The sequence below is a fragment of the Dendrobates tinctorius genome, unplaced genomic scaffold (assembly GCF_039654945.1).
Source record: "Dendrobates tinctorius isolate UK_male_01 unplaced genomic scaffold, ASM3965494v1 ptg000117l, whole genome shotgun sequence".
Classification (NCBI taxonomy): Eukaryota; Metazoa; Chordata; class Amphibia; order Anura; family Dendrobatidae; genus Dendrobates; species Dendrobates tinctorius.
This window is the reverse complement of record NW_027361785.1, coordinates 12,068,406-12,190,301: the sequence shown is the minus strand read 5'-3', so window position 1 is coordinate 12,190,301 and position 121,896 is coordinate 12,068,406. Positions and strand designations below refer to the sequence as shown.

Genomic DNA, 121,896 nt, shown 5'->3' with positions numbered 1-121,896 from the left:
GCCTTCAACTGCAGACCCTCTGCGCAAACGCGTGCCAGTTACATTCCAGCCATATCATGCTGCATCTGTGAGCGAGGATGGCCCCACCCGGCCCCTGCCTCACGCAGTCATTATCAGCCGAGGGGGGAGTCAATCTGTCACGGCTCTCATCGTCCCTCTGGGACTCAGGCCCACCATGCCAAGCCCCCGGCTGCTGGCCTTCTGCGCCTCTCATATGCGCCAGGATGGCCTCTCCCTATCTACGCTGTTGGACCAGAGCCAGTTCCACTCCAGCCATATGCTGCATCACCATGCCAAGCCCCCGGCTGCTGGCCTTCTGTGCTGTGTTGCGCCTCTCATACGCGCCAGGTCGGCCTCTCCCGGTCTACGCTGTCGGACCAGAGCCAGTTCCACTCCAGCCATATGCTGCATCAACCATGACAAGCCCCCGACTGCTGGCCTTCTGCGCCGTGCTGCGCCTCTCATACGCGCCAGGTCGGCCTCTCCCGGTCGGAACGGACAATACCACTGACCATGCGCCAGGAGTCAGTTATGGAATCAGCGTTCAGCATCTCACCGCATCCTTTGCGTGCTCGGTACTCCATTCCCGGTCTCGCATCATACCTGGGGGTGCCGGTAGCCTTGATGCCGAGTCACGCTCTCACCCTGAGTCAGGACGCTCTGGTCCGTAATGCGTTCTCCAAGGGGAGTCTCCATAGGTGCCGGCTCCTGCCGCTATATGCATCGTACGTGAGCCAGGCACACCGATACCAGGCCTCACGCTGCATTACCAGCTGAGGGGGGAATTGAATATCAGATTTCCCCTGACGCTGCTTCCAGCTCTGGGGCCCCTGCAGCTCATATGGATGCTGTACAGGCAGCAACCAGGCCAGGTATCCTCTTCTCTCTATGGGTTCCTTCCAGGAACAGGAAACCAACTGAGGGAGCGAGGGGGACCGCCCCTTTTATCTCTCTGTATGTTTCCTGTTCCTAGGGACGGATCCCCTCTCTCAGTGGGTGCTGTCGTGGTGAAGAGAAAAAAAGGAAGAAATACTACAGTGACACGCCGCACCCATACCCAACTGGTCCCTGTACATACTAGAAAGGGCCTTTCCGCACAATTCAAAAATACCACCTTGGACCTGGTTCCCTATAAGGCCATCGAGGGGTTTTCTTGTACCTCCTGATGAACCTGAGGGGAGGCCGCAACACACTTCCAACAAGAGAGGAAAAATGTGCAGGAACATGAAAAGCCTCACCGTGCCTTGTCGCTGCCTCAGTAGTATGTACCTCTATCCATGCTGCCGACCAGCAGTATGGAATGAGCAAAAAGAGGAAAATGATTGGTACTTGAATAAAACTTCCATTTATGTCATCCATTCAAAACAGGGATATCCATGATTAAAAAAAATAGAATCACTCTGTATTTTTTTAATGAGATATTCCTATTTTTAACTATGGATGAAATAAATGGAAGTTTAATTCAAGTACTGATACTTTTTCCTGCTTTTGCTCAAGAGGAAAGGAAAGTGTGTAGAAAGATATGAAAACCCAGGGTGAGATAATTAAAACACGTTCATATAGGGTAGAGCAGGAAAGGTAAGAGGGCCAAAAGTAAACGGTAAAAGTTAATCTCCCAGAACCATAAAAAAATGAAAGGAAGAGGAACTGGCAAGGAAAACAAACAGACTCACTGCAGGAATTCAACTAATGTTTAGCAAGCAAGGTAAACCCTTTAGCTGAAGGACTGAATCTCATAAACCCAAGTCCACCTAGTGATATAGCCAGCAAGGAAGTGCAATGAAGGGTGAACATATAAAACCCAACCCAGATGGTGATAGGGTATACCAAAACGCGAAAATGGAATACATCTGGATAGGAGCAAACCAAGAAAGGGGAACAAAGACAACAGAAACCATCAGCATTTGGACAGGGAAGAAAAGGCAATGGCTCAGTAGACAGTAGGCGTGGACGAGCTGCTGCTTCTCCATGCCCTGGCACTTTACAAACACACAATGTCTCAGTCCATAAGTGTTGTGTGATGTACATTGCAGTGCACTTACTTGCAGGCCGGAGGCCTTCACTCTCTCTCTATCCTCAGGTCCACGGGACACCCGATTCATTTTAACAAGTTCAACTTTACTAGACAGTTCAAGTACATCTGTCTTTAACACCCAGTATTGGGCACAGCACCCTCAGGTTCCAGTTTTATTAACACAATATATATCAAGCATCCGCTTATGTTCAGCTCAGACTTTCTCTATTTTAACAGCTCCAGTTTGGCCTAGGGACTCTCCATCCGGCACCACAGCATTCCCGAGATCCGCTACGTTTCCCTCATGTAGTTCTCCATCCGTTCTCCTTCCTTTCTCCTCCATTCTCCTTCCTCTGTATGGAAGGGATTAAGGCACACTCCTCAGTGCCTAGTTTGGGCCATAAGCCCCGGACATTGCAGGAGAAGGTCTGCAGGAAATTTGGTACGATATGTACTACATATCACTGCTCTGACCCTAGATCCTAATCTATATCTAAAGTCACTAAACTATGTCCTATGTTTTCCCTACCCCTAAGCTGAGTGTACCAGGCTACCTTAGGCATTACCTTACAGTACCCACACAGCAGCATCAGTACTTATCATTAGTGATGAGCGAGTATACTCGTTGCTCGGGTTTTCCTGAGCATGCTCGGGTGCTCTCCGAGTATTTTGGCGTGCTTAGAGAATTAGTTTATGTCGATGCAGCTGCATGATTTATGGCTGCTGTACAGGCTGAATACATGTGAGAAATTCCTGTTTGTTAGGGAATTCCCACATGTATGTCTAGCAGCCGTAACTCATGCAGCTGCGTTGTCGACACAAACTAAATCTCCGAGCACGCCAAAATACTTGGAGGACACGCGAGCATTCTCCGGAAAACCCAAGCAAAGAGTATACTCCCTCATCACTGCTTATCATACTTTGCATTAGTTACGACACACTATATACACTTTACATGTCAACATAAAACGCAATAAAACCGCATGTCAATATTCACACTACACAAGTTGTTGTCTTCAGTGGCAGGTACACAACTGTTTCTGTTACACCCTTACCACCGAGCAACAGGTCAGCGGATCGAATCCCCAAACCGAGCCATGACATTATGCTGGTGGTGTCTTCTTATGTGACAGAGGAGCCTTTTAGCCCTCTCAGGTCCAGATGCAACTTCTAATTCTGTACCCGTATAACTATACCCTCAAACTTTAAGTGCACATTTTAAGACAAGATAGGTCACAACTTTATACCTCATCTTTTACATGGATTTTTCTCTTGTGTTATAGTCTTTTATACACTGCAATTCCTAAAAAGCCAAGGCTAAAAAATCTGATTTACTTTTATATAACATCTGGCCCTGTTTCAGAAAAGTCTTGTCTCCTGGCGCAGTTTGTTTTTTGAAAAACTTTATTCACCCTCCACCGGTCCAGTGCTATGTCTCCGACGCTGCTTCTGATTTCTGTTGTCTGCAGTGCTGATGTTAAGTTGACAGTACTGTTGCCAATAAGTAAGCTCAGTGGATCTGCCCTTGTAAACGGCACGGGCAACTCAGAGCCACAAAGCTCATTGATTGGCTGCAGTGCTATCTACCTGAAGTCAGCATTGCAGCCATTATTAAATATGGGAGCAGCGGTGGAGACTCAACACTGGACACAGGGAGGATGAGAAACGCAGACTGTTTTTTTTTTTATAAACAAACTTTAACCATAGGGTTTCTGAAGCCGGAAAACCCCTACAAGCAGAGATGTTGAATACATCCATACCACATACACCACAATACGAAATATATTTTATTGAATAAAAAAATCAGTATAAAAAAAATCTTTAAACAATTAATAAAAATTGAAGTTGCCATCAAAATTGTTGTACATGGCTACATAAAAAGAAATCCAATCTAATCAGCCTCTGAATAAATAAAATTATTTCTTACTCTGTTTTACAAAATAAACAAACTTCATTAATTACTTAAATGCATATCAAATATACAAATCACACAAAAATCTAAATGTATTGTTAAAAAAAAAAGAAAAACAGCAACTCCAAAAACCGATTAAAATTATGCAAACCTTTGATATTACAATGCAAGTAGAACAGTTTTGTGTAGAAAAATTGAGTATTTAATATATATAGCTGATCTTATTTTTTCAGCACTATTATTGTGCCCCCAGTCTGATTGGTGCCCACGCTGTAAATTTATTAAAAACTTTATTATGTTACTGTCTTTATCTATGAAAAAAATGTTGATATAGTTGTGAACCACTATGCAGGATATGTTTGTAGGTATGAGAACTGCCCTACCTAGCAGTTTCTCTGAGAATCAACCGGCAGATTGAAGCCTGCTGTGTATGACAGCCAGTATGCTTAGGGTATGTGCACACAACATGTTTAGACCTCGTTGTACCAGCATGGTTGTTGTCTTTTTTTTCCCTTCATTTTTGTGGCACCTTTATTTAATTCTCTATATATAAAATAGTGCCTGCTTCCAACCAGAATGGTCAGGTCACATCTTTTAGCCTCTTCACTGCTTTCGAAGCCTGAAGCTGTTAAAAGTAGTAAAAAAAAAAGGAACATATGCACAGCAAGTTGTTCCTAGATTGCCGTGCTAATGTTCATTATGTCTAACCTTTAGTGAGGTGGAATCCGGACTTAAAAAGACGGCGTGCGCACATACCCTTTCACGGGTTCCTTGAATACTGTAAATTTGTATTTCACAAATCTGTAATATATTTCATAAAGTGCCTCTGAAAAATAGGCATGAATTAATAGGGCACTGACGGTTATTGTAAAACTATAAGGACAGTGAGATTACCTGGAACCTTGGGAGATAACAATGACGCTTTCATGGAAGCATTTAACATATGGTTACTTATTATATGATTAAGAAGAAAATGTTTTGTAGATGATCCCATGTATTCTACATAACATCCAAAACCATTGAGCAATGACTGCTTATTCATTATGTAACAGTTCTGTCATGGTTAAAAGAGAAAGGCACGGGCACAAAATGAGATGCCAGTATAAGGTTACACATATTTAATGATGATATGCAGTAAGACACTGCACAAAGAAGATGGATAATGACTTTGAGATGACACTGAAGATGGATCTTGAAAGATCTTACATTTTGAATCCATGGTTTAGTAGTCTCTAAATAGATGACTCCTGCAAAATAAATCATGACATAATGGTCAGAAATGTAATACAATTATTCATAGCCATAGATTATATAGTGAGAGGAGACATAATGGTCAGAAATGTAACACAATTATTCATAGCCATAGATTATATAGTGAGGACAGACATAATGGTCAGAAAATGTAATACAATTATGCGTAGCATAATAAATTAATAATATATTTGGGTTTGTGCTTAGTTTTTTACGAATTCTACTTCTTCTTGCACAATACACATGCAATATATTACAAATAGGGATGAGTGGACGCATGGAAGTTCAAGTTCTACCGAACTTTAGTCCAAAGTTCGGTCCGGGCACCAGAACTGTTCCTGAACTTCAACCTAAACCCGAAGCCCATATAAATCAATGAGGACACAAACTTTGGAGCTCTCTCTCTCCTCCCTGAACTGTAAAACAGACTTCAAGGAGGGGTCTGTGTTTGGAGTTCAGCACCGTACACCAGGCGTCCGATACCAATCCCCAAGTTTGCAGTTCAGGTTCGCTCGTCGCTAATTACAAAGTGTGAAAACTACAAGTGTCCACATCATTTAAACTGAACATGCATGTCATTTCTACGGTTGAATCAATGGTATCTATCCAGAAGAGATCTCTAGTGCCACACAGCTAGGATATGGGTTGAAATTCTACCTGTCTGACTATTTTCTTCTCAATGGCAGATGTATAGGGATGTGGCTTTGTCATCATAAACTGGAAACTATCTGGGACGTTTGCAAAAGTGCCAAGAATAGCTACAGCTATAGTCAACATAAAAGTTGGGTCAGGTTCTGTTCATAGCTTTTTTAGAAACTGGTTTTGGAGACTTCTATGCAAATTCTGTTGTTTTTAAATAGGAAAAAACCGAAAAAGCTCACATGTGTATTGTCGGGATATATCAGGATGAAACAACAAAATCTAGGACTACAGACCAGGTAAGCTGAACTTATTAACTGGCAGCGGAAGTCAAACATTCAGGGTTTTAAGCAGCAGACAGCCACACCCAGGTCTTTCTGGCACCAAAAGACCCAGGAATAAAACAGGACTGTCACACATCGCCTGCAACAAAGACGCAGCCATGGGGCTAAGTGGAGACAGAGGGGTCTGGAACATGTTACATGCATTTATTCTGTTCTGTTAGTATGCTACAAGATAATCATCTTCAAGACTCTACAGCTTTCATAGGCTCACAGCTAGCATATATTATTTCAGGTCATGCTCAGTTCACTATAGCTCTCTCGATACTGGATCCAATTGCTGGGACATGGACTTAGATTATGGGATTGCAATTAGCCTGTCATCACAGCACAATGCATAATAACAAATAGTGACGACAGAGTCAGACAAATGTTAGAATGTGCAGAGGCAGCTTGTAACATTTAACTCTATAGGACGACTCTACAGGAAACAGTAACAGGACAATTGTCTCTTATTCTATTCACAGCTGAAGTCCCTAACAAAGAGTAGAGCTCAAGTGATGCTCCATCAGCACAGTGCTGTGAAACGCATTAGCCTGGGCTGATATCATAATACACCCAAACTTCCACAGCTCATAGATCAACCATGGTCCATTAAAAAAACACAGAATATTAATGAAAAAGTAACATATGTATAATGGACTTTTCCAGATATGAGGGCGGTTTTAAAACCAGCATTGGTTACGAACATTAGTGAATATCAGTGGGCACTTGTGATACTGAGATAGTGACAGTACAATTTATCATGTGTCTATAACTCAACTTCAAGATTAAAATGTAGCTCAATATTTGTATTTTCATATTTCGGAAAACTTAATGATGATGCTGCATTGTGTTCTGCTTTAGCTATTTTTATGCTACTTTGGTTATAGTGATCTGTCATTTTTCGCTCTTTAGGACACTTCAGCTTTTGCTGTAGTATTAAATGATTGTCTCCTGCAACCACAAGGGGCATCTGTCAATTAATGGGACTTTGACCGACACTGTTCCGTATAACAGTAGTCCACATAAGTTCAGTATTTACAATTAGGAATAAAAAAATATGGTGTAGAAGCAATGTATTAGTATACAAAGGAAATAAAAAAACTCATTCTGCAATCAAAAATTTGTTTGTTTTAAATGTTCTTTTATATTCATGAATCAATTATGTTTGTATGTATGTTTGCCATATTTAGACACATGTAAGAGATCCATGTGAGGACTTTATTGGTTTGTCAAAACAGGATTGGGTTTTTTTAAGAGGAAATTCAATTGTTTTGGAGAAGAAATTGTCCTGACACAGACAAGTGAATTCAGAGTAACACCTACAGTTCAGAGTCAGAAATAAAAGCAGATCTATTTGTATCTCTGAAGAAACCCAATGACTAACCCAGGAAGTCTTCAAGTGTCACACATTATGTTGCAGGACAAGTCCTTTAGTATCACCTGAATTCTCAACCAAAACAATAAAAAGGTTTCCTCTACAAAACCATTGTTCTAAGTGTCATGAGTTGATCCCCAAAGCACCATTTCCTTTCTTTAGCAAGACCGATGCTTGATAACTTTGGGAAAGTTAGCTTTTTTTTTTTTAACTAAACAAAAGTATAAATCAGAATATAACAACAAAAATATCATCTGAAATAGCACTATGACTTTACATTTTGTAAGTAGCATTTTATTTTAAGTAGAATTTTTTTCGTCATTTTCCTCTAACGAATAGAAAGGGCCAAATGACTAAGTCATTCCTACAGAAAACAGAAAAGAAAAGATTCCAAAAATATGGTAATTTCAACCTTTACATTTGCAGAAAAAAAATTATAGGGCATCTTTTTACTAAAGTGTAACTATTATTTTTTTTTTAAGTATATATTACAGGAGCTACAGAATGTTGCTAATAGCTGAAGCTTTTGGTCCTGAGATCCCCACTGATTGGTCAAAACACTGTTCTGAGCAGTGCACAGGCTCAATAATAAGTCTATGGGTCTGCATACCACCACTTTAGAGCAATGTTTCAAGAGATCAGTAAGGGGTCTCAGGACACTATGCAGCGCCTATAATATATAAAAACTTTTACAAAATGATAGTTGCACGTCACGATTATGCATCTGATAGCAAGTCTAAGAAGTTTTTTTTTCTTTTGCATATCTCGCGTGTAAGCAGTTTCCTTATTAGTAGAGTTGAGCGAATATCTTCGGTTCCCCGCTTATTTGGCAAGCTATAGCACTTACCGTATAAGCTACAGTGGGAACCCGGCTTCCTGGATTACGCCAGCTGAACAGCTGATCGCCGCCGCAGCTGCATGTGTCACGGCTGTGTCACTATCACAACACACAGGCTCTCCATGCATGTGCTGTCCCTGTTACACAGCCGCGACACATGCAGCTGCGGCGCCGATTAGCTGTTCAGCCGGCGCGATCCACGTATCTGGGTTCCCGCTGTAGCTTATTTGGCAAGTACTATAGCTTGCTGAATAAGCGGGGAACCGAAGATATTCGCTCAACTCTACATGTTGCCATTTTTAAAATATAATTTCACAGTGTAAAATCTACATAAAATGTTGAAAATGTCTCTGCACAGTGATGACAATGAAATTACTAATATTGATGAGCTGTCATTACTATATACAGTGATTGCTGGGCTCAACTTCAAGGAATATTCACAAGTTATAAGGTGATGGTATATTGCACTTCAGAAAGGCCAACAAAAGGGATGATGGATTTCCAAGAAAAGACGATTTTACTTGTACTTTCTAGTCTGTATGCTGGCAAACATCTTTTTTTGTAGATCTTGCCTGATATGGATATCTTGGCACAATGGTTATTTTTTCTGGCACTGTCTAAAGCCAGTTACTTAATATTTTCTTCATATTTATGCTGTGATACATGGTAATGGGTACAACACGTACTTCACTCTCCATCTTTGTCATCATTTTTACAATATATGTCTCTCACCTCTCTGTCGACTTTTCTGGAGATCTGGAATGGCGCTCAGGAGAACGGAAGAAACGCTCCGGTGAGAGTCTGGATGGACTTGGAGTTCTTCTATAGGTCGAGGTTGGCTGAAAATTCTGGCGTCTGAGCTCTTTGACAGCAAACTCTCTACAGATGAGTAAGAACAGTTAATAAGAGCCATTAATAGAAGACATAACAACTTAGAATTTTGCTATTGAATCCGAAAAGTATATATTTTATACATGCTGTGAGTTGCTATGTAGTACCAGCAGATTTAATTTTTAAAACAACAGGAAGAGAGGAGTCATAGGATGAATGGAAGATCACCCCGTTATATATTAAAAACTGGGAAAATAGGTATGACTTATTGGGTGAATGGCTGTACTAGGCTAAACTGAAGACAAGATTACTTCTTTGGACTGGATCTTTGTGGTTAGGTAAGATTTGAAGGTGCTGCCCAGGATTAGAAAAACAAGGCTGCTTTATTCAAAAAACAGTGCAACAGCTGTCTACATGATAATACATGATGTGTGTGGTATTGCAGGTTAGTTCCGTTCACTTCCCTTTAATGCCATAGAATACCATTCAGTCAGGAAAATAAGTATTTGATACACTACTGATTTTGCAAGTTTCCCTACCCACAAAGAATGGAGGGTTCTGTAATTTTTATCGTAGGTACACAACAACTGTGAAAGACAGAAACCAAAAAATTTCATTGTATGATTTTTAAATAATTAAATTGCATTTTATTGTATTAAATAAGTATTTGATCACCTACCAGACAGCAAGAATTCTGGCGCTCACAAACATGTTAGTTTTTCTATAAGAAGTTCTTCTACTCTGAAACTCATTACTTGTATTAATTGCACCTGATTGAACTTGTTACCTGTATAAAAGACACCTGTCCACACACTCAATCACTCCAACCCCTCCAACATGGCCAAGACCAAAGAGCCGACTAAGGACTCCAGGGACAAAATTCAAGACCTGCACAAGGCTGAGATGGACTACAGGACAAAAGGCAAGCAACTTGGTGATAAGGCAACAACTGTTGGCACAATTATTAGAAAATGGAAGAAACACAAGATGATTGTCAGTCTTCCTCGGTCTGGGGCTCCATACAAGATCTTACCCCGTGTTGTAAGGATGATTCTGAAAAAGGTCAGGAATCAGCCCAGAAATACACGGTAGGACCTGGTCAATGACCTGAAGAGAGCTGGTACCACAACCTCAAACATTACCGCTAGTAAAACACAACGTGGATTAAAATCATGCAGGGCACACTAGGTCCCCTTGCTCACACCAGCACATGTCCAGGCTCGTTTGAAGTTCACCATTGACCATCTGGATTATCCAAATGAGGCATGGGAGAAGGTCATGTGGTGAGATGAGACTAAAATTTAACTTTTTTGTATCAACTGCACTCGACATGTTTGGATGAAGAAGAAGGAAAAGAACAACCCCAAGAACTCTGACCCAACCATGTAACATCATACTTTGGAGGTGCTTTTGTGCAAAGGGGACAGGACAACTGCACCGTACTGAAAGTAGGATGGATGGGGTCATGTGTCACGAGATTTTGGCCAACAGCCTACTTCCCTCAGTAAGAGAAATGAAGATGGGTTGTGGCTGGGTCTTCCAGCATGACAATGACCCAAAACACAACTAAGGAGTGGCTCCATAAGAAGCATTTCAAGGTACTGGAGAGGCCTCGCCATTCTCCAAAACTGAACCCAATAGAAAATCTGTGGAGAGAGGTGAAACTCAATAATGCCCAGCAACAGCCCCAAAACCTGAAAGATCTGGAGAAGATCTGTATGGAGGATTGGGCCAAAATCTCTGCTGCAGTGTGTGCAAATTTGGTCAAGAACTACAGAAAATGTCTCACCTCTGTAATTACAAACAAAGGTTTCTGTAACAAATATTAAGTTCTGTTTTTCTATTGTATCAAATACTTATTTCATGCAATAAAATGAAAATTAATTATGGAAAAATCATACAATGTGACTTTCTGGATTTTTTTTTTAAGATTCTGCCTCTCACAGTTGAAGTGTACCTACCATAAAAATAACAGACCCCTCCATTCTTTGTAGGTGGGAAAACTTGCAAGATCGGCAGTGTATCAAATACTAATTTTACTCACTGTATATAACCAGTAAACAGGTGTAGTGATTGACACTTTTCCCTATACACAGTATACAAACTTGTACAAGGAAATGCTCCTACAAAAAAGGCTGGCAATCAGTTTGGGGTAGAACGTGTAAGCCAGACTCATATGCTCGTTCTGTAAGTCTGTCCAAGATTTAAAGAACCTTTTATTCTGAGGGTATGTGTACACAACATCTTGAACGAAAAAGCCTTGAGTTGTTGAGGCAGATTTTTATTATTTAGCTAAAACCAGGGAGAAGTTGCCTAGCAGAAGATGCCTGAAGAATTAACCCCTTTCTGCCATCTGACATACTATCCCGTCCATGTGCCTTGGGCCTGTCTGACCATGGATGGGATAGTACGCCATGGTGATCGGCCGCGCGCACGGGGGGAATGCGGCCGATCGTGGTCGGGTGTCAGCTGATTCTCACAGCTGACACCTGGGCACTACCCAGAACACTGCGATCAAACAAGATCTTTGCATTCCAGAGCCAGCACAGGGGCTGACAGCCCCTCTGCCTTTGGATCGGAGACCCCGCGGTGTAACATGGGGTCCCTATCACTGCTATGGTAACCCGATGTCATCATGACAACATCCTGGTTACCAGAGCTGAGAAAATTCCCGGTCATGCACAGTGATGACCACAAAATCTCTCAGGTCAGTGTACAGAAACTGCAGCGCTGACAGCTTATATGGCATGCAGATGCTTCATCTGCATGCTATAGAAGCGATCAGCCTGCACAAAATGATTGTCCCATAGTGGGACAAAGTGTAAAAGTAAGAATAAAGTAAAACATTTTTTTAAAGAGGTTAACATTCTACTTTTTTTTAACCGCTTCAAGGTTTCTGAACCCTGAAGTGGTTAAAAGACATAACAAAAAGAGTGAACATGTACACAGCAAAGTAGTTTTTACACTAATTTGGATTATGCCCTTTTTGCGCTGCACTTTTACAGGACGATTCCAGTCCAGACCATTGTGAACACACCTTGAAGCAGCGCACCAAATAATGTACAACTGTATACCATTGAGTGCAGCAGCCACTTCTATACTATGAAATAAAGCAAAGATGATACAATGGGTCACTGATAAGGAAGATTGCTACATGTGGCACAATATACAGTATGGAAAATAAGTATTTTCACTAAAACTTCCCCTGGAAGTGTATTTTTTATTTTACTTTTTTTAATAAGGAGGAGATTTGAGAACCATGTCTTCTGTTTTTTTCAGTCAAGATGGGGTGCAGAGTGTACATTAATGAGAAAAAAATGAACTTTTTTGAATTTACCAAATGCTTGCAATGAAACAAAGAGTGAAAAATTTAAAGGCGTCTGAATACTTTCCGTACCCACTGTAGTCTCTGCATGTGCATATATACTTGCCTTTCAAATCGTTCTGTTGATAGTTGTCGTCTTGTCATTTCAAGCTCGGCCTCTTGTTGTGCGATCTTGTTTTTCATTTGTCCTGCTTCTCTGTTCTGAGTGCCACTGTATAATGGAAATAACATTTTATAAGGAGAATGATAAGGTGGCATTAAAAGTTTATTAACTACTAGCTGAAGAGCCCGGCGCTGCCCGGGCATAGTAATTAGCTAGTTACCGTAGTTATAACAAATTATAATGATTATATCTATATATATATATATATATATAAAGCTGAGTGTAGAGCCCCGCCTGCTCCGCATAGCCACATTCACTATAATATCCCACATCGTCCCGTCAGCCAGAGCCACCGGACAACTACCACTAATATCCCACATCATCCCGTCACAGCCGCCGGACTACTACCCCTAATATCCCACATCATCCCGTCAGCCAGAGCCACCGGACAACTACCTCTAATATCCCACATCATCCCGTCACAGCCACCGGACTACTACCCCTAATATTCCACATCATCCTGTCAGCCAGAGCCACCGGACTATTACCCCTAATATCCCACATCATCCCGTCAGCCAGAGCCACTGGACAATTACCACTAATATCCCACACCATCCCGTCACAGCCGCCGGACTACTACCCCTAATATTCCACATCATCCCATCAGCCAGAGCCACCGGACAACTACCACTAATATCCCACATCATCCTGTCAGCCAGAGCCACCGGACTACTACCCCTAATATCCCACATCATCCTGTCAGCCAGAGCCACCGGACTACTACCCCTAATATCCCACATCATCCCATCAGAGCCACTGGACTACTACCCCTAATATCCCACATCATCAACATCATCGTCAGCCAAGGCCTAATATCCTAATATCCCACATCATCCCACTACTACCCCAATATCCCACATCATCCCCTCAGAGCCACTGGACTACTACCCCTAATATTCCACATCATTCCATAAGCCAAAGCCACCGGACTACTACCCCTAATATACCACATCATCCTGTAAGCCAGGGCCATCGGACAACTACCACTAGATGAACTAGATGGACTTAAAGTCTTCCTTCAACCTTAATAACTATGTTACTATGTTACTATCCCACATCATCCCATCACAGCAGCCGGACTACTACCCCTAATATCCCACATCATCCCGTCATAGCCACCGGACTACTACCCCTAATATCCCACATCATCCCATCAGAGCCACTGGACTACTACCCCTAATATCCCACATCATCAACATCATCGTCAGCCAAGGCCTAATATCCTAATATCCCACATCATCCCACTACTACCCCTAATATCCCACATCATCCCCTCAGAGCCACTGGACTACTACCCCTAATATTCCACATCATTCCATCAGCCAAAGCCACCGGACTACTACCCCTAATATACCACATCATCCCGTAAGCCAGGGCCACCGGACAACTACCACTAGATGAACTAGATGGACTTAAAGTCTTCCTTCAACCTTAATAACTATGTTACTATGTTACTAATATCCCACATCATCCCATCACAGCAGCCGGACTACTACCCCTAATATCCCACATCATCCCGTCATAGCCACCGGACTACTACCCCTAATATCCCACATCAACCCCTCAGAGCCACCGGACTACTAGCCCTAATATTCCACATTGTCCCGTCAACCAAAGCCATCGGACTACTACCCCTAATATCCCACATCATCCCGTCAGCCATAGCCACCAGACTACCACCCCTAATATCCCACATTATCCCATTAGCCAGAGCCACCGGAATACTACCCCTAATATCCCACATCATCCCCTCAGCCAGAGCCACCGTACTACTACCACTAATATCCCACATCATCCCGTCAGAGCCACTGGACTACTACCCCTAATATCCCACATCATCCCGTCAGCCAGAGCCATCAGACTACTACCCCTTATATCCCATATCATTCCGTCAGAGCCACCGGACTACTACCCCCACATTATTCTGTCAGAGCCACCGGACTACTACCCCTAATAACCACATCATCCCGTCAGCCAGAGCCATCGGACTACTACCCCTAATATCCCACATCCTAACTTCCATACCGGGGATCCCTTTAAGAGAGGCCTGGGGTAAAAACCAAAGCGCTGGATGGATTTGCCCTGACTTCCATACCAATGATCCCTTTAAGAGGGAAGATGTGCCTATGGCATGGAGGATGTGTGATGGGTATATCGGCGGGGGGGAATTAATTTCTGTCATGTACTCTGATCCTTTCTGGGGGGCAGACAATGGCTGGGAGCTTATGTTCCCGGGGATGCTAGATTTCTCCCACCAGGTCAGTGTCTGCTGAGGTGTTGTCGTGGAGTGAGAAAACTATTGCTCATAGCAACCAATCACAGCTCAGCTTCTTTGCTTAGTGATTGGTTGCAAGAAAAACTGTTGCTCATAGCAACCAATCACAGTTCAGCTTCTTTTAAACAGCTCTGGTGAAATGAAAGATGCTTTGTGATTGGTGGTTGATACACACACACACACACACACACACATACATTTTCTTTTATATATATATAGATTATTCTTTGTAAAAATGATTCATATTATAAGCAAGAATGTATTCAACATATATCTAAACTGTGATTTTAAACATAACGTTTAAAAATGAGAAGTTTTAGGCCCCCATCACACGTCCGTGTTTATGGTATGTGTGTCGTTATCACAAGTACCAGAGACACAAACACACTGCTGCGCAAATGTCCGTGTGACCCAGAAATGGACATATCCATTTCTGGCAACACGAATGACAAGTACCGCATACCTATGACATAAGTGTGACATCCATGTCCTGTCCTTGTGACACGTAGCAGAATAGAATGTAGAATATAAATGAAATATTTTTATGTGTTAAAGATGTGCAAAGATAGAAATGGATAGTTAGATATGAGGTAAATAGATGATAGATAGATAGATATGGGAGGGATAGATATCCATGAGATACATAATTAGTGCCTTACTTGTGTAGTTTACTCTACATGTTCTAACCTAATAAATAAATAAATGAATGCACACGCCCCCTGAGGAAGCAGGGTGAAACACGCGTCGGGGCTTTGGACAGCACCAGGCTAGCACCATCCACTGTTGTAGTATCATGTAGTTTCAGAAGTTTTTGATTACTTGTTGGGTATACTCAGTTTTTGGTGCTACTTTAATTTCCCTTCTCCTTTGGTGGTGATACCATGCAATGTTTCACTGGGACATTGGTTTGTACATTAAAGAATGTTATCTGCTTTATGGACTGGCTGTCTCCACGTATAGATATATATTACCACCTTTATTAATACTTGTTTCAGCATATATAGGGCTATTATGTCATTGTTTGTAATTCTAGAATACACCTTCAGAGAATATACTCTATGCACTTTGATTTACTTCCATGATAATCTATGTAAAGCGCTGCTGAATATGATATAAGCAAATAATAAATAAACATAAATAAACATATAATTAGACCATAATATTAACAGCATCTGCCATATTGTTTGGTAGAATTGTTTATTGCTCATATTATCTCATGATATTTGGATTTCATTATTTCTCTATCAATAGACCTTTTTCCTAGTGTAGTCCCTGAGGTAATCTTGCTTATTATTATCATTGCGTATGTTCTTTTTGTTTTTAATAAATGTTAAATAAAAAATGCTTTCACAAATAGTGGCATAGTATTTGCATCAGTCAAATCCATATGACCACAGTCTGTGGGATTTCTGTGATTGTATCTGAGAGGGTGCATCCCATATTATTGATATACCATATATACTAAAGTATAAGCCAAGCACATTTTTTGTACTGAAAAAGCCACCCATGGTTTATACCCGAGTTTGGGTCCCAGAAGACAGAGGGGGAGCGGCAGCGACGGAGCAGAGGGCAACAGGAGGTAGGAGCCGGCTGCTGCGGCTAAAGCCTGCGCCTTCTGCTTAAAAAAATGAATATTCACTGTTTCCTGCAGCGGCTGGGCGATCATGTGTGCCCGCTACTTAAGGGAATGAATATGCACTGCCCTCCACGCCCACTGGCAGGGAGTGCAGTGAACATTAATTTCCTTTAGTCAAGACGATCCGAGCGAGCGCAGGGACCATTAGTAGGATTTTTTGTTTATGTTTTTCTGCTGGGGGCCATACATACTAGGATAGGGATGAGGAGCCATGCATACAAGGATAGGGATGAGAAGCCATGCAGACCAGTATAGGAATGAAGAGCCATGCATACAAGGATAAGGATGAGGAGCCATACATTACAGTATAGGGATGAGGAGCCATGCATACTAGGAAAGGGATGAGGAGCCATGCATACTAGGATAGGGGATGAGGAGCCATGCATACTAGGATAGGGGATGAGGAGCCATGCAGACCAGGCTTATACTCGAGTCAATAAGTTTTCCCAGTTTTTTGTGGTAAAATTAGGTGCCTCGGCTTATTCTCGGGTCAGCTTATACTCGAGTATATACAGTAGGTTGATTTAAGGAGGGTTGGTAGCATTTTTCTATAAAACCTCCTAATTTCAGGGGCTCAAAAGTAACTGGACAAATTAACTTTACCATAAATAAAATGTTCATTTGTAATATTTTATAGGGAATCCTTTGCAGACTATGACTGCTTCAAGTCTGAAAGCCATGGATGTCACCAAATGCTGTTTTTTTTTTCTTTTGTGATGCTTTGCCAGGCCTTTACTGCAGCTGAGTTCAGTTGTTGCTTATTTGTGGATCTTTCTGCCTTAAGTTTTAGGCTGTGTGCCCACGTTGCATTTTTTAAGCGTTTTTGCCGCTTTTTTTTCCACAGCAGAAACGCTTAAAAAACACAAATAAAACGCATTCCCAATCCTTTGGGACTCTGCAGTTGCTGTGCCCATGCTGCGGATTTTACTGCTGCGGAATCGCACAGCAGTAAAATCTGCAGCATGTTCATTAATTTTGCGGAATCACTGCAATTCCGCAGCTATAGGATTGCACTGAAACGTTCACTTTATGCATGTGGCTATGCCCACCATGCGTCAAGTGAGCGCTTCATGTGTGGATGGTACCCAGGGTCTGGAGGAGAGGAGACTCTCCTCCATGGACTGGGTAACATAATCCTGTAAAAAATAGAATTAAAATAAAAAATTGGGATATACTCACCCTTCCAGCGGCCCCCGGAATCCTTCCCGCCTCTCAGCTACACAGCCAGCATCTTCCGGTCCCAGGGATGCATTGCGCGAATCACCTGAGATGATGTCGCGGTCTTGCGAGCATGACGTCACAAAGGTCCTTTGCGCAAAGCATCCCTGGGAACAGAACGTACCGGGAGCGCCGTTGAGGAGATCGGGGGCCATCAGAAGGTGAGAATATCCATATTTTTTATTTTTTTAAAATTTTTAACATCCTATCTTTTACTACTGATCCTGCATAGGCAGCATCAATAGTAAAAAGTTGGTCACACTTGTCAAGCACTATGCTTGACAAGTATGACCAACTTGTCAATCACTTTTCAAAGCGATGCTTCAAATCGATTGGAAAGCTCAAGCATTCTGCAAGCTAAAAAACGCTTGTGTTTTGCAGGAAAAACACTTGTATTTTGCAGGAAAAATGCATGCGAATTCCGCATGCATTTTACCTGCGGCAGGGACTTGCAAAATGCTGTGGACATTTCCGCAGCATTTCTGCATCGTGGGCACTTAGCCTAATAATAATAATAATTTTATTTCTATAGAGCCAGCATATTCCGAAGGACTTTACATTTTAGAGCAGACTTGCACAGACAATAAAAGATATTACAGCATAACAATAATCACATAAATCAACAGTTACCAAGAGGAATGAGGGCCCTGCTCGGATGCTTACAATCTATGAGCTTACAATCTATCCAGAAAAGGTGGATGGTAACAATTGCTTGTATTGTACGGACCAGCCATGATGTAAAAAATCAGGTGATCATGTACTGCTGAATGAACCGGTTATCAGACAGAATATATAAAAGTACAGACACAGAGGGCTATTAAATGCATAAAGTGTATGAGAACATGATACGAGGAACCTGGTTATTATTAAAAATTTTGAATGGGCAACACAGGGATAGTTAAAAATATGTGTTGAGGTGGTAGGCTAGTCTGAAGAAATGCGTTTTTAGGGCATGCTTAAAACTGTAGGTATTGGAGATTAATCAGTTTATCCTGGGTGGTGCATTCTAAAGAATTGGCGCAGCATGTGAGAAGTCTTGGAGACGGGAGTTCTGATTATTGAGGATGTTAATCTCAGGTCGGCTTAAGCATGTGAAATGCATGCTCAATGGGGTCGCAATCTGGTGATTCTTTCGGCCATTGCAGAATATTTTGCTTCTTTGCCTTAAAAAACTCCTGGATTGCTTTCGAAGTATGCTTTGGGTCATTGTCTGTCTGTACTGTGACGTGCCGTTCAATCAACCTTGCTGCATTTGGTTGCATCTATTTGTGGTCCGTGCCTGAACAGTAGGTGTTCGGGACAAACCCAAACTTTACTGTTTACTTAGGTTAGGCTGTGTGCGCACGTAGCGTTTTTTAAGCATTTCTGCAGCGCTTTTAGACAAGCGATTCTGCTGCAGAAACGCTTAAGAAAAGCATCCAATTGATTTTTAATGAAAAACGCACATGTTGTGCCAATGGTGCGTTTTTAACCACTGCGGAAATGCTTAGCGATTAAAAGCGCAGCATGTTCATTAATTTTGCGGAATCGCACGCGATTCCGCATACCATCAATTATATGGGCAAAAATGCTTAGGAAAACGCATGCAAAAACGCTTGACAAACACTTACAAAAGCGCGTCAAAAAACGCATGCGGTTTCCCGGTAGCAGGGTGTGAGATTCTGCTCAGGTTTATTCTGCTTCAGAATCGCTACGTGGGCACATCGACCTGTCTAAACAGACCAGCATTCACCCGACGAATGAGTGCCTCTCATTCATCAGGTGAAATGATTTGTAATTAAGCGTAAAAAACATCGTTCTCGGCAGCACACTATCTAGTGTAGACAAGTGATTTGCTGGCGACAATATAATGTTCTAAGCTTCTATGGGCACACAGAACCATCATATTAATAATTGTTGTTTTTGCCTAGCAGGGCAGTCAAGCTGCCTAAATGGGTTATGAAACAATTGCTGATCAGCTTGCATATAGTCGATCAAAGGTTGTTTAAAGCCAGCGGTCGTCACATGTAAATGTGGCCTAGTTGAGATTTTGTTATCTTTATTGTAGGCTTTTGCATGTATATCTGTTTAGCAAATCCTTTCCATATGCAAATGTCTGTATATTATTGGCAATATGTGTTTATAAGAATGGCTAAAGTGATACTATGTAATATTAGCTAGACACTAGACTGCACATTTATCAGATGCAAATAGCATTTACTTACAGTTTGGTCTCTGCCAACATCAGCCGGTCTCCCAGCAGCAGAAGTTCTGAGTCCAGCTCCTGGACCCGCACTTGGGACTGGAATTCTTTGTCTTGGTTTGATACTAAGAGGGCTTCCAGGTTCTTCACAGCGATCCTCTCACTGGCCAGCTGCTTCCTCAAGAGTTCTACCTCTGAATGACAGGATTCCAGTTCTTGCTGCAGCTGAACAAGCAGAAAAAAAGCGATGTCTCACTTTACAGAACATTCATGTTTTAGTTTGACTTCTTCACCATTTGCGATAGTCATTATCATTAAGCCGCTTTTCCAGTTTTAGAAAACATTTCTTATAATGTGAAATTACAAAATCAAATAGTACTCACCCGACCTGGGTCCAGCACCGGCGTTTTACTGCTGCTCCAGCGTCAGTATTTTGGTTGCCGCAGTGATGTCACGTCAACAGCTCATATCACCGCTGCAGCCAATCAGTGAGTTCAGCATCTCTGCTGATCTGGATGGCAGAAGCTGCTGCTTGGTGATTGGTTTGCTGTGGTGAGGAGTCCGAAGCAGTGGTGGACAGCTGCCGCATAGCGGATAAGAACTCTATATTTTGTTATTTTCTTTATTACCGGAAACCATCAGGGTCCAGTTTTGTAAAGGAGGAAAACCCCTTTAATAAGAATAATAATATTTAGAGCTTTTTAATTTAAACTTTGAGGTTTGTATATAAAAACTGATGCAGATACATTTTTTTTACAAGAGATATAGAGCTGAAATGGAAAAAAAACATTACATGAATGAGGTACCAACTATAACAATTGCCACGTGGCAGCATACACTGCTCGTGTTATTTCCATTCTTGCTAACATTTGGAAAGCCCACACTAACTTGGAACAGTCCCTTCTCTCTATAGGCTCCGTATCAGCTTCTATGGAATGTACATTACTGACACGCATCATATACTGTATATATAACAGGTCACAATAATCCAGGTTAGCCGAAAAAATAATTCTGAAGTGCCAAAGTTGTGCCTTACTGACATACAATTGTCAACATTACGTCACTAAAACATGTGCCCCAACCTGTTAGTCTCTAGCTATGCAGGAAACACATGTATTATATGTAGGAAAACCTAATCTAAACCATATAATGCAACACTTTAGGTGGCACAAGCTTTTTTAATGTTGGCCATACATGGAAATTTGATGTAAGAGTCTATGAGCATGTGAATATAATAACTTTAGCCACAGGTACTGTGCGACATTAGTGCCTACAGCTAAACAATAAGGCTGTATGCACACTGCCAAGCCAATTGCAATGAGAGTCCCTATGGATGTGTATCTCTGACTAGCTGGGACTTTGTGTACTGTTTTATCATGATTTGATGGACTGACTCCATATTGAAGAGGTTGCCCGGTTTGAAACTGCAAGTCTGCAGTCACACTATGTATGTGACAATGCTCACATTGCGCATGCTGCACGCTGTGAGGATTCTCCGGTGTCAGCACTGGGAATGTCGGTTATGTAACCACAAGTTTTCAATATGCATACTCCGATTAGGCTGTTTCCAGCCTCGCTCAATACACATCCATTGAGAGACGCTGCACCCATGTAGTTGGATTGTGGCCGGGAGTACGCATATCATATACAGTGGGGAAATAAGTATTTGATACACTGCCTATTTTGCAAGTTTTCCCACCTACAAAGAATGGAGAGGTCTAATTTTTATCGTAGGTACACTTCAACTGTGAGAGGCAGAATCTTAAAAAAAAAATAAAGAAAATCACATTGTATGATTTCTAAATACTTAAATTGCATTTTATTGCATGAAATAAGTATTTGATCACCTACCAACCAGCAACAATTCTGGCTCTCACAGACCTGTTGGTTTTTCTTAAAGAAAAACTCCTACTCTGCACTCATTACCTGCATTAATTGCACCTGTTTGCACCTGTTTCTACTTGTTACCTGTATAAAAGATACCTGTCCACACAATCAATCACACTCCAACCTCTCCACCATGGCAAAAACAAGCACTATTACAATTTACTGAGAATACTTTTTTCCTTTTGTAGACAGCTTGTTGCCTAGGTGACAGACCAACACTGTTGATTAGCAGTGGTGGCAGAACATGAACAGTGCTTGCAAGCTCTTTTTTTTTTGAGCATGTAATAATTGCCTTGAATCTGGCTAGGATCACTGGGGCACACGGTTATCCGCTAATCTCAGCAAGCTTCAGTGCAGCGTTTACAAGCTAAACAGCAGTGGTGGTCGGTCTCCTATGCAACAGGCTGTAAAGAAAATAAAAAATTTTTCTAGCTCAAGAGCGGCTAAAAATTTTAACAAGTAGTGAATTTAGAAAGTGCTTGTTTTTACAATCACTATCCAACAACACTCATCTATGAAGGTGGGAATTACTCTTTAGTGGGAACGTGTAATTCAGAAAATGACCTATTGTTTAAATCATGTTTTTTGTTATGACTAAAGGCCAGTTTTGCCCGAAATGCGTAAGCTAAATCTATATCCCCTGTTTGTGGAGCCATTTAATATTTTTATTTAAACTGAAATAATGAACTGAAGATTATATTGTGGACACTGGCTTATCTCCTTTCCTCAAGTTTTTATACTAAATATATATTTTTACAAATTGGCAATGTGTTTTTTTTCCATATCTCTATTTGTATTAAAAACAAAAATCATACATATCAGCTGTGCATAGAGGTGTTATCTGTCATTGTAATCCTATCTCTGATGATGAGTCTGCTCTTCCTGAAAAAATAGCAGTATGAGTCTAAAATAGCCCACGTGGCCAGTATGAAAACTGCAATGTCAGAGAAAAATTAAAATCCTCCAGGCAACTCCAGAGAAGGGGACATATCACTCTAACATTGACCATATGGGATTAATTATAGCTAGGGAAGAGAGAAATTAATTATAACCTGAGAAGTGAGAGAGCTGACACTGCAACCTCCATTGAAGTAGGGTCCTCCTGTAGTGAACAGGTAATTACCTCAGGAGATTTGTTTTGGGAAAAAGACACCAAGGTTGGCATTCATTTATACAGAGGTGGAGAAGTACAGGAGTAGGTAATATATTTCCTATAACATACCATGTCTGCATCTTGGGCATTGGCACAGAGTTGGCGGTTTAACATTTCTTTACCAGAATCCAGTTTAACGCAAAGTTCCCTTGTAGATGCCAGGTCACTGAGGGCCGATGACTTCTCTGCTCTAACCTGTTGCAGCTCTTCTTCCATCCTTGTAACTGATTTGGTCAAAGAACTTATCTGAGATTTGTAAGACTGCTCAGATGTAATATGCTGAAATCCAACAGGAAAAGTACAGATGCATTAGAAGTGAGTCTGCAATGGCAAACAAAGCTGTAAGCAGAGCATGAGGCTACATTACCACGGTGAGTATTAGGGGAGTATTTTACGCTGTGTATTACTGAAAAAATGAAAGTAACCTATTTTTCTTCATGGGTGCAGAAAATCTGCAACATCAAAAGCTCATCATGGGAACAAAGCCTTACTAGTTGAAGATTTATTAAGTAATTTATGGCTTGATTATATGACCACATAACCTCGCACTTTCATAAATTTTACGCAAAATTTAAAACGCCATTTATTTTTGCCCTTAACCTGTTTTACAACTATGTAGCGCAAAAAGTCACAAATTCTTCTAAAATTACAGAACATTTGCTCCAAAACAAAAAAACCCATACTTTTTACCCTCCCAGTAACATAATACCCATCTTTATACGATATCTTACTTGCTCAGACTCTAATTGTAAGGCATCAGCTCTTTCTTTAAGTCTTCGGCGTTCTGACTCTGCACCAATAAGGTCTAACTTTATAGAGTTGAATTCCTTCTCCAGTTGGTGAAATTTATCTTCCCAAATATCCGCCATAGATGAGGATTTGTGATAATTTTCAAGGAGGTCTCGATTTTCTTTTTCCTGTCAATGGAGAAATCATTTTCCATATAACTATGAGTAGGCCACAAAACTAAATTTGGTGTAGTTGTCAATGACAATTATAAATCCTACAAGAAACAGCCACATTCACTGCCATAATACTTAAAAATCAATTAATAAATACAATTAAGAAAGTGGAAAAAGATCACTAAAACAAAGAACATCATAGAGAGGATGTACAATTTGATATAACATTTCACACAATAAAAATAGTCTCACAGGTTCATTAATTCAGTTAAATCCCATTACAATTAGGTGTAAAGTGAAAGGTAAATGAATAATATTTATTTGATTCCCAAAGCACTTTTAGCCTAATGGTTCTTTATACAGTAATGGCTGAAAGTGTTGGCACCCTTGAAATTGTTCCAGAGAATTAAGTATTTCTCCAAGAAAATTATTGCAATTATAAATGTTTGGTTTCCGACATGTTTATTTCATTTGCATGTATTGGAACAACACAAAAAAACCTAAGAAAAAAAAGGCAAATTGGACATAATTTCACAAAAAAACACCAAAAATGTCCCGGACAAAATTGTTGGAACCTTACCAAAATTGTGGGTAAAGAACTTTGTTTCAAGCATGTAATGCTAGTTCAAACTCACTTGTGGCAAGTAACAGGTGTGAGCAATATAAAAATCACACCTGAATCCAGATAAAAATGGGAGAAATTGACTCAATCTTTGTGAGACACACTAAGCATGGAGAACAGAAAGAGAAGAGAACTGTCTGAGGACTTGAGAACCCAAATTTTTGAAAAATATCAACAATCTCAAGGTTACAACTCCAGAGACCTTCATCTTCCTTTGTCCATGGTGCACAACATAATCAAGAAGTTTACAACTCATGGAACTTTAGCTAATCTCCTTGGACATGGACAGGCCAAGTGAAAATGATGAAAGCTTGCAATACAGGATAGTCCAGATAATGGATAAGCAGCCCAATAAAATTCCAAAGAAATTCAAGCTGTGTTGAAGGCTCAGGGTGCTTCAGTGTCAGGATGAACCATGCATTCACATTTTGATTAAATAAAATGCTATGGTAGGAGATCCCAGAGGACCCCTCTGCTGACACAGAGACATAAAAAAACAAGATTGCAGTTTGACAAAATGTATGTAAGCCAAAATCCTTCTCGGAAAGCGTCTTGCAGACTGATGAGACCAAGATAGAGCTTTTTGTAAAGCACATCATTCTACTGTTTACCGAAAACGGAATGAGGCCTACAAAGAAAAGGACACAGTACCTAGTGTCAAATATGGTGGAGGTTTAAAGATGTTTTGGGGCTGCCTCGCTTGCCTCTGGCACTGGGTGTCTTGACTATGTGCAAGCCATTATGAAATCAGAAAATTACCAAAGGATTTTGGGTCGCAATGAAAAGTAGTGCCCAGTGTCAAAAAGCTGGGTTTGCGTCATGTGTCTTCCAGCAGGACAATGACCACAAACATACTTTAAGAAACACCAAGAAATGGATGGAAACAAAGCGCATGGAGAGTTCTGATTTGGCCAGCAATGGGTCCGGAACTAAATCCCATTGAACACCTGTGAAGAGATTTTAAAACTGCTGTTGGGAGAAGGCACCCTTCAAATGTAAGAGACCTGGAGCAGTTTGCAAGAGAAGAGTGGTCCAAAATTCCAGTTGAGGGGTGTAAGAAGCTTGTTGATGGTTATAGGAAGCGATTGATTACAGTTATTTAAAGAGTTGAGGGTGTGCAACCAAATATTAGGTTGAAGTTGCCAACAATTTTGTCTGGCCCATTTTTGGGGTTTTGTGTGAAATTATGTCCAATTTTTTCTCATTTTTTTGAGTTTTTCCAATACACACAAAGGAGTGAAATGTGGATATAACAAAACGTGCAATTGCAATCATTTTGTGGGACAATTTCAAGGATGCCAGCACTTTTGACCATGGCAGTGTGTATAAAATTAGGGATACGTTATACTTTATGAATGCGTTGGCTACTTCATTATAAATTTCATATTTTTTAATTATTCATTTACCTTGCGATATGCACCTTATTTTGTGTGAAATTTTATATGAAATTGTACATACGGACCACTTGCCCTCTTATGATGATCTTGATTTTAGTGATCTTTTTCCACTTTTTTAATAGTTATAAATGTGCATAATAAAATGTATTTTGAACTATGATGGTAGTAGGTGTGGCAGTTTCATGTTGGATTTATAATATGAAACTGTTAGATCACAAATTAAGTGGTTAAAGGGAACCTGTCACCTGATTCATGCTTTCCCAGCCAACATTGTTGCCAAGCACCTTTGTATCTGAATGCTCCAGCGTTTCAGTGAAAATATACTTTACAGATCCGGATTCTCCCAGCACAGCTAACAGTGATTGATAGGTACATGGCTGTGTGTGTTTTTAATTATGATTCAACTAGCTTGGCCCGTGCAAAATTTTCGCACATTGGTCATCAGGGGCGCAGGCAATTTCAGAAAAAGCAAGCTGGTCAAATGTAAATGTATTTCATGAGCTGATGAACACAGACAGGTATTTATATATTGTATATTGGTAATACAATAAATTGGTTTGACAAGTAGAGGCCAAAAAATGTTTTCCAGTTGAGGTGCCACCTGCAGGTCATTGTGTCTTTCTACAGATTTATAAAAAATGAATGTTTAAACTGTATTTAGTTATAAAATCATGAATGTGTGGTTTGTTTGGCTGTTTTCTTGCTGAAGGGAGCAAGTTTACCTTTCAAATGGTGTATCGTGTGTGGGAGCAAAGTAATCAGCGAAAAAGCAGTGCATGTTTACAAATGTGTTGGTAGTGTGCTTTGGGGTACTGTGGTGCCACTTGTAGGTCATTTTTCCTTACTGCAGGTTTCTGAAAATTAATGTTTAAACTGAATTTTGCGATCAAATTGTGGATGTGTGGTTTGTTTTGCTATTTTCTTGCTGAAGGGGGCAAGTTTACCTTTCAAATGGTGTATCATTTGTGTGTGTGGGTGCAGTATTACCGTATTTTTCGGATGCACCCGAAATTTTGAGGAGAAAAATAGGAAAAAAAATTTTTGTTAATAAAATGGTGGTGCTTCTTATAATCCATGTTTCTTATTGCTTACCAGGGGTGGTGGCTGCAGTGAAGCGGGGTCCCAGGGTCACTACTGGAGGAGCCAGGAGTGGGGCTATGCTGCAGGCTGGGATGAGGGGGTGTCCTGATGTGCGGTGCGCCGCTGCGGGTGCCCGGCGGTGCTACAGGGGTGTCCGGCACTGCAGGGGTGTCCGGCGGTGCTACCTGGTGCTGCTGCGGATGTCTCTGGTGCTGCAGAGGCTCTGCCAACATTTTGTGAAAGGCCAGAGCCCACCGCAGTTCCATGGATTCCTCCTGCGCAGTGGACTCCGGGAAAATGGCCGCCGGGGGCAGTGCATACGCAGGTGGGGATCTCGGCACCAAGATTTTGGGAGATGAGATCTCGGCGTCGAGGAAACCATGGAACTGTTGGGGCTCTAGCGTTTCTGGCCTTTCACAAAATGTCTGCATAGTCCCCGCAGCAGCACCTCCAGACACCCTCGCAGCGCCAGACACCCCCGCAGCACCGCCGGACACCACATCATCCCAGCCTGCAGCAATGGTACCGGTAAGGTATATCCGCATTAAAAGACGCACCCCCATTTTCCCAAATTTGTGGGAGAAAAAGTGACGAAAAATAAGGTACATTTTTACACCAGGTGCTAGAATTTTATCAAGTTTTGGATCCATTACTGCTACTCTTTGGCCCAGGAGTTTCCGTACACCTGATACTGGGGCTATTACTCCAGACCCTCCAATAAGTAGGCTACTACAATGGTGACCTGTACCCCCCATTTTTCTTCTGTTTCATCTAACAATATATACCATTATGATACAGCCTTAGGGCTCATGCACATAACCGTATTTCTGCCCCGAGTGCAATCAGACAAAAAATCGGATCGCATTTGGACCAATGTTATTCTATGGGGCCAGGCACATGCGAGGGGAAAAAAAAAAGTCAATGAGTTCTTGGGAAAAATATTACTGTGCTCGGATATCATCTGAGTGCAGTCAGATTTTCACGGACTGACTATGGAGAAAATTGGATCACACTATGATCATACTCTCATCAAATTGTGATCAGAGTGATTAGCATAATCGGACAGATTTTCTGAGACGAAAGAACATACACTCGTGTGCCCCTACCCTTATACACATACAGACATACACATGCAACCTAAAGTTCCAGAAATAATATATAAAATCCTTAACGGGAACCTGTCAGTCGATTCATGCTGCATAAACCAGGGGCTTCATGAATCAAAGTCTGAATTGCCAGATTTCAAAACTTTTACATTTTCAGAGAAAAACATATCTGGCTGTAATTGTGCTGCCAGGTTCTGATTCATGCTGCCCGTAGTATGGAAGGCATGAATCAGCCGAAAGGTTCTCTTTAAATGTATTATATGCAGCTATTGAGATTGCCTCTGTTATGTACCCTATATATAGCACTTACTTTGGAAGCCACTGAATTTTCAAGTCGTGTGACATCTGTTTTACAACCTTGAAGTTTTAGCTTCAGATCCTGCAGTTCATTGTGGGAGTCTTTGAGCTTATGGGTTAATGTCTAAATACAAAATCAAACAATACATTAAAGGAATTTGTGTCCTTGTTCACTCCTTTATTTATGACACAAAAAAAGAAGTTGTTGAGTTCACGTTCAAGTTATTAACGCTTTCATAGCTGGGCCAATATTGGCTTTTGCATTTTCCCTTTGTCCTTTTTTTCTTGTGTCAACGTTGCTGTAGGACTTTTCTTTGTGGACAGAGTTGGAGGTTTCAATGATACCATTCACTTCATAATACCGTACAATATACTGAAAAACGGGGGAAAAATGCAAGTGGGGTGAAATGGTGAAAAAAAAAGAAGAAATTACACCATTGTTTTTGGGGTCTTCAAGGTAACAAGTTTCTCCAAGTCAGTCCAATTATGTCGATACTAACCTTAGACAGTTTTTAAAATATTTTACTAGTTTGAAAAATTAGTTGGGGTACATTTAACATTTTGCTAATTTTTTATTGTATTTTTTGAGGAGGTGCAGTGATTGAAAAATTCAAATATTAGCATTTTGTTTATCTTTGTTGTTTTGCTGAGTTTACCATATGGGTAAATTATGTTTTTAAAATGTTTTTTATTATATTTTGATAAATCAGACTTTTATGGATGCAGCAGTATTAATGTACCTATTTATCTATTTTTTATTTCTGTATTTTGAGATTGAGAAAAGGAGATATTTTATATCTTCACAACAGTTCACATGGACAACCAATTCTCTGCTACAGAAGGCAGAACAGACACACTTTCTGGATCAATGGGCATCCCATCAGTCAGCCCCACATACCTATAGAATATCAAACTGATACAGTGGGGCAAAAAAGTATTTAGTCACTCAGCAATAGTGCAAGTTCCACCACTTAAAAAGATGAGAGGCGTCTGTAATTTACATCATAGGTAGACCTCAACTATGGGAGACAAACTGAGAAAAAAAAATCCAGAAAATCACATTGTCTGTTTTTTTTTCATTTTATTTGCATATTATGGTGGAAAATAAGTATTTGGTCAGAAACAAAATTTCAACTCAATACTTTGTGATATATCCTTTGTTGGCAATGACAGAGGTCAAACGTTTTCTGTAAGTCTTCACAAGGTTGCCACACACTGTTGTTGGTATGTTGGCCCATTCCTCCATGCAGATCTCCTCTAGAGCAGTGATGTTTTTGGCTTTTCGCTTGGCAACACAGACTTTCAACTTCCTCCAAAGGTTTTCTATAGGGTTGAGATCTGGAGACTGGCTAGGCCACTCCAGGACCTTGAAATGCTTCTTACGAAGCCACTCCTTCGTTGCCCTGGCGGTGTGCTTTGGATCATTGTCATGTTGAAAGACCCAGCCACGTTTCATCATCAATGCCCTTGCTGATGGAAGGAGGTTTGCACTCAAAATCTCACGATACATGGCCCCATTCATTCTTTCATGTACCCGGATCAGTCGTCCTGGCCCCTTTGCAGAGAAACAGCCCCAAAGCATGATGTTTCCACCACCATGCTTTACAGTAGGTATGGTGTTTGATGGATGCAACTCAGTATTCTTTTTCCTCCAAACACGACAAGTTGTGTTTCTACCAAACAGTTCCAGTTTGGTTTCATCAGACCATAGGACATTCTCCCAAAACTCCTCTGGATCATCCAAATGCTCTCTAGCAAACTTCAGACGGGCCCGGACATGTACAGGCTTAAGCAGTGGGACACGTCTGGCACTGCAGGATCTGAGTCCATGGTGGCGTAGTGTGTTACTTATGGTAGGCCTTGTTACATTGGTCCCAGCTCTCTGCAGTTCATTCACTAGGTCCCCCCGCGTGGTTCTAGGATTTTTGCTCACCGTTCTTGTGATCATTCTGACCCCACGGGGTGGGATTTTGCGTGGAGCACCAGATTGAGGGAGATTATCAGTGGTCTTGTATGTCTTCCATTTTCTAATTATTGCTCCCACAGTTGATTTCTTCACTCCAAGCTGGTTGGCTATTGCAGATTCAGTCTTCCCAGCCTGGTGCAGGGCTACAATTTTGTTTCTGGTGTCCTTTGACAGCTCTTTGGTCTTCACCATAGTGGAGTTTGGAGTCAGACTGTTTGAGGGTGTGCACAGGTGTCTTTGTATACTGATAACAAGTTTAAACAGGTGCCATTACTACAGGTAATGAGTGGAGGAAAGAGGAGACTCTTAAAGAAGAAGTTACAGGTCTGTGAGAGCCAGAAATCTTGATTGCTTGTTTCTGACCAAATACTTATTTTCCACCATAATATGCAAATAAAATGAAAAAAAAAACAGACAATGTGATTTTCTGGATTTTTTTTTCTCAGTTTGTCTCCCATAGTTGAGGTCTACCTATGATGTAAATTACAGACGCCTCTCATCTTTTTAAGTGGTGGAACTTGCACTATTGCTGACTGACTAAATACTTTTTTGCCCCACTGTATGTCATAATGTTGACATGATCAAATTAAATATTAAAGAAAACTAAGGCATGGCTTTATTAAGATTCAAAGGAAGAAATGGTCCGGCTTAACAGGTGCATGCAAAATATCTTCAATGTTTTATTCAAAAATATTTAAAAGACTATAGCAAATTCATAGAAAAATATGTTGTACGCATTTGCTATACTCTTTCCATTTTTTTTTTTTTAAATAAAATAGTGAAGATTTATTTTTTTACAACACACCTGTTAAACCGAACCATTTCTTCCTTTGGATCTTCAGAAGTTGTCCCAAGCCTGGTGTATACAATTTATTTATGGTGAGCTTGTTATCTCTACCTTAACGATTCAGTAAAATTGGCTATGCACATGCCACTATTAATGAATTCGCTAGAGTACAATATGGCAAATTTATTTAGTGGCATACAAATCTTTGCTAAGTGCTACTTGACAGAAATACTACTACAGTCAACGACTGAAGTAGCATTTCTGGCGTAAAAGACGCCAACACTTTTTGCTAAATTTGACAGGTGGACGTAGTCACATCCCGTACCATTACAGCTCCTCCCCAATATTGTGCCCAATATTTTGTTGTAAAAGCTTTGATGAATTGTGTTTTTTATTCAGTTTAGGGTTTTTATTTCAGTTTAGAAACAAAAATCTTGGCTTGCAGATAATTAACAAACACATTACCTGTATCTCAACCTTGCTCTTGGATAAATCATCATGAAGAGCAAAGTTTTCCTGAACTACGGTCTCCTTTTCCCTTCCTGTTTGAGACAATTCTTCATTGATCTCATCCATTTGTCGACATAGCCGACTGACTTCCTGCTCATGACTGCTGATAGTCTTAGAAGATTGCCTAATAAACAAAAAGAAACACAAAACTGTCAATGATCTCTATTTGATACAAATAATACGCTATTATTAAAGGGGGTGGCCAATACTTTACAAGTCCTGTTCACATGAGTGAACTGCCATTGATAAGCACTTTACTAAATAGAGGAAAAGGAAAAGAACGTTCAGCCCCATGATGGTGCAAAATGGTTTATTTAGTGGAAGAGTACAAAAAAATAGCCATGTACAAGGCACAATTAAGATTTGCAAGGAAAAAAAAGAAAATTAAAACATTGTATCAACACTTTTCTGGTGCAATGGCGCCTTCAATCATGATTAAGGGTGCCATTCCACCAGAAACGGGATTTAGTAAGAAGGGAGCAGAGGATTCTGAAGAGGAAAAGATCTGTGACAACAAGTTTATAATATTTCATCTTTGGCCGGCATGTTAAACAGTTCAAGACATGACAATTTTCTCCCATTACTAACTATGCAGAGTTTTTTTTATACATGCAGTTTTAAGAGCTTTAAAATTGTTGTATCATTTTTCGTGACACTTGGAGTCTAATTTTTATGTTATTTTCATATTGTTTTTTTGGCAATATAAGGCGATATCAAATAAAAAAAATAAATAAAAAATCGCCCTGTTTTTTTTAAAAAATAACCATAAAGAACCGCTGTATACATTTTCGGTTTTGCTGCCCTTTCCATAACAATTAGTTTTATATATCAAATATAGTTATTTCTTTAGATGGGATGTGGGTCTAGTAATATTCAGACTAACAGCAGCTTTTTTAAATTATTTTGTTTTTCCCTGCGTATTTATTCATACAGTATTTACCTTTTTTTCCGCACATTGTGCCCCCAAAGGTAATAAAAAAAACCTTTGAGGGGTATTTCAACATTTCATACATTTAAATACATTTTTTTTATTTCTGATCTCCCCCAGTTAGGGTATGTGCACACGTTGCAGATTCTGCTGCGGATCCGCAGCGGTTTTAGCCCTGCGGATCCGCAGAAGTTTCTGCTGCATTGTACAGTACCATTAAAATTAATGAAAAACAAAAAACGCTGTGCACATGCTGCGGATTTTTCCGTGTGGATTTGCTGCAGTTTTAAATCTGCAGCATGTCAATTCTTTGTGCGGAATCCGCAGCGGTTTGGCACCTGCTCCATGATCTGGTGTCAAAACGCAGGGGAAAACCGCAGGCTAATCCGCAGGTAAAACGCAAGTCTTTTGACTTAGCCACATCCGCGCGGAAAAATCCGCAGCAGAATCTGCAACGTGTGCACTCACCCTTAGAGGGTTAGTTCCGCTTCATGCCTCCACTCCAAAGCTCCATTGGTTCTATTAGGATCCAGTAGCTTCTGCTCCCTCTTGTCACCCTACAATCACATTATCTTTGGGTCTGGAGGAAGAAGCACTGTTAACATCTCCTATATTTTAGACACCATGCTTGCTCATTTTTATGTATGCAGAGATCTGGAAAGCAGAGATGGTAATAAACCATCTCTACCTTCTCTATTTGGAGTCCGACTATTTCTGAGAACTGGTTACCTGCTCCTACAGCTGCTGCTGTACAGTCTCTTTTTAGAACATCACTGCAAAGTAATATGTGGACCTCTCAGACTGTTTACCATAAGCATGTAGGTGGTCCAGAAATAAAGTACTCTATTTAGGTTTTATGCACACTGTACAGGCGCATAAGGATTCTCCTTGTGGTTCTAAGAAATGTATTAAGTCCCAGTTCTTTCAAATACAAGTCCACCAATTCTTTTACATGGTCAGTCTGTTCCTCTATTACTGCAACATCAGTGTTTGAATTGATATAAAAATAAGGTTGTAGATCTGAAGCCTTTGTCACTCCAGCTCTATTGTCCACCCAGTGCTGCCTCCTTCTTCTTGACTGACAGCTCCTTTGCCTAAGTCACTCATCATAAAGGCTGTCAGACAAGCAGGAGAAATCGGCACTGCGTGGGGAATAGAGCTGTTGTAACAGAGGCTTCAGATCTACAGCCTCATTAGCATACAAATGGATATGCTCATTTTTCTGTGACAGAGGAATGGACTGGCCATGTAAAGGTATGGCTGGACTTGTCTTTGAAATAGCTACATGTCCATCTAAATAGTATGGGGTTGAAATCCTGCTGACAAATTCCCTTACAATAAAGCTGTGAGCTGTGCTTCTTAGGCAATCAGAGGCTAAATATGTGAGTAGTGTCCAGTGTTGGAATTTTCGATCAGTGTCCTGTGACAATGTACAGTGCATGCCCTATGGGATGGGGCAATCATCACTGCATTACAGCAATGGCATTTGGTGCACCAATATTTTGTTTTCTTTCTGAAAGTTACCTATTACAAACATGGCTATGTAAAATGATTTCAGGCTAACACTACACGTTTATTTGTACATAATGTGACTATGAATTGTGAGGGCCTAAGGCACAATGTGTCTTGTGATTTGTGGCTGATGAGAAGCGAATCTGGCACCGACATTGTATGTAACGTGTAATTAAAAATATAAGATTACCGCGCTGATTCCTCCATCTCCCGAAGCATACGTTGTATCGAATTTTCCTGAAGAGGAAACATAATGAAATATTTAGTAAACTTGCCTTTACATGTGCACATATGTAGTACTCAAGGATTTTCTATTGTAGTCTTAGATGCCATGTATGACACCTGTGGTCTAAAAACTTAATTTCACATGCGTGTTCCTCCATGCAACCAACAAGCAGCCATTTATAATGGTATGATTTAAAGGGATTATCCATCCTTTTAAAATTAATGGCTTATGATTTGGAAAAGACATTAACATTAGATCTCTGGAGGTCTGTGACGCTTCTGGGGTTTTGGCAGCGTCCGAGAGTGGACCCTCTGGGTCGCGGAACTGAGGCCTCCGGGGCGAGCGCACCAGGTGGAACCGACCCCTATACAGGGACCGTTAGGGGTAGGCCCGCGGGGGATCAGACACCGCGACTGCTGGAACCAAGAGGGACGGCTTGAAGGACTGGAGAGACCACAAACAGGAGAGAAGACTGCACTGGAACTAAAGTACAGAGCTCCCTGTGGAGCGGCTGAGGAGAGATGCAGAGCAGTGGAGCCTGAAGCAACGAGGAAGACAGACGGACAGCAGGCAAAAGGACAGGACTGGGAGAAGGCCAGAGACTAGGGAGTGGGACAGAAGCGAAGGCTAAGGAACACGGACCAGGCAGGACGGAGGGCAGACAAGGAGACAAACAGAGGCAGAGACAGCAAGACAGAGACTAGGGAAAGCACTAAACAGAGGGGAAACCTATAGGGAACCTATAGGTGGCCAAATAGTGTAAAGGATTTCACACAAGAACCAGGCGTCTTCCCCTTATGGAAGACGCCTGATAAATCCCCTGCCGGCAGGCGATTGGCTGACCGCTAATCGACCGCCACCCACCGCAGGGTTAAACATCATGACGGGCACGCGCCCGCGCCCTAGTGCGCATGTGCGGTCGGGGAGCTGCAGGAGGAGAGGGAGCGCGTGAGCCGGAGGAAGGAGGGAGCGCGCGAGGCACCGGGTGAGTGACTGCCGCAGGGGAACCCGATGCCCGTGGGACGGCGGCGGCCACGGCTGCAGCGGTTACAAGGTCTGACTTTCAGCATCCCCTCCAGTCAGCTGTATGTGGAGGCTGCAGACTGGATCTCACTGTGCTGTGTTTTTTACTTTGGCTGTAATTTTACTGGCTGTTCCAAATATTGTAATGCTATTCCATTCACTTCAATAGAACAGCGCTGCAAAACCCTGACACTAAGCTGCTATAAACATTGAACAGGCCAAAGCACTTACATGAACACCACAGCCTCTTACAAAAGCTGATTGGAAGAGCGATCCCTACTGACATAATATTGATGGCTTATCCTCAAGATAAACAATCGGTTTTCAAAGGTTGTATAACCCTTTAATGTCACTAAGGCCTCATTCAGATTTCAGTGATTTCTCTTGTACAAAAAAATTGCTTTGCGTTTCATCAGTGATTTTGATCAGCGTTTCATCAGTTTGGTCAGTGCCAGATTTTACCATCAGACTTTGGTCAGAGATTTATCAGTTTTCCTTGGATGGGGAAAAATAGATGCCTCTCCTATCAACCAGTCTGTGCAAAGCCTACAGCACACGGACGGCATCCAAGTGCTGTCCGATTTTCTTCACAGATCCACAGTTTTGCATTGGTGAGTTTCATCCGACACTTGGAACAATATGGAACAAGTCCCCGCATTTTTGGAAGTAGCATTAAGACCAAGGAAAAAAAGAATTGTGAACTACCCCATAGACTATGTGAACATGAATAGCACTAGTTCAAGAAAAAAGGTCATATGTCTGAGCCCTCACATATACAACTTTTGGATGATTCAGAGATATTTAACGTATTACTAAAAACTATTTGGTGGAAAAGAGCCGAGTTGAAAGCTGTAGTGCCTCAGTTATTAGCTACGAGAATGGATATTCTATGCAATAATTTAATAATTATTTGTAGCAGTGACTTCTTACCTGGATCGTTTTTTCTTTATCCTGCATTACTACTAGAGGAATTATAGAAAAAAGGACAGCAATACGACAGATTCTGCCATCCTGTCACTGGAAGATACCCAAGCTTAGCAATAATTTGCTGAACACAGTTGTACAGGATTCGAGATGAAGAGGATGCCAATACTATGCACTGAGCAGCAGCTTCATTTCGTGGTCATACGGATATAGCTTTTTATAGAAACCAGTCCTGCCCGCCTAGATGTGTTCTTAGCGGCAAACTTTCAGTGTGAGCATTACAGCATTAAAAAGCACATAGTAATTAGCTACCTGTCACTGTATCAGTAATCGTAACTATGGATAAAGAGTTAAAAATGTAAAGGGGTCTGAATACTTTCCGTGCCCACTATACATAAGGTCTTGCAATGCCTGCACATGATCAAAGAGACATAGCGAATCAGAAAAACTATACTACATTTCTAATTGGGAGGTATATGCTAATATTATTATCATCATCACAACTACTACATAATTAGGATAGGATCTTGGAGATGGGAATACACCATTAATGATTTTTTTTTAACCTTAGGACAGGTCAGCAATATTGGAGTAGTGGAGCGTCGTCTCCCAGCAGACCCACAAAGCAGCTTAGGACACCTATCCTCAATATTTACCTGGCAATGTACACTTTGGTGCACACCGGCAGAGCCGCTCCCTTCCAGAGAACAGAGCTGAGTTGCACCATAAGGCATCGCCACTAATGGGTATGGTACAGTACTGTGGCTGATAAATATAGAAGGGAGCACAATACTAGATGGCGTGCTGTGGCTTTATCAAATCAGCTGGGAGTGGGACACCAATGATCACATATTGATTTGCTATTCCAAAGATAGGACATCAATATAAAAATCTCCCCCCCCAAAAAAAATAAATAAATAAAAATTAAATATGATACATGAAATAAGGAATGCGCTCATATTAGTGATGAGCGAGTACACTTGTTGCTCGGGTTTTTCTGAGCATGCTCGGGTGGTCTGAGAGTATTTTGGCGTGCTCAGAGATCTAGATTTCATCATCTCAGCTGCATGATTTGTGACTGCTAGACAGCTTGAATACATTTGTGCAATGCCTGTTTGTTAGGGAATTCCAACATGTATTCAGCCTGTCTACAAGTCGGAAATCATGCAGCTGAGACAACGAAATCTAAATCTCCGAGCACGCCAAAATACTCGGAGACCACCCGAGCATGCTCAGGAAAACCCGAGCAACGAGTATACTCGCTCATCACTAGTTCATATACAAAGGAGTACAACAATAATTAACGGGATTGTCCCAGGAAAACATGTTTTTAAATAGGAAATGTTTTTCCTTAGGGTGTTTTTTCATTGCGTTGAGTTACACATTCGTTGGTCCCGTCGGGGCTTAGGTGTGAACGCCCCACAAAATGGGATTCAGGCGTATGTGCCAATGGGGCCATAGCTTATAATGGTGTTGACAGAGCAAATCTGCGCTCTGACGTGCATGATTTTTGGGCGTATAGGCCTATTGCAGGAGGACACTCAGACGCGGTAGACTGATCATGGGACAACCCCTTTAAAATAATGATTACTGTAGGTCAACATGATCTTGTTGATCCAGACTTGTGCATATTCGTAGCAATTAAAATGGTAGAACAAATTAAAATTACTTTAAGAGCAAGGCTGTCCTCAAGAGAGGAAATCTTCTCGCTTTTCTGATCCATACTGTATAATAAATTATCCTTTTCTTTGTCCATCTCTGCAATGGTTTTCTGCAGAATTGTAATTTCTTCCTTCTTTAAAAGGCTTTGGTTTGACTGTTCATCTTAAAATGGGAAATGCAGTAATGAATTAGACATATTGGCACATTAAAACAGCAGCCGTACATATGACCAGAGCATATTCACCCAGGTTAGGTTAGCCAACCAATCTGAACAAACCATTCTTTGTAATAACTGAATGTATGAGGAAACTGAGACAAGTGCCAGCCAAAATAACATTCTGCCAGAATTTTAGTTTGATGCCTCTGTTTCGTACAGACCCATTAATGGGCACCATCAGAGGTGCACGGGGTTCTATGGTAACTGTAAAAATCCCCCAAAACCCTATAAGGCGCCATATGAATGAAATGATATGTAAGCAGAAGTACAGTAAGGCTTTGTGAATTCTATTGGGGCAATAATATGTACAAAACTGAGCCTCAAAGGGGTATTCTCAAGTTTGATAGTTATTGGGAAAGGGTATAACTTTCCAATCACTGAAGTTCCAGCTGCTAGGACCCCCATCAATCCCGAGAACCGGGGTTCAATGGGAGTGAGGCGATGGTCGATCATGCGCACTGACACTCCATTCATTCTTAGTAAATAAAACCGCAGAAGATAGGTGAGCACTGATCTTTGGCACTCTGATAACAATGAATGGAGCCGCAGTGTGCCTGATTGACCTTCGCTCCGTTCAGGATTATGGTTCTCAGGATAGGAGGAGTCACCAAATTCAGACCAAGAGTGAACAGGAAGTTATCCCCAATTCCACGGATAGAGGATAACTTTCAAACTTGAGAATAACTCTTTGATTTGGATGGCCATTACCAAAAGGCATTTGTATCAGATTTCTTAGAAGGAGCTTGGGAATTCTATAAGAAACCTTGCTATTACTCATAGAAAATATTTCTTATTACTGATAATAGAAAATATTGAAGTTAGTGTCGGAAACACGAGAAATGAATTACTGTATAGCCTACCTATCTTATTTTCCAGCCTAACAAATTTCTCTTGTGCCAACTGTAGTTCATTGAGCTTCAGTGAAAGTCGTCGCTGAGCCTCATCTAATGAGTGTTCAGTTTTATTATTCAGCAATCTGAAATGTGAATGATCCATAAATGTAAACAGACTGATACCATCAATCACATAGCAAAGAAAATTTCCACACTTATGTTTAAGACCCCCATGCACATTAGATTACAGTCGGCATAACTTGCTGATAAATCGCTGCCACAGGAGTCTGACGCGGCTCTCTAATAGAACATACAGGAGTACATGGCCGAGCCTATTGTACCATGGGAGAGCTAGCTGTCAGCCAAATGATCTAATGTACATGGGGCCCTATACATACTGAGGAAACAATTGGCAGTAGAACACAATGTGTGGATCTCACAAACAAATACAATGTCTTAAAAAAGTATTCCTAGCCATGAACTTTTCTACATTGTATTCACGTCACACCCACAAACTTAAATATATTTTATTGGGATTTTATGTGATATACTAAACACAAAGTAGCTGTCATGGTCACGTGTGACTGGACACACCGCCTCCAGCAGGGCGAATTTATATGACATGCGTAACCCTGGATACACCGCCTCCAGCAGGGAGAATTTAAATAATAGAACGTGCAGCCGGATACATCGCCTCCAGCAGGTGAATTTCAGTAGTACACGTATGTCTGGATACACCGCCTTCAGCAGGGCAAATTTCAGAATAAAGGGGAAAACCAGGAAAACAATTACAATGGTGGCCCTGCGATAGGGAACGGGGACGTGGAGACCTCCTGCACTCCCCTGAGTCAGTGTCTCTACACTCCTAACGATCCCTAGGCCGGTTCTGCACCGGGCGCCGATCAGGATACCTGAAATCCCTAGCTCGCCCTGAATCAATCCCTTACTAGTGAAGTGGACGGTGCAGAAACTAATCCCACCACTGCACTAAAACACACATTGAGGAAAGTGACAAACAGGGAAACACCACTTAGCTTTGCTCTGTTGCTAATGCTCCAAGCAACAGAGTCCGACACCTGAGTGCATCTTTTCCTCCAACCGGATCCAACAACTGAGTGCAGCTTTCCAGCAACAGAGTCCCACATCTGAGTGCAGCTTTACAGCAACAGAGTCCAGCATCCGAGTGCAGCTTTCCAGCAACAGAGTCCAGCATCTGAGTGCAGCTCTCTTCCAGCAACAGAGTCCAGCATCTGAGTGCAGCTTTCACCATAGCTGCCACTCTACCAAGCTTTGCAAGAACTCCTCGCTGCCACCATAGCTGCCACTCCATCATGCTTTACAAGAACTCCTCGCTGACACCATAGCTGCCACTCCTCCAAGCTTTGCCAGAACTCCTCGCTGACACATAGCTGCCACTCCAGGATTCTGACTGAGCTGCCAGGAACTCTCTCTAGCTCCTTCCTTCACCAAGGATGGTTCTAAAACACCAATATCACCAACAGTGAGGGAGAACACCTGATACACCTTTACAGTTAGGAGTCAGAGTCTCACACCTGTTAGAGATTCCCGTGCAATAACGCTCACCACAACCAGGGGGCAAACTAGAACAAAAGACACCACTGTGCAATAACCCCAATTACCACCGGGGGCAAAACCAACTCCAAGCAACCAGTTCAAAGGAAAAAAAAGGTTACTTATTCAAAACCTGTCATATCCAACCTGGATCATGACAGTACTCTCCCTCAATGAGGGGCCTCTGGACCCTCAAAACCGCTCCTCATCATAGAACCACCCACAGAGGGGATGCCCAGATCCAGAGTTCACCTCTGCAACTACCTGTACTTTAGGTTAAAGACAAATGGACACCGCTGGTATTGACAATGCATGTTCTGGCGGCGTTGCCCATCCCCAGAGCACCGTCCTGGGGAGCGAGTTGTGTATGAGCATGTTTGGAGGTAAAACAAGCAGACAAGACTCCGCACACACTTCCACTGGATGTTATTTGGTGGACACCCATACACGCTCGTTCACACACTGGTCCGGACCAGAACGTTTATTGCCACTCATTACTTTGTCAAATACTGTGAACTTTTACTGGAACTGACAACAGAGGTGTCCCCCTGTGTCACCACACTCACACCCCCGCTATTCACCAAGGGAAACACCACCCTCCAACCGCTCCTACTACGAGGCCTGTGCCTCTCTGGGTTGGCTAATGGCGACGGTTGAGACTTTCCCCTACTCCCTGGCAGCACCCCTGCAGCCACAACTGGAGAAGGGGACGAGGATATGGAGGAAATATACACTCCCTGGTCGCCTTCCTCCACACGACCAGGAGGGAGCGGTTTCTTCGGTGGTATGGAAGGTTTGGCGTGAGCCCTGCGGACTATAACACAAATCCGTCCACCACAGGAACGTACCCCTTCACCTCGGGGCATACCAGGCAGCATCATGGGGACACCCACTCCTCCCACCTGCCTGGGTGTGTCCGCGTGTATGAGCAAGTCCCGCTCACCAGCAGGGACTCTGGGGGCTTCTTTGCCAGAGCCGCAGTTTGATTTTCTGGTTGAGCCAGAGGGAAGGCCCCAGACCCTGATAACTGCTGCTGGAACTGCTTCAACACACCATGCAGCTCCTCACTCACCACAGTGAGGCCCAGCAGCAATTACTCACCAGCCTGAACTTAGCCTAAGGCCTACCAGAAAAAAAAAAGTAAGGTTGGTGATAATGTCATGGTCACGTGTGACTGGACACATCGCCTCCAGCAGGGCGAATTTATATGACACGCGTGACCCTGGATACACCGCCTCCAGCAGGGCAAATTTAAATAATAGAACGTGCAGCCGGATACACCGCCTCCAGCAAGCGAATTTCAGTATTACACGTATGTCTGGATACACCGCCTCCAGCAGGGCAAATTTCAGAATAAAGGGGAAAACCAGGAAAACAATTACAATGGTGGCCCTGCGATAGGGAACGGGGACGTGGAGACCTCCTGCACTCCCCTGAGTCAGTGTCTCTACACTCCAAACGATCCCTAGGCCGGTTCCGCACCGGGCGCCGATCAGGATACCTGAAATCCCTAGCTCGCCCTGAATCAATCCCTTACTAGTGAAGTGGACGGTGCAGAAACTAATCCCACCACTGCACTAAAACACACATTGAGGAAAGTGACAAACAGGGAAACACCAGTTAGCTTTGCTCTGCTGCTAATGCTCCAAGCAACAGAGTCCGACACCTGAGTGCATCTTTTCCTCCAACCGGATCCAACACCTGAGTGCAGCTTTACAGCAACAGAGTCCAGCCTCTGAGTGCAGCTCTCTTCCAGCAACAGAGTCCAGCATCTGAGTGCAGCTTTCACCATAGCTGCCACTCCACCAAGCTTTGCAAGAACTCCTTGCTGACACCATAGCTGCCACTCCACCAAGCTTTGCAAGAACTCCTCGCTGACACCATAGCTGCCACTCCACCATGCTTTACAAGAACTCCTCGCTGACACCATAGCTGCCACTCCACCATGCTTTACAAGAACTCCTCGCTGACACCATAGCTGCCACTCCTCCAAGGTTTGCCAGAACTCCTCGCTGACACCATAGCTGCCACTCCAGGATTCTGACTGAGCTGCCAGGAACTCTCTCTAGCTCCTTCCTTCACCAAGGATGTTTGGAAAACACCAATATCAACAACAGTGAATGAGAACACCTGACACACCTTTATAGTTAGGAGCCAGAGTCTCACACCTGTTAGAGATTCCCGTGCAATAACGCTCACCACCACCGGGGGCAAACTAGAACAAAAGACACCATTGTGCAATAGCCCCAATGACTACCGGGGGCAAAACCAACTCCAAGCAACCAGCTCAAAGGAAAAAAAAGGTTACTTATTCAAAACCTGTAATATCCAACCTGGATCATGACAGTAGCAAGTATTTACGAAGTGTAAAGGAAATGATACGTTTTTTTAATTAATTCAAAAATATAAATCTAAAAATTGTGTTATGTATTTGTACTCAGCCCCGAGTCAATACTTTGTAGGACCACCTTTCGCTGCAATTACTGTTGCAAACCGTTTGGGGTATGTCTCTACCAGCTTTGCACATCTAGAGGCTGACATTTTTGCCCATTCTTCTTTGCAAACTAGCTCTAGATCAGTGGATTGGTTTCTCAATGAGATTTAGGTCTGGAATGTGACTTCGCCATTCACACACATGAATATGCTTTCATCTAAGCCATTCCATTGTAGCTCTGACAGTATGTTTGGGGTTGTTGTCCTGCTGGAAGGTGAACCTATGCTCCAGTCTCAAGTCTTTTCCAGCCTCTATCAAGTTTTACCCCAGGATTACCCTGTATTTAGCTCCATCCCTCTTCCCATCAACTCTGGCCAGCTTTCTTGTCCCTGCTGAAGAAAAGCATCCACACAGCACGTTGCTGCCAACATGTTTGACAGTGGGGATGATGTTTTCAGGGTTATGTGCAGTGTTGGCTTTCAACCACACATAGCCTTTTGTATTTAGCGTAAAAAGTTCAACTCTGATCTCGTCTGACCAGAGCACCTTCTTTCACATGCTAGCTGTATCCCCTACATGGCTTTTTGCAAACTGCAAACAGGACTTCTTATTGCTTGCCTTAAAAATGGCCTTCTTTCCACTCTATGTCTTGGTAGGTTTGCAGTTGTGCCATATTATTTCCATTTTTGGATGGTGGATTGAACAAAGTTCTATGAGATGTTGAGAGTTTGGGCTATTTTTTATAACCTAACCATGCATTACTCTACTCCGCAACTTTATCCCTGACCTGTTTGGTGTGTTCCTTAGATTTCATGATGCTGTTTGATCCTTAATGTTCTCAAACAAACTTCAGTTGCCTTCACAGAACAGCTGTGGATATATTGAGAATACATTTCACAAAAGTGAACTCAATTTATTAATCATGTGACTTCTGGAGGCAATTGGTGTCTCAGGATTTTATTTAGGGATATTAAACTACAGGGAATACAAATGAACGTTACAACTTTCTGACTTATATTTTTAAAATAATTAGAAAACCATTGATCATTTCCTTTACACTTAAAAAAATACTTGCTATTTTGTGTTGGTATATCACATAAAATACTGGTAAGTTTGTGGGTGTAACATGAAAAAATATAGAAAAGTTTGTGGGGTATACTGTAAAAACTTTTTAAAGTCACTGTTTGCATATGCTGATTTGCATGCAGCTTCTTTGATTGCATGTAATGGGATTCAAAAAATCCTCTAAAACTGAAACAGATTTATGATCGACAACTAAAATCTTCAGTCTTTTCACAACATTAGCCCCCTACTTTTTATAGGGCTCTCCTCCCATGTAGAATGCATGTAAAGACTGAATGGAAAATTTCATTTATAAGCTGTAGAAATAATTCACACTGCTTTGCTATGAGCAATATTCTATTTGAAGAGTATATATCAGCTTTCACATATTTGCATGGTGCTTTATTAATTATTCTAAATAGTAATTTCCTTATTCAAATATACCTCAGAGAGTCACATTCAGATTTCTGCTGTCTCAACTCATTTTCCGCCTCAGCTGCTCTTCTGCTATATATTTTTAATTCATTTTCCATTGTTGATACTGAGTCTTTCATTAAAGACAGCTCAGACTTCTGGTCCATACGTTCAATTTCTATCTGTATAAGACATTAAAAATATCCGGCAGATTAATGAAAAATAGGAGTGATTGTGAATAGGGAGGCATGCCATTTGGTTACACAGTTTTTGCTATGTATACATCTTTATGTAGAAAAAAATCTACAAATGAGGTGTTAAAGAGACCAAGGTAAAAGTTTCTATGCAACTATGTAAAAGCTGTAAAGGTTATACAAGTGATCCCGAAATTTTTATTCGATATGTTGGCCTTACTATTTGCATTGATGACTGTAAATCCTCAATTTTCTGTTCCAGATGAGCTCTATCACCTATGGCGGTTTCTTGCGAAATCTGCATTGACAAAGATTTATTAAAACAAGATTTGGGAAGCTAAATATAGCAGAAATCTGGGGTAATTTGTGCAAAAAAGCGTGTCAAATATTTCATGTTTTGCGGCGTGTACAATGAAAGGGCGTAGTTTCACTGAAAAGGTGGGTAGCTTCATGGAAAGGGGTAAGATCTAGTGTGCATCAAAGTGAGCCAAAATTCTGGCACAAAGTAAGCCAACTGATAGGTGATGTGAACATAGACTAGAAAGTCATAAAGTTAGACAGATTTATCAAGCAACATGTACCACGTTGATAAATCTTGCACATTGTAAGACAGTCTTCTCTAAGTTTGCACGGTTAAACTGTATAGATAAGTATGTCCCAATGTGTCTCCAACCTTTTTACATACAAGTACGGTATATGAAAACCTACTCAACAAATGAATAAACCAAATTAAATTAAAGTCCAGATTGTGAAGACTTAAAAAATATTTTATTAATTACACAATAAAAGCAAAACCAGACAAAAAAGACATAATGCAATACCATAAAATGTCGTAATGTATGAAGGTAGTTACATAGTAAACACATAAGCCATAAGTAAATATAGTGATCATAAAAATTCCATCCGCAACAAAGTGCATATAATGAGCAGGTAAAGAGTATAAAAACTCAAATAAAGTGCATAGGAAATGTAATAAGATCATAGATACCCGTCATCAATGGCTACATGTGTCTCCAGCTCCCTCCAACGTACGTTTCGCCTACCGTGGCTTTCTCAAGGAGACTTTAATTTAATTTGGTTTATTCATTTGTTGACTAGGTTTTCATTGTCCTTCATGAATATCCGTATATGCTATATAGGTTGTTGGCTTATACAAGTACGGTATGTTAAATTGATTTAATATAATAAAAACTCCTTATTGGAGGTAGCTAAAGTGTTGAAATGCCACCTATCCCAAAGAAAACAGTGTTCTCGTTCCCACCTTAACAGAAGAAGGACATTGTCACAAGCATACCATGCAAACAAAAAACAGGACTGGATAACTCAGCTCTCGGGATTTTGGGTTATTTATAACAATTCAATGTGAAATAAGTGGCGAAATCCTGTTGATAATTGGGGAACCAAGCATGTGACAGGATCTGTCCATACATTTTGTTACTATGTTGACCTGATTAAGTAAATCATATAATGCGGGAAGGTTTGCTCTTCTGTTAGACTAAATAGTACAAACAAAAATATGCTGTTTGGCTAATAAGGGTATGTGCACACGCTGCGGTTTTGCTGCGGTTTTGGCCCTGCAGAACTGCAGCATTTCCGCAGACATGGTACTTTACCATGTTAACCTATGGGTTTTAAAAACCGCAGTGCTCACGCTGCGGTTTTTTACCTGCGGAAAAGCTGCGTTTTTTTTTCCGCAGCATGTCAATTGTTTCTGCGGATTCTGCTGCGGTTTGCCACTTATTCCATTGTCCAGGTGTCAAACCGCAGGGCAAAACCGCAGGCCAAACCGGAGCAAAACCGCAGGTCACTTTACCTGCGGTTTTACCTGCGGTTCCGCAGGAAAAAACCCGCAGGTAAATCTGCAGTGTGTGCACATACCCTAAGAGTTATGAAATAATACAATGGACTGATACTTATTAGTCTATTCGAGGGGTAGTTCTACCAGTATCTCTGGCCAGTGTGTATTGGATCGTGTGTGCCAATATAAAATGTAAGACATATGATTAGAAAAAGTTTTTTTTATACCTTTAGCCGTTCTCTCAAGCTGTCTCGCTCTGTAGTCATGCGACGTAAATCAGAAATGGCGCTGTCTCTTTCACTTTCAATGCGCTTTAAAATAGTTTGAGCTATTAAACTGGCTTTGGGGGTCTTTGGAGATCGCATCAGCTCTTTTCGAAGATGGGTTACTTCCTGTTGAGCCTAACAAGTATACAATATATACAATTGACTAATCAAAAAAATAAGAGATGGAAAAATAGTACTGTATGCATCAGCTGTACTATTATAGCCTGTAGTGTTTTAATGATATGGCATTAATTATAAAGAAGAAAGGGTGTAGTTAGGGGGGAAAATGGTATGGGCCAATAGCAACTCAAATGTTTCTATTGGTGCCTCAAAAGACAGACCAAGATGATATCTGGGTCTCACCATTCGAGATAGAAGTCCATACTAAAATTAAAAATATTTCTCATTTTTCTTTTTTTGCCTTCTTAACCCAGTATAACCTTATAATAAGTAAAAAATGAGTTAATTATGTTGTTAAACTAGAGACTACTGTAGCTATTGAAAAGACTGCAGTATTTGGTCACTTCTATGAAAACTGTGTCCCCCAGAACTGGGGGGCACCTAACTGATAAGGCCGACCTCACAGTTTGAGAAGTGCTTGAGAATACTACAGTATGTCTCATTGTTCAAAAAAATAAGTTACGGTACAAAGCTTTATCAGAAGTTGTATTTTGGGAAATTATTTTGGAACAATGAGCATCCAAATTTAACGAGGTTACAATGTTCATGGTTTTTTTTTCCTTGGTAATCCACTAATTATGTCAAAATGTGTGGAGGAGGTAGTTAAATATATTATTTATTTTGTATTAATATTTTTTAAGGTTTCTCTTGTGTTTCCAATTTACCGTAAGGTATGTTTTTGTTTGTTTTATTTAATTTTTATTTATTCTTTTGATTTTTTTTGACATTTCACTTTACACTATTTACATGCTGCTAAATCCAAATCCTTACTACATGCTAATAGCAATAATCTAGAATAGTTGCAACAAGATTGAGAACACATTATTTTCCTGTTTATTAATCACATGTGCAACAAATTATCAAATCTCTCTATATAAAAATGAATGTGTGTGTGTGTGTGTATATCACCAACCAATCACGAAGCATCTTTCATTTCACCAGAGCTGTTCAAAAGAAGCTGAGCTGTGATTGGTTGCTATGAGTAACAGTTTTCCTTGCAACCAATCACTAAGCATCTCTCATTTCACCAGAGCTGGTTAAAAGAAGCTGAGCTGAGATTGGTTGCTATGAGCAAGTTTTCCCACTTGACAACACCTCAGCAGACACTGACATGGTGGGAGAAATCTAGCATCCCCGGAAACACAAGCTCCCAGCCATTGTCTGCCCCACAGAAAGGAGTAGAGAGCACGAAAGAAATGAATCCCCCCTCCCGTGCCCATATACCCATCACACATCCTCCATCACATAGGCACATCTTCCCTCTTAAAGGGATCCCGGTATGGAAGTTAGGGCAAGTCCACTAAGCATTTTGGTTTTGACCCCAGGCCTCTCTTAAAAGGATCCCCGGTATGGAACTTAGCGCAATTCCACTCAGCTCTGTGGTTCTGACCCCAGGGTCTCTTAAAGGGATCATTGGTATGGAAGTTAGGGCAAATCCACTCTGCGCTTTGGTACTGACCCCAGGCCTCTCTTAAAGGGATCCCTGGTATGGAAGTCAGGGCAATTGCCTTCAAATGCTCTGGTACTGACCCCAGGCTCTCTTAAAGGGATCTCCTGTATGGAAGTTAGGGCAAATCCCTCAGTGCTCTGATTCAGACCCCAGGGTTCTATTAAAGGGATTATTAGTATGCAAGCCAGGGCAAATCCACTCAGTGCTCTGGTTCTGATCCGAGGCTCTCTTAAAGGGATCACCGGTATGGAAGATAAGGCAAATCCATTCAGCGCTCTGTGTTATGAATGGGTCACCGAGGAGGAAAAACAAAAAGCTAAGTCCCAGAAAACCAGAGAGGTTGGTAACTATGCAGATTGCAGATCCCTGATCTTAACCACACAACTAACAGTAACAGTGGAGCATTCCTACGATGTTCCTAGATGCCTCGTCACCGCCGGAGGACTACATAAACCTAAAGCAAGAAAAGGGAAAACTAACTGCCCCAGAGCAGACCCCAAAGGAATAGACAGCCCCCACACATGTATTGACGGTGAAGCAAGATGAAAACACAAACACAGGCAGGAAAATAGGCTGAGCAAACGATGGGGCCCGACTAACTAGAAAGGACAGGAAAGGAAAGCCACTGTCTGCAATCTGCCAAAAAACCCTACCAAAATAATGTTCAACACGTCTGATAGCAAAATTAACCCTGAAGTCACTAGACTTCTCCCACTATATCAGCACTCTGAAATATTCTGAAACAGAGCAAAAAGAGGCCAATCTCATAAGGGACAAAAAGGCAAATTGGCAAATACAGATAAATAGGAGTGGAAGTTCAGCATAGCCCCAGCAGGGGCAAGCTGACCACACAAGAAACTGAATTGACCAACAAGAGCTAGTGTGAACATTAGCAAAAAAACAAACTTAACTTGAGAAGACTGGAAGAGAGCTGAAGTCCAAGACATGAGAAGCAGACTGAATCACCAGCACCAGGATAGGGCGTCGGCTGTCTTATATCCAGTCTGATACTCCAGAGATCCAATCGTTATCCTCCTCATCAGGTGGCAGATCACTACCACTTGAACCAACCTCACTACCTCCTGTCACCACCAGAGGGAGAACGGAAGGAGAACTCTCAACTGGTGGAGCAGAAAATGAGCTCATAACAGCTCTGGTTCTGACCCAAGGCCCCTCTTAAAGGGATCCCCGGTATGGAAGTGAGGGCAAATCCACTCTGTGCTTTGGTACTGACCCCAGGCCTCTCTTAAATGGATCTCCGGTATGGAAGTTAGGGTAAATCCCTCAGCACTCTGATTCTCACCCCAGGCTTCTATTAAAGGGATCATTCGTATGGAAGTCAGGGCAAATCCACTCAGCGCTCTGGTTCTGATGCCAGGCCTCTCTTAAAGGGATACCCGGTATGGAAGTTAGGACCGTTCCACTCAGCGCTCGGCATCGTCAGCCACATCGTCCCGCCAGCCAGAGCCACTGGACTACTACCCCTAATATCCCACATCATCCCGTCAGCCAGAGCTACCGGACTACTACCCCTAATATCCCACATCGTCCCGTCAGCCAGAGCCACCGGACTACTACCCCTAATATCCCACATCATCCCGTCAGCCAGAGCCACCAGACTACTACCCCTAATATCCCACATCATCCCGTCAGAGCCACCGGACTACTATCCCTAATATTCCACATCATTCCATCAGAGCCACCGGACAACTACCACTAATATCCCACATCATTCTGTCAGCCAGAGCCACCGGACAACTACCAATAATATCCCACATCATCCCGTAACAACCGCTGGACTATTACCCCTAATATCCCACATCATCCCGTCAGCCAGAGCCACCGGACATAAAATATTTACCTTCTCGTATAGCAAGTTTGTTTTGTCCCGTTCTGACGTTAAAACTTTGACGTTGGCCTGGATTTCTGCCATGTGACGCTCGTACTTTGTGAGCATGTTCTGGAGCTCATCACGATCTCGAACAATCTTCTTGATTTCAGAGTCGAGCTGCGTAGAGATTTATCAAATGGGCATATTGTCAAAAATATCAATAAGTTTTCATAAAGAAAACAGCATGCCGCTACTTATGCAGCTTTCAAATATATTGGAAGCTAGCTGAAGAACCCGGCGCTGCCCGGGCATAGTAACTAACTATGGCTAGTTATAACAAATTATAATGATCATATATATATATATATATAAAGCTGAGTGTATAGCCTCAACCACTCCGCATAGCCACATTCACTTTAATATCCCACATCATCCCATCAGCCAGAGCTACCGGACTACTACCCCTAATATCCCACATCGTCCCTTCAGCCAGAGCCACCGGACAACTACCACTAATATCCCACATCATCCCGTCACAGCCACCGGACTACTACCCCTAATATCCCACATCGTCCCATCAGCCAGAGCCACCGGACTACTACCCCTAATATCCCACATCGTCCCTTCAGCCAGAGCCACCGGACAACTACCACTAATATCCCACATCATCCCGTCACAGCCACCGGACTACTACCCCTAATATCCCACATCACCTCATCAGCCAGAGCCACCGGACTACTACCTCTAATATCCCACATCATCCCATCAGCCAGAGCCACCGGATTACTACCCCTAATATCCCACATCATCTCATCAGCCATACTACCCCTAATATCCCACATCATACCGTCAGCCAGAGCCACCGGACTACTCCCCCTAATATCCCACATCATCCTGTTAGCCTGGGGTCAGAACCTAGCACTGAGTGGAACGGTCCTAACTTCCATACCGGGGATCCTTTTAAGAGAGGCCTGGCGTCAGAACCAGAGCGCTGAGTGGATTTGCCCTGCCTTCCATACCGAAGATCCCTTTAAGAGAGGCCTGGGGTCAGTATCAAAGCACAGAGTGGATTTGCCCTCACTTCCATACCAATGATCCCTTTAAGAGACCCTGGGGTCAGAACCACAGAGCTGAGTGGAATTGCGCTAAGCTCCATACCGGTGATCCCTTTAAGGCTGTGTGCACACGCTGCGGATTCCGCTGCGTTTCCGCAGCGGTTTTGGCCGCTGCGGACACGCAGCAGTTTTAGCTGCGGTGTACGGTACCATTCATTTGAATGGGAAAACAAAAAACGCTGTGCCGACGCTGCGGAAAAAAACGCGCGGATTTGCTGCGGTTTTGAATCCGCAGAAAGAATTGCATGTCAATTCTTTCTGCGGAAACCGCTGCGGGTTCCTATCTCCACCATTGTGGAGATAGTGAATCCGCAGGACCAAACCGCAGGCAAAACCGCAGATAATCCGCAGGTCTTTGGACCTGCGGATTATCTGCGGTTTTTGCAAAATCCGTGCGGATTAATCCGCAGCGGAATCCGCAGCGTGTGCACACAGCCTAAGAGAGCCTGGGATCAGAACCAGAGCGCTGAGTGGATTTTCCCTGACTTGCATACCAATGATCCCTTTAATAGAACCCTGGGATCAGAATTAGAGAACTGAGGGATTTGCCCTAACTTCCATACAGGAGATCCCTTTAAGAGAGTCTGGGGTCAGTACCAGAGCATTTGAAGGCAATTGCCCTGACTTCCATACCGGGGATCCCTTTAAGAGAGGCCTGGGGTCAATACCAAAGCGCAGAGTGGATTTGTCCTAACTTCCATACCAATGATCCCTTTAAGAGACCCTGGGGTGAGAACCACAGAGCTGAGTGGAACTGCGCTAAGTTACATACCGGGGATCCCTTTAAGAGAGGCCTGGGGTCAAAACCAAAACGCTTAGTGGAATTGCCCTAACTTCCATACCGGGATCCCTTTAAGAGAGGCCTGGGGTCAAAACCAAAGCGCTGGATGGATTTGCTCTGACTTCCATACCAATGATCCCTTTAAGAGGGAAGATGTGCCTATGTGATGGAGGATGTGTGATGGGTATATGGGCAACGGGAGGGGGGATTCATTTCTGTCGTGCTCTCTGCTCCTTTCTGTGGGGCAGACAATGGCTGGGAGCTTATGTTTCCAGGGATGCTAGTTTTCTCCCACCATGTCAGTGTCTGCTGAGGTGTTGTCAAGTGGGAAAATGTGCTCATAGCAACCAATCTCAGTTCAGCTTCTTTTAACCAGCTCTGGTGAAATGAGAGATGCTTAGTGATTGGTTGCAAGGAAAACTGTTGCTCATAGCAACCAATCACAGCTCAGCTTCTTTTGAACAGCTCTGGTGAAATGAAAGATGCTTCGTGATTGGTTGGTGATACACACACATACACATTCATTTTTATATATAAAGATATTTGGCTTAGATCTGTTCATAACTGAATTCCAAGCTCAATTACTTATAAAAAAAAAAATTGTAATTTGCCGTGACAGTCTCTGATTATGTCACTTGGTCTATTTGTTCATGCTTTTTTCCAATGAAATCAAGTGTCACATTTGAATACATCTCTTAGTATACAACTATTTTACTGGAAATGAAGTTCAGAAATTACACTAGGTTTAAACGCCACCATGACCAACAGCAATTATAATTTGCTGATGGATGGGGTCAAACCGCTGGGACTGCCACAGATTCTGAAGGTCTAAAATGCTCTGTTAGAATGGAGAAGTAGCCGAAGGTAGGGGACAGTTGGGTTACCCCCTTTAATTGGGTGGTCCAAAACTAAAAAAAACAGAGCAATTATTAGAGAGTGTAGAGAGGCAACGATAGAGACTTTTTAACAACAGTATAATGGAAAAGTAATGAGATTATAGAAAATTGACAGACATCTAGAATTAAAAAAGACCGCATGGCTTAATGGATAAGGGGTCTGACTTCGGATCAGAAGAGTGAGGGTTCAAGTCCCTTCGTGGTTGTGGCATTCTCTTTCTCAGGATATCAGGACTCTTCAGACCTACAGATGACTACCCATTCCTGCTAATACATGTGGGGACAAATGACACAGCAAGAAACGACCTGGAAACCATCTGCACTGACTTTGAACTTCGGAAAGAAAGTGAAAGAACGGGGAGCGCAGGTGGTCTTCTCTTCCATCCTCCCAGTGGATGGCCATGGAACAAGGAGGTGGAGTAAGATTCTGCAGGTGAAAAACTGGCTACGTCGATGGTGCTGTCAGCAAGGATTTGGATGTCTGGATCACGGAGTGAATTACCTATACGATGGACTACTTGCTAGATATGGCGTGCACCTTACGAAGACTGGAAAACATGTATTTGGAAGTCGCCTTGCTACACTCATCAGGAGAGCTTTAAACTAGAACAATGTGGGAAGGGAAGCAAAAGGCCAGAAAAAGCCATACACCTGACAAATGCTATTGAGAACTCTGCCATTAGAAGTGGGAGGAAAGAACAAAGACAAAAAAATAAAAATATTGGAGAAAGAGAAACCAATCACAAACTAAAATGTTTCAATACTAATGCACAAAGCATGGGCAAATTGTGATGTCACGGGTGACTGGATACTCCACCTCCAGCAGGGCGAATTTCTATGACACCCGTGACCCTGGATACACCGACCCAAGCAGGGAGAATTTAAACAATGAAACGTGCAGCCGGATACACCACCTCCAGCAGGCGAATTTCAATAGTTACACGTGTATCTGGATACACCGCCTCCCGCAAGGCGAATTTACAGAGATAAGGGAAACACCAGGGAAACCGATACAATGGAGGGCCATGCAATAGGGAACGGGGACGTGGAGACCTCCTATACTCCCCTGAGTCAGTGTCTCCACTCCTGACGGTCCCTAGGCAGGTTCCGCACCTGGTGACGAGCAGGATACCTAAAAACCCTAGCTCGCCCTGCACCTATCCCTTTCTAATGAATTGGACGGTGCAGAAACTAATCCCACCACTGCACTAAAACACACATAAGGAAAGTTACAAACAGGGAAAAACCACTTAGCTTTGCTCTGTTGCTATTGCTCCCAGCAACAGAGTCCAGCACCTGAGTGCAGCTTTCCTCCTGAATAGCTGCTACTTCACCAAAGCTCTGTCAGAGCTGCAATGAACTCCTCACTGTTGCTCCTTCCACACCAGGACTCTGACTGAGCTGCAAGGAACTCCTCTCTAGCTCCTTCCTCCACCAAGGATGGTTGGAAATGACCAATATCACCAACAGTGAGTGAGACCACCTGACTCTCCTTTATAGGCAAGAGCCAGAGCCATCACACCTGCTAGTGATTCCTGTGTAATAATACTAGCCACCACCGGGAGGAAAACTAGAACTAAAGACACCACTGTGTAATGACCCTAATGGCCACCGGAGACAAAACTAACTTTAAGCAAACAGCTTAAAGGAAAAAAAAAGTTACATTTGCTTTTATCTGTCACAATCCATCATGGATCGTGACACAACAAACAATTGGAATTACTAACGCAGGAAAAGAAATATGATGTCATTGGAATCACTGAAACTTGGTGCGACAAAACACATGATTGGAATACAAGGCTAGAAGGATACAACTTATTTGCAAGAAACAGACTTGATAAACGAGTAGGAGGTGTCGCATTGTATGTTAGAAATACGTATATCTGCACAGAGATTGAAGCTTCAGAGTCTGGGAGTTCTGTGGAAACTGTTTGGGTAATACAAGGACAGAACAATGGAAAGGACACCATTGTAGGCATTTACTACAGACTGCCTGTTCAAGCTGAAGATATGGATGAACTCTTTATGCATCAAATGGCTAAGTTCTCAAAAAAATATGACATATTTGTCATGGGAGATTTCAACTATCCAGACATTTGTTGGGAATCTCTCTCAGGCAAAACTAACAGGTCAAGAAATTCTTATCCTTTCTTGCTGACAACTTTATCTTCCAAAAGGTAGGGAAGAATACAAGGGAACTGCTACCTTGGATCTAATCCTTATAAACAGGGAGGAAATGGTTGAGGAGGTAAAAGTGGCTGGGATCCTAGGAGGTAGCGACCATGCTATTTTAGAATTTTGGATAACTAGAGGAGGAAGACCTGTGAAGACTGAGACGTCAAGGTTAGATTTCAGAAAGGCAGATTTTAAGGGATTCAGAAAGAGAATTGGAGGGATCCAATGGCTGGATATCCTTAAGGACAAACATTTCCAAGAAGGATGGGAAATTTTGAAAAATGAAATTCTCAAAGCACAATTGCTAACAATTCCGAAAAGAGGGAAGAATAGGAAGCATTTAAGGAAACCAGGATGGATGAACACAGAATTTAAGCACATGCTAAAAAGGAAGAAAGAAATGTTAATAAAATGGAAAGAGGGAGGCATATCTTTTTTTTTTTAATTTGTTTATTAAACCATAGACAGGGTTAACAATATACAAACTGACAAATGATGAGAAATACCATATTAAGCATATATATTTCAATCATTGATTTCAAACAGTGTATGTATACCGGTTGCTTATAGAATAAAACATAATGTCAATTACCTAACACTAGTCTGCATGGTATTATTCAAACAATAAAGCCTGTCAAACCTCTAAACCATTACTATAACTACCAAACAACAACTACTTGCAGCCTGTGTCCACATAATTAGCTCTTTATCATGCGACGTCTCCATCCTACAAAGTGAGATGAGAGGAATTCCACCCCCCATATCTTCTCAAATTTACCCGGGCACCCTCTGTTTTGGTACAGCGTACTACGCTCGTATGGTATAATCGAGTTTACCAATTCAATCCAGGCCCTAAGGGAGGGATCCAAACCCCCCCATCCACCGCAATGCCAGTACCTTCCATGCCATGAACAACGTCTCCCGCAAGAAAATCCCCGTATAGTGTCCCCACGTCTCGTCGTCCCACACCCCAAACAAACAAACTAATGGCTCAAGGGAAACAGGAATTTGTACCAGGGAAGTTAATAATGATGTCACCTCTTTCCAATAATGTGCTATAATTGGACACTGCCAGATCATGTGAATAAAATCTGCATCTAATGTATGACATCTCAAACATTCCAAAGACTGGAATCGGTCCATCTTAAAAAGTCAAGTCGGAGTCAAATATGATTGGTTTATAATGTATAGTTGTACCATCTTGTTGTTAATAGACGGAGACACCTTAGTTGGTGACTCCAGGATTTCCTCCCACTCCTCTCCCTGTGTATCAGGGATGAGCCTTTCCCATTTCCCTCTAACCGAGCATATGGCGGATTCCGCCCCTACTGACAGCATGTACGTATACAGAGAGGAGACGAGACCCTGGGGACCCTGTGATTTAAGAATACCTATCAAGGGTAGAGACGAGATAGCATTATTCCCACCCACATATCTCTTGTGTGATTGAAAGGCTGATCTTAGTTGTAAATATTGGAAGAATTTCAACCTCGGGACATCACATTTAGCTTGTAATTGTTCAAAAGATAATAGTGTACCGCGGTCACATAGATCCCCTATCATAGAAACATTGCACCGAGACCAGAATTCGGCAGACGGGTGGACAAGTAGTGCCGGAAAATAACTATTATTCCATAAGGGCATCTCAGCTATAATATCGCTAAATCCAACCATCCTCTTAATCTGTCCCCACACTAATCTTGCCAGACGAAGCATGGGTAACAGACGTGGGACATTTACCCTCTCCAACTCCAAAAAACCCAATGGGCAATCAGCACGTGCGGCATGAAGCAAATGACCTTCAGAGTTAGGAAGATGATTACCGGGCATCCATTTATTTATAGCTCTGGCCTGTTCAGCCAGATAGTATAGAAAAAAATCCGGTAGTGCTCCCCCCCCCCCCCCTTTCTTTGGCCTTTGTAGGGTGGACAGCTTGAGTTTTGGCCTGGTTCTCCCCCATATAAGAGATGTAATCTGGGAGTTCAAATTGGTAAAGAAAGACTTAGGCACCACCACAGCACTATGTTGGAGAAAGCTGAGCTTAGGGAGTAGTATCATTTTAATTAAGTTAATGCGTCCGGCTACAGACAGCGGGAGTTTGCTCCAGATCGCAAATTTGACTTTAACCATCTCCAGCAATGGATATATATTAAGTTGCAGATCAAACGTGCTGCATTGAGAAATATGAACACCCAGATATTTAAAGTGTGGTACAATAGGCAGCAAGGAGAGAGTCTCAAGACGTGACATCGGGGTATGGGAAAGAGGCATCAGAGCAGACTTCTCCCAATTTATATACAGGCCAGAATATTTACTGAATTTGTTTATAGTGGCTATCACCCCTGTCAGTGTCTCCTCCGCCCTATCCATAAATATTACCATGCCATCAGCATATAGGCCTATGGTATCCACCCGATCTGCTATCTCTATGCCCATAATATTAGGGGAAGTTCTCATGTGAATTGCCAGTACCTCTATTGCAAGAGCAAAGAGGGCCGGGGAAAGGGGACACCCCTGACGAGTCCCCCTGTGTAGAGAAAAGGACTCAGATATGGAACCATTTACAATGACACTGGCTTTAGGTTTCATATATAATGTATTAACCCATTTTAGGAACCCATCCCCAAATCCATATTTCTGCAAGCATGCATGGAGAATGGGCCACTCAAGGGAATCGAAGGCCTTGGCTGCATCTAACGATGCCAATGCCCACTTATTGTCTGGCATCAGGGAGCTATATTGGACCACCGATTGGACCCGTCTAATATTAATAGAGGTGCTTTTACCAGGCATAAAGCCAGTCTGGTCAGGGTGTATGTTCCAAAATGATTGAGTTTAGCCTGGTAGCCAAGATTTTCGTAAAAATTTTATAATCCACATTTACTAAAGATATGGGACGATAAGATCCACAATCTAAAGGGTCCTTCCCCTCCTTCTTAAGCACTATTATATTAGCTTCATAAAAGGACTCCGGCATGACCCCCCCCCAAATCCGCCGGAACACCGACAACAAAAGTGGCGCCAAATTCTCCAGGTATTTCCTGTACAGCTCGATAGGAAACCCATCCGGCCCAGGGGCCTTCCCAGAGGCTAAATCCTTAATAACATCTTCTATCTCTTCCAAAGTGAATTTCTTCGGTTGAGGATACTAGTGTACCGTCTAAGCTGCGGATCTGTAATATTATGTTGGTTGTATTGTGCTGACACACCAAATAAGCCAGAAATTTACTGGACTGGTTCCCTAGTTCAAAGTAGGACTGGCGAGTAAAGAATAGTTTACGTTTGGATTTAGAGTCTATGTGTTGAGTATATAATCTTTGGGCAGTCAACCACTCCACTCTGTTACCACTAGTTTGATCAGATATGTAAGCGGCCTCTGAATCTTTCAAACGATTCGACATCTCGTCATCCTCCCCCCGACGTCACCCGTTTGATGTAGGAAATCGTAGAAGATAAGCAACCACTCAAGTACGCCTTAAGGGTGTCCCAAAATAAGTTAACTTTCCGGGGTTCGGGGTGGGAAGAGATGAAGCTGTGTAATTGGTCAACTGTTCTGTCAGGTGACTTTACCAACTTCAACCAGAAAGGATTTAATTTCCATACCATTCTACCACTTGGTGGGCCATATTTAAGTTTAAGAATGATCAGACTATGATCTGAAATCCCTCTACTACCATGCTCAATGTTATCTACCCACATTGCCAGACCGCTAGATCCAAAAATGTAATCTATGCGAGATAAGGAACGCTTAGTGGATGAATGGCAAGTATATTCCCTTATCTCGGTGGCGCGTTCTCCATAGGTCTAGCCATCCACTACCTTCCATAAACTGTGACAATTGGGATGTAGCTGTCGCCGGGGTCCCACTCTGTATCCCATCATCCAGTCTCAACCTATTAAGGCGACTATTCATAACCAAATTAAAGTCCCCCATACAAATGACATCTGCGTCTGGATAATTCAGAGTAAAACTCAATGCCTTCTGGAAAATTGACGTACCAGCTGGAGCGGGATTATAAACACATAAAATAACATATTTCCTAGAGTTGATCAGTGCATACACAAATATGAAACGCCCCTCAGAGTCTCTCCGGGCCTCCCCAACCTCCCATCTAATGTCCTTGTGTATCAGTAGTGAGACTTCCCTGGAATAGCCGGTATGCAATGCGTGTATAGACCACTGAACCCATGGTTTTTGTACGCTCCGAACTGTATCTCTGGTCAGGTGTGTCTTGACCAGAGCCACAATGTGAGGGTGATAGTGCCTGACTTGTGAGAATACGTTAATCTTTTTCCGGGGGATTTTGACACACCTCACATTCCATGTCATGCAAATTAATTCAGAACCCATCTCCACTTATCTGAGAATGTTGCGCATTGATGCCCGGGCAGAATTCAGGGACACCACATAAATAGCAGGACTTCCATTGGCTGCAACTTTTACCTAAGTAACACTTAAAGCTAAAACTAAAGCTTTTGAAAAAAAGAAAAAGAAAACAGAACATAAATCTAACGACATAGGAGCAAGGTCCCACGCCCCTATTGAAAAGTAAACAAGGGGATACCATCACTGAACGCAGTGTCCGGTATTGTAGTTATCTGGACGCTCGCCAGGAGAGCTCCAATTAAGCCTGTAATTAAAGGATCCAGATGAAAGTAGGCACATTAGGATTCCTTCGCAGGAGATCCTCTATGGGACCACAGCCACTCGGTAGCCTCCACTGGATCCGTAAAAAACACAGAGGAACCCCCGTGGACAATCCGAAGTCGAACCGGATAAATCATCGAATATACAATGTTCCTTTCCCTGAGCCGCTTCTTGATGTTGATGAATTGTGCACGCTGCTTCTGAAGTTCCATGGAGAAATCTGGGAAGATTGAGATCACAGCATTGTTGAACTTGATGGGACTCTTTTGTCATGCAAGGCGTAGAATGGTGTCTCTGTCTTTACAGTTGAGGAGACGTGCCAGGAAGGGTCTAGGTGGGCCCCCCGGAGGTAGAGGCTTTGTGGGAACACTGTGGGCTCTCTCAACAGCGAACACCGAGGAGAATTCGTCTCCCAGAGAGGCCTTAAGCCAGCCCTCCAGGAATTGCTCAGGGTGCTGACCTTCAGAGCGTTCTGGCAGACCGATGACACGGATGTTATTCCGACGAATTCTGTTCTCTAGGTCGTCTGCCTTCTGCTTCCGGGCGTTCATAGAGCCCACTACCTTGGTTAAACCTGGCCTCCATAGGCGTAATAGTATCCTCCACCTGGGACACTTGTCTCCACCTCTGTGATGCGTCCCCTCATGGCCTGCATATCGTGACGGAGTCTCCCCACCTCAGTGTAGACATCATTCTATTTTCTCCGTCAGAGATGTCCTAGTGAGGGAAATAGCCTGCATCAACTGTTCAGATGCCAGCTTAAGAGTCATTTCTTCCTGCTCAGTCTCCTCTCCGCCCCCTGAGCGACGATTTTTACGCTGAGGTTGTGAAGAGGTATTCCTCAGAGAACATGCACTCTCAGCAGGGTCAGGTCTGACAAATTCCTTTAATTTTTCTGCTGCCGTCAATTCTTTAGATCGATTCATGGTTAAGAACAGTGAGATACACCGGTGTAACTAGAAATGTACCGTCCAGGATTCCTTCCACTGCAGTTATATACACAGCAGGGACCAGGTTAACTATTTATGGCCCGGGAGCAGTATCCGTGCACACGGAAACACCGCATCACTGAGGCTTCTTATGGCAGGGGGGAGAGAAATCCACCCTCAGAGACAGCAGCAGTGAGAGGGAGAGCAAGTTTTCCCACAGTAGTGCCACCAACAGGCCAGCGATTCAGTTAAAAAGAGGGAGGGAGTAATGCAGGGCCCATCTTTCAGGGCGCTCACCGCATATCCCTCTGATTCTGCAGGATACAGGTCGCTGCCTGGTGATGTTGCAGCGCTGGAAGATGGCCGCCGCCTCATGTGGGCCCCGCCGTCCACCCCAGCTTTCCAGGCTTCATGCTCACCGGAGCCGTCCTACGCCTTCCCGCGGAGCTCCTGGGGGTTCCCGGTACCCAGAGACACCAAGCGCTGCCAGATATGCAGCGTTGGACAGGTGGTATTTGCAGGATAGATGCAGGATGGGCAGGAGCTCTTGCAGCGCGTCTGTACTCCTCCACTACATAGCCACGCCCCCAAAGAGGGAGGCATATCTAAAGAGGAATATAATGCTGTCTGCAGAACCTGCAAGGCACGAATCAGATTATCTAAAGCTGACAATGAATTGAGGCTTGCAAGAGAAGTCAAAAGCAATAATAAAGGATTTTGGGGATATGTCAAAAATAAAAGAAAAGTCAAAGATGCTATAGGATTTTTACAGGATGACAATGATGTTGAGATGGCCGAACTTTTAAATTCCTATTTTGCATCTGTTTTCTCTCAGAAAGGAAATGTAACATCAACTATTCTTCACTGTCCTATTAAGGGAATAGAAGAATCCAGGATATCTATAAACAGAAAGCTAGTGAGGAAACACTTAGCTAACCTAAATGAATTCAAGTCTCCAGGTCCAGATGAATTACACCCCAGAGTGCTGAAGGAGATAGCAGAAGAAATGTTTGAACCTCTCTACATAATCTTTGAAAATTCGTGGAGAACAGGAGAAGTCCCAGAAGACTGGAGAAGAGCAAATGTTGTTCCTATCTTCAAAAAGGGGAAGAAGGTGGACCCAGGCAACTATAAGCCGGTGAGTCTGACTTCTATACCAGGAAAGATCTTTGAACAAATTATTAAACAACATGTATGTCAGTACCTGGATAAGAATGAAGTGATTAAACAGAGTCAGCATGGGTTTGTAACTAATAAGTCATGTCAGACTAACTTAATTTCTTTCTATGACAGAATCACTGATTGGGTAGATCAGGGAAATGCTGTAGATATAGTATATCTTGACTCCAGCAAAGCATTTGACAAAGTATTTCACACAATCCTTATTGAAAAAATTACTAAGTATGGAATGGACAACACAACTGTTAGGTGGATTCATAACTGGCTTAGTGATTGGACCCAAAGAGTGGTCGTAAATGGCTGCACATCCAGTTGGAAGTGGGGTACCACAGGGCTCTGTCCTGGGCCCTGTATTGTTCAACATCTTTATCAACGATTTAGATGAAGGAATTGAGGGTAAACTGATTAAATTTGCTGATGACACAAAGCTAGGAGGGATAGCTAATACTAGAGAAGAAAGAGAGAGAGGATTCAAAAAGATGTAAATAAACTGGAGCAGTGGGCAGTAACTAACAGAATGGTTTTTAACAGGGAAAAATGAAAAGTACTACATCTGGGCCATAAAAATGAAAAAAGCACATACAGAATGGGAGGAATAGGGCTAAGCAACAGCACAGGTGAAAAAGACTTGGGTATACAAACAGATCACAGACTGAATATGAGTCAACAGTGTGATGCAGCAGCAAAAAAGGCAAATGCAATTCTAGGATGTATTAACAGAAACATACAGTCTAGATCACGTGAAGTCATTATTGCCCTCTACTCCTCTTTGGTCAGACCTCATCTGGAATACTGTGTCCAGTTTGGGGCGCCACATTTTAAAAAAGACATCAACAAACTGGAGCAAGTTTAGAAAAGAGCGACCAGAATGGTGACTGGTCTGCAAACCCTGTCTTATGAGGAAAGGTTGCAGGATTTGGGAATGTTTAGCTTGCAGAAGAGAAGACTGAGAGGAGACTTAATAGCTGTCTACAAATATCTCAAGGGCTGTCACATTGTAGAAGGATCATCTTTATTCTCATTTGCACAAGGAAAGACTAGAAGCAATGGGATGAAACTGAATGGGAGGAGACACAGATTAGATATTAGAAAAAACATTTTGACAGTAAGAGTGATCAATGAGTGGAACAGGCTGCCACAAGAGGTAGTGAGTTCTCCTTCAATGGAAGTCTTCAAACAGAGGCTGGACAGACATCTAGGATGGTTTAGCGAATCCTGCTTTGAGCAGGGGGTTGGACCAGATGGCCCAGGAGGTCCCTTTCAACTCTACGATTCTATGAAAATTAATGTTACTTTTGGACCACCCCTTTAAGAAAGCTTGTTCATATAGTGTCAGTTTTTGGATATGGCGTCACATTAGCAACTTACCTTGGATGGGCTACGCTTTGGACTACAGCTACGGCCTCGAAGCATCTTCCTTAGACGTTCTGTTTCTCTCTTGTAGTGATCCCTTTCTTCTTCCAAACTCTTTACGAACGAGTCCAGTTTAGAAGGAGATGTTGCTCTCCCCTTCTTATTTGGTAACACACCCTTCTTCTCTAGTGAATTAAAAGGAAATTCTAGTTTTAATTAAAACATCACAAAACCACAATGTTTCATGGTTAATTTCATATATAGTTAATTTTCGTTCGCTATTGAGCATGCCAACCACACATCAAGAAACATATTGTTAGAGAACATCATACAGGTAAGCCAAGAAACCGATATTAGAAAGTGAATGTGCGTTATGTGCTTTGCATCACAGTATCGTGCTTTTTTTTTGCGATAACAAAGACCGCAGACAGCTTTTCTTTTGTAAATGAAACATTAGAACCAGGCTCCATTATGAAAGCCGGCCGTGACATTGCTGAGAACAGAGCGCAGCAGGACGATTTATTACCAGAGGATTAACAGATTTACTATTTAGTCACTAACATAGGTGTCACTCCCGAAGGAATCAAGGCGTTGTAACAGTCCTTACGTATTTCACCATATACATTTTCATAATTGCCCAAGTGTGTACAAGAACAAAGAGGGAAGTCTCCCAGAGGAATTGCTGCTAGAAGCATATACTGCAACAGTGCCCAAAAGTCTCAACTAGACAGCACATTCTTATTAATACCAGTAAGACATTGGAATACATGTCCTATGCTGCACTTTAATTACTTTTATATTATCTGATGCAGAGGTTGACATAAACAGTTGGGGGCTTCTGTGGAAGACAGTGTATGGGCCTCTTGGTATCCAACATCTTATCATATAGCACCCCCTTATGTCTCTCTAAAGGTATGTGCACACAATGTCTCTGTCAGGTAGGCATGCATTGTAACCCACATGAAAAAATGCTTAATAAACGTTAAAAAGAACAAACATAATCACTGTAATCTAAAAACGTTCATGTATTCAGTCTTTTGACCTTCTCCACTTCTGAAAATCCATGAAGCAGGTACAAGAAGTAACCCAACTATGGTATAGGCAGCTTACCATTCAGAAGCCGCTCACTCAGGGGCGCAACGATCGAGACTGGGCCTGTGCGGGTGATGGGCATGCCGACGCCTGCGCAAGCTTCAACTGGATGTGTGACAATCAAAGGCCATCAGCTGACGTATGCATGTACGTGACTGGGGGTGCATGGCAGTGACGTCATGCGCTCCCATCGCTTGCACGCAGAAGAGGATGCCGAGGGGTGGGGAAATGAGGGAAAGTGAGTATAATTGATTATTTTTTTCTATGCATTAAAGAACAGTGGCAGAACGGTGGATATATACAAGGGTGAGGGATATATACCAAGATGGGGAACAGGATAAGGGACATATATACCAGAATAGAATATATATATATATATATATATATAAAATATAACGGGCTAAGTGCGACGCGCCTGCGCAATCTGGCTCCAGACAGAGTGACGCCACCCCCCCCAGGAGATCGCCGGCACACGCACTTTCCCAGGAGATCGCCGGCACACTCACCCCCCCAGGAGATCGCCAGCACAACACCTTACCGATTCGGTGTGGCCGCGGGGTCTGGGTTCTTGCTGTGATGATAGGAGAGGGTGGGTTTGCGGCGCCGGAAGCGGCGCATGTGCAGTCTGCACTTTCCGGCGCCATTTTGTGGAAGACACACTGTCTTCACACTGCAGTGTGTCTTCAAGAACATAGCGGCGGAAAGCGAGGACTGCGCAGGCGCCGAGTCCGGCACCACAACACGCCCACTCCAGACATGAATCGGCGCCTGCGCAGTCCACGCTTACCGCCGCCAATTTCTTGAAGACACACTGCAGTGTGTCTTCAAGAAAATGGCGGCGGTGAGCGCAGACTGCACAGGCACAGATTCCGGCGCTACAACACGCCCAGAACAGGACAGCGCTGGACACAGGGAAGAAAGTTGATTATAAATGGGTTTTTTTTGTTTTTTTTAATATGTGCAGTTTAATAGGGGTGAGGGGGACCATTCATATCAAGATTGGGGGGTGAGGGGACCATGTATACCATGAAAGGGTGGTGAGGGGACCATGCATACCAGGATGGGGGGTGAGGGGACCATGCATACCAGGATAGGGGGGTGAGAGGACCATGCATACCAGAATAGGGGGGTGAGAGGACCATGCATACCAGGATTGGGGGGTGAGAGGACCATGCATACCAGGATTGGGGGCTGAGAGGACCATGCATACCAGGATTGGGGGATGAGAGGACCATGCATACCAGGATTGGGGGATGAGAGGACCATGCATACCAGGATTGGGGGGGGGGGAGGGCACCATGCATACCAGGATTGGGGGGGGTGAGGGCACCATGCATACCAGGATTGGGGGGTGAGAGGACCATGCATACCAGGATTGGAGGGTGAGAGGACCATGCATACCAGGATTGGGGGGTGAGAGGACCATGCATACCAGGATTGGGGGGTGAGAGGACCATGCATACCAGGATAGGGGGGTGATGGGTCCATGCATACCAGGATTGGGGGTGAGAGGACCATGCATACCAGGATAGGTGGGTGAGGGGACCATGCATACCAGGATTGGGGGTGAGAGGACCATGCATACCAGGATTGGGTGGGTGAGGGCACCATGCATACCAGGATCGGGGGGGTGAGAGGACCATGCATACCAGGATTGGGGGGTGAGAGGATCATGCATACCAGGATAGGGGGGTGAGGGGACCATGCATACCAGGATAGGTTGATGAGGGGACCATGCATAACAGGATTGGGGGGTGAGGGGACCATGCATATCAGGATTGGGGGGTGAGGGGAACATGCATACCAGGATAAGGGGGTGAGGGGACCATGCATATTAGGATAGGGGGGTGAGGGAACCATTCATATCATGAAAGGGGGGTGAGGGGACCATGCATACCACGAAAGGGGAGTGAGGGGACCATGCATACCAGGAAAGGGGGGTGAGGGGCCTACATACCAGGATAAGGGAGTGAGGGGACCATGCATACCAGGATTGGGGGGTGAGAGGACCATGCATACCAGGATTGGGGGGTGAGAGGACCATGCATAACAGGATAGGGGGGTGAGAGGACCATGTATACCAGGATAGGTGGGTGAGGGGGACCATGCATACCAGGATTGGGGGGTGAGAGGACCATGCATACCAGGATTGGGGGGTGAGAGGACCATGCATACCAGGATTGGGGAGTGAGGGCACCATGCATACCACGATAGGGATGAGGGGGTGCCATGCATACCACGATAGGGATGAGGGGGTGCCATGCATACCAGGATTGGGGGGTGAGGGAACCATGAATACCAGTATATGCATAAGGGGGTACCATGCATACCAGGATTGGGGGGTGAGGGTACCATACATACCAGGATAGGGATGAGGGGTGCAGCACATACCAGGATGAGAGACCATATACCAATAAAAATTCCCACCACCCGGGTGTAGAACGGGTTCATAGCTAGTATATATATATATAGCAGGATGGGGGCAGAAAGAGGAACATATATACCAGGATGGGGATGTAAAATATATATATATATATATATATATATACACACAGGATATATATAGTAAGATGGCCTCTGGACAGGTCCTTGAGGTGAGTTAGTTTCATCGGGGTTGGTAGCCTCGGTGATGTAAGCCCGCGAAAGTAGGCTCCAGTACATATAGTGCTGAGAGAGTTAATAGGGCGTATCAGGGCCAGGTTTACGAACAGTCAAATAGATGGGTGGGACTGGCTGCTCAACATGCCAGGGGTTTGGTATGGCAGATAAAAAGGAGATGAGTTGTCTCATTCAGTATTTGGAGGTGTGCAGACCTCAAGTATTGCCTGTGTTTGCTAAGTGACTCAAGAGCTGAACACTAACCTGAGCTGACAAACCCGCACTACTGTATGGACTATTTACTTTCTGTTTTCACTCTGTGCTGGAAAAGCCTGTCTTTTTGCTTGGTTATGCTGAGTGGTTTATGATGTTTTAATAAACCAGCCTGGAAATTTAAGTGAAATGCTTCCTGTGCCTACCTCAACTGCAGCTGGGTGAGTAGAAACCCTTCAATACATACCAGGATGGGAGGGGCGGGGGGGCAGTACAATTCTTGAAATGGGGCCCATTGAACTCTAGTTACGCCACTGCACTCACTATGTTATATATAGAAGTTACAAAAAATAAACAACACTGACTGCAAACAGACAGAAACAACAGAAAAAATGCTTAGGAAAAAACACTGCAAATGTATTCTGGAAGTATCTTCTGCTTGAAAAATTTGACGGGCACAACTGCATCTTAAAGACGTTGTGTTCACATATTTTTAGTGTTAGGCATCGGATTTCTGTCGCTGCACAGCAAGAATCCCGAGCCTTACTTCCAGTGGTCTCCCATTCCTCTCCAGCCACAGAGGAGGTTGCTCAGCAAACTCATCGGTCCAGGCGCTCTGCCCAGACCAGCTCCGTGGGTTTGCTTGCTGCTGCCACCTCTGGCACATCTATGGCAATACATGCTGCTCAGCAGCGAGATTCTCCAGGGACTAATTCCCCATGTCAGGCCACTGAGCATGCCCGTGGAGTGATCTCCCATTGGAGATCTAAGGTCACGTGCTCAGGTCCTGTTCGTGTTCGGATTGGCCCATCCGAGAAGCCAGGAAGGTCCCGGACGCTCGCAGCTATTAAAGGTTCGCATGGCCCCTCAGCCATGCGCTAGGATAGACTGTATTTACAGACTATGTGGAGTGAGTGATGTATGCATGTCTCTGGTGAATGAACTCATTAAGAAACCCCTACCCTTGGTACGCATGTGTTGTGCAGCCTAGCCTGCTAGCGCCTAGGCTTAAGTGTAGGTAGGACAGAGGTTGAGTCAGGCATCACTCCTCACCAGGGACTCGGCACGCCTCAGTGCACGTGCTCCACTTCATAGCCAGCGTCTATAGCGGCGCTCGCGGCAGCGACGACGCGCGCTCAGTGGGCCTAGAGGGACTCTAACCCCGTGTCCTTGGGGGTAGAGTTCTGTGGCCGTACACTGTGCGCTCTTTTGGCCGGGCTCTGTGAGCTAAACAGGCTCCGGCATCTACGTTCAGCGGTTGTGCGACTCTGTGCATTAACAGAGTTCGCACCTGTTCACATTGGGTGACGTAACCCACGTGTGACGGTTTTTACGCCGCTCTATTCTTCCGCCATTAACTTAGCAGCAGTGTACCACCTCTGCACGGTGGACCCCGAGCTGCGAATGCACCTACTATTATTTTATAATTTGGTGCGTTCCGCCAGCCCTAACAGTGGGTATGCCTACCCCTCATATCATAATATCTATAAGTATAATTTATTAAATTATTTTATTTTAACTAATAGCATTTTTTTAATTAGCTACTTTACAACAAGAAATGGAGAAAGAAGGGATTTGTTTCTTTCACCTGTTATTCCAGCTTCCTTTTGGAAAAGAACACAGTACTTGTGTTTCCACTATACAAAAAAATTGAAAAACAATCTGTGGTGTTTTTGTGAATTTTCTTGATCGTCAAGCCTCAATGGGTCTTTAATATCTAAAACTCATAACTTTCTTTCCTTCATGAGATGTTTCAAAAGTCAAAACACTCACCCAATAATTGCAAAAACATAGAATACAATAGGTTCTTATTAATGATATATGCTTGTTTACTTTGATACCCCATCAATAAAATCCCTACCAAATTCCTAAAACTAAGTACTACTGTTGATCTGAGTACTGAAATAAAAAATGTCAGTGCAATGACAGAAATACCAGCTGTCTCAAGTTTTTCAAGCTTCTTGATAAGTCTGTTGTTGTCTTCTTGCAGTTGGTCTAAAAGGAGATTTACAGTTCTTGTCTCCTGCTTTTTCTCCTCCAGCTCCCATGTTGCTTTTTCTATTTTTTCTTTGGCAATGTTAGAATCCTAAAACGAAAAAAAAAAGCATTGTTATATTCTATATTTACCACAATGTAAAAACATATAGCCAGCTCACCATAAAGGAGTTCCTCTTAATGCAATAGTCGGTGTTCACCTTGTATTCTGCACGGATCCAGGCAGGGAGTATGCCCCAACAAATAGGAATAAGAGAGAATTGGGATCCAGCAAAAAGATGAAAGTTCACCAGAATTAAAAAATCTTCTTCTTTATTTATCCATTAAATCATATAAAAATATATGAGGAACTCCAAACAATTGGTAACATTCCAGCAATGGACTACATTAGGACCGTGAAGAAGGCACATAGTGCTGAAACATGTAGTCCATTGCTGGAATGTTACCAATTGTTTGGAGTTCCTCATATATTTTTTATATGATTTAATGGATAAATAAAGAAGAAGATTTTTTAATTCTGGTGAACTTTCATCTTTTTGCTGGATCCCAATTCTCTCTTATTCCTCTATATTTACCACATATAGAAATATGCCCTGGATTTTTTTTAGTATTATAGTGACAGAGCTTCCAATATTGCAGTTATACCACTGTGATTGATGATATCACAATTACTGAAGTTGCATGTCTCATAAACATACATACAGTGGGGAAAATAAGTATTTGATACACTGCCGATTTTGCAAGTTTTCCCACCTCCAAAGAATGGAGAGATCTGTCATTTTTATCGTAGGTACACTTCAACTGTGAGAGACAAAATCTATAAAAAATAATCCAGAAAATCACATTGTATGATTTTTACATAATTAATTTACATTTTATTGCATGAAATAAGTATTTGATACAATAGAAAAACAGAAGTTAATATCTGGTACATAATCTGTTTGCAATTACAAAGGTCAGATGTTTTGACCAAATTTACATACACTGCAGCAAGGATTTTGGCCCACTCCTCCATACAGATCATTCAGATTTCAGGTCTGTCGCTGGGCAACATTGAGTTTCAACTCCCTCCAAAGATTTTTTTTCTTGGATTTAGGTTTAGAAACTGGCTAGGCCACTCCAGGACCTTGAAATGCTTCTTATGGAGCCACTCCTTAGTTGCCCTGGCTGTGAGTTTTGGTCATTTTAATATTGGAAGACCAATCTTCAATGCAAAGAAAAAATTGACCAGATCCGACAGGAAATTATCTCCAAATCCCCTCATACCATGCACTGTCCTCCCTCCCCCACTGCATCTAACTCACTCTCTGATTTTGAACCAGTCACAGAAGAAGAAGTAAGCAGGCTCCTTGCATCTTCTCGCCCAACTACTTGCACCAGTGACCCATTTCCGTCACATCTCCTCCAGTCCCTTTTCCCTGCTGTCACCCCTCACCTAACTAAAATATTTAACCTCTCTCTCTCTTCTGGTATTTTTCCCTCCTCATTTAAGCATGCCATCATACATCCACTACTTAAAAAACCATCCCTCGACCAAAACTGTGCCGCTAACTATAGACCTGTCTCTAATCTTCCCTTCATCTCTAAACTCCTGGAACGCCTGGTCCACTCCCGTCTTATCGGCTATCTCTCAGAAAACTCTGTTCTCGACCCTCTCCAATCCGGTTTCCGCTCTTTACACTCCACTGAAACTGCCCTCACTAAAGTCTCTAATGATCTGCTAACAGCTAAATCAAATGGTCATTACTCCATGCTAATTCTCTTGGATCTCTCTGCAGCATTCGACACTGTGGATCATCAGCTCCTCCTCACTATGCTCCATTCCATTGGCCTCAAGGACACCGTTCACTCCTGGTTCTCCTCCTATCTCTCCGACCGCTCCTTTACTGTTTCTTTTGCCGGTTCCTCCTCCTCTCACCTTCCCCTTACTGTTGGGGTTCCTCAAGGATCGGTTCTAGGCCCCCTCCTCTTCTCCTTGTACACTGCCCCTATTGGTCAAACAATCAGTAGATTTGGTTTCCAGTACCATCTCTATGCTGATGACACCCAATTATACGCTTCTTCTCCTGACATCACGCCAGCCTTTCTAGAAAACACTGGCGATTGTCTAAACGCTGTGTCTAATATCATGTCCTCACTATATCTGAAACTGAACCTGTCAAAGACTGAACTCCTGGTGTTTCCTCCCGCTACTAATGTACCTATACCCGACATTGCTATTTCTGTGTTTGGTTCCACTATTACTCCCCAGCAACATGCCCGCTGTCTTGGGGTCATACTTGATTCCGAGCTTTCCTTTGCCCCCCACATTCGATCACTGGCTCGCTCTTGTCATCTGCACCTCAAAAACATTTCTAGAATTCGACCTTTTCTTACTTTTGACTCTGCAAAAACTCTTACTGTTTCTCTTATTCATTCTCGTCTCGACTATTGTAACTCTCTTCTAATCGGTCTCCCTCTTACCAAACTCTCCCCTCTCCAATCTGTCTTGAATGCTGCAGCCAGGATCATATTCCTCACCAATCGTTACACTGATGCCTCTACCTTGTGCCAGTCATTACACTGGCTACCCATCCACTCCAGAATTCAGTATAAACTTATTACCCTCACCCACAAAGCCCTCCATGGCTCAGCACCACCCTACATCTCCCTTGTTTCAGTATACCACCCTACCCGCGCCCTCCGTTCTGCTGATGACCTGAGGTTAGTATCCTCAATAGTCAGAACCTCCCACTCCCGTCTCCAAGACTTTACACGTGCCGCGCCAATTCTTTGGAATGCACTTCCCAGGTCAATACGATTAGTCCCCAATCCCCACAATTTTAAGCGTGTCCTGAAAACGCATTTATTCAGACTGGCCTATCGCCTCAACACATTAACCTAACCTATCCCTGTGTGGCAGAGCCAAAAGTTTTACCATAACCAGGTTCCCAGCATCATGTTCCCACATGCTTTATGCATCCATTAGCCCTCTGTGTCTGTACTGTTACACACTTAACATTATGGCTGGTCCATACAATCAGAGCAACTGTTACCACCCACCTTTCGTGTCTACCTCTTTCCTCATAGACTGTAAGCTTGCGAGCAGGGCCCTCACTCCTCTTGGTATTTGTTATAATCTACTGTATGTGATTATTGTTATGCTGTAATGTCTATTGTCTGTACAAATCCCCTCTATAAAAATAAAATTTATTATTATTATTATTAATGCTCTTACTGAGGGAAGGCGGTTGTTGGCCATAATCTCATGATACATGTCCCAATCCATCAGCACTTCAATACGGTGCAATCATCCTGTCCCCTTTGCAGAAAACCACCCCCAAGTATGATGTTTCCCCCACCATGCTTCACGGTTGGAACGCCGTTATTGGGGTTCTTCTTCCTCCAAACGTGGCGAGTGGAGTTAATACTAAAAAGTTCTAATTTAGTCTCATCTAGCCAAATGACATTTTCCCATGCCTCCTCTGGATCATCCAGATGGCTAATGGAGAACTTCAAAGGGGCTTGGACATGTGCTGGCATGAGCAGGGGGAGCATGCCCTGCAGAATTTTAATCCATGACAGCGTAGTGTGCTACTAATGGTAATGTTTGAACCTGTGGTCCCAACTATCTTCAGGTCATTGACCAAGTCGTCCCACGTAGTTCTGGGCTGATTCCTGACCTTTCTCAGAATCATCATTACCCCAAGAGGTGAGATCTTGCATGGAGCCACAGACCGAGGAAGATTGACAGTCATCTTGGGTTTCTTCCTTATTCCAATAATTGAGCCAACAGTTGTTGCCTTGTAACCAAGCTGCTTGACTATTGTCCTGTATCCCATCCCAGCCTTGTTCAAGTCTACAATTTTATCCCTGGTGTCCTTAGACAGCTCTTTGATCTAGGCCATGGTGGAGAGGTTGGAGTGTGATTGATTATGTCGACAGGTGTCTGTTATACAGGTAACAAGTTCAAACAGATGCAATTAATACAGGTTATTAGTAGAGAGTAGGAGGGCTTCGTAAAGAAAAACTAAAAGGTCTGTGAGGGCCAGAATTCTCACTGGTTGGTACTTGATCAAATACTTATTTCATGCAATAAAATGCAGTATAATTATGTAAAAATCATACAATGTGATTTTCTGGATTTTATTTTTAGATTCTGTCTCACAGTTGAAGTGTAGCTATGATAAAAATTACAAACCTCTCCATTCTTTGTAGGTGGGAAACTTGCAAAATCGGCAGTGTATCAAATAATTATTTTCCCCACTGTATGTTTCAAATCAGGCTACTGATTGCTAGCAATTTTAGAAGCAGAAACAAGGTAATATAAAATGTTGTGAAGCTTAGGCCTTAAACTGGTCGCTAATGGCTATAACACCATGCAACACTCTTCATACACATACATGATGCCAATCACATTCATATAGGAATTACTAATTTTTACTCACTGATTTTAGATTTTTCACTGTGACATCCAAGTTATCAATGGTTTTCTGTTGTAATCTTACTTCATTCTGAAAGAACAAAATATAAAATTATACAAAAATTCTCCAATAATACATATTTATCCGCAGGGCTGTGGAGTCGGAGTCGTGGAGTCGGAGCTCATTTTGGTGGAGTTGGAGTCGGTATAAAATGGTCCGACTCCTAAAATATATAATAAATTGGGTACAGTAGTTCAATGCAGAATGTGCTGAATATTTTTTCATAGGAATTTGGGAAAGTTATGAAATATCCTATAAATGGCTGTTCTATTCCTGATCTAAGGCTACATTCACACACAGCGTTTTTGCTGCGTTTTTTGAGGATACGTTTTTCAGCTGCAAAAGCAGATCAGCTTTTTAAAAAACCGCATCACCTGAAAGGTTTTTGAGCTCATAGATAATGTTTTCAATAGCAAAAGCAGATTAGAAATCTGCTCTGTCTATCCATTTATCTATATCTGTCTATCCATATCTTATCTGTACCAAAAAGAATGAAAGCCGGGTAGCACACAGACTAACACTTTTTTTTTAGCACCAGTCAAGTACATCTCATAGCTGCCCAAAAGGACGCCCAGGAAAGGCATTGCTCGTCTTCAGTAACACATCAACATCAATTGATAGTTGGAATAAGTAGACTGCATTCACCACATCTTAAGGTGTAGTCTTTATTTTCAAGTGTAGGGGAGTGCAGTATAAGGTTCTGCAGCAGCTGAGGTGTGCAGTATGAGATTCTGCAGAACAGTATGAGGTTCTGCCCCCCCTAGTTTTGATTCTGGCTAAAACAGTTTCTTATAGCTATGGCGAACCCTCAGGTAACCCTAAATGAAGGTCAAAGGACACAGGTGGCTGAATTGAAGGAATTGCTTAATCACCTATTTACCGTGACTAAAAAATTACAAGCTGAGGATTTAACTCCTGGAATTTTCATAAGGGAGTGGAAGAACTTGCTATTTTGACTGTCCCAAAGAGGAGATTTAATCGCAGATGGCATTTCTGTTTCAATGAAACGGAGAGAGACACAGCTATTGGAAAATAAAATTTTTCTGGCAGCTGTTTATGTGGACCCAAGTCATCGTATATTGCTTGATGATCAATAGCTTACTAAAGGAAAAGAAGCTCTGACTGAGGTAGCAGTTAGGATGAGTGGCCTACAGGAGGACTGCCAGGCGCAAGAGGACTTGGGTCCTGACAGTGCTACTGCTGCCATATCTTCATCCTCATCACATGAGGAGTTTGACTTTGACAAGTATTTGGATGATATGGAGCAGGCAAAGCGTTTCTGCAAGGAAAAAGATTTCACTCCGTCTCCTATAGCAAGCAGATTGATCTTATTACAATGTATAAATATATGCGGGGACAATACCAAGACCTTTCTAATGATCTTTTTACTCTTAGACCTGTGACGGGGACAAGGGGGCATCCTCAATGTCTGGAGGAAAGAAGGTTTAAGCATACTCACAGACGCGGATTCTTTACTGTAAGAGCAGTGAGACTATGGAACTCTCTGCCATATGATGTTGTAATGAGTGATTCCCTACTAAAATTTAAGAAGGGACTGGATGCCTTTCTTGAAAAGTATAATATTACAGGGTATATACACTAGTTTCCTTAATATTGCGTTGATCCAGGGAGCTAGTCTGATTGCCGTATGTGGAGTCGGGAAGGAATTTTTTTCCCCAATGTGAAGCTTACTGTTTGCTACATGGGTTTTTTTTGCCTTCCTCTGGATCAACATGTTAGGGCAAGTTAGGATAGGATATGGGTTGAACTAGATGGACTTAAAGTCTCCCTTCAACCATAATAACTATGTTACTATGTAAAATGTTTCACTTGCTCTCAAAGAAAAATTCAACCGTTCTTCAAAACTGACTGTGCATGAGGCAATTCCTTTATACTTGGAAATTGTTAGAATTGTTGCCCATGTGGTTACGGCTTTGCCTCCAACCCAAGTTAGTGTAGAGAGGTTGTTCTCTGGCCTTAAAATTATTAGGTCAGATTTTAGGTCATCTATGAAGGAGGATCTGATGGAGGCAATTCTATTTCTTAGAACAAATTCATAGACTGCACAAATGTTATTTAGTATGTTTTTGTTGAAAACTTTTTTGCCACTTACATAGTTTATTACATAGTGTTATATACATACTGTATATATATATATATATATACTGTATATATAAATCAAGAAAACAGGGCAGCACTACCAAAATAATATAGTAGGTGCAAAACCTATTCAGCAGTGTCCAAACAGCCAAATTAACAAAAGGAAAAAAAATAGGCAGCACTCAAATTAAATGTGAAAACAGTGGATACTTTACTGATCCTCGGGTGGCAATACTGTACGTGTATATTGTGGTGTAGTTACCACTATGTCAGCTAGGGGGCGCTGTGTGGGTGTCCCAGGACGGGTGTACAGGCACATTCAGTGTGGTAACAGGAGCAGGGTCCTAAATGACCATTATGGGTCTCAAGGTGGGTGGCCTTGGGATGCAGGCTCCAGGGTGTATTGATCAGCAGAGGTACTGCTGATCTTTAGTGATGTCATAGCCATGTGATCACCTGTGGGTGTGGTTACAGGGCTATGTAATTGAGGTGTTTGGCACATGTGAGAGAGAGTGAGAGGGAGTCTGTCTGAGTGTGGACAGACTTCCATGTGTCCAGGTGGGACACTACAGAGAGTGTATATGGGGAGGACTACAACTCCCAGCATGTGCTGAGACTCTCAGTCCGAGTCTGAAGCCACGGACATTTCTGTTCCTTTGCCTGAGCTGAAGGTTACATTTCAGTGTTATGCTGCCTTGTGGGTTTATGAAGTTAATAAACCACATGAACTTTGGGAAAACCTGCCTCATAATTGTCTCCCGCTGCACCTGAGCGAGTCACATCCCTACAATATATATCGATATTACATAGTGTATTACATACCGTATTTTTCGCTTTATAAGACGCACCTGATTATAAGACGCACCCCCAAATGTGGTGAAGGAATAGAGAATTTTTTAATAAATGGGGTCCGTCTTATAATGCCAGTGTCCGTCTAACAAATCATACAGGGTATATGTCCCTCATAGCCCCCCATCCTAAAATTAGCCCCCTTAATCTGGATATGGCCACCTTATATTGAATATAGCCCCCTTGTGCTGGCACACGGGCCCCCTGTGGCTGGCACACATCACCCTGTGGCTGGCACACTGGCCCCCTGTGGCTGGCACACATCACCCTGTGGCTGGCACACTGGCCCCCTGTGGCTGGCACACATCACCCTGTGGCTGGCACATTGGCCCCCCTGTGGCTGGCACACATCACCCTGTGGCTGGCACACTGGCCCCCCTGTGGCTGGCACACATCACCCTGTGGCTGGCACTCTGGCCCCCTGTGGCTGGCACACTGGCCCCCTGTGGCTGGCACACATCACCCTGTGGCTGGCACACTGGCCCCCTGTGGCTGGCACACATCACCCTGTGGCTGGCACACGGCCCCCAGTGGCTGGCACATATCACCCAGTGGCTGGCACACTGGCCCCCCTGTGGCTGGCACACATCACTCTGTGGCTGGCACACTGGCCCCCCTGTGGCTGGCACACATCACCCTGTGGCTGGCACACTGGCCCCCCTGTGGCTGGCACACTGGCCCCCCTGTGGCTGGCACACATCACCCTGTGGCTGGCACACGGCCCCCAGTGGCTGGCACACATCACCCTGTGGCTGGCACACTGGCCCCCTGTGGCTGGCACACGGCCCCCAGTGGCTGGCACACATCACCCTGTGGCTGGCACACTGGCCCCCCTGTGGCTGGCACACATCACCCTGTGGCTGGCACACTGGCCCCCTGTGGCAGGCACACATCACCCTGTGGCTGGCACACTGGCCCCCCTGTGGCTGGCACACATCACCCTGTGGCTGGCACACTGGCCCCCCCTGTGGCTGGCACACATCACCCTGTGGCTGGCACACTGGCCCCCCTGTGGCTGGCACACATCACCCTGTGTTAGATATCGCCTCCATGCTGCTGCTTTTAGTAAAATAAACTCTTTCCTTACCTTCTCAGCGCTGTCCCTCCTCATGTCTCCCTCAGTGTGGTTGAGCTCCTCCTCCACTTCCTGGTTCTCAGAGCCGGTCATGTGATCAGCACAGCAGAGTGATATCATCTCTGCGTGCCTGATGACAGCGGCAGCAGAGACACCGGGAGATCAGCGCTGGAGGAGGTAAGGAAAGAGTTTTTTATTTTACTATGGGCAGCAGCATGGGGGCGATATCTAACACAGGGGATCATGTGCGATCAAAGGAGGGCGCAGGCAGCTATAATATGCGCCGCTCCCCCAGTCAGTCACCGTGGTGCGGTTTCAGCACCATGGTGATGGACAGCGGCAGTGCATATTATATGAGCGGGAGCAGGAGATCAAAGGCTCCCTTCGGCAGCTTTTACCAGCTCACAGCACCGCTCCAAAGCTGCCCCCACCTCCCCTGGACCCTGCAGTATATATATATATACACCCCCCTCCCCCGTATATTCGGATTATAAGACGCACCCCCTACTTTCCCCCAAAATTTGGGGGAACAAAAGTGCGTCTTATAAAGCGAAAGGTATTTACAATTTATTACAGTTTTTAGTGTTCTAAAGTTGTATTCCAATAAATATATATTATGTTCTATCTAAATGTCTTGATTATTGTATCATAAAAATGATTAAATATCTGATGTTCACATTGTACTACAATAAATTTTTCACTTAAATATAAGCAATATATGTTGGAGTCGGAGTCGGTGGAAGGGAAATTGAGGAGTCGGAGGTTTGGCTTACCGACTCCACAGCCCATCCGTAACACATCAGTGTGCTGAATGTACCCATAGAATGAAATGTAGTATAGATATGACACATATTAATAGACAGAAAGGGAGGACAAAGTAAAAAAACTACCAAAATTTCAATTTATTAATTACGAAAACAAAACATTCCTTCCCCTGAGGAAGCAAATCACTTTTCTAATATATTTCAGTTAAAAAATGTCTACCTTTCCCGTTCTACTCTAACTTGCTGTCTGCTTGTGTTTTTTTTTTTTTTTACATCCAATGACATTTGTTTGAGAATCAATTTAATTTGGGGTACTCACACGGGACATCATTAGGGGGCAGAGACTGCGGTCGCTGCCACAGCTGCTTTCCCCACCACGAAAAGAAGCGTCATCTGTTTCAGAGACTGGACTGGTCCTTGTCAGGTCATCTCTTCGGGCAGAGACACACTGGCATATTTCTCCTGCGATAATCGCATCGCACTGAACAGACTGGCCGGCACCTTTCCTGACCTGAGCATGACAGCATGATGGATTACTATGCAGCTGTCAAGCTCAGGTCAGGAGAGCAGACAGCCAGTGCGAGTTTTACAATGCGATTCTCGGACGAAAAATACGCCAGTGTGTCTCTGTCCTTCTCCATAGAGCCAGCAAGGGAGCGCACTGTCTCTATGCATTCAAAGGAATATAGCATAAGAAGCTCATACTGAGCATACGTCACAATTTACAACCAACACATTATCAGGTGAGCAGAGACTAGCTGAGCATCCAAAACAGACATCACTGATAGCGTCTAATTTCAGAGAGGGCGCACAGGCTGTGGCAGTGACCGCAGCGTCTGCCCCCTGACGACAGCTCATTCGAGTTTCCCAGCATGCACTGGTGAATCTCAAAATGTCATGGGATGTTAAAAAAAAAAAAGGAAGTCAGAATGTAGAGGGTACGTTAGGGAATTTTTCATTGAAGTATATTAGAAAACAAGATTAGATTACACTGAATAGATATACATTTAATATGAAATTCGCCTTTGGTTTTGGACCGCCCCTTTAAGTTCAGCCGATTGGTTCGGCCCTCCACAGCAGTGCCAGTTTCTCATGTGGCCCCTTGGGAAAATTAATTGCCCACCCCTGATCTATACGGTATATACTTTACAAAATGTGGTAATAGCTGAAATGCACTGTATGCATAACTAATAAAGAAGAAACTACCACCTAAAGCTCGGTTCACACATTGTTACTTTTGCTTTCCTCTTAGTTACAGGTATGATGTATTCCCCAACTTATACCTCCCAACTAATGTTGCTACATATGTCACAGAAAATAAATAACACATACTTTTTTTCACTATACAGTGTATCACTATAAAGTACATTGTCCCTACTGTAAAAAAGGTACGGGGGATGCATACACTCAAAGGACAAAAGCCATTCCCACGGCATACACGAAGTTCATATGGCCTAAGGCCACGTTCACACATTCAGTATTTGTAAGACAATATCAGAAGTGGAACAGTCAGAGGAAAAGTATAACAGAAACCTGTCTCCACTTCTGTATTTATCACCCACTCCTGGTTTTGGCTTACAAATAAAAAAGTGCAATTCTATGGGTCTGTGAAAAACATGAACAGCACGCGGATTGCATGCAGTTGACATCCGTGTGCTGTCAGTGGACACTGCAAAGGCTAGGAGGAGCTTTATCATTTATTTAGCCACTAGATTATGGCCCGATGCTATCGCATTGGGAGGATGCGATAGCATCACACCTCTTGCCATGTTAACCCTCAACACACACTTTTCACCATCTCCATTCAGTCTTTCACTCCACATACGACCCCTTCTCTCACTCCGTCTCTCATACTCACGCCGTCATCGCCGCTGCTCCACGATCCCCGACATCTTCTTCCGCCGGCGCAATCCTGGATCCAGACGTTGTCCACGCCGGCGACATGTTCTTGCGGCGACGCCATCTTGAGTATCGTGAAATCCCGCGATAGTCAAGATGGCGTCGCCGGAAGAACATGTCGCCGGCGTGGACGACGTCGGGATCCAAAATGGCGTCGGCGAAATCTCGCGAGTTTTCGCCGACGCCATCCTCGCCGGCGACATGTTCTTGCGGCGACGCCATCTTGACTATCGCGGAATTTCGCCGATCCAAAATGGCGTCGCCGCAAGAACATGTCGCCGGCGTGGAGAACGTCTGGATCCAGGATGGCGCCGGCGGAAGAAGATGTCGGGGATCGTGGATCAGCGGCGATGACGGCGTGAGTATGAGAGACGGAGTGAGAGAAAGGGTCGTATGTGGAGTGAAAGAGTGAGTGGACGTGAGTGGAGATGGTGAAAGGTGAGTGGAGTGTGTTGAGGGTTAACATGGAAAGAGGTGTGCGGTGACGTCACCGGTTACAACTGGACGGAAGTTGTTACAACCGGAAGATGCTTAGGGCATTTATTATTATAGATATGTTAAAAGCACTAATGATACACTGATGGTAAAAACTGACTGAAGAAACCCTGATGACACTCAGATCCAAAACACTGATGACACATACGTACGTGAAAAACTCGGGAGTAGTGTGGGCTGGCTGTGGGCAAGTTACTTTTTCCCTTCTCTGCCATCAGCTCTAATCAAAGCAAGCTTTAGACTATAGCCTGGCATCAAATAACTGCCTAACGACTAAACTCATGCAAAGGTATGGTCGGAAATTACTTTCTTCAATCACACAAAACATACCCAAATTTATCAGATGTATGCCGCCGCGCATTTTTTGCTCTGAAACACTGCAACGTTTCAGGGAAAATATACTTTGAAAAAGACGGTTGTAGACTTTGTGTGTCAGATGGCTAGTCCGCGGCCATTTCGGTCCTAGTGTGATCCAACAAAATATGAGATTGAACTCAGACCTAAGTTATTCTATGGGGTTGTGCACATGTCCGATTTTTTTTCTTGGATAGAGCCAGTCTGAGGAAAAGATCACAGCATACCTGAGTTTGATCTTGCATTCAGATCGCACTCGGCCATGCAAGTCATGAGTGTGTTGAAAAATATAGGACTGAACTCCGATGACATCTGAATGCAGTCAGATTTCCATAGACTGACAGAATAGAAAAGATACATTTTTTTCTCCATCTTCACCTCATCCGAGAGAATCAGATCACACTTTGATCAAATTCTCGGAAGAGAGTATTTATGGTCGTCTGCACCTGCACTTAGAATGTGCTGGTGTCACATGCTCACTAGCTCAGTCCCACCAGCTGTGAGTGGGGACATGGCCACACATGCACCAGCTTTCTCTAATAATTGCTATGTTAATTCCGAATACAGCCGAGACCATCTGTATCTTAGGTACAAACATAGCAATTAATAGAGAAAGCTGGTGCATGTGTGGCCATGTCCCCACTCACAGCTGGTAGCACGCTAGCTGGAGGATCAAGGGAATCCTTATTTTGGAGATAGATGTGGGTCCAGAAGTGGAACCTGCTTTAGTGATGAGCGACCGTGCTTGGATAAGGAGTTATCTGAGCCTGCTCGGGTGCCTTTGGTGTGCTCAAAACATATGTACTAGTCCTTGCGGCTGCATGTCTCACAACTGTTTTACTGCAGCAACACATGCAGGGATTGCCTAACAATCTGGCCATCCATTTACGTGGTGCGGCTGTTGAACAGCTGCAAGACATGTCGCAGTGGGGATTAGAACATATTTTTCAAGCACGCCGAAGACACTCGGTTATCACACGAGCGTGCTCGGCTATCACCTTATCTGAGGACGTTCGCTCATCACTAACCTGCATCTATAAGACATTTGTGGCATACCCTGAGGTTTATCAGAGATGGGATGTCATAGAGGTGTGATGGAGATGGGATATAGCACAGCTTGTTATATGCAGTGGCACTTGTGTGTCTTTGTGCCAGGTCACCACAACGGCGGATCATTGAACATTCATTAAATTTAAGTCAATACCTTTGCTTGTTCTAGTTCCTTCTCCGCAATATTCAGAGCCTGTTCCTTCTCTTTCTCAAGTTGTTCTGCCAGCTTGTCTATCTCCGTAAGTTCTTTGCAGAGCTGCTCGTTTTTTCGAGCCAAGATATCAACTTCATTGCTCACGGCCTCTTTCTTTTCTGTAAGATGGACAATGTGCTGTTCTAGGGTCCGATTTGCAGACTGCAGTTCGTCAATCTAGTTGGTAAAGCAATGAATTAGTAGATGCTTTCAGTCACACAATGGAAATCTCTTTAGAGAAAGCATTTAAAGGTTCATAAAGTACAATGCATATAGACATTGCAGAAGATGTATAAAGACCGGTGCTAGGGGAAAAGTAGCCGTTACGTCAGCCATAGCGAACAATTTTTCATTCCGCTTTAGAAAAATGACAGTGGATAGGTTGGAGCAGTAGCAGTGGGCTTACCTTGTTCACTTGTTCTATGTCATTGGAAGCACAGGTGTGGAGAAGATGGAGAACATAATTTCTCCATCTTCTCCATTTTGTGAGTCGGTGTATATGGAACTGCACTCGGATGACATCTGAGTGCAGTGCGATGTTTTGCACGCACACATATTCGTATGGGTGCGCACAGTCCGATATACGCTGCCAATCGCAGCATACAGCAATTTTTTTTTTTTCTCATGCCGGCTCGACATGAGAAAATAAACGCTAGTCGGCAATGCTCCATAGTAAAACATTGGCGCGAGTGCTAAATAATGAAACATCAGATAGCACTCGTCTGAGTAATATGCTGGCTACCTGCCGGTGTGAGCGAACCCTAAATCTGAAAAGAGTCAAAGACATTCATGTGTCTCCCAGCTTTCCATATGGTTCATAGACTTACCAAAGAGATCGTGGCACCGCTTCTTATGACTCAGTATATCATGAATTATAGATAAAAGTCTTGTGTGGATAGAAATTAAGATTTTTGAAAACTTTACGGTACAGAAATCAGTTCAGGGACCACAGTCCAGTGTAACTAGCAGCAAGCTGACCTAACCGAAGTCACCGGCAAGCTTGTTTCCATGGTAACACAGGACTCCAGCCCTTCCCGCAGGTGTCTGTATAGGTGGAGGCTGGCTGTCTGGCATACCTGAGCCCACGGTTACACTTTCAGCACATGTATTTCCAATGGCTGCACTTTTTTTGCACTATATAATATTTTTCATAATAAAGACCATACATTTTAGTAAAAGTTAAACTGTTATTGTAAGAAAAAAGTAATAGCTGAATAAAGCCACATTCACGTGTTCAGTATTTGTTCAGTATTTTACCTCAGTTTCTGTGAGCCAAAACCAGGAGTGGGTGATAAATACCGAAGTGGTGACATGTTTCTATTATACTTTTCTTCTGACTGTCCCTCTCCTGGTTTTGGCTTACAAATACTGAGGTAAAATACTGATGTAAAATACTGACCAAATACTGAGGTAAAAAACTAAGGTAAAATACTGACCAAATACTGGACGTGTGAACGTGGTGTAATGCATTGCACTTCAGTAATGTGGTGGATACCTTTATCTGTAGTTCTGAAATGCTCTTCGATCCAGCGTGGTGTTTACCTGCCATGGCGAGGTGATGTGCTCCAGCAAGTGGCAGCTCCTGGATGTGTGAGGAGCAGAGCCTCCCCTCCTGCCTCTGGCCGCCTTCCTCTTCCAGTGTTCCCACTCCCGCACTTTTTCTCCCCTTCCCTCCTCACTTCTCCTCTGTTGTCACAGTGGTAGCTACAGTAAACACATGGAGGACATCCCACCCACAACAGCTCAATTCTTCCAAGCTCAGTGGCACCTTGATGCAGGCTCTGCTTAGTTACCTGTCCTTACTGACTCCGACATTGCTGCCACCCTGTGTACAGGGACACCTGCTGCTATTCTATACCCTATATACAAAATGTATTGTATCCAGAATTGGGATACAAACTCGCAGGTGAAGAAAACATATAAAAAAAAATCATAATTCCGTAATTTCTATTTTTTTCTCGTTACGCCGCTTACCAAATTGATTTATTTTATATTTTCATAGATTGGACATTTCTGAACGCAGCGATACCAAACATATCTATTTTTGGGCACCACTAACACACCATGAATTTATATTAGAGGACAAGAGGGATCACCAGGGTATGTAAGGCTGTGTGCCCACGTTGCGTTTTTTTAAGCGTTTCCGCAGCGTTTGTGCCGGCTCAGACACTGCAGAAACGCTTAAAAGAAGCTTCACATTAAATTGCATGCGTTTTTTTCTTTTTGTGCCAATGCATGCGTTTTTAACCGCTCAGGAATCGCTTAGCGGCTAAAAACGCAGCATGCTCATTAATTTCCGCATTGCTGAGCGTTTAGTCTTTTCCAATGTTCCCAGAAAACGCGCGGAAAGAAACGCGTCAAAAACGCGCATCTTTTGTGCAAAGAACGAGCAAGAAACGCGCGGAAATAAAACGCGTGTTTTCTGGGAAGGGGATCAGTTTCCTGAGCATTTAAAAACGCTAACGTGGGCACATAGCCTTAAGGACAATAGGTAAAAAATAGAAAGCAAAGATCATAACCATAAAAAGGGAACACCTCAATTGCACAAGAATATAGTGATACATAAAAATCACATTTTATTTACCTTATTCTTGTGCAATTGAGGTGTTCCCTTTTTATGGGTATGATCTTTGCTTTCTATTTTTTACATATGTATTTTTTTTGTAACTGTTTTATTTTCAACTAGCTGAAGAGCCCGGCGTTGCCTGGACATAGTAACCGACTGTGGTTAGTTCTAACAAATTATAATGATTATATCTATATACTAGCTGAAGAGCCCGGCGATACCTGGGCATAGTAACCAACTGTGGTTAGTTATAACAAATTATAATTATTATATTGCACATAAAAACATTTCACATCATATATTCAACACTACAGATTTGCAACACAAATTAACTAAACGATTACCCAAGTATTGATAGTATTTTATTTTCAACTCATTCAAGAGCCTTTTGATAAACAACATGTGTATCTGTGTATCTAACCCTCTCCTGTGTGATAATGTCTGCTGAGCTGTGTATCTAATCCTATCCTGTGTGTTACTGACTGCTGAGCCGTGTATCTAATCCTATCCTGTGTGATACTGACTGCTGAGCCGTGTATCTAACCCTATCCTGTGTGATACTGACTGCTGAGCCGTGTATCTAACCCTATCCTGTGTGATACTGACTGCTGAGTCGTGTATCTAACCCTATCCTGTGTGATACTGACTGCTGAGCCGTGTATCTAACCCTATCCTGTGTGTTACTGACTGCTGAGCTGTGTATCTAATCCTATTGTGTGTTACTGACTGCTAAGCCGTGTATCTAATCCTATCCTGTGTGATACTGACTGCTGAGCCGTATATCTAACCCTATCCTGTGTGATAATGTCTGCTGAGCTGTGTACCTAATCCTATCCTGTGTGATACTGACTGCAGAGCCGTGTATCTAATCCTATTGTTTGATACTGTCTGCTGAGCCGTGTATCTAACCCTATCCTGTGTGATACTGACTGCTGAGATGTGTATCTAATCCTATTCTGTTTGATACTGTCTGCTGAGCCGTCTATCTAACCCTATCCTGTGTGATACTGACTGCTGAGCTATGTATCTAATCCTATTCTGTTTGATACTGTCTGCTGAGCCGTGTATCTAACCCTATCCTCCTCAGGGGATGTCTGTTATCCCCTGAGGAAGAAGTAGTTCTTACTTCGAAACGCGTTGGGAATAAATTATTAATCTTCAATTATAACTGGAATCGTGTATTATGTCAAGCAGCACATGGAAGTCCAAAAATAAGTTCCACAGGATTTGATATATCGGCGGTCACTTGTTTGTCCATTGGACGTGCAACAGCTGACTACTAATCTCATATACTTGATCTCTCCTACAGCAGGTGAGTGGATCTCTTATAATTTTAAAAGTATCATCGGATAAGATCCAATTTGCGCTTCTCTGTTCCTATAGTGTATTATACTAATCCTATCCTGTGTGATACTGACTGCTGAGCCGTGTACCTGCTTGAGAAAGGTCCGCACCCCTTCTGGACCGAAACGTCTCACTGTATGGGCACATAGCCTGATGGGCTAATAAACATCAAACTGAATTCTCCAAGGCGTGCTGCTTTCATTTCTGTTGGATATTTCTAAAGTTTGGTATATGCCTGGAAGCCTGCACCCACTTTTTTCTTTCTTTTTTTGTGCTGCTTTTTCATTTTTTTTTTTTTTATTGTAATCCTATCTTGTTTGATACTGACTGCTGAGCCGTGTATCTAATTCTATCCTGTGTGATACTGACTGGACAGCCGTGTATCTAATCCTATTCTGTGTGACACTGTCTGCTGAGCCATGTATCTAATACTATTCTGTGTGATACTGTGTGCTGAGCTGTGTATCTAATCCTATCCTGTGTGATACTGACTGCTGAGCTGTGTACATAATCCTATCCTGTGTGATACTGACTGCTGAGCCATGTGTCTAATCCTCTCCTGTGTGATACTGACTGCTGAGCTGTGTATCTAATCCTATCCTGTGTGATACTGACTGCTGAGCCGTGTATCTAATCCTATCCTGTGTGATACTGACTGCTGAGCAGTATATCTAATCCTATCCTGTGTGATACTGACTGCTGAGCCGTGTATCTAACCCTATCCTGTGTGATACTGACTGCTGAGCCGTGTATCTAATCCTATCCTGTGTGATATTGACTGCTCAGCCATGTATCTAATCCTATCCTGTGTGATACTGACTGCTCGGCCATGTACCTAATCCTATCCTGCGTGATACTGACTGCTGAGCTGGGTATCTAATCCTATCCTGTGTGATACTGGGCTCCCCCTGCAGTCTGTGTCAGAGGGTGGTCTGTGTTGGCACGGTAATAAATTGTGTTATTTCCAGCTTTACAGAAGGACGATAACACCATAGAAATGATAAGAATAGGCAAAATTGTTTGGTGAATTGGAACGCGCAGGGTTAAAATTTCACCTCACAACATAGCCTATGACGCTCTCGGGGTCCAGACGTGTGACTGTGCAAAATTTTGTGGCTGTAGCTGCGACGATGCAGATGCCAATCCCGGACATACACACATACAGTTAGGTCCATATATATTTGGACAGAGACATAATTTTTCTAATTTTGGTTCTAGACATTGCCACAATAAATTTTAAACAAAACAATTCAGATGCAGTTGAAGTTCAGACTTTCAGCTTTCATTTGAGGGTATCCACAATAAAATTGGATGAAGGGTTTAGGAGTTTCAGCTCCTTAACATGTGCCACCCTTTTTTTAAAGGGACCAAAAGTAATTGGACAATTGACTCCAAGGCTATTTCATGGACAGGTGTGGGCAATCCCTTTGTTACGTCATTCTGAATTAAGCAGATAAAAGGCCTGGAGTTGGTTTGAGGTGTGGTGCTTGCATTTGGAAGGTTTTGCTGTGAAGGAAACATGTGGTCAAAGGAGCTCTCAATGCAGGTGAAACAAGCCATCCTTAAGCTGCAAAAACAGAAAACACCCATCCGAGAAATTGCTATAACATTAGGAGTGGCAAAATCTACAGTTTGGTACATCCTGAGAAAGAAAGAAAGCACTGGTGAACTCATCAATGCAAAAAGACCTGGGCGCCCACGGAAGACAACAGTGGTGGATGATCGCAGAATAATCTCCATGGTGAAGAGAAACCCCTTCACAACAGCCAGCCAAGTGAACAACACTCTCCAGGAGGTAGGCGTATCAATATCCAAATCTACCATAAAGAGAAGACTGCATGAAAGTAAATACAGAGGGTTCACTGCACGTTGCCAGCCACTCATAAGCATCAAGAATAAAAAGGCTAGACTGGACTTTGCTAAAAAACATCTAAGAAAGCCAGCACAGTTGTGGAAGAGCATTCTTTGGACAGATGAATCCAAGATCAACCTCTACCAGAATGATGGAAAGAGTAAAGTATGGCGAAGGCATGGTACAGCTCATAATCCAAAGCATACCACATCATCTGTAAAACATGGCGGAGGCAGTGTGATGGCTTGGGCATGCATGGCTGCCAGTGGCACTGGGTCACTAGTGTTTATTGATGATGTGACACAGGACACAAGCAGCCGAATGAATTCTGAGGTATTCAGAGCCATACTGTGTGCTCAGATCCAGCCAAATGCAGCCAAATTGATTGGTCGTCGTTTCATACTACAGATGGACAATGACCCAAAACATAAAGCCAAAGCAACCCAGGAGTTTATTAAAGCAAAGAAGTGGAATATTCTTGAATGGACAGAGGTCAGTCACCTGATCTCAACCCAATTGAGCATGCATTTCACTTGTTAAAAACTAAACTTCAGACAGAAAGGCCCACAAACAAACAGCAACTGAAAACCACCGCAGTGAAGGCCTGGCAGAGCATCAAAAAGGAGGAAACACAGCGTCTGGTGATGTCCATGAGTTCAAGACTTCAGGCAGTCATTGCCAACAAAGGGTTTTCAACCAAGTACTAGAAATGAACATTTTATTTACAATTATTTAATCTGTCCAAATACTTTGGGTCCCTGTAAAAACAGGGTGGCACCTGTTAAGGAGCTGAAATCCAATTTTAATGTGGATACCCTCAAATGAAAGCTGAAAGTCTGAACTTCAACTGCATCTGAATTGTTTTGTTTGGCGGTGGTGTATCGTCCTCCGGGCCCATCCCATCAGTTTATGGATCACTTTGCCACCTGGCTTCCACACTATCTCTCCTGTGACATCCCCACCATCATCATGGGAGATTTCAACATTCCCATTGCCCTTCCCCTCTCAACATCTGCTTCTCACCTTTTATCTCTAACCTCCTCTTTCAGCCTCTCGCAGCATACTAACTCCCCCACGCATGAAGGTGGAAACTCCCTCGACTTGGTCTTCTCCCCGCTTTGCTCAGTGGATGATTTCACAAACTCCCCTCTCCCGCTCTCTGACCACAACATTCTATCATTATCAAGAACTGCCATCCTGCCCAGGTCACCCCCACTTTCCACACTTTTAGAAACATACAGGCCATTAACACCCAGAAACTTATGAAGAACTTGCAGTCATCATTGGCGCCTATCTCCTCCCTCTCGTGTCCTGATTCTGAACTGAAGCATTACAATGAAACACTTCAAAGTGCCCTGGATGAAACTGCACCTCCTATACATAGAACAGACTGTGACAACCCTGGCACACGCTGTGAACACGCTTCCTACAGTGGTGCTCCAGGTGTGCCGAACGTCTGTGGAGAAAATCCAATCTACCTGAAGATTTCATCCATTATAAGTTTATGCTTAAAACATACAACACTGCCCTTCACCTCTCAAAACAAACCTATTTCAGCACCCTCATCACCTCACTATCCAATAACCCGAAACGTCTTTGACACTTTTCATTCCCTACTTAACCCGAGAGTGCAGGACCCAACCACGGATCTTCATGCTGACGATCTGGCTAATTATTTCAAAGAAAAAATTGACCATATCCGACAGGAAATTATCTCCCAATCACCTCATACCATGCACTGTCCTCCCTCCCCATTACATCTAGCTCACTCTCTGATTTTGAACCAGTCACAGAAGAAGAAGTAATCAGGCTCCTTGCATCTTCTCGCCCTACCACTTGCCCCAGTGACCCCATACCATCACATCTCCTCCAGTCCCTTTCCGCTGCTGTCACCACTCACCTAACAAAAATATTCAACCTCTCACTCTCTTCTGGTATCTTTCCTTCCTCATTTAAGCACGCCATCATACAGCCATTACTTAAAAAACCATCCCTTGATCAAAACTGTGCCGCGAACTATAGACCTGTCTCTAATCTTCCCTTCATCTTTAAACTCCTGGAACACCTGGTCCACACCCGTCTTATCCGCTATCTCTATGATAACTCTCTCCTCGACCCTCTCCAATCTGGTTTCCGCTCTTTACACTCTACTGAAACTGCCCTCACTAAAGTCTCTAATGATCTTCTAACAGCTAAAACTAATGGTCACTACTCCATGCTAATTCTCTTGCATCTCTCTGCAGCATTCGACACTGTGGATCATCAGCTCCTCCTCACTATGCTCCATTCCATTGACCTCAAGGACACCGTTCTCTCTTGGTTCTCCTCCTATCTGTCTGACCACTCCTTTACTGTATCTTTTGCTGGCTCCTCCTCCTCTCATCTTCCCCTTACTGTTGGGGTTCCTCAAGGATTGGTTCTAGGCCCCCTCCTCTTCTCTTTGTATACTGCCCCTATTGGTCAAGCAATCAGTAGATTTGGGTTCCAGTACCATCTCTATGTCTATGACACCCAAATATACACTTGATATCCTGATATCACGCCTGCCTTTTTGGAAAACACCAGTGATTGTCTTACTGATGTCTCTAACATCATGTCCTCCCTCTATCTGAAACTGAACCTGTCAAAAACTGAACTCCTTGTGTTTCCCCCCTCTATTAACCTACCTATGCCCGACATTGCCATTTCCGTGTGTGGTTCCACCATTACTCCCCAGCAACATGCCCGCTGTCTTGGGCTCATACTTGATTCAGAGCTTTCATTCACCACACACATCCGATCATTGGCTCGCTCTTGTTATCTGCACCTCAAAAACATTTCTAGAATTCGACCCTTTCTTACTTTTGACTCTGCAAAAACTCTTACTGTTTCTCTAATTCATTCTCGTCTGGACTATTGTAACTCTCTACTAATCGGTCTCCCTCTTAACAAACTCTCCCCTCTCCAATCTGTCCTGAATGCAGCAGCTAGGATCATATTCCTCACCAATCGTTATACCGATGCCTCTACCTTGTGCCAGTCCTTACACTGGCTACCCATCCACTCCAGAATTCAGTATAAACTTATTACCCTCACCCATAAAGCCCTCCATGGCTCAGCACCACCCTACATCTCCTCCCTCGTCTCAGCCTACCACCCTACCCGTGCCCTCCGTTCTGCTAATGACCTGAGGTTAACATCCTCATTAATCAATTCCTCCCACTCCCGTCTCCAAGACTTTTCACGAGCCGCGCCAATTCTTTGGAATGCACTACCCAGGCTAGTACGATTAAACCCCAAACCCCACAGTTTTAAGCGTATCTTAAAAAATTATTTGTCCAGACTGGCCTATCGCCTCAATGCATTAACGTAAATATCCCTGTGTGGCTCATTTCTAAATTTTTTACCATAACCAGGTTCCTCGCATCATGTTCTCACATGCTTTTTGCATTTAATAGCCCTCTATGTCTGTACTGTTACATATTTAGACTGTTAACTGGTTCATGCAGCAACAGGAACACCCGATTCTTACACTAGGGAAGGTCCAAACCATAAAAACAATAAAAGCAATTGTTACCATCCACCTTTCGTGTCTCCCCTTTTCCCTTATAGATTGTAAGCTTGCGAGCAGGGCTCTCATTCCTCTTGGTATCTGTTTTGATCTATGTTTATTGCTATGCTATGCTGTAATGTCTATTGTATGTACCAGTCCCCTCTATAATGTAAAGTGCTGTGGAATATGTTGGCACTACAGAAATAAAATTATTATTATTATTAACCCCTTAACGACCGCCGATATGCCTTTTAACGGCGGTAATTAAGGCCACTTAAACCACAGCGCTGGGGAGAAAGTAAATAGCGCCCCCCCAGTGTCGGATTTTTTCCGGGGTCTCGGCTGCCGGGGGTAGCCGAGACCCCAAAGACCCCAGAGAACATGAATCGGGTCGGTTTTTACCGACCCCGCTTTTGCGATCGCCGTTATTAACCCTATAACCCTATAACGGTGATCGCAAAAAAAAAACCCCGCGATTTTGCATTTAATTTCTCTTTCCTCTGATGTGATCGCACATCAGAGAAGAGAAAAATAGGGTCCCCTATCCCCCCCCCTGTACATCCCGGTGGTCCTGGATGCCCTCCCGGTGGTCCTCTGTCCTGCCGGCGTCCTCCGGTGGGCGCTGCCATCTTGGATCCGGAAGAAAATGCGCCCGACGCGAATCTGCCGGCTGGGAGATCCATTTTGATCACTATGATAAACTATCATAGTGATCAAAATAAAAAAATAAATAAATACCCCCCGTTTATCACCCCCTTAGATAGGCAAACATAATGAAATAAAGAATTTTTTTCATTTTTCCATTAGGGTTAAGGTTAGGGCTAGTGTTAGGGCTGGGGTTAGTGCTAGGGTTAGGGCTAGGGTTGGAATTAGGGTTAGGGTTGGAATTAGGGTTAGGGCTAGGGTTAGGGTTGGAATTAGGGTTAGGGTTGGAATTAGGGTTAGGGCTAGGGTTAGATTTAGGGCTAGAATTAGGGTTAGGGCAAATTAAGATTAAGGTTAGAATTAGGATTAGGGTTGGGATTAGGGTTGGAGCAAGAATTGAGGGGTTTCCACTATTTACCAACTTTGGGGGTCTAATAACTCCTGTTAGCCTTGTGGGCAAATAAAAAAATTGGGGGCTAAAAAAAATCACTTTTGTGGAAAACAAAGACTTTTTTTATTTTCACGGCTCTGCGTTATAAACTTCTGTGAAGCACTTGGGGGTTCAAAGAGCTCACCACACATCTAGATAAGCTCCTTGGGGGGTCTAGTTTCCAAAATGGGGTCACTTGTGGGGGGTTTATACTGTTTAGGCACATCAGGGGTTCTGCAAACGCAACATGACGCCCGCAGACCATTCCATCTGCATTCCAAAATGGCGCTCCTTCTCTTCTGAGCTCTCCCATGCGCCCAAACAGTGGTTCCCCCCACAAATGGGGTATCAGCGTACTCAGGACAAATTGCACAACAACTTTGGGAGTCCAATTTCTCCTGTTACCCTTTGGAAAATAAAAAAGAGCGGGCTTAAAAATCATTTTTGATGGAAAAAAATGATTTTTTATTTTCACGGCTCTGCGTTTATAAACTTCTGTGAAGCACTTGGGGGTTCAAAGTGCTCACCACATATCTAGATAAACTCCTTCGGGGGTCTAGTTTCCAAGATGGGGTCACTTGTGGGGGGTTTATACTGTTTAGGCACATCAAGGGCTCTGCAAACGCAACATGACACCCGCAGACCATTCCATCAAAGTCTGAATTCCAAAATGGCACTCCTTCCCTTCCGAGCTCTCCCATGCGCACAAACAGTGGTTCCCCCCCACATATGGGGTATCATCATACTCAGGACAACTTGCACAACAATTTTTGTGGTCCAATTTCTCCTGTTACCCTTGAGAAAATAAAACCTAGTGGGCTAAATTATCATTTTTGAGAAAAAAAAAGTGATTATTTTATTTTCACTGCTCTGCGTTATAAACTTCTGTGACGCACTTGAGGGTTCAAAGTGCTCACCACACATCTAGATAAGTTCCTTAAGGGGTCTAGTTTCCAAAATAGTGTCACTTTTAGGGTTTTTTCACTGTTTAGGCACACCAGGGGCTCTCCAAAAGTGACATGGCGTCCAATCTCAATTCCAGCCAATTCTGCATTGAAAAAGTCAAACGGTACTCCTTCTGAGCTCTGCCGTGCGCCCAAACAGTGGTTTACCCCCACATATAGGGTATCAGCGTACTCAGAACAAATCGCACAACAACTGTGGGGGTATGATTTCTCCTGTTACCCTTGTAAAAATAAAAATTTGGGGGCGAAAAGATCATTTTTGTGGAAAAAAAAATATTTTTTATTTTCACGGCTCTACGTTATAAACTTCTGTGAAGCACTTGAAGGTTCAAAGTGCTCATCATACTCTAGAAAAGTTCCTTAATGGGTCTGGTTTCCAAAATGGGGTCACTTGTTGGGGGTTTCCACTGTTTAGGAACATCAGGGGCTCTCCGAACGCAATATGGCATCCGATCTGAATTCCAGCCAATTCTGCGTTGAAAAAGTCAAACGGCGCTTCCTCCCTTGCGAGCTCTGCCGTGCGCTGAAAAAGTGGTTTACCCCCACATTTTGGGCATCAGCGTATTCAGGAGAAATTGCACAACAAATTTGTTGTTCATTTTCTCTTAATACTTGCGAAAATAAAAAAAATTGGTTCTGAAATAAATTTTTTGCAAAAAAAAGTTAAATGTTAATTTTTTCCTTCACATTGCTTTAGTTCCTGTGAAGCACGTAAAGGGTTAATAAACTTCTTGAATGTGGTTTTGAGCACCTTGAGGGGTCTGGTTTTTAGAATGGTGTCACTTTTGGGTATTTTCTGTCATGTACACCCCTCAAAATGACTTTAAATATGATGTGGTCCCTAAAAAAATGGTTTTGTAAATTTTGTTGTGAAAATGAGAAATCACTAGTCAACTTTTAACCCTTATAACTTCCTAACAAAAAAAAAAATTTTGTCTCCAAAATTGTGCTGATGTAAAGTAGACATGTGGGAAATGTTATTTGTTAAGAAATTTGTGTGATACATCTCTCTGATTTAAGGGCATACAAATTTAAAGTTTTAAAATGGCAACATTTTCGCCATATTTCCGTTTTTTTCATAAATAAACACAAGACATATCGAAGAAATTTTACCACCAACATTAAGTACAATATGTCATAAAAAAAATTCTCAGAATCAGCGGGATTTGTTAAAGCGTTCCAGAGTTATAACCTCATAAAGTGACAGTGGTCAGAATTGTAAAAATTGGCTTGGTCATTAAACTGAGATACAACAAGAAAACACAGAATGACAGATTTGCAAAAATACTCTGCAATAAAAATGGCAGTAATCAGCAAGTGCTGGATAACAAATACAGGGTATTTAGTCGATACGTTTTTTTGCGCAAAAAAATGTACACCAAGCTGCTCCACCACGTCAAGGTAATCCCTATTGAAGCAGTCCCTATCTAATGTATTAAAAACCTGAACATGTGAACAGTGTCTAATATGAACAGGATTCAGACAGGCTGCTCCCTAGTATGGGCTTGTGGTCTGAGACAGCTCTTATGTGCACGTCACACAAGAGAGGGGTGGGGTCTCCCAAACCATGCTAAGAAAGGAAAAAAACGGATTAAAAACACACATGTGACATGCAGAGTATTGTTGCAAATCTGTCATTCTGTGTTTTCTTGTTGTATCTCAGTTAGTGGGTGGTGTGAGCATTGTCTGATCGACATGTTCACATTTGTGCATGTCACATGTGTGTTTGTAATCCATTTTTTTCCTTGCTTAGCATGGTTTGGGAGACCCCACCCCTCTCTTGTGTGACGTGCACATAAGAGCTATCTCAGACCACAAGCCCATACTAGGGAGCGGCCTGTCTGAATCCTGTTCATATTAGACACTGTTCACATGTTCAGGTTTTTAATACATTAGATAGGGACTGCTTCAATATGGGTTACCTTGACGTGGTGGAGCAGCTTGGTGTACATTTTTTTGCGCAAAAAAACGCATTGACTAATTACCCTGTATTTGTTATCCAGCACTTGCTGATTACTGCCATTTTTTATTGCAGAGTATTTTTGCAAATCTGTCATTCTGTGTTTTCTTGTTGTATATCAGTTAGTGGGTGGTGTGAGCATTGTCTGATCGACGTGTTCACATTTGTGCATGTCACATGTGTGTTTTTAATCTGTTTTTTCCTTGCTTAGCATGGCTTGGGAGACCCCACCCCTCTCTTGTGTGATTTGCACATAAGAGCTGTCTCAGACCACAAGCCCATACTAGGGAGCGGCCTGTCTGAATCCTGTTCATATTAGACACTGTTCACATGTTCAGGTTTTTAATACATTAGATAGGGACTGCTTCAATAGGGATTACCTTGACGTGGTGGAGCAGCTTGGTGTACATTTTTTTTTGCACAAAAAAAGTATCGACTAAATACCCTGCATTTGTTATCCAGCACTTGCTGATTACTGCCATTTTTTATTACAGAGTATTTTTGCAAATCTGTCATTCTGTGTTTTCTTGTTGTATCTCAGTTAGTGGGTGGTGTGAGCATTGTTTGATCGACGTGTTCACATTTGTGCAAGTCACATGTGTGTTTTTGGTCATTAAACTACAAACTGGCTCTGTCACTAAGGGGTTAAAATTCATTGTGGTAATGTCTTGAACCAAAATTAGAAAAATGTTGTCTCTGTCCAAATATATATGGACCTAACTGTACATACACACACACACATTCAGCTTTATATATTAAATGAGTGTTGTGTCCCACTAATGGGAACAACCTGTATTGTATATTTCTCTGTGTTTAGTTCTTCCTCCAATCAGCAAAATTCCCTGTTGTTGCTAGGTAGAATTAGACTGTGTGAAAATTGTCCCTATGTCCCTCCTGTAGTTGAGCTCTGTATTAGGTTGCTCATCCCTTCTTCAGTTTAGCCTACAGCAGCCATTACTCAAGATGCATGTGTACTCCCCTGTAAAGATTACCCCTTTTTAACTACTGTCCATTGTAAACTAATACAAGATTTTGGAAGAAAACAGCATCGTTTCTCCTGGTCTTTCTACAGTTGCATTGCCAGTGGAGTTAAAACTACTGAGGACGCCTGGTGATGTGAGTACAAGCTACACAATTATCAAAGAAGCTGATAGCTAGAACACTTGGGATTCGCAGCCAGCAGGAAGAGTCAGAATAATGAGGAAAGAAAGGGGATTGATTTTAACTTTTGTGTTTTTTTTGTTTTTAAACTTTTTTTTAGTTTTTACTGGCTTCAATAGTCCCCTTAGGAGACGCAATCATCCAATTGCCTGTGATACCCAAAATCACGATCTCCAATGAGAGGAGAGTCACAATGACAGGCACAGGGGTCTTCTGCAGACTCCTGACTATCATGACAACCCATCGGCGCCCAGCAATCACGTGACAGGGGCGCCAAGGGGCGGCACTTGTATTTCAATATTTTTTTATTGGGTAGTTTTTGAGGTAATTATTTGGGTTATTGGGTTTTTTATATGGGGAAAGGAAAAAGGGAAGAAAACAACATTGGAAACAAGGGAAGAGAAATATTTTTTTAAGGAAGGGCAGCGAGGAAAGAAGAGGAGGAGAGTAAATAAGGAGAGAACATAGATTGTGTAGTCATAGTTGAACAATTTAGAGAAAAAAATACAAGAAAACAACAATAACCTAAAATAACAATATTACACAATTTACAGAAGTTAAAATTAGAGTAACAAAATAGGCACCTGAGAGAGACAAATGAAGGGAATAATGGACGGGATTTGTGACGCGTCTCCGGCTGGTGCGTGTTACATGCCACTGTCTGTGATTGATAGCGGCATTTAACTGTCAATCACTGTTGGAGGCACATGACAGCTGATCAGATCAACAGTCATGTGCAGGGAAAGATGCAGGCTCAGCACCAGAGCTTGCATCAAAGTGAGGAACACAACCATGGACATATATATACACGTCCAAGGTCGTGAAAAGGTTAACAGGGAACCTGACAGGTGGTACATCCTGCCCACAGGCCCAGACTGTATAATTTCAGCCAGGTATGTTTAACTTTGAAATTGTGTAGTGTCACAGAGAAAAACATACTTTAAAAGCCGCCGGGGACAAAGCTGCACAAGAGAACCATTGGATAGGTGGGTCCCCACCTGTTACCAATATCTAACATGTCACATATCCCACCCTATACATATATGCTTGAAGAGGCCTGTCACTGCAGGGCAGTGGGAAGCCACAGGGGACACACCTGTCCGACTAGTTTCCCGTGCGGCTTGGTCCCGGTGGTTTTTTAAGTATATTTTTCTCTGAATTGCTGCTTCATTTCAAAATCAAGCGTACCCAGCCAGTGTCTGACATGCCGCCCGTGGATCGGGCAACATGTACCAGCTGTCAAGTAACCCTTTATGAGGCACACTGATTAAATTTGATGCATCTTACTTCAAAATGTTAGCCTTAATGAATCAAGGTCCTGTGTCTTTAGTACAGTGAAAGGCTCCATGTCATCATTGTCTATAAGCCGGTTTTTGGAAGTGAAAATAGTGACTTTTTTTATTTAATCTTAATCGTTATTTAATTTGCCCCTTTATTAAGTTAACTTTATTGTCAGTTTTTTTTGTTCGGCATTATAAGTGAAGTTTTGCTTATCTTTGCCTAATTCATGGTATGACACTTTACAAAATATCACAGAAGTTTTGCACAATTGTACTCCAGCACCCTAGTGGAGCACGTAATTGAACATTACATTTGCACAGTTGGAGAGTAACATGTCAATTGAAAGGGAATCTGTCACCCATTTTTAGTGATATCATGTAAAGATATCATTCAATTCTGTGTCACATAAGGATTGTATTAGGACTTTTGATTCCCCCTGATCCCGCACCTTTGATGCATAAACACCTTTGTTATCTTGGTTGAGGATGTATGGAAATCGCCGCGGTCCGGTCCGATGGGCGGAGCTTATTCGCCTCCCCCCCACTTGGCTTGCTGAACGTAATCTTTATCTGTGAATATCACAGATGCCGTAGGTTTTCCGCGCTTGCGCATTGAAAAGGCCTCTGGTGCTTGCGCAGTATGCTTTGCCCACTACTGTGCATGCGCCAGTATTTTCCAGCGCGGTCTATGCCCCGGAAGTCTTCACATGCAGGACACACTTCCAGAGCATAGACCGTGCTGAAAAATACCGGCCCATGCGCAGTACCGATTATATGCTTTTCCCACAGTTGGGCAAAGCATACTGCGCAAGCGCCGGAGGCCTTTTCAATGCGCAAGTGCAGAAAACCTACAGCATCTGTGATATTCACAGATAAAGATTACGTTCAGCAAGTCGAGGAGGGGGGAGAAGGCGAATAAGCTCCGCCCATCGCACCGGACCGCGGCGATTTCCATACATCCTCAACCAAGATAAAAAAGGTATTTATGCATCAAAGGTGCGAGGTTAGGGGGAATCAAAAGTTGTAATGGAATCCTTATGTGACACAGAATTGAATGATATATTTACATGATATCACTAAAAATGGGTGACAGATTCCTTTTAATGGCTCATGTGACTCCTTCCCCTAAAATGCTCAAAAAGTAAACAAAAAAAGTGCATCTTTGATTTTGCCCAAACTTTGTCAACCTGCAAATGCCATATAGAAGAATTAGAGCAAAACAACAGCAACAAATACCAGAAGAGAAAAATAAATGGCCGGATTCATTATTGCATTTGTGCCTTTTTTGTTAAGTTTTTGGTATTTTTGCCTTTTTTGCACTTGTACCTTTTTATAATTGGAGTCTTTTGTAAAATGTATTTTATATGTATTTGCCTGTTTTCTTTCTCATGTTCGTCATTGTGGACAAGGTTTGGGGTTTCCAGATCTTTTTGGCCAAGACATCAATTTTTGTGCAAATCTACAACACCCCTCTGGAGTGATTTTTTTTTTTTGTATATCTGACATTTACGGTAACTGGAACATGTAACTTTTTACTCTACAAACGCATTGAAGGTAAAAGACAAAATGAAATGCATTCATGAAAAATGTGTGCCATTTTGAAGGATTTGGGGCAAGAAAAAAACACTTAAACACAGATAATGAATCTGGCCCAAAATGTCACTTTAAAGGGGTTGTCTATTCCAAATCAATAAGTCACTCTGTATGACTTCAGACTTCTGAATCCCCCCAGTGCATGCACTGAGCGGTGCGGGGATTCTCCGGTTTCGGGGATCGGAGGGTATGTATGTGTTATACATACTCCCAGGCAGTGGGCGTGGCCTTCCTTCTATACACTTGTATAGAATGAGAAAATGAGGACGCGCCCTCTAGTCAGCCACGCCCACTGGACGGCCGTGCCACTAGTCAAGGCGAGGCCATGTGTATGGAGCAAGGTCATGCCCAATGGATGGGCTCTGGCAAGGAGTATGTATAATGCATACATACGCTCTGATCTGGATCAGAGATCGTCGTATCCTAGCAGCACACACAGCGTTTGTGCTGGGGGATTTATAAGTCTGCAGTCACACAGAGTGACTACAGATTTATTGCTTTGGACTGGACAACCCCTTTAATAAAGCAAAGGATAAATCAACCCCAAAGAGTCCCCAGTTTTAGGTGCCAAGTGATCATATGCGGGGATTTGGTTTGTGACTTTCATTTTTTCTCTTGTAGTCTTTGTTGTTTTTTGTGCCTAATTCTTCAAAATGATGCATGTGAGGATTTTTTCTACCTTATTTTCACCTTTTTAGGGTAAAAATGTTGCCTAATTATTAAAAAATATAAAATTAGAATTTAGCCCTGATTTGTTAGCTTTCTGTCACAAAATTGAACTGTTGCAAAATGTATCATTTTTATGCCAGGCCTATTTTAATACTACGTTCACATGTTCAGTATTTGGTGAGTTTTTACCTCAGTATTTATAAGTCAAAACCAGGAGAGGAAAAGTATAATAGAAACATTTGCACCACTTCTGCATTTATCACCCACTCCTGATTTTGGCTTACAAATACTGAGGTGACCAAATACTGAACGTGTGCATGTGGCTTTAACCTTTTGAAAAAAAAAAACGTTACTTAGGCTACATTCCCACATTCAGTATGTGATGAATTATTTTACCTCAGTATTTATAAGCCAAAACCAGGAGAGGGACAATCAGCAGAAAAGTATAATAGAAACACGTCACCACTTCGGTATTTATCACCCACTCCTGGTTTTGGCTTACAGATACTGAGGTAAAATAATGACCAAATACTGAGCGAGCGTGTCAACGTGGCCTAAAAGTTGTGTTACTGATAGGGGCATGTCTGGAAAATTCATCGTAAATTATGCCATAGATGAGGCATAAATTATGACAAAAATGTACAAACGTTCCAGACTGGAGTACATTTCTTACAGTGTTGCATGGAAGCTGACAGATGCGCCCAATCCATAATTGCCTCGTGTTTATATATGGATATAATATTATATATAGACACAATAGCAAAGTGCTTGTAAAATCAAGCAATTAGGCCGGAGTCACACTAGCGATAAAATCGGACGAATGCAATGCGACAAAAAAATCGCATTGCATTCTTCCCAATGTTATTCTATGGTGCTGCTCCCATCATGTTTTTTTATCGGATCCGTTCCTTGGACCGAGACAATCGCAGCATGCTGCGATTGTCACCGATTTTCGGATCGGATTCGCCAATGCAAGTCTATGGGTGCGATTAAAAATCGCATTGAAAGCGCACCACACGTGTGACTTGCGATTAAATCGCACGACTTCTCCTGGTTAACAGGAAAGAGCATCAGGCATTGGTATTGGATGTCAAACGGATGCTAAGATGCGAATAAAATCGGTTCATCGCCGGAAAATGGGATGACAGACGGATCCCTGGACAAGAAATCTTTGTGCGATTTCGTACCGTTAAAATCGGTCCGAATTTTTAATGGTTGTGTGTGACTCCAGCCTTACACAGTTTATCCTTTATTTTAAAAAATCCTTTCCGTTCTCATGGAGGAATTTTTAGTTTCCTAGTGTACAACTTGTTGCCTAGGTTACCGGCCACTTTGCATTCCTGCTGTCGCCGCTGTGAAACTGGCCAGATGGCTTTATCCCCACCCGCCGCAGTCCTGCACTTCTCCTATGCTGCAGAGGTAACATTGCTATTGCTGGCAGCCTTGGAGCGTGATCAGCGCAGAACAATGGTGTGACCATGCCCTGATCTGAGCGGTCAACCTTCAGGATCACATTCCTCCTAGTAAAGCATGGAAAACGCCATTCTCTATAGATAGGGACCTTTGTCCTCCACCAGCCTCCTGGAGAAGAATTGCACAAAAAGCGCTGATATTTTGTAAAGATGCAAATGATAAATTAGACTGGAATGTCTTCTAGAGCAGGGTTCCCCAACTCCAGTCCTCAAGGCCCACCAACAGATCATGTTTTCAGGATTTCCTTAGTATTGCTCAGATGATAATTGCTTCACCTGCGCAATACAAAGGAAATCCTGAAAACATGATCTGTTGGTGGGCCTTGAGGACTGGAGTTGGGGAACCCTGCTCTAGAGCACGGTTCTAGAGATATATGTCTGTTTTGGAACAGAAAAAACTGAACATATAAAATAGACACAAATTTAAAGTAGAATTTGATGCAGATGAAAAATAGGCTAATAACAGCAAGAAAAGTCAGGCAAACAGACGTAAATGCAACAATGAATCGGGCCCTAAACCTTTTAGTAGCACGGCAGCCATTTTATGTGTAAAGCCTTGATATCCTAGAAGCCTAAAGGGCCCGACCTGTAGAATACAACCTAAGTGATGTGATCGCTGGGAGTTCAACCATTTTGACACCCATTGATCCTGTCCTCAGAAGGGGGGTCCAAAAGAAAACCAGTTCAGCCCTGAACCTTCAGCGGTGCCCCCTATCTTTGTTAACATGTGACCAGCACGGTGATTGCTGCAGCGGTCGCATGCTGTATAACCTGCATTACGGCTCATCACTGAGCGGTGAGGCCAGGAGACAATATGGATTGGCTGCAGCATACATTGAATTATGCTACACTTATGTAGTACCAGACACAACCAATTCACAGGGGAGGAGCTGTTCTATGAAGAAAGCAGCCGACCCCACCAGGCAGAAAGCAGTGCTGATTGTTTGACCTGCAATGTATATTCTGTACAGTCAAGAGGTCATACAGTGCAGACACAGGCAGCACTGGGGGGTATCTTTTGAGTACGGTCACAATCTGTTTTGGGGCATTAGAGTGCAGAGATACCGCAGCGTAAGCTGAGATAAAGAGATTTCACAATCTCATATATAAGTGGCGGAAACTGAAATGTGGTACAGATTTAATTGCTGATCCCTACTGATGTGCAAATTTAATTGCTGATCCCTGCTGATGTGCAGATTTCATTGCTGATCCCTACTGATGTGCAGATTTCATTGCTGATCCCTACTGATGTAAAGGGGTGGCAGAGAGCCTCATTGCATTCCCTCTCTCCCTCTCCTGTGTGGTACCCAGATGGCGTACCTATGAACATAATACAGTGCTGTGCAAATTAATTGGGACAAAGCATTTTTTAAAGTAAAATCGTAAGTTGGTTACCAGTCAGTGATTCAAGCCAGTTTTAACTGCTTTGTCCCTAATTTCCATAGCACTGTACATGTACTGTGATGTATGTTACTGCTGTATTGCTTTGTGTTATATATTATTGTGCTGTGCTTGCAATGTCCTGTGTAATGTTCCTGTATTTCAAGAGTTAACTTTGTGGGCTGAGCCAGCAGCCTAAAAGAAAGCAGGAAGCCGGGCACATTTACCCAGGGCAGATGCTCAGCTGCGTCTGGGAGCCTTGCCAGACCCCAGGAGGGGAAAGAGTGCTGCCCCGAACCTTTGAGCAGCAAAACGGGCACTAGGACTACATAAGTGCCCCACCGAAGGGACTTTAACCTCTTTCTGACATCAGACGTACTATTCCGTCCATGTGCCCAGGGCCTGTCTGACCATGGACGGAATAGTACGTCTCAGCGATCGGCCGTGCACAGGGTGGTGTGCGGCCGGGTGTCAGCTGATTCTCACAGCTCACACCAGGCACTTTAACCCCCGGAGTACTGCTATCGAACATGATCACAGCATTCCGGGAGCAAGCAGGGGGCTGACAGCCCCTCTGCCTTTGGATCGGAGACCCCGTGGTGTGACACGGGGTCCCAAACCCTGCCATGGTAACCTGATGTTGTCACGATGATATTCGGGTTACCAGAGCTGAGAAACTTCCTGGTCATGTGCAGTGCATGATCAGGAAGTCTCTCAGTGTCAGTGCAGTAAGTGCAGCACTGACAACTTCTATAGCATGCAGATGCTGCTTCATCAGAATGCTATAGAAGTGATCAGCCTGCAAAAAATAATTGTCCCATAGTGGGGCAAAGTGTAAAAGATTGAATAAAGTAAAAAAAAATATTTAAATAATTGTAAATATATTTAAAAAAAAAAATAATAATAGAATAAATATTGATTTTTTTTTATCACTAAATATTTGAATGAAAAAAAATCTAACCAATAAAAGTGTAAATATTTGGTATCACTGCGTCCGTAATGACCTGACCCACTAGTTAACCCCTTTAGTGAACACCATTTAAAAAAAAAAGGCAAAAAGCAATGCTTTATCATCATACCACCGAACAAAAAGTGGAATAAAACGCGATCAAAAAGACGGATATAAATAAACATGGTACCTGAAAATATCATCTTGTCCCGCAAAAAACAAGCCCCCCATACAGCTCCATCACCAGAAAAATAAAAGTTATAGCTCTCAGAATAAAGCGATGTAAAAATAATAATTTTTATACAAAATAGTTTTTATTGTATACAAGCGCCAAAACATAAAACAATGATATAAATGAGGTATCGCTGTCATCGTACTGACCTGAAGAATAAAACTGCCTTATCAATAAACGCCCCCCAAAAGAAATTCATGAATTGCTGGTTTTTGTTCATTCTGCCTCACACAAATCAGAATAAAAAGCGATCAAAAATCGTTTTTATTGTATACAAGCGCCAAAACATAAAACAATGATATAAATGAGGTATCGCTGTCATCGTACTGACCTGAAGAATAAAACTGCCTTATCAATAAACGCCCCCCAAAAGAAATTCATGAATTGCTGGTTTTTGTTCATTCTGCCTCACACAAATCAGAATAAAAAGCGATCAAAAATGTCATGTGCCCGAAAATGGTTCTAAAAACGTCAACTCGTCCAGCAAAAAACAAGACCTCACATGACTCTGTGGGCCAAAATATGGAAAAATTATAGCTCTCATAATGTGGTGATGCATAAACTATTTTTTGCAATAAAGTGTCTTTTAATGTGTGACAGCAGCCAAACAGAAAAGCCCGCTATAACGCCTCTTTCACACATCCTGATATTTCCGGTACCGGAGATGTCAGTGTCCGTTAGTGTATTACTTGCTGCACACGTGTGGCATGCGTGTGCCGCATCAGTACCACAAGGACGGGCGCCAGGGAAGAAGTGTTACAGTAAGCGCTGTTTCCTGGCGCCGGGTGCTGAACACAGCTCTCATAATTCTCCCCTCCTCTGCCGGTGATTGGTACAAGCAGGGGATAAAGATGAGAGCCACGTTCAGCACCCGGCGCCAGGAAACAGCGCTTACTGTAACGCTTCTTCCCCGGCGCCGATACGTGTCACATGAATGACATCCGTGTGTTATGCGTACCCACGTGTGCTGGATGTTTTGTGACCCGTGATGACATTAAAAAACGGACATGTCAGTGTGTTTTGCCCACGGACACACGGTCCATGGAAACACACTCACATGTGCACAGACCCATTCACTTGAATAGGCAAATAGCACTCCATTCCTTACGATTCTCTCTGCATGGCTGCCCAATGGTATAAAATTCTGTGACACACCCATGGTGTCAATATGATCCCTGCACCCCTAGCTGAATTAATTGAGAAGTGTAGATAATAAAATGGGGTCACTTATGGGGGGGTTCTGCTGTTTTGACACCTCATGGGCTCTCCCAGTGGGTCATGGCACCTGCAAACCATATCAGTCAAATCTGGCGCTCACCACACATCTAGATAAGTTCATTGGGGGGGTTTAGTTTCCAAAATGGTGTCACTTGTGTGGGGTTTCCACTGTTTAGGCACATCAGGGGCTCTCCAAATGCAACATGGCATCCGATCTTAATTCCAGCCAATTTTGCATTAAAAAGTCAAATGGCGCTCCTTCCCTTCCGAGCTCTGCTGTGCACCCAAACAGTGGTTTATCTGCATATATGGGGTATCAGCGTACTCAGGACAAATTGCACAACAACTTTTGGGCACCAATTTCTCCTGTTACCCTTGGTAAAATAAAAAAAATTGGATCTGAAGTAAATTTTTTGTGAAAGAAAGTTAAATGTTCATTTTTTTAATCATTCCAAAAATTCCTGTGAAGTACCTGAAGGGTTAATAAACTTCTTCAATGTGGTTTTGATCACCTTCTGGGGTGCAGTTTTTAGAATGGTGTCACTTTTGGGCACTTTCTATCATATAGGCCCCTCAAAGTGACTTCAAATGTGATGTGGTGCCTAAAAAAAAATGGTATTGTAAAAATGAGAAATCGATGTTTAAAGGTCCCCTGTCACCTCATTTTTCGCATATAAGCTGTGACCACCACCATTAGGGCTTATCTACAGCATCGCAGCCTCCCATCTTCATGCGATGACGTCCTCCTTCTTACTTCTGCTGCAGCTCTGTAGGAGGAGGGGCCCCCGCTGTGTATCCGGGCCGGAACCAAAGGGGCAGTCACCAAGGTTCCTAGGGAGACTGTTTCTGGGGGACACAACTAGGGGACAGACCACAGAGATTTCTAGAAAGGTAGGGGGAGGAGCTACTATAAAAGGGGCTGAGGACGCCAGCAGCGGTCAGTCGACGCAGCAGGAGAAGAGAAGTGAGGAAGCTAGAGGGAGCCAGAGCGAGAGGAAGGACAGCAGAGCAGCGACGGGAGAGACTGAAGGAAGACTCACCGCTGACAGAAGGGGGATGGCACCGAGCCATCCAACAGAGAGACACCGCCCGCCCACACTCCCAGCGGCTGTCGCCGCTCCACTCCAGCCCGCGGCGCCACCTGCGGCTGTCGCTGCCCCACTCCAGCCCGCAGCTGCGGCCTACGCCGCTCCACCTCAGCTCGCGGCTGCGGCCTGCCCGCTGCCAACCGCGGCCGCCGCCACCTCACTCCAGCCCACAGCTGCGGCCCGCCCGCTGCTATCCGTGGTCGCCACTGCCGCACTCCAACCCGCGGCGTAGTCGGCAGGATGCAGTATCCGAACGCAAACGGGGGTGTCACGGACCGAAGAGGGGCCGTGGACTCGACCGGCAACAATGGCCTCTGGTCTAGTATATGTTTGGGGGCTATGCTGAGCAACTTGCCCAGGTTTTCCGGCTCCAACACTATACTGTGGAGCTTGACAGAGCGGATGCGAGGGCTCTTCAGGATGCATCCAATGACCCTCGACTTAGAAGCAGAAGTGTCCCTTATGGCATTGGACGGGGATGCCCGGGATTCAGCAATGTTTAGACCCCCAGGACATCGCAATACCTTTGTTCGGGTCTTACAGATATTGGAGGAGACCCATGGGGACCCGACAAATGTGGGGGAGCTGAGAACCCGGCTGTTCAGTCGTATGCAAGGGGAGGGGGAGACAGTCACCGAGTACATGAACGTCCTTCAGGAATTATACACGGCCATCGAGCGGAAGGACAGCGTGGGTGTGGGACCCACTGACATCACCCTATGCGACCTGTTAGTGACTGGACTCCGAGACCCTCTGACCAAACAGGCATTACGAGAGCAAGTCCGGGTAAATCCATGTATGGCTTTCTCCGAGGTGGGGAGCCAGGCGGGCACATGGGAGCAGGGGTTGACGGTCCCCGTGGGAAAGGTCCGGAGCACGGAGGTCTCCGTGAGCGCCATTGGAGAGCCCCAATGGGTGGAAGAAATGAAACAGGAGCTGAAGAACATCAGGGGCGAGTTGGCAGAGGTGAAGAGAAAGGCCACCAGTGAGCGGCCTGGGGCCCTGGGCAACCTGCAATCCCAGGGGCGGCCGGCCCTCGCGACCCCAGGAGTGTTGTGAATGTAGAGAACTTGGCCACTTCGACCCAGAGTGTCCGTGGCGTGGGAGATACCCACCCTGGCGGCCATTAAACTAGAGGGCTCTGAGCCAGGGGGACGCCGCTTGGAGCTAGAACCCACGACATGGGGTTGTGGAATTCCCGAAGATCTGATCGCGAAGTGTCCAGTGATATGGGCAGAGGTTGAAGGCCATGCCGTATGATGCCTAGTAGACACGGGGTCGCAAGTAACGACTATGCCAGAAGCTTACTTTTGGCAGCATTTCCCCGAGGCAGTGAGACCTCAATGGGGGTCCGTGATAAAGTTGGTAGCTGCCAATCAGCTACCGGTTCCAGTCGTCGGTGTTGTCTGGATGCAGTTTTCACTATGTGGGAAATCCCTCGGCCGCCGAGGAGTGATCCTGACTCGGGGAGACACAAACGACAAACATCCGGTCACCCTGGGTATGAACATACTGCGGGAGCTCGGCAATCTATTCCTTAATGACTCCACACAAGAGACTCTGAGCCAATGGGGCTCCCGCACGCCCCAAGGATGGGTCTTCCAGCAGTTGGTGCAGGGGGCACAGGTTCTCCAGGACTGCCAGGAGGGCGAAGTACTGGGGAAGGTGATCGCGCCAGCGGCTCCTCTGCTCGTGCTGCCGCCCGGACAGACAGTAGCGGCCTTACCCATCCGGGCCCGGGTGCCCCTGGAGGGAGTGGAAATGCAGGTGGAGCCGTGCTTCTTGGAGCGCCTACCCCCTGGAGTCCTGGTAGCCCGCGCCCTGGCCACTGTGCGGAGGGGGACCGTCCTGGTGCACTGCATCAACCTAAAGGACCAAGACATCGTCCTTAAGCCACGGGCCGAAATGGTGAAACTGATGAGGCCCTTGGAAGAGGTGCTACCAGCCCCTGCGTTCCAGCTAAACGTGCAGGCAGGGGACCCTTGGTCGGTATCTATCCGGTCCCTTCAGACCGCCGGGCCCTTGACCGAAGAAAAGGGCCGAGTCATCTTCGAGAGAATGCAAGCTGAACTCTCTGGTCTTTCCCCGGCCCAAATTCTCCAGGTGGAAACACTTCTGGGCCAGTACCTGGAGGTATTTGCCAACCATGAGGATGATTTTGGATGTACCACAGCCATTACGCACGGCATTCCCACGCGGGAACGGCTCCCATCAGAGAGCAGTATAGGCAGATTCCCCCACAAATATATCAGGAGGTGAAAACTTTACTGGGCCAAATGCTGCGGAAACGAGTTATACGAGAAAGCCAGAGTCCCTGGGCGGCCCCCATCGTGTTGGTCTGCAAGAAGGATGGCACCTTGCGGTTCTGTGTGGACTATCGGAAATTGAATGCATGTACCATCAAAGACTCATACCCGCTGCCTCGGATAGAGGAGTCCCTATCCACCCTGGGGAAGGCGACATACTTCTCGACTTTAGATCTGGCCAGCGGGTACTGGCAGGTGCCAATGTCGGAAGAAGACAGTGCCAAGACCGCGTTCATCCTCCCCATGGAACTGTTCGAATTTAATCATATGCCGTTCGGGCTGGCCAATGCCCCCAGGACCTTCCAACGGCTGATGGATCGGTGTCTGGGAGATCTCATCTTCGAGGCCACACTGATATACCTGGACGACATTATCCTCTATGCCGCCACATTTGAAGACCACCTGTGGCGGTTGGGGCAGGTGCTTGGGCGACTGCAGAAGTATGGGTTGAAGGTAAAGCCCCAGAAATGCCACCTATTTTGTACACAGATCGAATACCTGGGGCATACCATCGCCGACGAAGGCGTTAGACCATCCGTGGAAAAGGTCGCCACGATCCAGGGGTGGCCTACCCCCAAGACGGTAAAAGATGTTCAAGCCTTCCTGGGGCTGGCTGGATATTACCGTCGCTTCGTAAAGAATTTTGCACGTCGAGCAAGCGAGCCCTGCAGGACCTGCTGAAGGGGGCCCCTGCCGGAGAAAGTGGATGGAAGATTCAGTGGCGAGAACCGCAGAAAGAGGCCTTTCAAGATCTCAAAGCCGCACTCTCGGATGCCCCGGTGTTAGCTTATGCGGATTTCTCGCAGCCGTTCATACTGCACACTGACGGGAGCCTCCACGGGCTAGGGGCTGTGTTGTCACAAGACCAAGACAGTCGGGAGAAAGTGATTGCTTACGGCAGTCGATCACTCCACGACTCCGAACGTAATCCAGACAATTACAGTTCCTTTAAGCTCGAGCTCCTCGCAGTAGTGTGGGCCATGACGGAGCGGTTCGCAGAGTACCTGGCAGGCTCCGAGGTGGTGGTATGAACTGACAACAACCCACTGGCCCACCTCGAAAATGCCAAATTGGGGCTCTGGAGCAACGATGGGTGGCCCGGATGGCCAAGTTCAAGTACAAGATCATCTACAAAAGGGAGCGGAGAATGTGCATGCCGACGCCCTCTCCAGGATCCGGTGTACAACCCCAGGGCAAAGTCGAGATGACGAACTGGAAGGAGAGAAAACACCATTCGCTCTAGCTCCCACTGGTCTCACGGCCACCACGCAAGAACAATCCCATATGGAGCTCCCAAGAGGCATGCTAGAACAATCCCGTAATAAGTGGATCCAGCAACAGCAGAAAGATGAAGAAATTGGACCCCTGCGTCAATGGTGGCCACCGGTAAAGTACCTAACGACTCCCAGAGGCAGACCTTGACTCAGGACACGTTGTTAATGCTGCGCCAATGGGAGAAATTAGTAATCAGAAAGGAACTATTGTACCGCAAGGCAGTATCGCGAACGACATCAGCAACAACTTGGCAGGTAGTTGTACCGGGAGCCCAACTTGGTGAACTGGCTCGGGAGGCCCATGAAAAAGGAGCTCATTTTGGGGCTCAAAAGACTTTTCAATGACTACAGCAAATGGCTTACCATCCTCGTTTGCAGACTGCAGTGGAAGAAGCTTGCCGGGCGTGCTGTTTATGCGAGCTAGCTAAACTCCCCGCACAACGGGCCCCAGTACAGACAACAGTAACATCAGCACCCCTCGAACTTTTGATGCACCAGGGGTATGAACATTGTCTCGTCATGGTGGACCATTTCACCAAATTCGCCATGGTAACCCCTACCCGACTACCCGAGATCAAACTGCGGAGTCGGCCGCCTATGCGATTTGCAAAAACTTTATCCAAGTATACGGCTGCCCCCAACGAATACAATCAGATCAGGGGGCGTGTTTCCTGGGGAAGGTCATGGAAGAGCTACACCGTCTATATGGTATCGATAGGTCCCGGACCACTCCATACCACCCGCAGGGGAATGGGGCCTGCAAACGATTTAATTGGATGCTAATCCAAATGTTACACACTCTGTCACCAAATTCGCCGTGGTAACCCCCTACCCGAGATCAAACTGGGGAGTCGGCCGCCTACGCGATTTGCAAAAACTTTATCCAAGTATACAGCTGCTCCCAACGAATACAATCAGATCAGGGGGCGTGTTTCCTGGGGAAGGTCATGGAAGAGCTACACCGTCTATATGGTATCGATAAGTCCCGGACCACTCCGTACCACCCGCAGGGGAATAGGGCCTGCAAACGATTTAATCGGACGCTAATCCAAATGTTACGCACTCTAAAGAGCGACCGGAAGGCCCACTGGCCTGAGTACATCCCTGATCTAGTGTGGGTATATAACAACCGGGTACACCGAGTCACCGGCTACACCCCTTACTCACTGCTATTCGGCCGGGAAGGCAAAGGGATCATGGAGGTCGAACTGAATCCGGAAGAACAACAGCCATGGACAGGGGATTCGTCGTGTGTCCGGAACCACCGGCATCGGCTACAAACCCTACACTGAATCGTCCACACAAAACTCCAGGACCTGGAGCATCCAGGGGGGACTCAACCCTCGGCCCATCGATTTCCAGACCGGGGATCGGATACTCGTACAAGATCAGTGCCATCAGAACAAGCTGGAACCCAACTGGGAAGAGACCCCATATCGAGTTCTGCGCCGGGTAAGCTCCGACGGACCAGTGTACGAAATACAACCTGAAAAGGACAGAGACCTCCCTACCCGTACTGTACACCGTAATATGTTACAACCCTGTACATCCGCCGACCCCATACGACCCAAGGCCCCTCCTCAGGTCTCCGAACCTTTGTCAGCTGTCTGGGATGAGGACGACGAAGAAGTCCTCCCAGCAGCACAAATGGATGCTTCAAGGAATAATATCCCAGCGGACTCAGTCGACCCACGAATTCCGACCGACCCGCCACCTTCCACCACCCCAGAAGACTCCACCACAGTCGAACCAATACGCTCCGAGCGGTCAACAGCTGGCAAACCCCCCGAACGCTACGAACAGGATCAGTTTGTATGGCAAAGGAAACTTTTGTCTCAAAACACCGACCCAGGCCTTCTCAAGCCCTCGCATACAGGATGGGGGAGTGTAGGAGGAGGGGCCCCCGCTGTGTATCCTGGCCGGAACCAAGGGGGCCGTCACCAAGGTTCCTAGGGAGACTGTTTCCGGGGAACACAACTAGGGGACGGACCGCAGAGACTTCTAGAAACGTTGGGGGAGGAGCTACTATAAAAGGGGCTGAGGACGCTAGCAGCAGTCAGTCGACGCAGTAGGAGAGGAGAAGTGAGGAAGCTAGAGGGAGCCAGAGCCAGAGCAAGGAGAGCAGAGCAGCGATGGGAGAGACTGAAGGAAGACTCACCGCTGACAGAAGGGGGACGGCACCGAGCCATCCAACGGAGAGACACCGACCGCCTGCTCGCACTCCCAGCGGCTGTCGCTGCCCCACTCCAGCCCCCGGCTGCGACCTGTCTGCTGCTGTCCGCGGCCGACGCCGCTCCATCCCAGCTCACGGCTGCTGCCTGCTGCCAACTGCGGGCGCCGCCGCCTCACTCCAGCCCGCAGCTGTGGCCCACCCGCTGCTATCCGCAGTCGCCACCGCCGCACTCCAGCCCGCGGCTGCAGCCTGCCCGTTGGCAACCGCGGTCCCCGCAGCACAGTTCCAGTCTGCGCCTGCGGCTTGCCTGCAGCTGTTCGAGGCCGTCACTGCCCGCTCCCTTCTCGGTGCTACGGCCTCCATTCTCCGGCCCCCAATCGGCCCCGCATCGCCTCCACTGGGGGCCGCTGCGTCGTGGAACTCTCCAGGGGTCTGTTGTGCCCCCACCTCGCCTGGGCGTGGGAAGGACCAAAGTCTTCGCCAGATCCTCGTCGGCTGGGCCCAGTGGCTGAAACGCCGAAGCACCATTGATCAGTACCCTGCTGGACGTCAGAGAGGATAAGTGACACTTTGTAACTAAGGACCCGTAGTCGGCCATACCGCGGCCCTATAGTGACCGGCCTTTGCCGGGTTAGTCGTGTTCGCATTACCAGTGTATTCTTGTGTTGATCCCTGCGTGGGCAATTGTTAGCTTGCTTTGGTTGCTCAGGATAGACCTAAAGACATCCTTATATATAAAAGTTACACTTCAAAGTTCATCCCGTCTCCCGCCTCGTCACTGCATCCCGCGTACCTGCGAGAACTACAGCTTCTGAGCAGGCGTAATTCTCTGCCCTGTTGAGGGCAGAGAAAAGTACTGCAGTGCGCAGGCGCCGGGAAAGGTCAGAGAGGCCCGGCGCCTGCGCACTGCAGTACTTTACTCTACCCTCAACAAGGCAAATCAGTACGCCTGCTCAGGAGCTGCGACAGAAGCAAGGAAGAGGACGTCATCGCATGAAGATGGGAGGTGCCGGACCCGCGACACCCATCGGACCGCACCGCCCCCGGGTGAGTATAATAAAACTTGTTTTTATTATCTTTCAGGTTACATCGGGGTCTTATCTACAGCATTACAGAATGCTGTAGATAAGTTCCTAATGGCAGTGGCCGCATCTTATATGCCAAAAATAAGGTGACAGATTCCCTTTAAGTTTTAACCCTTATAACTTCCTAACAAAAAAAATTTTTGGTTTCAAAATTGTGCTGATATAAAGTAAACATGTGGGAAATGTTACTTATTAAGTATTTTGTGTGACATATCTGTGTGATTTAAGGGCATGAAAATTCAAAGTTGGAAAATTGCGAAATTTTCAAAATTTTCACCAAATGTCCGTTTTTTTCACAAATAAATGCAAGTCATATCAAATAAATTTTACCATTATCATGAAGTACTATATGTCATGAGAAAATAATGTCAGAATCACTGGGATCCATGGAAGCGTTCCAGAGTTATTACCTCATAAAGGGACAGTGGTCAAAATTGGCCCTGTCATTAACGTGCAAACCACCCTTGGGGGTAAGGGGGTTAAGCGTCCAGATCCTGGCATAAGGACTATCTCCTTTTTCGGCCGATGTGGCTGCTGTGGGTACAGCAGTGGACGTCGTTAGGCCGGAGTCACACTTGTGAGAAACTTGGATAAGTCTCGCATCTCAATACCCAACACTGCCGCCGACACTTGGGAGCGGAGCGTGCGGCCGCATAGAAATACATGCCGCCGCACGCTCCGCTCCCAAGTGCCGGCGGCAGTGTTGGGTATTGAGATGCGAGACTCGTCCAAGTTTCTCGCATGTGTGATCCCAGCCTTAGGACTCATATCCATTTGCGATAAAAAAAAACGGTTGGGGGCAATAACCATGGTCCCTCTCTAGGCTATTAATTTCTGCCCTCAGTCACTGACTTGCCCTCTCTGGCAGAGAAAATTGCCATGCAATTTTTTCTATGTATTGTTTAATTTAACACCTACAGCTCCAAAATTTTACACACATACACTACTAACATTATTAGTGAGGGACATATATAAATATAACGGATATGCAGTGGTTTACTGTATGTAAACCATGTCTCATATCCTGTCGGGTTCCGTAATGATTTTACAAAAGCCAACAAATAAATTATCACCTATTCTGCTATGTATCTCTCTATGAAATATAAAGCTATATATATATATATATATATATATATATACCTATCTTATGTGTATACATGTATTCTCTTTTTCTTTATATATACCTATCTTATGTGTATACATGTATTCTTTTTTTCTTTAACATGTCAGTGTGATTTTACAGTAGCCACATATGAATTGACGGCTTTTCAAAGGACACCGGTGTGTAAAAACCGGATGGCACTCGCATGGTACGAGTGCTCTGCGATTTTTTATTTTTTTTTCTCGCACCCATTGACTTAAATTAGTGAGTCTCGTCCGAGATACGCAGCAATATGCAGCATGCTGCGATTTTTTTCAGTCCGATTTCGGCTGAGAAAAAAAATCGCAAATGAAATGTCACCTATTGAATAACATTGGTCCGATTTTTTTTTTTATCGGATTGCACTCGTCCGTATTTCTCACCAGTATGAGCCCTTACGTATAGTGCAGGAAGATAATGTTGCACTTTATTCATCCCTTTTATTAAACTGTATCCCTGTTGGACTGCAGCTGTGCCTGGGATTGCATCTGCCTGATCTAAACTGTGGCTTAAGCCCCCGTTACACACTGCGATATCGCTAGCAATATCGATGTAAAGTCACCGATTTTGTGATATTGCTAGCGATATCGCTGCATGTGATACTTACCTCCGACCGGCTCCCCCGCTGGTTATCGCTGATCGCGCGAGAAGCTCCTGGACCATTTCTCGTCGTCAGCTTCCTGCGGCGCTTCCTGCTGTGAGGACGAGCGACGCGTGGAGCCGGGCGGGAGGACGCAGGATCGCCGCGTCTGACAGGTAAGTAGCGACCCCCGTCCCCAGCGATGTCGCTGGTGAGATCTGCCTGTGTGGCAGCTCACTAGCGACCACTTAGCGATGCACCAGCGATCCTGACCGCGTCATATCGCTGGTCGGGAACGCTGGTGAGTCGCTAGGTGTAACGGTACCCTAAGTTGACTCGGCTGGGACTACCACCCTCGGCCACCTTGTTACACTGATGTGCAGATTTCATTGCTGATCCCTGCTGATATACACATTGCCAAAATTTCGGCAGGTGTAAATCGGTTCCATTTATCTGATTTGGGTCATTTCAGATAAATGGGGCAACTGCAACAAAATCCGCAATGTGTGAATCCCCACTCGTAATGGGAAAATGAAATGTGCAGCAAATCGGCAACATTTCTGGAGCAGATATACATACTGCTGTGGGAAAATTCCCACCAAATACGCAATGTGTGACCGTGTGACAACCTCAGCTCACAGCTCTGATGCCTGCGGTAGAGAAGGACATGACACTCCTACAGCAACACCAGCTACAGCCTGAACACTAGTGATGTGTCGTTCGCGAACGATCCGACACAAAGAGCCGGCTCCCTGCTGAGAATGATGGGAGCCGGCATCCCAGTGAGAGCCACTAAAATCCTTGAATGGCTCTCACTGGGCGTAAAATCCCGGTGTTCGGCAGATGAAACTCCGCCCACTCAGCAATCTAATTGGTTCCTAGCAAGTGGGCGGGTTTATGCGGTAGGTGGGCGGAGTTTCGGTCGCCCGAACACATATGCAATAGGGATCCATTTAGGATCCAAAAAGAGCCGAAAAAGAGCCGACTCTTTTTGGTGAGCGGAGCCATGAGAGCTGGATCACCAAAAAGAGCCGGACTGCCCATCACTAGAACACTCCCACACACGTGACCGATCACATGGCCGTGACGTAACCACAGGTCCTTCAGCAGACTGGTACTGTTCTGAAGTAGACTTTGAGAATTGCGCATGTGCGGGAAGACGTCAGCGTGCCCTGAGTGGGGGAGGTAATTGTGTGGATGTGGTGGTTGGAGTTCAGAACTCTATAACTGGCCGCACTGCAGAGTAACGACATATAGCGCAGCCTGACTGTACGAATCCTGTAGCCTGTGGTATAAAGCCTCACTCGCCTGCTGTCCGGGAGCCAGAACTAGACTTGTCTGCTGACAGCCGCCACTAGAGGTCGCCAGCTGCATTCATTATTCGCAGTGCTTCCCTGATGTATGTAGCGAGCGCCCTCTAGTGACAGGTTGCTGGTAATCCATGGTAAAGTAGACCCAAGGCTGACACTGGACGTGGGCCCTCTGATTGTAGAAATGTGTATTAAAGGGCTGGTCCATTTGTCCCATGTTTGTTTTTTTATTATGTATTTGGGGCTAAAAGTAATTTTTGCAATCGGGTCTCATTGAGAATATTTGTACAAGTTGCCCGCTGTAGCTTCTGGGTTACACTATCACTGGCTGCAGAATGAGTTAACTGACAATCTGTCAGCGAGCTCACTTAGGATAAGGGCGAGGTTGTAACTCTTTTGATTTTTTTTTTTTTGAGAACCTCAGAACTAACTTATGACCACAGATCACATCAAAGATTCATGTGCTGCGAAACAAAGAGCCTGAAAAAGCCAAACGGTGCAAAGGGTTTGATGAAACACAAATGCAAGCTTTATTTTTAACAGCAAGTTAAGAAAAGAAAATAATAATTGCCCCCCCCAAGGTGAACAATCAATGTAGGCGAGTTACTGGCACAGGCGGCTGCTGATATCGGTTCTCCGGGGCACTCGGCTCACTGTCTGGGAGCCCTGTAATGGCCTATGTTTATGGAAGGACTAGATGTGGTAACAAGAATTCTGGATCCCAAAGTGCACAACCTCTCAATTCTACTGGATAGGAATTCTTAGGCTAGGTTGATATGCAGAGGTTTTGCTGCAATTTTTTGTTTCCAGCCCAAACCTACTCTCTTGGCAGAACAAATGCCAAATGTCACCTTTATTCTTATTGCTGTCCACCCTGTCAACGTAGGACATTAACCCCTTAACGCCCAGAGCTTTTTTTCGATTTTTCATTTTTAGCTCCGCTTCTTTCCAGAGCCATAACTCTTTTATTTTTCCATCAGTAAAGGTTGCTTTATAAAAAAAAAAAAAAAAAAAAAAGCACAGTTTTCCAAGACTCGTAGTGTCTCCATTTTTCATGATCTGGGGTCGGTTGAGGGCTTATTTTTTGCGTGCCAGGCTGACGTTATTAAAGATACCACATTTGTGCAAATACGTTCTTTTGATTGCCCGTTATTGCATTTTAATGCAATGTCGCAGCGACCAAAAAAAAATGTAATTCCGGCGTTTTGAATTTTCTTCTTTCTACGCCATTTAGCGATCGGGTTAATCCTTTTTATTTTATTGATAGAACAGGCGATTCTGAACGCGGCGATACCAAATATTTGTGTGTGTGTGATATTTTTTTTTTTTTTTTTGTATTTTATTTTGATTGAGGCGAAATGGGGGCGATTTAAACTTTTATTTTTTTAATTTTTCTTTAATTTTTAAACACTTTTTTTTTTTTTTTTTTACTTTTTGGCATGCTTCAATAGCCTCCATAGGAGGCTAGAAGCATGCCGTACTTGATCGGCTCTGCTACATATGGGCGATGAGCAGATCGCCCATATGTAGCAGATTTACTGCATTGCTATGAGCGCCGACTTGATACCTCTGGTTGTGAAGGCAATGCATCGCTTACCCCCAATCACGTGACTGGGGTTGGTGATGCACTTATTTCCGGCCAGGCGCCGGAAGTACTAATTAAATGCCCGCTGTCAGCGTTTGGCAATGGGATTTAACTAGTTAATAGGCACGGGCGAATCACGATTCCACTCGTGGCTATTGCGGGCACATGTCAGCTGTTTATAACAGCTGACATGTCGCGGCTTTGAGGTGGACTCACTGCCGGAGCCCACCTCAAAGCAGGGGATACTTACCAATGACACAATAGTACGTCATCGGTAAGTAAGGGGTTAACATTAATTACAATTTGCCAATGAAAGCAACTGGTCCCTAACTAAAGACTGTTAAAAATTAACTTTTAATGGACTATTTAAAGAGTAAGGTTAAAATATACATCAGTCAGTGTGTATTCGGGGACAACCAGGATATACTGTAACTCTTAGGCCAGGAACACACATGCGAGAAACACGGCCGAGTATACCCGGCACTCAGATCGCAGCCGCATAGCAATACATGGAGCCGCATGCTCCGATCTGAGTGGTTACTCTTTAAATGATTATTATATAGGTATAACACGTTATATTATGTTTTTTGTGGCCCAATCCCAGTTTTAGTCCCCCAGTGCACAATAATTACTGCTACAACTTTTTATTCCAAATCTCGGTAGTAACGAGAAACAAACAACTTTGTAAACTGACCATGTTAAGAATTAATTTCAATGATACGTCCAGGTTTTATTCACATTAACCGCTATTTTTTTCTCTCTCTCGGTTTAGTCACAATGCTGTTCAGTCCATTGACTTTGAAAAGGATTTGCGTGCCAATTTTGTGCCACAAGACAGCTGCAAGATTTGGAGGTCTGGCTAGAGAAGGGCTCATTCTCCAGTCGGCATCAAACAATGTGTATGAGAATCTGGCGGTTGAAGACTGGATACATGATCACATGGACCTGGAACAAAAAAGCGTCCTCTTTCTTTGGAGGAATTCGCCAACTGTGGTGATCGGTCGGCACCAGAATCCATGGGAAGAATGCAATCTTCATCTGATGAGGGAGAAGGGGATCACTCTGGCGAGGAGAAGAAGTGGCGGTGGGACCGTATTTCATGATTTGGGAAATATAAATTTAACTTTCTTCACATCCAAGAAAAAATACGATAGAATGGAAAATTTACATCTGGTTATTAGAGCTCTTAAGTCGTTGCAGCCATATTTGGATGTACAAGCCACAAAGAGATATGACCTCCTGTTAGATGGAAAGTACAAGGTGTCGGGGACTGCTTCAAAGCTTGGAAGGACTGTTGCATACCACCACTGTACACTGTTGTGTAGTGCCGACAGCTCGCTTTTACCCTTAGTGCTATATAGTCCTTATGACGGTATACATAGTAATGCCACGCCTAGTGTGCCTTCACTTGTTAAGAACCTCTCCCACGCGCATCCATCTTTAACTTGTGAAGCTGTTATGGACGCCGTCGCCAAAGAATATAGTTTTCTCTGTGACGATAAACCAATTATTCATGTAGTGAACCCAAGTGATGAGGCCCTCTTTCCCGGGATTGCGCCGAAAATAAAGGCGTTGTGCACTTGGGATTGGATTTATGGAAAGACGCCAAAGTTCGATGTGCAGAAAACCTTTCAGATTTTGCATAGGCATATTGTGGTGGATGGTAATGTAAGCATGTCTATAAAAAATGGCCATATCGAGAGCTGCTCGCTGGCACTGCCGAGTCACTGGCTGTCCGCGCAGCACAGCTCTGAGCTGCAGGAGAGTTTGGTCGGCAGTAAATTTTGCCCAAGAGAAATAATTTTCTTAGTGACTACTTTATTGAGGAGCTACCCGGACGATGATGACGTTCACACGAAGTGGAACATGATATGTGAGAAGTTGGTGTCAATGATGTAATTTTTAGCATTTCACTGTTTTACAATAGGTGCAATAAATCTGTGCTGCTTTTTTAAAAGTATATTAATTTACCATTGCAAATGTTAGGCAAACACTTGGATACAGAGGCGATAATAACAGACTAATGTATTGAAAATTATTTTGGGTATCATGTAATAGAGTCACTATGTACAAAAATAATTAATTAAAAATCTTTATAGATGGATTTTAGATTAACCCCTTCTTAACATTCCACATACCTATACATCATGGCAGGAAGGGGTTCCCAACCGATGATGTACTGTTACGTCATGGCAGTTGGCACGAAAATCACATGATGGTGCTTGCTGTTTCTGACAGCGTGGCATCGGGACTCGTGGCCACAGGGGAGGAGGGTTCGCCATTCCCCGCAATTACAATTGCTGTGATAGACTGTTCAATTCTGAACAGCCAATAACAGCCGTTTCAATGCTTTGGCAAACAGAATTGCCTAAAACATTTAAGTCAGGCTATAATTGGTGCCATAACAGCACCAATCATAGGCTGGTGCTAGGGAACAACAGCCTCAGCAATGATTGGTGCGATCGGATGATAACATCCAATCACACCAATCAGTGAGCACGCTGCGTCCCATGCACCACTCCGTGTCCCCGCAGACTTGATACAGCCAGTAGGTTGTAAAAATTGTGCACACTCTAAAAATCAATGAAAAATGATGATCAACATCTGACACTGCGGAGACACCATCACGTGTTTCTCAACGCAGTGATTCTAGAGCACTGCCCCCATCCCTTATGGGAAATATGTAAAACATGCAAAACAGAAGCCGCGGAGACACCATCACATGTTTCTCAACGCAAGCAATGACTAGCCAGGTCTTTCACCGGGAAGGAACAACCACGGGAAGGGCAGTCTCCAACGAAGGAAACCACCTATGCCAAAACATGGTATCCATCCACAGACAGCTGTTTTGGGGTATTTGCCTCTCATCAGTGTGGAGTAGGAAACTGGCTAGTAGGAGCAATGCCTAGTGGAAGACTATGAAAAATGATGATCAACATCTGACACTGCGGAGACACCATCACGTGTTTCTCAACGCAGTGATTCTAGAGAACTGCCCCCATCCCTTATGGGAAATATGTAAAACATGCAAAACAGAAGCCGCGGAGACACCATCACATGTTTCTCAACGCAAGCAATGACTAGCCAGGTCTTTCACCGGGAAGGAACAACCACGGGAAGGGCAGTCTCCAATGAAGGAAACCACCTATGCCAAAACATGGTATCCATTCACAGACAGCTGTTTCGGCTCTAGAATCACTGCGTTGAGAAACACGTGATGGTGTCTCCGCAGTGTCAGATGTTGATCATCATTTTTCATAGTCTTCCACTAGGCATTGCTCCTACTAGCCAGTTTCCTACTCCACACTGATGAGGGGCAAATACCCCGAAACAGCTGTCTGTGGATGGATACCATGTTTTGGCATAGGTGGTTTCCTTCATTGGAGACTGCCCTTCCCGTGGTTGTTCCTTCCCGGTGAAAGACCTGGCTAGTCATTGCTTGCGTTGAGAAACGTGATGGTGTCTCCGCGGCTTCTAAAAATCAATGGCATCAGGTATCTTCCTTACAAAAAATAGCTTTTATTGACGCAAGTGTACACACTGGAAAACTAGCAACGTTTCAGCCACGAAGGGCTTTTGTCAAGCCTAGAAAAAAGTGCATACTAAAATAACCCAAGGCAGTGTTTATACAGTAGTAGGTCTGTCATGGACCGCTCCTCTTGATTCCTCCTG

General features: G+C 43.8%; 2 protein-coding genes across 6 annotated transcripts; one reads left to right on the top strand and one right to left on the bottom strand.

Moving 5' to 3' along the window:
• Positions 1-3,847: 3,847 nt before the first annotated feature.
• On the bottom strand, positions 3,848-84,181 carry TSGA10 (testis specific 10). The gene is made up of 20 exons (XM_073590549.1): positions 83,930-84,181; positions 82,396-82,611; positions 73,620-73,685; positions 69,133-69,283; positions 63,310-63,479; positions 50,249-50,395; positions 46,719-46,892; positions 44,914-44,991; positions 44,530-44,681; positions 39,045-39,160; positions 37,975-38,129; positions 34,323-34,369; positions 31,648-31,816; positions 28,443-28,553; positions 23,757-23,942; positions 23,095-23,304; positions 20,008-20,210; positions 12,614-12,722; positions 9,088-9,230; positions 3,848-5,173 (listed from the first exon to the last, which is right to left on the bottom strand). Exons 1-20 carry the CDS (start codon positions 83,981-83,983, stop codon positions 5,149-5,151), a joined length of 2,682 nt encoding a protein of 893 aa, XP_073446650.1. The 5' UTR covers positions 83,984-84,181; the 3' UTR covers positions 3,848-5,148.
• Positions 67,160-120,328, top strand: LIPT1 (lipoyltransferase 1). Of its 5 annotated transcripts, none has more exons than XM_073590544.1 (2): positions 67,160-67,418; positions 118,997-120,328. In XM_073590544.1, the coding sequence occupies exon 2, from the start codon at positions 119,002-119,004 to the stop codon at positions 120,121-120,123; it is 1,122 nt and encodes a 373-aa protein (XP_073446645.1). In that variant the 5' UTR covers positions 67,160-67,418; positions 118,997-119,001; the 3' UTR covers positions 120,124-120,328. The 5 variants fall into 5 exon arrangements, with proteins under 5 accessions (XP_073446645.1, XP_073446644.1, XP_073446649.1 ...); XM_073590543.1 differs by lacking the exon at positions 67,160-67,418 and adding an exon at positions 116,382-116,514; XM_073590548.1 differs by lacking the exon at positions 67,160-67,418 and adding an exon at positions 116,424-116,443.
• The last annotated feature ends 1,568 nt before the right edge of the window (positions 120,329-121,896 follow it).

Coding starts and splice junctions, on each gene's coding strand:
- TSGA10 (XM_073590549.1), bottom strand. CDS start 83,983: ATGGCAGGTAAACACCACGCTGGATCGAAGAGCATTTCAGAACTACAG. Junction 63,480..69,132: donor TGAAAAACTTGAGACAGCTG/GTATTTCTGTCA, acceptor TTAATTCACTAG/AGAAGAAGGGTGTGTTACCA. Junction 23,943..28,442: donor AAAATTCAGTGGCTTCCAAA/GTAAGTGCTATA, acceptor CTCCATTGACAG/GAAAAAGAAAATCGAGACCT.
- LIPT1 (XM_073590544.1), top strand. CDS start 119,002: ATGCTGTTCAGTCCATTGACTTTGAAAAGGATTTGCGTGCCAATTTTG.